At 56.0% G+C, this 136,652-nt stretch overlaps 7 protein-coding genes across 27 annotated transcripts in view; 3 read left to right on the forward strand and 4 right to left on the reverse strand.

The window, feature by feature from the left end:
• The window catches only part of LOC135453826 (protocadherin gamma-C5-like), a 157,793-nt gene extending 154,559 nt beyond the window's left edge, over window positions 1-3,234 (forward strand). For 17 of the 18 annotated variants that reach the window (XM_064725235.1, XM_064725234.1, XM_064725233.1 and 14 more), the window contains exon 4: window positions 840-3,234. In XM_064725235.1, coding sequence (XP_064581305.1) covers window positions 840-1,066 — 227 coding nt within the window. In that variant the 3' untranslated portion in view covers window positions 1,067-3,234. The remainder of the gene's footprint in view (window positions 1-839) is intronic. The other variant, XM_064725229.1, reaches the window with a different exon arrangement.
• Window positions 3,235-52,586: 49,352 nt separating this feature from the next.
• HDAC3 (histone deacetylase 3) lies at window positions 52,587-62,523 on the reverse strand. Its single transcript, XM_064724973.1, has 15 exons — window positions 62,386-62,523; window positions 62,053-62,135; window positions 60,041-60,183; window positions 58,720-58,801; window positions 58,488-58,544; window positions 58,346-58,401; window positions 56,977-57,110; window positions 56,652-56,732; window positions 56,488-56,561; window positions 56,295-56,359; window positions 55,467-55,556; window positions 55,301-55,359; window positions 54,782-54,861; window positions 54,330-54,487; window positions 52,587-53,754 (listed from the first exon to the last, which is right to left on the reverse strand). Exons 1-15 carry the CDS (start codon window positions 62,438-62,440, stop codon window positions 53,685-53,687), a joined length of 1,287 nt encoding a protein of 428 aa, XP_064581043.1. The 5' UTR covers window positions 62,441-62,523; the 3' UTR covers window positions 52,587-53,684.
• Window positions 62,524-68,313: 5,790 nt separating this feature from the next.
• RELL2 (RELT like 2) lies at window positions 68,314-80,249 on the forward strand. Of its 2 annotated transcripts, none has more exons than XM_064724830.1 (8): window positions 68,314-68,910; window positions 69,624-69,837; window positions 71,524-71,586; window positions 71,685-71,751; window positions 71,992-72,180; window positions 77,058-77,733; window positions 79,257-79,290; window positions 79,609-80,249. In XM_064724830.1, the coding sequence occupies exons 2-7, from the start codon at window positions 69,630-69,632 to the stop codon at window positions 79,287-79,289; spliced, it is 1,236 nt and encodes a 411-aa protein (XP_064580900.1). In that variant the 5' UTR covers window positions 68,314-68,910; window positions 69,624-69,629; the 3' UTR covers window position 79,290; window positions 79,609-80,249. The 2 variants fall into 2 exon arrangements, with proteins under 2 accessions (XP_064580900.1, XP_064580901.1); XM_064724831.1 differs by lacking the exon at window positions 68,314-68,910 and adding an exon at window positions 68,934-69,125.
• FCHSD1 (FCH and double SH3 domains 1) lies at window positions 80,237-86,230 on the reverse strand. Its single transcript, XM_064724828.1, has 19 exons — window positions 86,118-86,230; window positions 85,766-85,863; window positions 85,091-85,136; window positions 84,168-84,241; window positions 83,777-83,921; window positions 83,566-83,702; window positions 83,421-83,484; window positions 83,209-83,337; window positions 82,909-83,031; window positions 82,731-82,826; window positions 82,548-82,655; window positions 82,341-82,445; window positions 81,922-82,152; window positions 81,752-81,835; window positions 81,488-81,644; window positions 81,200-81,405; window positions 81,002-81,098; window positions 80,854-80,921; window positions 80,237-80,698 (listed from the first exon to the last, which is right to left on the reverse strand). The coding sequence occupies exons 1-19, from the start codon at window positions 86,136-86,138 to the stop codon at window positions 80,633-80,635; spliced, it is 2,055 nt and encodes a 684-aa protein (XP_064580898.1). The 5' UTR covers window positions 86,139-86,230; the 3' UTR covers window positions 80,237-80,632.
• A 1,921-nt stretch (window positions 86,231-88,151) lies between these two features.
• LOC135453476 (proteinase-activated receptor 3-like) lies at window positions 88,152-90,274 on the forward strand. The gene is made up of 2 exons (XM_064724573.1): window positions 88,152-88,248; window positions 89,101-90,274. Exons 1-2 carry the CDS (start codon window positions 88,152-88,154, stop codon window positions 90,165-90,167), a joined length of 1,164 nt encoding a protein of 387 aa, XP_064580643.1. The 3' UTR covers window positions 90,168-90,274.
• A 106-nt stretch (window positions 90,275-90,380) lies between these two features.
• ARAP3 (ArfGAP with RhoGAP domain, ankyrin repeat and PH domain 3) lies at window positions 90,381-117,062 on the reverse strand. 2 transcript variants are annotated; one of them, XM_064725025.1, is made up of 34 exons: window positions 116,919-117,062; window positions 114,182-115,254; window positions 113,508-113,563; window positions 113,171-113,244; window positions 112,326-112,396; window positions 107,502-107,771; window positions 106,058-106,127; window positions 105,515-105,635; window positions 105,129-105,316; window positions 103,515-103,621; window positions 103,214-103,413; window positions 102,978-103,063; window positions 101,976-102,158; window positions 101,615-101,777; window positions 100,558-100,689; window positions 100,330-100,486; window positions 100,100-100,202; window positions 99,315-99,513; window positions 99,166-99,229; window positions 98,198-98,361; window positions 97,843-98,055; window positions 96,960-97,065; window positions 96,344-96,491; window positions 96,119-96,187; window positions 95,753-95,827; window positions 95,527-95,641; window positions 94,710-94,838; window positions 94,024-94,157; window positions 93,801-93,883; window positions 93,558-93,593; window positions 93,062-93,125; window positions 92,488-92,625; window positions 92,187-92,225; window positions 90,381-91,560 (listed from the first exon to the last, which is right to left on the reverse strand). In XM_064725025.1, the coding sequence occupies exons 2-34, from the start codon at window positions 115,213-115,215 to the stop codon at window positions 90,994-90,996; spliced, it is 5,358 nt and encodes a 1,785-aa protein (XP_064581095.1). In that variant the 5' UTR covers window positions 115,216-115,254; window positions 116,919-117,062; the 3' UTR covers window positions 90,381-90,993. The 2 variants fall into 2 exon arrangements, with proteins under 2 accessions (XP_064581095.1, XP_064581096.1); XM_064725026.1 differs by lacking the exons at window positions 113,508-113,563; window positions 116,919-117,062 and having other exon boundaries at window positions 114,182-114,445.
• A 4,682-nt stretch (window positions 117,063-121,744) lies between these two features.
• Window positions 121,745-129,801, reverse strand: LOC135453650 (START domain-containing protein 10-like). Of its 2 annotated transcripts, XM_064724906.1 has the most exons (6): window positions 128,970-129,801; window positions 125,527-125,674; window positions 125,334-125,437; window positions 125,126-125,243; window positions 124,397-124,449; window positions 121,745-123,731 (listed from the first exon to the last, which is right to left on the reverse strand). In XM_064724906.1, exons 1-6 carry the CDS (start codon window positions 129,132-129,134, stop codon window positions 123,519-123,521), a joined length of 801 nt encoding a protein of 266 aa, XP_064580976.1. In that variant the 5' UTR covers window positions 129,135-129,801; the 3' UTR covers window positions 121,745-123,518. The 2 variants fall into 2 exon arrangements, with proteins under 2 accessions (XP_064580976.1, XP_064580975.1); XM_064724905.1 differs by lacking the exon at window positions 128,970-129,801 and having other exon boundaries at window positions 125,527-127,532.
• Between the last annotated feature and the right edge of the window lie 6,851 nt (window positions 129,802-136,652).

The following is a 136,652-nucleotide window of genomic DNA, read 5'->3' on the forward strand; positions in this document are numbered from 1 at the left end:
AAATGCGGCGGAAAAATAAATAAATATCGGATTTCCTTTAATGCATCGCTAATGGTGCGACTGCACAATATGTTTGTAATGGGCAGTTTCAGGGGGGGTGTGTTCTGTGGGGAGCTGAAAGGTGATGTTGGTTTGGGTTTGACACTCTGTGGGGCTGCTGAGGTTTGGGGTGGGGTCTGTGCCAGGCTGCCCTATGGGGAGCTGAAGGGTGATGTTGGTTTGGGTTTGACACTCTGTAGGGCTGTTGGGGTTTGGGGTCGGGGTCTCCGGCTGGCTTTAACATCCTGCCTTTCTCAGTGCCCGGTCTGTGCCAGGCTGTCCTGTGGGGAGCTGAAGGATGATGTTGGTTTGGGTTTCACACCCTGCGGGGCTGTTGGGGCTGTTGGGGTGGGGATCTGTGCCAGGCTGCCCTGTGGGGAGCTGAAGGTGATGTTGGTTTGGGTTTGACAGCCTGTGGGGGCTGCTGGGGTTTGGGGTGGGGTCTCCAGCTGGCTTTAACATCCTGCCCTTCTCTGTGCCCGGTCTGTGCCAGGCTGTCCTGTGGGGAGCTGAAGGTGATGTTGGTTTGGGTTTGACACTCTGTGGGGCTGCTGAGGTTTGGGGTGAGGATCTGTGCTAGGCTGTCCTGTGTGGAGCTGAAGGATGATGTTGCTTTGGGTTTGGCACCCTGTGGGGCTGTTGGGGTGGGGGTCTGTGCCAGGCTGTCCTGTGGGCAGCTGAAGGATGATGTTGGTTTGGGTTTGACAGCCTGTGGGGCTGTTGGGGTTTGGTGTAGGGGTCTCCAGCTGGCTTTAACATCCTGCCCTTCTCTTTCCCCCCTTGCCCGGCGTTCCCCACAGAAGCTGCTGACGGTAACTCGACCCTGGGCGGCGGCAATGGCACGATGGGGCTGAGCGCCCGCTACGGCCCGCAGTTCACCCTGCAGCACGTCCCCGACTACCGGCAGAACGTGTACATCCCGGGCAGCAACGCCACCCTCACCAACGCCGCCGGCAAGCGCGACGCCAAGAACGCCGCCCCCGCCGGCGGCAACAAGAAGAAATCCGGGAAGAAGGAGAAGAAGTAGTGAAGAAGAAAAAGGAGACCTTAGAGCTACAGGGCAGCCGGCTCCAGCACTCCCCCAAAACCACAGCCCAGGCCGGAGGACGAATGTGAATTTTTTTTGTGGTGCAAAAGTAGGAAATGCTGCGAATGTATCTCGTCATCATCAGGGCTGAGAGCAGGGGCTCGCTGCTCTCAGGTCTCATGATGAAAACCAATCCGGAATCTAAACCCAACACAAACAAGTGCCCTGTGAATAATGTTTTATACAATCCCTCGGGTATTAGAATATGCAAGGGCGGAAGGTCTTTTGCCATGTCTTTGGATCCAATTTGCTCCCAGGTAGTCCAAGAAAGGCACAAGGCTTGTACTCGGCTTTGCCCAGTGTAAATAATTTTAATGTGGATCTTTTAATTTATAGCCCTTCAGCTATTTTTTGGAAAGGAAAAGGAAGTTCTTAGCTTAAAGCCCATTCTCCAATTCTTTGCTGTTAAATTTTCCATTCGTAAAATTCACCCCCAGTCAATGATAGCGATGGATTTTGGAATTTGGAAGTTGGTAGGGAGTGCTTCAGTTCCTGCTTACCTGTCATCTGAAAAAAAAAAAAAAAAGTGTTTATATTGCATGAGTCAAAGGGAATATGGCAAAGCTGCATCCTAAGCATTTTTAATTTTTTTAAAGTGTAACCACTAATGGCCTGAAATATGATAAGGAAAAAAGCCCTCCAGCTGTGTGAGAGTCAGGGAATTCCATGAGGAGCATGCCGAGGTGTGCGGCAGCTGCCCCGGCGGTTCTAGGGGTCTCCGAAGAGCAGACACATCTCAAACCTTCTTTGCAGTAAATATTTATATGTACAGTCGATGTTCTTATGGAATTAAGGCTAAGAGAGCCTCGCTCCCCCACGGCCAGGCCTGGCCAGGTCCCCCAGGGACACAGGGACGGGGTTTCACTGTCTGCACACGGTGTCTGCATGCACGTCCCTCTCCTCACACCTGCACTAGCGCCGTAGCTCCACGGACCCGCACAGTCCTCGCATGCCCACGTGGTGTGAACGCGCCGGCAGCCGCCCGGGCTGCCCTGGGGAAGGGGTGGGAGGGGGTGGGATGGCTCAGGCGGGCTGGGGAAACTCAATATTGCTTCTAGTTTGGTTCTTTGGGGTGGTCGGGCGGTTCTGGGGGTCTCGCCCAAAGGGTGGGATCCGCGGAGCTGCCGGTGCATGGCTTTGGTGCAGAGTTGGTGGCTGAGTAAGTGATGGTTGTTTTGGTGGTGTTTGGGGACCAGATCTAGACAAGGGACGCAAGAGCAGGGGTGATGCTGCAAAATGGGGGCAGTGACTGGGGAGTGGCACATGGGGCTGTGCGGGGCCAGCCTGGAGGAGGAGGTGACGCTCCCACTGGCTTTGGGCTTTGTATCCTGCAGGGAGAATGCAAGGATGAGGATTAGAGTTTCTCCATGTGCCCATCACCAGAGCACCAGGCCAGCTTCCCATAGCAAAGCAGCTCTGAGCCCCCGGGAGAGGCAGATGGGGGCTTTGTGTAGCCAGAGCCAGGAGAGGAACTGTGGGGTGGCCCGGAAGGGGCCACACCGAGTTTCCCAGGGGGGTTTGTGTTGTTTTTTTCCTTTTTTAATCACTAACACGTAACTCACCCGAGCAGACCCAGCCCTTTCAGCCAGGCTCTCCCCACCCCTGCCCCCTCCCCAAACAGGGCAGCAGGAGCATCCTCCGTGTTCCATCCAGATCCAGCCACCTCCGGCGCTGGCTGCACTGGGAGCGGTTCCCACCCTGTCCCCTGCAGCTGCCACCTGCCCCCCCTCTAGAAATGCTGTAGCTGAATCGTAGTCTTTATATTTTCTTTTTAATCTGCAAATCTGAGGTAGCGTAGTGAGTGTCGTGTATTTAGTGGCGTGTTATTTTTAATTGCAGTAACTAACTTGTGGACATCAGTATTTTCAATTTTCTCTGTATCTTCTTTCCATGTGGTCTGTGCTCCGAGTGTGCGTGAAATGAAACACGTTTGCCCTTTCAATGTGTCTAATATTGAATTATACTTATATATTATATATATGCTTATATCCTTCTTATACCCATATAGACCAACGTCGATGTGTTACACGCAAGTTTTATACTCTAATATTTATATTGCTTTTTTTCTTTGGGAAAAAAAAATAATAAAATGGTTTCTTCTGAATAAATGGTGTTTATTCTGGTGGGGAAAGGGAGGCACAGGTGGGGTCTGGCTGACAGGGGGTCGTTCAGCCCGTTTGGCTCCAGCAGTGGGGATGCTCTAGGGGCACCCCTAGTCTTGTGCCCCCAGGCCTGCTCTGGTGGCACCCCCATCCTGTGGTCACCCAGGCCTTTGAGTGGAGCATGACCTGGCTGTGGATCATGACTGAGGACGTGATGGGGTCGGTAGCTGCAGCCCCAAGAGGCTCCAGCTGCCCCTCTCCATCCCTGTAGGGATCTGGTCACTGTTGCCCAGTCCTGGAGGATCTGGAGAACCAGACCCAGCTGGGATTGCATCACCCTTCCCCATCCTCAGCAGGAATCCACTCTCCTTTCTCCAGCCCTGGTCTGATTTGCTTTTCCCCCTCTCTGCCCTTGGGGACGGTGGGTGGGAGGGCACTCAGATATTGTCACTGGAGCTCCCTGGCCAAGACAATCCTCCCACCCTCCCCCTCCAGGGGTCCAGCACAGGCTCAGGAAAAACATCCCGTGGCTCAGGATGTCGCAACCCTGGAGGAAAAAATAAGCTGCTGCTGGCCAGATGTGAGGGGGAGGGTGGAGGAGGCGGGGGCAGAGCAGACCCAAGAGACAGACAGACAGACAGAGCCCGAGATTGGGGGTTGGGGCTGCTCCCCCCTGTTAGTAGAGCACAGGAGGAGTGCAGGGCGCAGTCCCCATCCCTGTATCCCATCCATCCCCAGAGAGTGTCCAGGTGCAGCTCTGTACCCCAAACCCCCCCAGTTTTGCCCTTTCTCACAGCAAGGACCCCCTGAGCCCCCCTTGCAGACTGACAGACACCCCCAAATCCCCCAGTGCCCCATAGAGACACCAAATCCCCCTCCAGCTGCACACAGACCCCTGAGAATCCCCATGCGCCTCTCAGAGGGGCATCCCTCTCCCCAAATCCCCTTGCACCCCACAGCCCCAGCCCTCCCGCCTCCCCTGTGCCCACGGGGACAGCCCTGGTCACACACACACACATGAGGGGTGTCCTCCTTTGGGACAGGCGGTCCCAGACCACAGGGGAGGTCAGGGCAGTGCCAGGGCAGGGATTTGCTGCTCTGGGGCTCCTGTGTTGTCACCGTGTCCTCTGTCCCCACCCCGAGCTGTCCCTCCCGTGCTGGGTCACCTGGGCTGCATCACGGACAGCTCCAGGGGGATCAATGCCATCGACCTGCAGCTAATGGGCAGCAGGGCTGAGCGCTCCCAGGTGCCACCCGCGGGCTGTCCCCAGCACCTGTCACAGCCGGGCGGCTTCATTCCAGGGCATTGGGCACCACTGCCCGCTTGGCTGGTGATGCCACCGGGTGCCTGAGTGGTGAAGGAACCGGGGATGGTCACACAAGCGGGTCCCCAGGGGGTGACAGCCACCACTGGCAGGGAACAAAGAGGCTTTGCAGAGCTCCAGGGCTGGGTTTGGCTCGAGGAGCCTCCCCGGTGCCCTGAGCCCCGCGGTGTCCCCGTGTCCCAGCTGCGGGTGTCGGTGTCAGGGTGGTGTCAGATGCACTGAGGGGGCACCTCCAGCTCCATTTCATTTCCCTTCTCTCTCGCTGAAATCACCGCAGGGCACGGCGAGAGCCAGGAAGGGGAAGCCGCGAACACAGACCTGGCCAATTAGCGCTGATGAAGGAAACTCGGTCAGCCGCGCTAATTAGCGGGGACAGGCGGGAGCGGAACGTGCTCAGCGCAGCGTGGCGAGCTGCGGGAATTCCCGAGCTCGGGGTGACACGGGGGAGGCAACGGGAACAGAGCTGGAGCCACGGTCATGACAAAAGGGACACAAAGAGAGAGGCAGGACAGAGCCCCCGGAGGCGCTCGGGGCGAGGGACATGGCGGGGATGGTGGCATTGCTGGGACATGGCGGGGATGGTGGCACTGCTGGGACATCGCGGGGATGGTGGCATTGCTCCCGGGAAGGGCGGCTTGGCCTTGGGAAGGAGCTCTTGGATGTGGGAAGTGTTTCACTGCAGCCATGCTGGGGACTGAGGGGCTCTGCTGGGGTGGGGCTGGGGGTCCCAGCCCCTGTGCCTGCTGCTGGCTCTAGGGCTGAGGGGCTGTGTGGGGGTGAGAGCAAACTCTGAGGTGCCCAGCCAGTTCCAGATGGGCCTTGTGCCATGGCTCAGGGCATCCATGCTGGGCTGCCCTGAGCATCCTTCCACAGCCAGGAGGGGCTTGGATCTTCCTCCACCCTGATGGAGGCACCTCCACCTTCATTCCAGCCCTCCTGATGCTGCTTCTCCTCTTCTCCATCTCCTTTCCCCATCACTGGGATTAGCTCAGCACTCTCCCTCCTCTCCCAGGTACAGCCCTGGTGTGGGACCAGGGAACCTCCACACCCTGCAGGGCTGGAAGCTCTCAGTGGTACAGGAACAGTCACTCAGTGGTGGAGACCCCTTTGTTCCCCCTCTGGGGATTGTCCCCAGCTCACTGCTCCTGGCAGAGCATCCAGATGCCACAGGTAGTGCTGGTCCCATGTCACCAACTGGTGGAGCCCTTGTTTGCAGCAGTTTTGTTTTGTTTTGTGGTTTTTTTTTCCAACTGACCTTGAAACTGAAACACAACAGAAAATTAAAAATAAAAAAAAAGAGAAGAAAAAAATAGAGCCAAGCCAGTTTTCCATTGGATGTGAGCTGAGCTGACCTGTCACTGGGCCCCAGGGAGGGCTGGGTGGGGAGCTGGAATCTCCATCAGGCTGTGGTCATGGGCTGAGTCCCATCAGCAGCTCCTCCAGTCATGACTTCACCCAGCAAAGCAGGGGGGGTGAAAACCACCAAAAAAGCCGAGTTTTCATGCAGGTCTCCCTCACCCCTTCCTTTGGGGTCCCCAAATACACTGGGGAGGTCACCCTGGGTGTGACACAGACACTGGGAGCTGGAGCCTGCCCAGAGCAGGAGACACCCCTGGAGCTGGTGGCAGCAGGGGCTTCTCCTGCCAGAAACACCTCAGCAGGGAGGGCAGCCAATGCCATCCAAAAGCACTTGGAAATCCAATATTTGGGATAAAAAACATCCAGAAGGGATCCTCAGGGCAGTGGGGGCAAAAGGCTGGGTGAGGATTTGGGATATCCATAGCAGGGGGTGTGGTGGGAAATGCCCCCCAGTACCCCTGCCCTGCTCCCCTCCAATTCCCAACAACATCCCTTGGGGTTTTATTGCCCCTGACACAGCTGGCTCCCCTCACACCTCACATCCCTCCCCATGGGGGAAGCGAGAGGTGTTTCACCATCCTCCACATCCCTTCCTGCTCCCTAAATCCACTTCCTGCCGCCGGGATTTATTATTATTTATAACAATAATAAAGCGTGCGTAGATGGAATAAAATTTTCCTTTTGCTGTCTGCATCCTCGTGACCGCGGGTGAGGAGAGGGGGGAGGGAGGGCCCTGCTGGCCCTTGGCCGCCCCCTTTGGGACTCGGGGCTGCCAGAGGCTCATCCATCACGGGAAGGGGCAGGAGCAGCCCTCATCTCTCCGGAGAAAATGGGATGGGGTGGGATTTTGCCCTTTTGCAGCCTGTGTGACCCGGTGGTGGCCTCCCTGTGAGCTGCTGGGAGAACACTCTGTCTGTCTGTCTGTCCTCCCTGTGGGACAGAGCCCTTGTCCCTGCCGTGCTGGTGGCCGGGTGCCCGAGGAGATCAGTCCCAGGGAAGCAGCCAGAGCTGAGGTCATGGGGCTGGGAGAGGCAGGGCAGGAGGGCAGTGCCAGGAGGGACCGGGGCAGTGCTGGAATGGATGAGGGCAGTGCCAGGAGGGACACGGGCAGTGCCAGGAGGATGAGGGCAAACCAGACGAGGATTCTGGGCACTGCTGCTAGGGCACAGAATTTCTGTCAGGGCTCAGCTCCAGGGGGATGCCCCTGTGTGTGTCCCCTCTCCCGAGCCCCCACACCCTGCTGGACTGTGGCCCCTGCAGGGCTGTGGTGGCGCTTGCCAAGGTCACTGTCACCGAGCCAGCCCTTGTGCCTGTCCCAGGGTCTGCTGCTGCTCCTGCAGGCAGGAACATCGCTCTGCTCTCCCAGAACCCAGGGCTGCCCCCGCAAACCATCCCTGGAAGCACCGGGCTCTGTTAATTCCCTCAGGCATTCCTGCAGCCCCCATTAACCACAGGGAGCTGGGGCAAAGGCAGAGCTTTGCAAAACTCCACCAAAAAAAAAGGCAAGAAAAGCCCAAATGCTCCTCTGGCAAGGTGCAGGGACTTGCCTGTGCCCAGCACTGCCTGCCCCTTCTCCCTTTGGCTCATGACAAAAGCAGCCAGGCCCGGTTTGGGGAGGGGGTTTTGGGCCCTTCTCCCCCTGAACGGGCAGCAATGCTGAGCCAAATCACCCCAAGCTTTTCTGGGGTGTCTGGGAGCAGGAAAGGGAACAGATCCCGCTGTGCTGGGCTGTGTTCCTCCGTGGGGACAGGGATTGGGTGACACAGAGCCCAGCACACCCTGCTGGCCAAGCTTCGGGAGCCACTGCCAGTTAGGGGCTGGGAAGCAGAGCCACGTCCTGGGACCCCAGTTGAAAGCACAAGCTAAAACATGAGGTAAAAAAGGATCAGGGAGAGATATCAAAAATAAAAAAACCACTTTTTTAACACCTGTGGTTATTATGTGTACAACGGCATTTTTTTGAGAGCCCCTGGGTGACTCAGTGGGACCACTGGGGCTGGGTGGATTGAGCAGGTCCCCTCTGGGTGAGCCCCCAGCCCCAGCACAGGGGGTGGGGAGCAGCCCCTAACCAGCTCAGTGGCAAAGGCCCCCAAGGCCCCAGAGGTGGGTTGCAGTGCCCAGGCCCAAATGTGCCACCTCCCACCCTCCCCATACCTGGGTGCTGCAGGGCTGGGGTGGGACCCTGCCATCCTCCCCATCACCCTGAGAGCTGCCAGGGACACTGGGGTTTGGGACCCTGCCATCCTCCCCATCCCCCTGACACCTGCCAGGGTGCCATCCTCTCCATCACTCTGAGAACTGACAGGGACAATGGGGGTGGGGACCCTGCCATCCTCCCCATCCCCTCCAGACTGGGGGGGGGCTCTGTGAGCTGCACTGGGGGGCTGGGACTCCCCCCAGATAAAAGGAGGAGGAGGAGGAGGAGGGTCCTTGTGCTGCAGAGTGAGATGGGACGGGAGCCAGGGAGGGACAGGAAGAGGGAGACAAAGCTGCTTTGTGCAGGGCCAGAGGGGAATGGGGAAGGGGCTCCTGGGTGCCAGACAACCCTACCGTCCCCACAGAGATAATCCACAGGGGTGCAGGAAGAAAATGTGGTTTGTACCATTAATAACTTCAAAAATATTTAAAAGCAGTGTTTTTTCATCTCCCCCCGATCCTTTTTTACCTCATGTTTTAGCTTGTGCTCTAAAGTGTGCTTGTTAGCCCAGCAGTACGTGTAGGGAATTTATAAATCATTGAGCATATTGAGGGGGTGTGGAATATAAAGATGTGGAGCCTGGAGCTCTAGTGGGTGCTGGAGGGGGCTGATGTTGTGAGAGACCAGAGCCCTCCCCCTGCTGCAGCACCCTGGGGTGCTGGGGGTGTCCCTGCTGAAGCTCCCGCAGCCCCTGCAGAGATTTGGGGTGAGCAGCACCCCCTGACTGAGCAGCAGCACCCCCGTGGTCTCTCTGAGGCCTTCCAGCCTGGCTCCCCTCCATCCCCCTGCTCCCTGCAGTCAGGCCCAGTGCCAGGTTTAAACACTTTTGTTTTAATCCTGGCTTTTTTTCTCCCCCGTTTTCACAGGACACTGTGGGCCTCCCACTCCTCAATTAGCAACTTGTCATTGACAAGCTCATCAAAAGGCTGCTAAAAAAACCCAAACTGAGATTTGATGCAAACTAGGGCAATAATCAGGTCTGTGCCCTGGATTTTAAATTATCCCAGCAGTCCCTGTGTGTCCATGCCTGTGGGGACCCGTTCCTGAAAGCCTCTTGGAGCCAGTGCTGTTCTGGGGGCTCCACCCCACACCTCTGCAGCAGTGGGGTGGCAAAGGGGGAACAGGCAGGGACACTTTTGGGGTGGCAAAGGGGGAACAGACAGGGACATTTTGGGACACAGACCTGGCTAGTGGCTGTCAGAACCCACGACATTCCTCTGGCTGCCCTGGAGGGCTCCAGCCACTGCCTGGGGGGCTCAGAGACCTTGTCACTGAGCCCAAGACCCCTGTGCCTTTGATCTTGACCCATGGAAAAATTACCCACCTTTCTATGAAGAATTACAAGTCAAGAGAGTTTAGGTAGTTTAGTTTGTCATGGGGTGAAAAATAGATTTTTGAGGGTTTAGAATGGATGCTTGGGGTCCCAAGATGGAGGAATCTTGGGTGTGTCCAGCCTTTCTCCTTCTTCTTCTTCTTGGTCACCATCAGGTGGCCACGCTGGTGGCAGGGATGGGGGACAGGGCTGCTCCCCACCTCAGGCAGGGGCAAAGGAGGGCTTGGTGTTGTGTTGGTTTTCTACCTTGTGATATTACACACGTCTAATCAAGCTACACACCCATAATCCCAGTGCTATTAATCAATTTTGGAAGCCTTTTCCATGACCTCAGCTCAAATGCAGTGCTCTTGGGGGTCAGAGTCTGTCAGCACAGAAAGTGTAAAATTCTCAGCATCCAGAGCTCCAACGGGGTTGGCCATGAGGAGGGATTGGACACCCCTTGGAGCACCCACCAGGAGGTGCCAGCAGGGTTTGGGCTGCAGGGAGCCCTGGGCCCCAGGGCAGGAGCACAGCCCGGGCTGGGGTGTCCCTGTGCTGCCCTGGGCACCAAACCAGTGCCAAGGACAAACTCCCCGTGCCACCAAGCCAGGGCCACGTGGATGAACATTTGTCCTGCCAGAGTGGCCATCTGGGGGAAGGTGTCCTTGGTCCCAGCAGGGCAGCAGGGAGCTGCAGCCTGGCCCAGTTCTGGCTGCTTTGACCTCTAAACTCAGCTGGTGGCTGGGCTGGGGCTCTTTGTGTCACTGCAACCCCTCTGGGGGTCACCAGGAGGGACACTGCTGTCACTGAGCTGTCACACAGGTCTGCACACCCTCAGGGACAAAAATGCTCCAGTGCAGTGACCAGGGCTCTGCTGCTGGTTTGTCCCTGGGGAGATCCATCGTGACAAGTGGCTGGACAGGGAGGGTGGCTCCTGTTGTCCCCCTCCCCACCCTCCTGGCCTTCAGCCCTGGGGACATTTGGGCAGGGGGGACACCTCCATCCCCTGTGTCTGGGCTCTGAGACCCCACATCTGTTGCCAAGGTGGGTTTTTGGGGCAGGGAACAGGATTTCCAGCCTTCTCTGGGGATATGGTGGCACTGCCCAGCCCACCACAGCTGTGATGCTGCTCCAGCTCCTCAGCTGCTCCAGCTTGGATGAGTTCCCTGCAGCTCAGTGCCACACAGCTCTGGCTTCAGCTCTGCACCAGCAAAGATAGGATATGGAGACAAAAATCATAGTTTTGTACCAAAAATCATGTTTATTTCTCCATTTTTTTTGTACAGAAAAACTGTCATGATTAACACTGAGCTCTCAGAGCATCCCTTTCCCACAGCTGCAAAGCCATGGAAAAAAGGGAGCTGGTGCAAGGAAATGCAAACTCCCAGGCAGGGCTCCAAGCTGGCCCAAATTCAGCTCACATGCCCCAGTTTCTCTCTCATTTTGAAGATTTCCAGGGCATTTGGCAGCACCTAGCTGCCCTGGCCAGCACTGGCACCCTGACAGGAGGGTGGCACAGCTCTTGGCCCCACAAGGAGCCCTCACAGCCCAGGTGCTGGGACTGTTAGATTAAACTATTTTTTGACTTAGGAGATGAGAGGCAAAAAAGTTTAGTTAAAGGTGAAACAATATAAATGTTATAATTTATATACAAGTTATAATTTATAATTTATATATATATAAATTATATATATAATTTTTAATTATATATAATATATATTTCTTTTATGATTTATAATTTCTAGAAGTTAACTCTTTCCTGATTACAATTTATTATAAAAGTTTCTTGGCCTACCAGCTTTAGCTACACCATGCTGTAAATGCCTTAAAGCTAATTATCTAAAATTACCCCTTGTGGGTCGTACTGCAATGTATCTTTCACAGTTCTATTTCTCTAAAATATCTAGTCTTATTTGCAAGGCCACCTTTTGGCACCATTTCTCTCCCAACAATGTCTGTCCTACTTCATGGCATTTACAAGTCAGCATTTCTTATCTCAAGGTTTGCATACAGATGCACACTGTGTGTTCTTCCTGTCAAGCTTTGAAAATTTTCTACAAATTCATTTCCCCCTCTCTCTTCTACAGACAAAACTTTGATGCCTTTTTCCATCGATTGTTGAGTACAATGAAGAACACAAGGCACTATCACTAACATTGTTATTACAACAATCAATGCATATAAACTTTCTGTCAAGCTTTGAGAATTTTCTACAAATTCATTTCCTATACAGGACCAGTGCCTTAATTGTCCTGCCCACCCTTCCTGACTCCCTCATGGCTCAAACCATGCGTCCAGTGCTCCATCCCACACCCTTGGAGCACCAGGGTTCACCCAGGTTTGAGTGGGACTCCCTGGGCTGTGGCCAGTGGCCAAACCAGAGCAAGTCCTGCCCTCTAAACCCAGCATTTCTCTCCCTTTCCCCTTTCCATCACAGAGCCCCTGTGCAAGAATCCTCCCAAGGGCCTATCCTCCTCAGGCTCTGATGGATCTGCAGCTCCTGGTGTTGATGATTCTTCTCCTTCTCCTTCTCCTTCTCCTTCTCCTTCTCCTTCTCCTTCTCCTTCTCCTTCTCCTTCTCCTTCTTCTTTTCTTCTCTTTTCTTCTTCTTTCTTTTCTTCTCCTCTCCTTCTCTTCTCCTTCTCTTTTTCTTCTTACTTTCTTCTTCTTCCTTCCTTTCTATTCTTATTATTCTTATTTTCTTATTATTCTTTATTATTCTTATTATTGTTATTGTTCTTGATACATATTATATATATATGTAGATATTGTAATATATATTGTATAATAATAAGTTATTTAATATTGTAATAATATTGAATAAATATGGATTTTACCTGTGTGTTGTTAAAGTAACTTTGTTATAAAGATATAGTTTTTATTTCTGTTGTTAGTTAAGCTCAGTGCAATAGCTGATATCATTGTGCTGTGTTACACTGCCTGCTGGGATGGGATAACACCAAATGCACACAGGATGAGCACACCTGTGCAGATCTGCCAACCATCAGCACACACTAGTGAAGGCAGTGTGGACCAAGGGCCAGAACTGGAGGGGCTAAGAGTGGACTAAACCTCAACCAAGGAATCTGCATGCTTTAAAAGGTGGATCCATGGAGGAGCAGGGCTTAAACAATTCTTGGAACATGTAAAGTGGTTTGGGGGAAAAGTTTACTGTGCATGAGGGTCTATGAATATGCAAAAGGCTGATGTAAAGGAAAAGGTATTTAAGGGGTACCCCGAAAGGTAAGGTGTGCACTTGGCTGAGTGCCAGGATGGCACCTGGCTGTAAGAACCTTTGCTCTGTGCTCCTTGTCTCCCATTGTCGTTTATTAAACTTTTAAATTAAACATTTTTAAATTTAAATGTTCCCAGCAGAGCGGCCGTGTTTGTCACACTGGGATACAGAGGGGTGGGCAGCGGGCACTGTGCCCGGCACAAAGAGCTGCTCCGAGCGCTGCCCTGCCGGGAGGGACCGAGAGGGGACCGGGAAGAGACCGGGAGGGGACCGGGAGGGGACAGGGAGGGGACCGGGAGGGCACCGCTGCCCTGCCGTGCTCCGGGAGGGGCCGCGGGGCTGAGCTGGCACGGGGCACACGCTGCCCTCGGCTCGCTCGGCTTTGTGTTAGAGCTTCCAGCCCGCGGGGTGATAGCGAGCCCCAGGAATGCCCCCAGTGCTGTGAAAAATGGAATTATTATTGCTGCTGAGCTCTTACTCAATCTGCTCCAGTGGAAGTGTCCCTGCCCATGGTGGGGGGTTGGGACAAGGGGAGCTGTAAGGTCCCCCCTCAACCCAAACCCTTCTGTGATTCTATGAGAAGTGCATTAAAATTAAAGATTCAAAGGTTCTGTGTGACCCCAGGAGGGATCGGTGCTCCCAGCAGTGCTCTGGTGTGCAGAGGTTCCTGCAGGAAATGCTGACCCCAGCCGTGCCCCCAGACCCTGCTGCTACACCTGTGCTGGCTCAGCACCTCTGGAGGGCTCTCCCAGATCAGGGGCTGCCAATGCCTTCTCTCCACAATTTCAGTCACCCTATTTCCCTCTCCACCTTCCCAGGGCCCCAGCTCTTACCCGGGCTGGGAGGAGCCTGCCCCCTCCTGCAGGGATGTGACACAGCCAGGCTCTGTGCCAGCCCCAGTTGATGCTGGGCTGTTATGGATCCCACCACTACCTCAATGTTAAAATGCGTTAAATTAGAACAAGAAAAGAACTGAAAACGTGTAAGGCACAAGCTGGGGCGGAGTTATTCCCACTGATGACTCCACCAGCAGCCAGAACCCTGCAGGACCAGACCTGGGGTCCCTGTCTGTGACCCCAGCACGGAGAGATGTGTAGGGATGGCTGTGGCTTTACTCTGTCCCTGCCTTTGTGCCCAGACTTCTCCACCATCAGCACCTCAGACGATGTTCCTCCCCGTGGCTGAAGCCTTTGACCCTTCAGCTGTCAGGAGGGACAGACCCAAATGGGACAATGTTGGGGAAGATGAAACAGGAAAGCCTTATAAATATAATTGTCTGGCAAAAGATTTTGAGAATATAGAAACTATAAGTGAGATTGAAATGAAAGCAAGCTTTGAGACACCTCAGTTACTGAACAACTGGCAAACAATGGTGTGGCTGGCTGAAGGTAATCCCCTTTTGATGGAACAACACCCTCTGCTTGCAGTCAGCTCCAAGGGTCAGAGCAGACCCTACAGCTTGGCAGAAGGGGCCCAAAGAGGAGTTTTTAGGGTTTAAAGTGTGGTAATGTAATGATTCTTATAGGCTGTATGTAAATGCTGTAGGATTTGTACATTGTTCTAGATTGGTTAGTGAGAATCAGAATATTCAACACAGAAGAAGATTTATTGTATTGGAGCGGGAACCTCGCTCTGTTACGTTTTTTACTCTCTTACCCTTTTACTCTCTTATCCTCTCATCCTCTCTCCCCCTCTCCTCTCTCAGCCTGCTCTGAGCTGTGTCTGGCAGCTCCCAGCAGGGCCCTGCACCCAGGCCCTTTGCAATAAACCCCAAGTTCCTGACCTGGCTGCAGAGATCTCTCGTCTCCCTCAATCCTGACCATCCTACCCCCTGACACTCCTACAGGACAGGAGAGCTAAAACAGAACAAACCCCACCACAAACAGCCCCAAGAGCCAGAAGGAGAATAAACTACCCTGCACAGCCATGCCCAAGTCCCAGAGTGAATCTTTATTTTATTACTGAAGGCTCATTTGGGTCCAGCATCTTTCTGCCTTTTTCCAGGATCAGTGTCCAGCTGGTGGGCTCAGGGATGCTCCAGTTCTTGTCATTTCACTGGTTTTGCTGACTCTGAAAAGAAGGTGAAGGTAAAAACAGGGGAAGAGCTCAGCCAGGCCAGCTCTGGCACAGACCTTCCCCAGGGGCCACCAGACCTGGGGACACAGGGGTGTCCAGACATTGTCCCCGGGGTCAGTGCCCCCCATTCAGGGCTCAGGCATCCCCTGTCTCACCTGTCCTGGGCTGAATTTATTATGCTCGTACCTTCATGGGTCTGTTTAGCCCAGAAATAAATTTTGCACCTTTAAGGCTGGTCTGAGAGCAGAGGGGGAAGAGAAGGAGCTCAATTTGTTTTCAGACACTGCTCTCACTCCTCCACGTTCCTCCTCCTGGACTGTGCTGTGGATGGACAGACAGCAGTACAGAGCTCTCCTTTGCTTGTAGATAGTTTTAGCTGGGGCAGAGGATTTCTCTGAACTGTGTTTTTTATTTTTCTTGAAACTGTTTAAACCTGCTCTGGACTGAAAACCTGTGCAAACCCAGAGCACCAGGAACGTTTCTGTGTCTGCTCTGGGGTGCCCTGACCCCCAGGGCAGCACTGACTGTGACCCTCATTCATGGAGAAAGTTTCCCTGACTTCAAGATAGACTGGAATCCACAAAAGTGTGAAATAGATTATAGAGAGCAGTGTAGCTGTATCATTTGGTGAGAAATTGAGGTTTTGGGATTTTTAGTGTGTTGTGGATGGAAACAAGATGGAGGGCACAGGGTGCTGTCCTGGGTTTCTTCTTGATGTTTCTTCTTCCTTCTTCTTCACGGTTTTGGGTGGCATTTTGTAATTGGGCAGAAAAGTCTGAATTGGGGGCTCTTTGGGATCAGTAATTGGGTTAAAAGGGAAAATAATCCAGGTGTCAGTTCTTAATTGGATAGTTTAGTCTTAAAAGACCTTGTACCAAGAGATTGTTGGCCATTTTGTGCCTTCTAATGAAAGGCTGCTGAACTCACAATAGTGAGACTGTTTCACTGATAAAAATAATAAACACCTGAGTCTGAACTGTTTTTGAATTGAGGAATTACTGTTTCAAGTGCCTTCAATCCAGACCCAGGGAAACTGATAAACACCCAGAAGAGCACTGGCAGCTCCACCTGTGGCCCACCGGGCTGGGCCTGAGCCAGAGGGACTGATAAGAGACTGATAAGAGACTGAGTGAGGGTTGCTGCAACCCCCAAAAATAAACTTTCTGAGTTTGTCATCTCTTTTGGAGTGGCAAGAGGTTTTATGGTTTATTTTGTTCATTTTTGTGCCGGTGAATGCTTTTCCTGTTAAATAAACAGGGTTTTTTTCCACTTTTCTCCAAGGAAATATTTTCCTGAACCAGCCTGTTTGAATCTGCTTTCCAGAGGAACCCTTTGGAGGTTCTCTCTCAAATTTGCCCTAAACCAGGACACACCCCAATGCCAGAGAAGCCCAGAGCTCCCGATGGGCAGCACAGTGACCCAAATGGGACAGCAGAGCTCCAGACACAATCTCCTTAGCAGGCTTTGCATCCTGTGCATCCCCTGTGCACCCGTGCATTCCCTGTGCACCCCATGCATTCCTTGTATCTCCTGTGCATCCTCTGCGCACACTGTGCATTTCCTGTGCATTCCCTGTACATCCCCTGTGCACCCCATGCATCCCTGTGCATCCCGTACATCCCCTGTGTACTCTCTGTGCCTCCCATTCATCCCCTATGCATTCCCTGCATTTTCTGTGCCTCCTGTGCATTCCCTGTGCACCCCATGCATTCCCTGTGCCTCCTGTGCATCCCCTGCACTTTCTGGGCCTCCAATGCATTCCCTGTGCATTTCCTGTTTCTCCCATTCATCCCCTGGGCATCCCATGCATTTTCTGTTCCTCCCATTCATTCCCTATGCACCCTGTGCACCCCCTGCATTCCCTGTGCATTCCTGGTGCATCCCCTGTACCTCTCGTGCATCCCCTGTCCATCCCATGCATTTTCTGTGCCTCCCATGCATTCCCTGTGCATCCCCAGTGCATCCTGTGTTCCCTGTGCCTCCCTGTGCATTCCCCGTGCCTCCCATGCATTCCCTGTGCCTCTCGTGCATTACCTGTTCATCCTGTGCATTCCCTAAGCATTCCCTGTGGACCCCGTGCATTCCTTTTGAATCCCCTGTGGGTACCATTCATTCCCTGTGGACCCCGTGCATCCTGTGCATTCCTTGTGCATTCCCGGGGCATTCCCTATGCCTCCCATGCATCACCTGTGCATTCCCTGTACACCCCATGCATTCTCTGTGCATCCCATGCATTCCCTGTTCCTCCCGTGCATTCCCTGTGCATTCTCTGTTCATCCCATGCATTCCCTGTGCATCCCCTGTGCATCTCATGTGCCCCCCGTGCATCCTGTGCATCTCCTGTTCATCCCGTGCATTCCCTGTGCATTCCCTGCATACCCTATGCATCCCATGTGCATTCCCGCGGCATTCCCCGTGCTTCCCCTTCGTTCCCTGTACACCCCATGCATTCCCTGTTCATCCCATGCATTCCCCGTGCATCCCCTGTTCCTCCCGTGCATTCCCTGTGCATCCCCTGGTAGCATTCCCTGTTCATTGCCTGTGCCTCCCGTGCATCCCCTGTTCCTCCCTTGTCTCCCCGCTTCAGGCGGGCTCTGTGCCAGAGGTTTTTGTCCCAGGCTCTCCCGGGCTGTGCCGGCAGAGGATCAGAGCGCCCCCGCTCCCCCCGCTCCACTTCCCGGTCTTATCCCGCTAAGCCCAGCCCCGGTGCCCCAATAACCGGAGCCAGACAGGGGTTTCTCCCCTTAAGAAGCCTTTGCAGCTTAAAGCCGGAGCTCATCCAGCTCATGACGCCACGCCCGCGGCAGGAACCCCGAATTAGAGCAGCTGCCGGTGCCAGCCCGAGGGCACGGGGTGAGTGTGGCACGGCCCGGCCGCGGGGCTGGCACGGGTACCGGCACTGGTACCGACACCGGCACCGGCAGCGCCGCCCCTGCCCGCGCTGCCCCGGGAGAGGCGTTTGTACATCGGGAGGAGGCGGCAGAAGGGAGGGGACCTGCTCAGGGATGGCAGCGGCTGAGTTACTGCCCAGGCGCTGCAGGCGGGAGGGTTTAACTCTTGCAGGGCTGAAAATCTTCCCGTCCTCCCCAGCTCCTGAGGGATCCCCTCCTCCAAAGGCAGGCATGTGAGACTGGGCAGGAAGAAGCTGTAGGATATAAAATCCTTTTGGAGACTGCTAAATAACAATCACAAACTGAGCACCCCTCTCTCACCATCTCCACGCCCTGGTGATGCCTCAGGTTTTAGCTTTTATATTTTTCAGATTCTGTGCTGCTTTAGTGTAAGGGTCTGAGCTTCATGTTATGGGATGGTGAGCTCTGTGCACAGAGCAGGGAGACAAAACAATTCCTGCTCTAGCTGGGGACCAAGGACAAATGATCCAAATCTCAGGCCCAAGAGCACAAACAACATGGGCTGAAGAGAGAAAAACAAAAGGATGGGACTGCATGGTCTAAAGCTGGAACTGGACAATGAACTCCAATATGCAAATGGAGCAGAACTGATGAAAGTGAGAGACCGTGTGACCAGTCGTACCTTTTGTGACCATTTTGGTACATCTTGGGTGCAGCTCTGTCTGGGCTTTTGTGCTGCCCAAGGTGGATCCATGGAGGCCTCCTAATAAATCCCTGCCTTATTCTTTAGCTCTGTCTGGTCTCTGTTCTAGGCCAGCCTTCCCAAGGCATCACTACAGCATGCCTGCCAACCCCCCTCGTTCCTCCTTGGTGCATTTGCCCCCTCTGCAAACACAGGAAGATGGAACTGTGGCACAGTGGGCAGGAGATGCCACCTCTGGGTGTGTCCTCAGCCCTAAAACACAGCAAAGCGAGAGACCCATGGGGTGTGCACGGGGGGCTCAGGCAGGAGCTGTGCAGGGCGGGGCTGTCACACACGAGTCACACACAGAGCCTGCCTGGGAGGGGACCCCCAGTCCCCCAAACCTGGACATCTCCCATCCCTCCCCTTTCCAAGCTGTCCCCCCCAGCCGTGGGTATTCTTTTGGCTCTGTGTGGGTGCTGCTGCTGGGTCACAGCCCCCTGGGCTCTGGCAGCAGCAGGAAAGGAGCATTTGGTGAGCGCAGACAACACAGGGAGCATTGAGAGCTGCCAGGCTTTGTGCCGGAGCCCCCGGGGCTGCAGGAAGGGGGGGATGTGGGGTGTCCCCCCAGCTGCCAGCTGGGCTGGGCAGAGCTGGACGGGGCTGAAAGGAAGCCGGGGCTGCTCTCAATGCACCGCTTGTCCTCCTGCCCTGCACACCCCGCTCTGAGCCGGCAGCCCCTGCTCCCCCCGGCCCTTGCTCTCCCACGCTCCCAGTCCCTCTCCTGAGCCATTTCTTGCTCCTCCGGGCAGAGCCATCCTCCTCCCACAGCCTGTCTCTCCCCCCGGCTAACCCCCTTCCCACCACAGCACGAACCCGGCAGACTGCTCTTCCCTCCTGCCCTCCTTGCCTCCGCTCCCTGCAGCTCCCTCACGCCCCCACCGACGCTCTCATCTTTCTCAAACGGTGAATTTTCTCGCATCCTCCCACCTTTTTATTCCATAAATGTATCCCATTGCTTTTTTTAACCCGGACAAACCATAATGATCTGCGACATCCTGTGCAGGGGAGGGCTGGAAGTGACAGCTTGGCATTTAAAGCTGCCCCTCCCAGCTTCATTCAGCTCTTCCTTACAACGGGGACACAAACACCTCCGGTTTATCATTTCATATGCCTCCTCCGTGCCCCTTTCCTGAATTAAGCAGCTCCAGGGTTATCCCACTCCCTTTGCTGCCTCTCTCTTCATCTGATCTGGCTCATGAGGTCCCTCCTCAGGCAGCAGAGCGAGAGCTGCAGGCAGCACAGTGAAATTAAAACAAAGGGGAGAAAAAAAGCCACTGCTGTGGTCGCTTTTCCTTCCTCTCTTTCCTTTCTCAGGGATTTCTCCATCTCAGAGGGGGCTTCGAGGTTGTAACTACTGCAGACATGACGTGGACACCCCACATATCTGTGTTTTGCTCCAGCTGGAAATTATTGGCTTGGAGCATCCCTCTGTTCATGGAGTTCAATGGGAAGAGCAACCAGGGCAGGAAAATCCTTCTGAGATTATAAAATCACAGAATGGTGAAAGGGACCTTAACAATCTCTGTTTGTATGAAAAATCACAGAACCATAGAATAGTTTGGGCTGGAAGGGGCCTTAAAGGACCATCCCATCCCACCCCTGCCAGAGCAGGGACACCTTCCACCATCCCAGGCTGCTCCAGCCCCAGTGTCCAGCCTGGTCCTGGGCACTGCCAGGGATCCAGGGGCAGCCACAGCTGCTCTGGGCACCCTGTGCCAGGGCCTGCCCACCCTCACAGGGAACAATTATCCCAATATCCCATCCAGCCCTGCCCTCTGGCAGTGGGAGCCATTCCCCGTGCCCTGTCCCTCCATCCCTTGTCCCCAGTCCCTCTGCTGCTTTCCTCAGCCCCTTTAGGCCCTGGAAGGGTCTCTAAAATCTTGCTGGAGCCTTCTCTTCCCCAGCACTCCCAGCCCCCACAGCTTTGTTGTGGCCCTCAGAGCCCCCAGATATCCAGGTGAGGTCCCTGTGCATCCCTCCACAATCAGTCTTTTGTTTTTTCCTACTGGAACATTGTCAGAAATATTCCTACTACTGCCAGCCTGCCTGATGTAATTTGTTCCCTGCCTTTTAGCCAGCTCAATACCCGGCTGAAGCCATGTAGGAGCCTCTCCTCTCCTCCTACAGGAACTCAGCTTCATCAAGAGACCCTTTGGAAATTCAGGGGGGCTTTATCAGCATGAAATCAGCAGCAGGACAGGAAAACCCCAGAGTTACTGAGCATTAATATAATTTTGGGCAATGAGTATTTAGGGATTGCTGGGCTGGATCCCCTGCCTGTTGGTTTTCATCCTCACCAGATCTGCTCTGAGACTGCAGTGGCTTTGGACAGGACTGACAAAACATTTCAGGAGGACTCAGAAATTTCTGCCTCTACCTACAATGTACAGATTTTTGTCCCAGCATGGTTTTGTCACTGGCAAAGCTGCAACCTGCCCTGCTCCCCTGGCTCCATTTGGGGTGAGAGAGGAACATCACCACCCACAGGGCAGGGAAGGGTCTGGGCATTGTGCCTGGTTTGCGAAATCAGAGTGCCCCCACATCCAGCCTGGCTCTGCCCCTGCTCTCCCTGGACTGGCAGTGATGGATTTGGGATCGATTTTCTGCCTTCACTTCCCCGTGTGCTGGGAGCAGATGGCAGAGCTGTGACATCGAGGTGACAGAGAAGGACACTGGCTGAGGCACTGAAGCCACAGAGCAGCTCTGAACTGGGCAGGTGCAGCTCTGGGGGCAGGACAAGCCTTGAGCCAGCCCAGGACACTGAGCCCTGTGGGAAATTCAGGACAACTAACCAATATGATTAATCAGAAGCTGTTTATTGTTCATATTATGCACTTATTTATACATTTTACTCTGGTCACACATGCTGATCACACATTTCTTACTGGTACCTTTGTCTTGTCCAGGCGTTCTGCGTGCACCTCTCAGAGTATGGGATTGGCCACTGTTGGGAAGGATGAAAATTTGACAAGAAAGTTTCACAGATATCTGTGCTTATCTGGCAGAAAGCTCTCTGAATGTAGAACCTGAGAGCAGAATAGTGATGGAAGCAAGTTTTGATATAGAAGAACAATAGATGTGTAAATTGTCAATTGCTGAGTCAGTCTTACTGGACAACTACAAAAGCAAAGTTTGAGTTGAGTTGGAAGGAGGTTTTATGACTAAAGCAAAGGATATGTTGACCACAAACAAAAAGATGTTTTTACCAAGCAGAAATAGATCTTAGGAAAAGCAGGAAGATACCACAGACAAACAGACATGCCATGTGGCAAGTAGAAAAGAGACCTATGAATTTTCCACTGCAAGAAAACAGAAAAACAACTTTAATCTTAAACTATACCATACTAATTCATGTGATTGGATAGTAATGACCATAATGTGGTAATGATGGTAGTTTTGATAGGCTGTAGGTAATAGTAAAGGTGTTGATTGGTTGTTATGTATTAAGATGCTCAGCAAAGAAAAATATATAATCCTTTGTAACCAGAACTAAAGAGGATTCAGGCTTGCCCATAGCTGTGGCTGACAGCTGTAGGCCTGGCTCTGTCACCCACAACCTGAGACTGCTGTCACATCTTCCATACAATCAACAGCATTTGTATACAATAAAGAGCATTTGTATACAATAAACACATTTTGAAGAGCTGCCTGCAGTCCCACATCTCTCTTTCAGGCTCTTACTGATCACAGTCCAGGTGCTTCACTGCTCCCCATTATCCAGTTCTTGTGGTCTTGGAATTCAGTTTCTCAGCTTCCTCTTTATTATTTTAGCACAGTTTATGTCTTAGTAACTTTGATGGATTCCAGAGGGCCCTGAGAAGACTCTGATAAGAGCAGTTACAAGGGGTATGGCTGGTGCTCACTGCAGCCTGAGCTGTTCAGGTACATTTCCACACCCTGCCCTGGTCCTCTCGCCTCCCTGCATGGTGTTGCAGCTTCTCCCTCTCCCTGACCTCACTCTACCACAACAATTCCTTCAAGCAGCAGCCCCACAGCTTTTCCCCTTCCTCTCCAGTCTGGGGATGGAGCTGCAGGTGGCTGAATGGGCCAGGGAGGGGAATGGGGATCAGAGCTGGCACAGCTCCCCACTGAGCTCCTCCTGCCTTCCTCAGCAGCGTAACAGGGCATGGAGAAATGCCCTGACAGCTGAAGGAGAACCCCACTGGGACAGCTGCACAGAGCATCAGATGGGGGGTCCATGGGGAGGAGGGCCCAGGGAAGCACCAGCTCCAGCAGGATCCCACCCAGAGCAATGCCAGACCCAGCTCAGGCCTGGCAGCTCTGCCCCACACAGCCTCCCTCAGTCCCCACAGCGGGGTGGGGGCAGGACTGGGAGGGTGAGGGTTGAGATAAAGGTGGTTAAATAGATAAGGCAGGAGCTGAGCCTGCAAACAAAGCAAAATAAGGAATTCATTCATCACTTCCCCTTGGCAGGTGTTTGGTCACTGAGCAGCTGCTGGTGTTTAGCAGCTCACCAGGGTTCAGCCATGACAGGGCCACACAGATGCCACCCTGCCCTGAAATCACCTTCTGAAAAGAGCAGAAAAAGGGAAAACCCAAGGATCAGAGAAGAAAATCCCATGGGGACAGGCAGAGTTCAGGCTCCTGGCCCTGGAACTCCCTGCCCTGGCTCCTACCCCCATGAGTGGAGCCCTTGTGTCCCCTGCACCCTGCAGACAGTGGGGCAGGGCCCCTTGTTGTTGCAGCTGTGGAAGGGGAACTCCTCCCCCCAAGGGAAGCTGGGTCTGGAATGGCTGTGACAGTGATCTGTGTCCCCTCAGGGTTTTGATTGCAGTGGAGAGATTCCTGTGGTCTGAGCACACAGTGATCCTCTGGGAAAGAGCTGCAGGGGTGAAAGAGCTCAGGGAGGTGTCAGTGGGACACAGGGAACACTGTCACCACCAGCTGAGGGGGCATTTGGGCACACATGGGGTGCTGTGCCTACAGCTGATGCCATCAGGGAGGGGGTACAGGGACACCCCAAGTGTCACAGCACCAAGACACATCAGTGGCCAAGCTGCTGCTGGCTGCTGGGTCAGCAAGGCTGGGCTAAGCACAGATTAACCCTGCACCCACCAAGGCCAAAAGGCAGAAGAGTCCATTACAATCCCAGAATTGTTTAGGTTAGAAAAGCCTCTGAGATCATCAAGTCCAACCACTGCTGTGGTCACCACTGAGCCGTGTCCCCAGTGCCACATCCATGTGGCCTTTGGACATTTCTAGGGATGGTGACTCCACCACTGCCCTGGGCAGTCTGCTCCGGGGCCTGACTGCCCTTTCAGTGAAGAAATTTTCCTAAAATCCACTGTGAGCCTGCCCTGGCCCAGCCTGAGGCCGTTCCCTCTGCTCCTGTCCCTGTTCCCTGGAGCACAGCCCGACCCCCCGGCTGTCCCCTCCTGGCAGGAGCTGTGCAGAGCCACAAGGGCCCCCTGAGCCTCCTTTGCTCCAGGCTGAGCCCCTGCCCAGCTCCCTCAACCTCTCCTGGGGCTCCAGCCCCTGCCCAGCTCCGTTCCCTGCCCTGGACACGCTCCAGTCTCTCAATGTTACATTAAATCCCTGCTCTTTTCTGCACATAAAATATGAGCAAAAATCCTTTCTCCTTCTCCTGTGTGAGGAATAGAAAAGTTATAGCATCCCCACTTCTACCTCTCTGCTCTGGTTTTCTTTTTCCAAATGCCTGGTTCAGAGATTTTCCTCCCCACTCTTCTTCCCTGGTGGAAGGTGGTTGGGGTTGGAGCCAGATGACCTTTAAATGTTCCTTTCAATCCAAACTATTCGGTGATTTTATGATTCTAAGAAACACTTTGGCATTCTGGGCTTCATTCCCAGGCAGGAGAACAGATGATGGCACTGAGGAAGGTGCTCTGTCAGCCAGCACAAATGGAGGGGTGGAGAAGCTATTTTGGATCTGGATTAAAAGGCCAGAACACGTCAGCAACCACAGCAACCCCAGCTGGGTATGTGGCCCATGCCATGGTTTCCTTGACAGCTGAGAGGAAGGAACAAACACCACAAATAAGAGCAGGTACTGCTTTTTTCCATCCCTCCCAGCCCTGGAGCTCCCTGTGGAAGGAGCACAGCAGAGACAGCTTGGAGAGCACCTCCTGCCCTGCCACGCTGCCCTGCCCCAGCAGTGTCCTGGTAGAGATGGGGACAATGCAAAGCAACACTCCCCATTTTCAGAAGGCTTCAGACCTGTTTTTATTACAGCCTGCATGCTTTTTATACATTCTTATAAAACTCGTAAGTTTACACTTTACTCATTGGTCAGGAGACAAACAAAGTGCTCATTGGGACAGGCAGTGACAGGCTTCTTTTATATATAATTTTTTCTTGGTTTCTGTGTCAACAACTTTGGTAGGAAATTCTTTCAGGGGTGCACATGGATCTCTTATCAAACTTCTCTCTGGCACACAGAAGTCACTGTAAAACCTCTTCCACATGGCAGGAGTGCAGGACTCCCCATGGAACATCCATCACTGTGCCCTGATAGCCACAGGCAAGGAGAACACCAGACCTGTGAGAGCAGCACGGCAGGAATGGGGAATTCCAGCCCCTGGAATCCCTCTGTGAGCAGCAGCCTCACACCCTGCTCTGCTCCAGAAAATGGCATCCTGTTCCTACCCTAGGAAAGGACATCAAATATCCCATGTCCTTCATGGAATAGGGTAAAGTCCAGTGGGTTTCCATTCTGAATATGCTTTAGGGAATGTTTTCATGTCCCTGAGTGTGATGGAGGGGTGGAAATGCATCCAGCTCCTCCCTCTGGAACGGAGGGAATGGATTGGGGCCCAGACTGCCTGGCAACACCTTCCTCCTGGGGAGCAGGAGGTGGGGGATGCTCCACAAGGATTTTTGGGCATGTTCCTAAAGGCTTTCCCTTCCTCTGAGCCCCCAGCTTTCTTTGCTGCCCACCGAGGCCTCTCTGGCTGCTCCTGTCATCTCCCCCGGGTTCTTCTCCCTCTCTGCTCGCTCCAGTTGTCTCCGGTGCTTCTCCAATGAGCATCCCGGGCTGCCCGAGCCCCCCTGCCCTGTAATCTCCCTTTCACTCCCGTGCTGCCGCTCAGCCTAAGCAGATTAACCCGGCCGCAGCTGCTCGTCCTCCCCAGTGCAGAGCTGGGCTGTCCCCACGTGCGGGGGTGACACATGCACGGCCACCACCCCAGTGCCAGCGCTGCTCGGGTGCCCTCTCCTGTCCAGCCCCAGCCCCGAGTGGGGTGGGACGTGCTGGGAGCAGGAATTAGTAGGATATTTGCCCCCCCAGAGCCTAGGCTGGCAGTGGGATTTTTGCTCATGTTTTACATGCAGAAAAGAGCAGGGATTTAAAGTAACATTGAGGGGCTGGAGCGTGTCCAGGGCAGGGAACGGAACTGGGCAGGGGCTGGAGCCCCAGGAGGGGCTGAGGGAGCTGGGCAGGGGCTCAGCCTGGAGCAAAGGAGGCTCAGGGGGCCCTTGTGGCTCTGCACAGCTCCTGCCAGGAGGGGACAGCCGGGGGGTCGGGCTGTGCTCCAGGGAACAGGGACAGGAGCAGAGGGAACGGCCTCAGGCTGGGCCAGGGCAGGCTCAGGGTGGATTTTGGGGAAATTTCTTCACTGAAAGGGCAGTCAGGCCCCGGAGCAGACTGCCCAGGGCAGTGGTGGAGTTACTATCCCTAGAAATGTCCAAAGGCCACATGGATGTGGCACTGGGGACACGGCTCAGTGGTGACCACAGCAGTGGTTGGACAGACACCAGCTTTTGGTGTGGGAACCTCCCAAACTTGAAGAGGAGAGGAGCTGGACACGCAGGCAGGAGACAGGACATCCCTCCTGGGGCACCGGGGCTCCAGCAGCACCGAGACAGGTTTAAAAGGCAATTAGAACCACAATCCTAAATAAAAGAGCTGACCCTACAGAGCCAGGCGGGGGTTGGGAGCCCCGGGCACGGAGTTCCCCTCCGGCCCATCCTCCCCGGCACCGAGGGGGTTAAGGCCGAGCTGCCGGGCTCTCGCAGATCTGCGTTTCCGTGACAACAGCTCCCGATGGATCCCGGAGCTCGGAAATCCCATTAAACATCTGCGAGAGGCGGCTCGTGCCGCCTGCCCAGGCTGCCACCTGCCGGCACCCCAGATCCGCAGCGAGGGGCCGTGAAGGCTGGGAGAGACCCTGGGGCAGTGAGGGCTGGTACCGGAACCGCCCCTGGGGCAGTGAGGGCTGGTACCGGAGAGCCTCTGGGGCCGTGAGGGCCGGTACCAGAGAGCCTCTGGGGCAGTGAGGGCTGGTATCAGAACCGGCTCTGGGGCCGTGAGGGCTGGGAGAGCCTCTCGGGCAGTGAGGTCCGGTACCGGAGGGGCCTCTGGGGCTACTGAGGGGGCCTGGCTACCAGAGCCATCTCTGGGACCATGAGGGCTGGGAGAGCCCCTGGGGCTGTGAGGGCTGGAAGAGCCTCTGGGGCCGTGAGGGCCGGTACCAGAACCGGCTCTGGGGCTACTGAGGGCCGGTACCGGAACCACCTTTGAGGCCGTGAGAGCCAGTACCAGAGAGCCTCTGGGCTACTAAGGGCCGGTACCAGAACCGCCTCTGGCGCTACTGAGGGAAGGTCGGGAGGGCTGAGGGTGCCCGTTCACAGCCCCGATCCCAGGAAACTCTGGGGTGCCCATTCACATCCCCTGAAGTTTTGGGGTGCCCGCTCACAGCCCCTGAAGCTTTGGGGTGCCAGTTTACACACCTGAAGCTTTGGTGTGTCCTGGGAAGGAGCAGCGCCATCACTGAGGTTTGGGCTGGCAGGGACAAACCTGCCCAAATTCACCCCTTGAACTTCTAGGGCAGGTTTGAGTGACTGGCACCTATTGGAGCTTTTGGGGTGCTTGGAGTGGGTTTGGGGAGCTATGAAGGGTCTCAGAGGGTGAGACAGGGTGGTGGCCCTGTGGCAACTCCAGAATGAACTCATCCAAGCTACTCAAGGGGTGTGGAGGGATGTTGTGACCTGTGTCCTCAGCTCTGTGCTCCACCCACTCCCCTCCAGCTTTTGTGCACTCCAGGATTTCTAAAAACACTTTCTATTTAATTTCAGAAATTTGGACTTTTCCTTCTCTGCGCTATCACCTCTGCTCACAACAGAAAGAGGCACCAGGAGAAGGTGAGGAGGAATTTGGGAAGGTGCCACACATTTCAGGGGATCACAGAATCATCAAGGTTGGAAAAGACAACTTTAATATCATCAAATTCACAGCACCACTGTGTTCATCTCTGAACCACATCCTTAAGTGCCACTTTTTGAACACTTCCAGAGGTGGTGACTCCATCAATGATGCTCCTGCTGGCATTGCTCAACCAGAAAATCAGAAACCAGTGTCCAGGCTTATTATAATACAGTTTTAAAGTATTTACAATACTTATATATTTTGAAAATTTATTTATTATACTATATAAAATATGCATTATATGTAACATATATTAATGATATTTTTATATAGTACACAATATATTGTTTATATATTAAAAAGAATTTACAATATTTAATATAGATAAAATTTATATATATATGATATAGAAACCTTATTATTCAAGGGGGCTGCTGCAGCTGAACGTGGCTGTGGCTGCTCAGCTGTAGGTGTTGTTATCCCCCACTGCATCCCAAACTGCTCCCCTGCACTGCTGCACTCAGAGGTGCAGCTCCCAGCTTTTCCTGCCATTCCCAAATGCTGCTGAGCTGTTTTTATCCCAGGGAAAAGCCTCTCCCATGCTTAGGGAAGGATGGGACAGGAAAAGGAAGTGAATATGGGGCCAGCAGTGCCTTCTTCACCCCCTCCCCATCACACAGCTCCATGGCTGGATGGGAGGGAAGAGTCCCAGGGGCTTGGAGCAGCAGGAGCCCTGGAAACTCTGGCATCTGCAGGCACCAGGGGAATGCAGAGGGGCCACGGATGAAAGCTGACACAGAAAGAAAAAGCTGTTTTAGAGCTACAGTTGCTGGCACAGCTGCTGGCCAGACCCCCTTCCAAAGGCTGAAACGTGCCAGCGAGGGGCTGGGAATCATTAACTGGCTTTTTGTGGGATTGAACCGTTCCCAGCTCCCCCTGAGCCCTGAATAAGCTCAGATTGCTCAGGGTTTGCAGGGCTTGGGGCTCCCCCCAGCAGCAGGAAGGGGCTGAAGAGCTGTTGGATTGAGCCTTTTTCTGACCCACAGATGGGGCAACTGAGAGATGTTTTAAAAATTTTTATTCCATTTTCAGTCTCATGAGAAGGGTGAGACAATAGAGATGTTGTAATTCACTCCATCACAATCACAAGCCAATTATTTCTTAATTACAATACACTATAAGCATTTCTTGGCCTATCAGCTTTTGTCACACCATGCTGTAAATGCCTTAAAGCCAATCGTTTAAAATTCCCCCTGGTGAGTCCTACTACAATGCATCTTTCACAGTTCTATTTCTCCAAAGTATCTAGTCTTTTTTACAAGGCCATCCTTTGAAACTTATTTCTAGTTCCATTTCTCTCTCAAACAATGCCTGCCCTACTCCATGGCATTTCCAAGTCAGCATTTCTTATCTCAAGGTTTTACACACTATGTGAACCTTCTGTCAAGTTTTGAGCGTTTTCTACAAATCCATTTCCCACAAAGAGCCGCTGACAGAGCCCTCTCCCCTCCTCCAAAGCTGTGACAGGCAGAAACCATGGGCACATGCCTTTTATGCAGGGTTAAGTGCCCAGGAATGAGGCCAAGCAGTGCCCAGGGGAAACCCAGAGTGGTTTGATGCTCCTTTCAAAGGGCAGAGGCTGGGAAAGCCCCCAGCTTCAGGAGGGATGGAAAAAAAAAGAGCCTGAGCATTGCAAATCAAAAGAAAGAACTCTGAAAACTGCAGGGGGGTGTGGGGTGTGTGCTGAAGGATGGGGGGACTCTGGACAAAGCCCTGCTGGACACTGGGCTGGGCAGTTTGGCTGTGACCAGCCAGGCCTTGGGGCTCCTGGGGGGTCTGAGCCTCCTCTGTGTCTGCTCTGCATCAGCACCCCCTGGTCAGAGGCAGCAGAGCAGCAGCAGGGAGGCCGGCAGGAATGTGAGAGCTTGCAAAGCATCTCCCTGCAGGAGAGAGGAGGCACTTCAGGCTGCCAGGAGGAGGGGATGAGTTTCAGGCAGGAAATCAAGGAGAGGACAGTAATTGAGGCCATATGTTGGAAGCAAAGAATGCATCTGGTAGCAGGGAGCAGGCCCACGCCGTGGGGACAGCAGGGGACATGCAGAGCCACATTAAAACCTCCAGGGCCAAGCAGAAGGTTGAATTCAGAGCTGCCACAACTGCTGAGAGGGGTCACTGCTGCAGGTCTGTGCCTGGAGTGGATGCAGGCTCAGGAGGTTTCCAAAATTACACTCAGTAACATCCAAATTTAGTGGGTAATGTAGGAAAAATGTGAAGGAAGTGGCTGCTTCATCACAAAATGACAGGGTTTGTTCTACACCCATGTCCCTGAGTGTGCACTGAGCCAGGGAGGAAAGTGGAAATGTGAAAATATGGGCAGTGCCAGGAGCGAGGCCAGGTCCTCTCTGTTCCCCAAAACTTTGCCTGCCAGGGGGGATTTACTCAGCCAGGGGTACAGACACATCTGGGGTGATGAAAGAGCACCGGTCTGTCCCACAGAGCCAACCCCACTGGGGCCATTCCACTCCTTTGGGTACTCCCAGGCTCAGGCAACAGCCCTGGGAAAGAATATTTATGGCCTGTCCCCTCCTCCCTTTTCAACCACATTTGAAATAAATGTGAAATGTGTGTGGTTGGAATGGAGGATTCTGGCACAACATTACAGCTTGGGAAGAGGGAAAAGAGTTCTGGTGCTGACACCCACTGAGCTTCCCAGGAAATCCAGGAGGAGATGGAGTGCAGGAGTGCAGCACTGCAGGGGTGCACAGCCTTTGGGGTGCAAATTGCTGCATTTTGTAGGGCCAAAAGAACCCATTTTGTGGGTTCTTCCTGGAGCATCCAGCCGTGGGGGCCACAGTGCTGGTGATGCCTCAGGATTCAGCTTTTATATTTTCAGAATCTGTGCTGCTTTAGTGTGTGGGTTTGGGCTTCATATTAGGGGATGGTGAGCTCTGTGCACAGAGCAGGGAGACTAAACAATTCCTTCTCTAGCTGGGGACAAAGGACAAATGATCCAAATCTCAGGCCCAAGAGCACAAACAACATGGGCTGGACAGAGAAAAACAAGCAGGATGGGACTGCATGGGCTAAAGCTGGAATGGGACAATGAATTCCAATATGCAAATGCAGCAGAACTTTTTATAAAAGTGAGAGACCCCGTGACCAGGTGTCCATTTTGTGCCCATTTTGGGTTCACCTGGCTGGGCAGCCCTGGCTGGGCTCTTGTGCTGCCCAAGGTGGATCCATGGAGGCCTCCTAATAAGTCCCTGCTTTATTGTTAACTCTGTCTGGTCTCTGTGGGGTGTCCCTCAGATGAAGGTGGAGCTCTGCAGGCAAACCTCAAATTGCTGCTTTCAAGGCTTCTCCTCTCACTGAAATGCCCCTTGTGCTGCCCCAAGTCTCCATCCTTGTGGAGAGCTCCAGAGCATCCCTCTCTTCATCTGGAGCTCCCTTTGCATCCAGGCCACAGCTCCTGCTGCCCCAAACACACAGCTGCATCCCATCCATGTCCAGCAGCTGCTCCCTGCTGCTTCTCCTCTGCCCCCCCCCTCCTGGCAGATTGAGTTTCCTGCCTGTCCATGGCAGCTCCTGCAGGACAGGAGGAACAGCTGCTGTGATGGGTGGGAGGGGGTAAATCACACAAAAGGGGTTAAATCCTCTTTAAAGGGGAGTGAGGAGCATGGCAGGGCTCAGCACTGGGGCTCTGAGAAATCTGCTCCTGTTAAGGGTGTCCCTGGGGATGGCAGGGCAGCTGGAAGGGGATTTTGGGGAGAAATTCTTTCCTGGGAGGGTGGTGAGGCCCTGGCACAGCTGCCCAGAGAAGTTCAAGGGCACTCAGAGATGAGTCCAACCTAATCTGTTCAGGGCTGGGGTGACATTTCACCTCCCGTGGGAAGGGTGGACAAGGGGAAATGGCCTCCTTTTGTCATAGCTCACATCCTCTTTGAAACGTTTTTCTCCCTAAGAGCAAGAGGATATTGTCAATTTTCCCCCACAGATTTGTCACTCTTATCTTATCTGTGTCAGCTGGGAAGTTCAGAATATTCCACTGCGCATTCAAAATCCATCCCCTTGTCCTGTTCAAGTTTTTCTTCAAGTTCTCAGCAGACACTGAAAAAAAAAAGACATAAAAACAGAGAAGGACATTCCTAAAATATTTGCTCTAAGCAGGAGCAGTTCCTATCCTGGAGTCATCAGGACTCCAGCTGCACCCTCTGAGAGCCCTCTGACCTCCCTGCCAGGAGTGGGGCTCATCCCCCTCTTTAGATCCAGGCAAACAACCGTCCCAAAAGAGAATTCACTGCTTCAGGCAATTTCTGAGCAGCAGATCTCCTGGGAAATGTGATCCTTCATCCTTCCTGCCCCTGGATGGGGTGTGTGCTCAGAGCACGGGCAAAGCTCATCACACTGATGTTCCTGGGCATTTCCCAGGCAGATTTGAGCTCTCTGCAGCATAAATGCTCTCCCCAGCTTCTTTTACAGTGTTTTGGTCTGGGACACACTCACCGGGGGACATCTGAATGTTTTGCCAGTCTGCAAGGTGAAAAAGAAAAGGGGATTCCTTTGGATTTGCTTGAAGCTGTTTCAAGACTGAAAGCAGAGCTTGAGCAGTAAAATGATTCTGAGGAGTGCCCAGCTCCAGTGCAGCCTGGGACAGGGGAAGGGCTGGGATTTACTGGGGGCTGGGAGAAGATTTGGGGGTGAATGCCAACGCTGGAGCAGGTCAGGCAGAGCAGATCACTGGGGGCAGAGTCAGGGGTTCAGCAGAGCTTTCAGCCCCTCAGGGACGGATGCATCTGCTCTCCATATCCTGCTCCTGCTTTCCTTCCTCCCACCCCTGACTCAGCAGCAGCAGCAGCCTTTCATCCCAGACAGAACAATAGGTATCCTTCCTCCCAGGCATCACATCCCCTTATTCCATCAATAATTCCCTCCCTGTGCAGCCCAGAACAGCCACAGCTTTCAGAATTAAAAGCTTTCCACTGCAGCCACTCAAATAAAACATCTTTGGGATGCAGCCCTGGGCTTTGCAGACTCAGCAAGGAGCTAAAATTGGCTTTGCATGGAGCTGCCACGATCCAGCTCCTGTTCCCCACCCCCAGCAATCACCTCACCCGCCCTGGCATCACTCTGATCCCAGGACTGGGCTATTTTGGAGATGGATGTGAGGAAATCTGGTCAGGAAAACATCTGAGCAGGAAAATGGGACTGTGTAGGAGGGACTGAGAGCCTGGCCAGCAGCAGGGGCTTGCAGGAGCTGGGAATCCTCTGGTGTTCTTCCTGGAACCCACCTGGAGCATCCTGCCCTGGGGGCCACAGCACTGGTGATGCCTCAGGTCTCAGCTTTTATATTTTTCAGATTCTGTTCTACTTTGGGTCTGGGCTTCATATTAGGGGATGGTGAGCTCCGTGCACAGAGTAGGAAGACAAAACAATTCCTGCTCTAGCTGGAGACCAAGGACAAATGATCCAAATCTCAGGCCCAAGAGCACAAACACCGTGGGCTGGAGAGAGAAAAACAAGCAGGATGGGACTGCATGGGCTGGAGCTGGAATTGGACAATGAACTGCAAGATGCAAATGGAGCAGAACTGATAAAAGTGAGAGACTCTGTGAGCAGTTGTGCATTTTGTGACCATGTTGGTTCATCTTGGGTGTAGCCCTGGCTGGGCTCTTGTGCTGCCCAAGATGGATCCATTGAGGGCTTTTAACAAATCTCTGCTTTATTGTTTAATTCTGTCTAGGCTCTGTTTTAGGGCAGCCTTGACAAGGCAGCACAGGAAGGACCTGGAGCTGCTGGAGCAAATTCAGAGAGGCCACAGAGCTGTTCCCAGGGCTGGAGCCCCTCTGCCATGGAGCCAGGCTGGGTGAGCTGGGGGTGCTCACCTGGACAGGAGAAGCTCCAGGGAGAGCTCAGAGCCCCTTCCAGGGTCTGAAGGGGCTCCAGGAGAGCTGGAGAGGGACTGGGGACAAGGGATGGAGGGACAGGACACAGGGAATGGCTCCCATTGCCAGGGGCAGGGCTGGATGGGATATTGGGAATTGTTCCCTGGCAGGGTGGACAGGCCCTGGCACAGCTATAACCTGTCTGTAACTGCCACCCTGAGATTCTCCTTCCTCCTCCTCAACTCCTGGATATCTATAAATCCATTTCTGGCCCTGATTATGGACATTCAGGCTGAGATCTTGTAAAGAGGGCAGGGTTAGATTAGATTTTAGAAAGGTTAGGTTATACTTTAGGAAGAAATTCCTCCCTGGGAGGGTGGGCAGGCCCTGGCACAGGGTGCCCAGAGCAGCTGGGGCTGCCCCTGGATCCCTGGCAGTGCCCAGGACCAGGCTGGACACTGGGGCTGGGAGCACCTCGAATGGTGAAGGTGTTCCTGCCATGGCAGGGGCGGAGCAGAGGCCTTTAAAGGTCCCCTCCTGAGCCCTTCTGGTGGGGGCAGAGCTGTGCAGGCACAGCCCTGGCAGGGATGGAGCTTTCCCTTGCCATGCTCAGCTCCCACCTGCAGGATCAGATGCAGAGAGCATTAAAGGCCTCCTGCAGCCCACAGGCCTCAGCCCAATCAGACATTTGTGTCCTGCTGGCCTGACGCAGAGCCCAGCACGGGGACAAGCCCGGAAACCAGCAGGAGGATGAGGCAAAGATGTGCTTCAGCAGAGATCAAGAGATGCTTCCTGAGCTGAGCATGGCTGTGCCCCAGGTCCTGCAGCAGCTCATGGTGAGACCTGCTGCTTTTTGGAGCCCCACAGGCCTGGAAACAGGCACTTAATGAGAAACAGCTGCTCTTGTGCTGCTTCCCCAACTTGTTACAGCAACAGGAACATTTTCTGAACCGGCAGATTCTGTCTTCAGAGCAATTCTGCACTCAGACCCCATCCTTGGGCCAGCTTTTGGGTTGGAAGGACCTTAAAGCTCATCCCATCCCACCCCTGCCATGGCAGGAACACCTCCCACTGTCCCAGGCTGCTCCTAATCCCTGTCCAGCCTGGCCTTGGGCACTGCCAGGGATCCAGGGGCAGCCCCAGCTGCTCTGGGCACCCTGTGCCAGGGCCTGCCCACCCTGCCAGGGAGGAATTTCTTCCTAAAGTGTAACCTAACCTTTTTAAAATCTAACCTAACCTTCCTAAAGTCTATCCTAACCTTCCTAAAATCTGATCTAACCATCCTAATGTCGAATCTAACATTCCTAAAGTGTAACCTAACCTTTCTGAAATCGAATCTAACCCTGCCCTCTTTACAAGATCTCAGCCTGCGTGTCCCTGATCAGAGCCAGAAATGGATTTACAGAGATATCCAGGAGCTGAGGAGGAGGAAGGAGAATCTCAAGGTGGCAGCTCCAGACAGGTTACACACACCTGGGTGTGGGAGAGGTTTTACAGCAACTTCTGTGAACGAGAGAGGAGTTTGATAAGAGATTAATGTTTATCCCTGAAAGAATTTCCTACCAAGGTCACTGACACACAAACCAAGAAAGAAAGAAGGATGAAGAAGAGAAACCTGTCACTGCCTGTTCCGGTGAGCACTTTGTCTCTCATGACCAATGAGTAAAGTGTAAACTTGGGAGGTTTGTAAGAATGTATAAAATGCATGCAGGCTATAATAAAAACAGTTCAAAGCCTTCTGAAAATGGAGTGTGTTGCTTTGTTATTGTCTCCATCTCAACTCTGACACCTGGGCACAGGAGATGCTTCCAGAAAGATCCTGAGCCAGGGCTAAATGAATCAGCAAGGACAGAATCCTCCTCCTCCTCCCCAGAGAGCAGCCTCTGAGCCCTGAGTGCATCTGAACTGGGTAAAAATAGTGCTCTGATCAATTAAAGGAAGAAAAATTACAGGAAAAGCAATTTCCAAGGTGTTCCACCCTCCCTGAGCTTCTCAAACCTTGTGCTGGGGACAGCACTGGGTTCATTTTTCACTGTCCTGTTTCTCCTTTGAGGTTCTGGTTTAGGGAGCCCCATCCTTGGGTCAGGACTCTGCTCTGCCCTTTCCCACCCCACTCCCTTTCCCCATCATCCCCCAGCAGGGCTAAACAGCACTGGGAACACTTAAATTCTTCTGCAGGAGATATTTTTTAGTTCTGACAACTTAGATTTGACTTCTTGCACAAGGAAAAAATCACAATGAGATTTTTCCTACAGACATTGCACAGCCAAAATGTTTTATTTCTGTTTGGAATTAAACGTGTCCAGAGAAAATTATTTTTTCCACTGAAGTTTTCCCATTTCAAAGAGCAGATTTCTCCAATGTGGGCAACCCAGGATTTCTGTGAAAAATCCAGGACAACTGAGACCCTCTCAGGATATTTTGGGAATATAAATAAGGAGCTCTTAACTTTCCTTTTTTTCCCTGCCTTTAAAAAAAGCAGGATGGGGGTGTGAAGCCAAGCAACCACATTTCTGAATGGGAACAAGGGCAGAGAAAATAGATTTTCTAGAACATATATATATTTTTAAAAAATTTGCTTGGATCTTTAAAATCCATCAAGTCTAAAATTCCCCTATCTAGATGCTCCCCACATGGAAATGTGATGCTAAAGCTGCCTTCCCTACAGGGATAGGGTCGGTTTATCTGCAAATTTAGGGAACAAAGGTGGAATTCATCAGTGCAAGGGGAATAATTGAGGAATTGATGTCCATGGAGGTGAAAGCCTCTTTCTTTTCTTTCTTTCTTTCTTTCTTTCTTTCTTTCTTTCTTTCTTTCTTTCTTTCTTTCTTTCTTTCTTTCTTTCTTTCTTTCTTTCTTTCTTTCTTTCTTTCTTTCTTTCTTTCTTTCTTTCTTTCTTTCTTTCTTTCTTTCTTTCTCTCTTCCTCTCTTCCTCTCTTCCTCTCTTCCTCTCTTCCTCTCTTCCTCTCTTTCTCTCTTTCTTTCTCTCTTTCTCTCTTTCTTTCTCTCTTTCTTTCTTTCTCTCTTTCTTTTCTTTCTTTTCTCTCTCTCTTTCTCTCTCTCTTTTTCTCTCTCTCTTTCTCTCTTTTTTTCTCTCTTTCCTTTTACCAGGATTTAAATTCATCTCTCACTGATCAGAACCAAAAACCATTCCCAGGAAGCAGGACGGGGGAAAAAAAAAACAGAAATAAAGGAAATGGAAATAAAGGCTCTGCTGCCAGACAGGATGTGGGGCAGGCAGAAGAGATTTTCCAGCGTCTTTTTCCTTGGGAAAGCTGCCAAATCCCGGCCTAAGCCTAACCCTGAGGCCACACAGTGCCCTAAGCTGCAGATCTCTAACCCTTATCTCAAAATCAGCCCGGCCCGGGGCTGTGTGTGGCAGCGGGAAGCGATTACAGGAGTTAATTACAAGGGCTGGGAATGCTCCTCTCCCTTTTCCTGCCCTTTCTTGGCGCTCTGACCTCAGCCCGGGACCCTCAGACGACAACGCGAGGGGACAAGGGTCATTAAAGCAGCGCTAATCAGCACCAGGGCTCAGCAGGCTGGGCTTAACGGGTAATTAGCATCTGCTCCTAATCAAAGCCTGCCCCAATCAGCACTTCCCGCCTCGGGACTGACCATGGGGAGGTTCAAAGAGCGGGAGAAGAACCTGGGGGACCCTGGAGAAAGGGATTAGTGAGGGACTCCTGCTGCTTCTCAGCCCAGGTGGCCACTGGGGAGTTTCCCCTTCTCCTTTTTCCCCTTTTCCCCTATTTATTCCTCCTCCTCCTCACGCCTGAAAAAGGAATTTTCCTGCTGTAGTTGGTGTTTAGCATAAGCAGCAGACGCTGAGGATGGATTTGTGTGTGAGGCTGGCTGGGCACCTTTAGCCTAACACCAGGGGAAACACAGGGATGCTGCAAGGAGCACAGAGGGGGAGGGGGAGTGGGAAAAATCAGGAATAAATGCAATTTTTCTCTTAGGAGAAGGTGCTAAGAGGATCTCTCTGCTTGTATGAAAAAATCACAGGATAGTTTGGGCTGGAAGGGGCCTTAAAGGACCTGCCATGGCAGGGACACCTCCCACCATCCAGGTGCTCCAAGCCCTGTCCAGCCTGGCCTTGGGCACTGCCAGGGATCCAGGGGCAGCCCCAGCTGCTCTGGGCACCCTGTGCCAGGGCCTGCCCACCCTCACAGGGAACAATTACTAATTCCCAATATCCCATCCAGCCCTGCCCTGGCAGTGGGAGCCATTCCCTGTGTCCTGTCCCTCCATCCCTTGTCCCCAGTCCCTCTCCAGCTCTCCTGGAGCCCCTTTAGGGCTCTGAGCTGTCCCCAAACCCTTCTCTGCCCCAGGCTGAACAGTGCCAATTGTCTCAGCCTTCCCTCATAGGAGAAGAATGCATCCAGGATCCTCACACGAGGATGTGGCATCATCCTCACTGCATGGCTGGGACAATGGGAACATGGCAAAGCTCCGGTACAGCCAGCAGCAGCCAAAGGTTGCTTTGTTGCAAAAACTTTCTAGCCAATAGCACAGTGCTACAGCTAATAATTTAAAAATAAAGAAATAAATAATAAAGATTTTAGGCAACCACTAAAAGCACACGTACACCTGCTTCACACAAATCTTTCTTGTCTGCTTTCTATTAACAATACACAATACTCTATTATTAAGCTTAAAATCTTCTACTACCTTGCTAAGCATATTTTTCTGCAGTCTTAAGGTCTATCTTGGCCAAGCCCAAAACTCAAACTATTGTTTTATGTCCTTGCCTGCTGTACCATTGTTAAGTTTTCTACTTTTAGATTTGCAGCTGCAGCTAGCTCAAAGTTTCTGGGTTGGATTGCTTTTTTGTTTGGTTGGGGGTTTTTTGTGCTTTTGTTTGGAGTTTTTTGGTTTTTTTTTTTTTCTTTCTGTTTCTGAGTCCTGCTTTCACAATTTCCTCAAAGTTTTCTTACCTTTACCGTGTTCCCACAGCTCCCCGCTCAGTGCCTGAGTGCTCAGTGCCTCACCCTGGGCTGGAGCAAGCAGGAACGGGGACTGTGCCCATTCTGGGTGCCCACAAACGCCAAAACCTGCACCCTGAGCAGGGATGTGCCTCAGGATTTCAGCTTTTGTATTTTCCATCTGTTTGTAACCCTGGAGTTCTTCAGTGTAGAACCCTAAACTCCATATTCAGTGTGAGCTGCTGCTTTCCCATTTTGGGCAGACACAACAATTTCAGGGCCTGGAATCAAGGACACCTCACTGCCTCAGGCCCTGAGAAATGTAAAACAAAACTGATCTGGAGGGGAGCAAACTTGGGGTAAATTACTTAATTATCTGAAGTTGTAATTGGAAGATTACCCTCCAATATGCTAATGGACCAAACTTGTAAAAGTGAGAAAACCTGTGACCATTTTTGGTCATAATCTGCTATCAATCCATTTTGGAAGCCAGTTTTGGAAGCCCCTGTCTCATAATCTGCTATCAGTGAATTTTGGAAGCCCTCTCCAAAGCCTCAGGCCAAATGCAGTGTTCTCTGGTGGCTCTGTGACTTTCAGCACAGACAGTTTTAAATCTTCAGCATCCAGGCTTCCAACACCCCTGGATGGGCTTCATCTGCCCTAAACGTACCTGAAAGCCCTTCAATAAATAAACTGCTTAATTTTCTGCCCTCTATTTCTTGATAGTCCAAAAAAGACATCACGAAAAGGCAGAAAAGCATCCTGAAAACCCAACCGTGCCAGGCGAGAGGTGGGCACAGGGATGCTGCTCCCCCTGGCAGCCCCGGGAGCGGCTCCTGCCTGGTAACAGCGCAGGGAGGGCGAGAATTCCTCCCTCAGAGCTGGCCAATGGCTGAGCCACCTCTGCGAGCATCCCGAGCATCCCTGCCCCGAGCTGGCCAATGGCCACCTCTGCGAGCATCCCTCCCCCGGAGCTGGCCCGTTGTGGTGCTGCTTGTAGGTTTTTAGGACAAGGGAAGAGATGGGAATTTCGACTCTATGTTTCAGAAGGCTGATTTACTATTTTATGGTATTGTATTATATTATATGAAAAGAAAATGATATATTAGAACTATACTAAAGAAAGAGAAAAAAAGACATCATAAGGCTAGCAGAGAAAAGAACAGAATGAAAAATAAAGTTGTGTGACTGATCAGAGTCCTGACACAGCTGGACCTGTGATTGGTCATCAAGTAGAAACAATTCACATGACACCAATCAAAGATCCACTTGTTAATAAACTATCTTCAAACTACATCCCACAGCTATCACATAATTATTTTCTGAGGCCTCTCAGCTTCTCAAGAGAAAAATCCTAGAGAAAGGATTTTTTAGAAAATATGTCTGTGACAGCCAATGGCTGGGCCAGCTCTGCGGGCATCCCGAGCATCCCGAGCATCCCGAGCATCCCTCCCCCATGGCTGGGCCACCTCCGGCAGCTCCCGAGCCCTCCCGCCCGCCTGGGGCAGCTCTGGCTCCGCCAGCCCGGCACGGAATCAGGAATCACTGACCTATTTTCGTCCAGGCAGGCGCAGGATGACAGACAAAGGGAGATTTAGCTCGGGGTATTTAAAGGAAAAGTCACTCGGAGTGAGATGAGCGGCCTCAGAAAGCACAGAGGCTCTTGTGGTGTTTTCTTGCCCAGGAGCATCCTTGTGTGGGATGCGGGGAGGGGATGGAGCAGCTGGGGGAAAACTGACCAAAACTGATCAAAAACTGAACAAAACTGGCCAGAATGGACGATAACTGGCCAAAACCGATCAAAACCGACCAAAAAACTGACCAAAGCTGACCAAAGCTGACGAAAATGGACCAAAACAGACCAAAACAGGCCAAATGGACCAAAACTGACCAAAATTGATCAAAATGGACCAAAATTTACCAAAATGGACCAAAACCTGACCAAAACTGACCAAAGCAGACCAAAGCAGACCAAAATGGAACAAAACTGACCAAAACAGACAAAACTGACCAAAACGAACCAAAACTGGCCAAAACGGACCAAAACCAACCAAAAACTGACCAAAACAGATCAAAACTGACCAAAATGGACCAAACCAGACCAAAACGGACCAAAACAGACCGAAACTAACGCCACTGAGCTGCAAAAGCAGGTTATTAGGAAAGGAATAAAAGAGTTTGGAATAAACTGGGTGTAGGATAAGCACAAGGACAGGCAGGATGTGGAAGGAGCAGATTTGTGGGAATGGTCCCACAAGGATTTATGGGAATGGTCCCACAGGGATTTGGGAATGGTCCCACACACAGGGATTTGGGAATGGTCCCACAGGGATTTGGGAATGGTCCCACAGAGGTTCCTCCCCTCCCTGGCTCTGAGGGATGAGCTGCCTGGGCAGACTCAGCTGAGCACTCTGCAGACAAGTCAGCTCTCCCAGGCTTTTCTGTTCAAGTTTGCTGATGGAATTTGGGAGTGTTTAATCCCCACCTCGGGCAGGTTTTGGAGCTGGCAGCTCGGGCTGGTTGGAGTTTGTTGGATGCGGTGACAGCCCCGATTGTCTCTATGTACAGTCCTGTGAAGGGGAGGGCTCAGCTTTGCTTCTCAGGTTTGAGGTGCCACAAAAACCCCTCCCCAAATCCCAAACTGCACTCCTTAGCCTGGAAACCACTCAGACAATCCCAGGAAACCTTTGAGAGCCCTCATGGAAGGGGCAGATGTGCTGTGCCCATCATGGGGCACAGAAGGCAGGGGCCAGGGAGGGACCACAGCTCATCCTGAGCATCCTTGGCTGGTGTGGGGGGGTGGAACTGGAGCAGTTTGGACCCCTGGGCTGTTTCATATCCCAGATTTTGGGTGCCTGCTCCCCCCTCAGCACTGCTCAGCACGGAGCAGGCAGCGATGAGTAACAAAAAAAGCTCCCACAAATCGGGAGGATGACAACAATTGCTCCATAAATGCTGGCAGCTCTCCTGGGACTCTCCACACCGCTGGGGAAGGTGCTGCTGCTGCTGCTGCTGCTGCTGCCGCCAGGGTTTGTTGGTCACGGAGCTGGGGCAACCTCCTCCCCCTCCCGAGCGTGTGCAGGCAGGAAGGAAAGAAAGAACAAGGACAAATCTCGGTGTCCTGAACAATGAAAACAGGAAAGTCCCTGCAGGCTGGGGAGCCTGGCAAGGGCTGAAAGCTGAGCTCCATCCTGAGCCTGATCCTAAATTCCATCCTGAGCTCCATCCTGAGCCATCCCGACCCATCCTGACCATCTGAGCCCACCTGAGCCCATCCTGACCTCCATCCGACTCCATCCTGAGCCCATCCTGAGCCCATCCTGAGCCCATCCTACCTCCATCCTGAGCTCCATCCTGAGCCCTCCTGAGCTCCATCCTGAGCTCCATCCCGAGCTCCATCCTGAGCCCATCCTGAGCCCATCCTGAGCTTCATCCTGAGCCCATCCCGACCATCCTGAGCCCATCCTGAGCTCCATCCTGATCCCATCCTGAGCTCCATCCTGAGCCATCCTGAGCCCATCCTGAGCTTCATCCTGAGCCCATCCGAGCCCATCCTTATCCCATCCTGAGCCCATCCTGAGCTCCATCCTGAGCCCATCCTGAGCTCCATCCTGAGCCCATCCTGAGCCCATCCTGAGCCCATCCTGAGCTTCACGAGCTCCACCTGAGCCATCTGAGCCCATCCTGAGCCCATCCTGAGCCCCATCCTGAGCCCCATCCTGAGCCCATCCTGAGTCCACCTGAGCCCCTCCTGAGCTCCATCCTGAGCCCCATCCTGAGCTCCATCCTGAGCCTGATCCTAAATTCCATCCTGAGCTCCATCCTGAGCCCATCCTGAGCCCATCCTGAGCTCCATCCTGAGCCCCATCCTGAGCCCCATCCTGAGCCCATCCTGAGCTCCATCCTGAGCTCCATCCTCAGCCCATCCTCAGCCCATCCTGCTTCCAGGCAGCCTGGGGGATCTGCTCAGCCTCCTGTGGAGACAAGGGGTTAAAAAAAGCCTCCAGCTGCAGCATCCTGCAGGGAGGGATGCAGGGAGGGATGCAGAGATGGATGCAGGGATGGAGGGAGGGGGCACCCCCGGCCCTGGGGGGCTCCAAGCAGTATTCCAGCCGGAATTCCACCTCTCCCCTGGCCAGTCCTGCCCTGCAGCCCCTCTCCCTGCACCCCCCTGGGTACCAGAGCCTCAGTGCCCCCTCTGCAGCCCCACATCCCACCCTGGCACCCCAAACCCCGCAGCCAAGCTCTGCCCCAGCACACTCCGCATCCCCCCAGGCCCATCCTCCCTCCCCCCCGTGCTGACCTTTTTATTTTCTGCGTCAGGAACATAAAATGGAGACTGCGGGGAGGGGAAATGTTTCCCTAAGATGGCTGAGGGAGAAGGAGGAATTTCACAGCAGTGCATGAGCACCCTCTGCTGCTGGATGGGTCTGGGGGATGCCAGGGGCTCGCCGGCCCTGCTCCAGCCCCGCAGACCCCAGGCAACAAAAAACGCCCCAAAATCCCTAACCGGGGGATTAAAAATCTTGTGATAGTCAAAATATTTGATTAAAAAGCTTCAACATCCTTGTGACTCACGGAGGTCCCCTGGTTGCCTCTCCTTGTCACGTATTTTACATTTATATTTTCATTGCTGTGTTACATTCAAAATCCTCCCCAAAATAACAGTATTTGGTATTAAAACCAAAAGTTTTTGCACACACAGGTTCTAAAAATTATTGTAAGTGCCACACTAAATTATGGAATTTTTCAGGTTTGGATAAAGCCATTAAATTTAATTTTTTTGAAATTCCACATTAGGACAAACACCAAAAACTTGATATTTTCTCTCATGGGATGGCAAAAAGGGTTAAAAATGGACATGAGGGGAGGATCAGCACTCACCTAAAATGGGGTGACCAGGTCTGGTCCCCAGGAAAGGTTTAGGGGTGAAAGGGTACATGGGAAACCCCACTAGCTGCTCCCTGAATATCCAACTATTAGTCCAGTACTATGTCAGTGTAAGGCCAAATCCTGCTGGATCTGAGGCTGAAATTATATTTTAAATTTTTTTTTCAGCAGCTTTGTCACCCCCTGAGCTCCCCTGGTTGCCTCCCCATCCCCTTCTAAACTTCCATTTTCCCTGCTGTGTTACATTCAAAATCCTCAGGAAAATGAGAGTATTTTGTATTAAATCCAGCGTTTGTCACACCCACAGCTCCTAAAAATTATTGCCAGTGCCCCACACAATTATATAATTTTCTAGGTTTGAAAAAAGCTTTAAATTGCATTAAAGTTCTGTGTTAGGATGAGCACCCAAAACTTTGTGTTTCCTCTTGTGGGATGGGATAAAAGGCTGAAGGGGGATTTGAGGGGAGAATCAGCCCCCACCTGAAATGGGGTGACCCCATTCAGGGCCAAATCCTGCTGGATCTGGGGCTAAAATTCTTTTCCTTAAATTTTTCAGCAGCTTTGTCACTCCCTGAGCTCTTCTGGTTGCCTCTCCCTCTCCTTTTACCCTTCTGCTTTCCTTGCTGTGTTACATTCAAAATATTCAGAAAAAGGAGAGTATTTTGTATTAAAATAAACGTATTTCACACAGACAGCTCCTAAAAATTATTGCCAATGCCTCACACAATTATTTAATTTTCAGGAATTGAAAAAACCTTTAGATTTCATTTGTTTTAAGGTCCACATTAGGATGAGCATGAAAACTTTTGTTTTCTTTTGTGGGATGGGATAAAGGGTTGAAGGTGAATATGAGGAGAGAATCGGCTCCCACCTGAAATGGGGTGACCCCATTTAGAGCCAAATCCTGCTGGATCTGAGGCTAAAATTTATTTTGCTTAAAAATTTTCAGCAGCTTTGTCATTCCCTCCCTCCCCTTCTACCCTTCTATTTTCTCTGCTGTGTTACATTCAAAATATCCAGGAAAAAGAAAGTATTTTGTATTAAAATCAATATATTTCAGCCCCCACCCATTTAGAGCCAAATCCTGCTGGATCTGAGGCTAAAATTCTTTTTGCTTAAAAACTTTCAGCAGTTTTGTCACCCCCTGAGCTCTCCTGGTTGCCTCTCCTTCCATTTTACACTTCCATTTTCCTTGCTGTGTTACATTTAAAATCCTCAAGGAAAAGACAGCAATTTGTATTAAAACCAAAATATTTCACACACACAGCTCTTAAAAATTAATGCCACTGCCCTACACTGTGACACGATTTTCCATGTGTGAGAAATGTCATTAAATTTCATCTGTATGAAGTTCCACATTAGGATGAGCACCCAAATTTTCTCTTGTGGGATGGGAAAAAGGGTTGAAGATGGATATAAAGGGAGAACAAGCTTGACCCAAAATGGGGTGAGCAGGAAAAACCCCAGGAAAGGTTTGGGGATGAAGGGATCCATGGAAAACCCTCCAAGCTGCTCCCTGAGTGTTTAAAAGGCCGGAGAGTGCCAGGGCAAGGCCAAATCCTGCTGGATCTGAGGCTGAAATTCCCAAGGAAATCTTGCAAAAAATGCTGTTCAAAAAGGGCCAAAAAGTCCTTAGGAAGGAGGTGAAAAACCACAAAAATATCCAGGATCCCAATTTTCTTTTTTCTTTTTTTTTTTTTGTCTTTTAATAATTTAAACACTGATGGGATGAGGAAGAAAAGCAAGGAGTTTTAAAAAATTGAAGAGCCAGGTGGAGGTAAAATGGCAGCACTGAGGGGTGGAACTCAGGCAGGAATGGGGGCCCAGCACCAACCTGAGCCCTCATCCCTGCAGAGCTGCACAGGGAAGGTCCTTATGTAACTTCTACAATTTATATAACTGCAAAAATTCCTCCAGGGGCCTTTCCTGAGAGAGAGCAGAGCTTTTTGTGGGATCAGGACGAGCTGACCCAGAGCTGGGGCTCTGGAGGTGAATGGAGTGGAGGACAGCCAGGATGGGACACCCAGGGAGCCTGGATTTTATTACTGTCATTAATATATATATAAAAATAAATAAAAATATATTTTAATGTAGATAATGTATATATTAGTATATATTATATGTAATTTATATATAGATATAATTTTTATATATATATAAAAAATAGGGGCATGTCCCCCTGCATGGCAGGGGACACTGAGAGTGGCACTGGGGCAGCAGGAGCTTGGCAGGGAAGTGGCACTTGAGGACAGGGAATTTTTTGCAGTGTTTCTGCATTAAAAGGAGCATCAGGAGAGGAGATGCCAGGACAGCTCATCCCATGAACAACGGGGAAATGAAAAAAATTGCAAAACCTGGCTCTGGGGCTCCCAAACCTGCTGAATTCCCAGCACACCCCGGTGACTCAGGCTGGCAGGGCTGGGAATGCACAAGTGACACATCAGGGTGGCCCCGGGCTGGGCAGGACACGGGGAGAGCTGTGGGAAGGCAGGAATTTGGGATAGGATTTGGGGTAGGAATTGGGGTAGGAATTGGGGTAGGATTCAGGACAGGATTGGGGTATGATTTGGGATAGGATCTGGGACAGGATTTGTAGTAGGATTTGGGGTAGGATCTTGGGTAGGATTTGGGACAGGGTTTGAGGTAGGATTTGGGATATGATTTGGGGTAGGATTTGGGATTTTGGCACTGCTGGGCCCAGAGCCCTGGGTGTGGGGGCACTGCAGAGATGGGAGAGCCCCACAACGGTGGCAATGCACAATCCCTGATCCATTTCACGAAACAAAACCCTGCAAATCCCCGCTCCTGCTCCCGAAATGCCCCATCCAAAGCGCCCTAAAATCAGGGGATGCTCCTTGCTGTGATCTCTGTCGGGACCCCCCCTTTCCCCCCGCAGCAGATGGAGACCCACTCCCAATTATGTTCCCGTCACAGGCAGAAGAAAGAAAGACAAATGTCCCCAAGGAGGCTCTCGGGGAGGACAAAAGCTCCCTGAAATAGGAGCTGAGCTGTTTTTTCCCGGTTCCGAGCGGGGGCCGGAGGGAGGGGCGGGATGCAGGGGGGATGCAGGGGCGGGATGCGCACGCAGGCGCCGCTTCCCGTCTTTGTCTGCGAAAGGAGGTCACGGGGGGGTTTGGGGGGGTTCGGGGGGGCTCGGGGGAGGGTCCGGGGGGTGATGCGGGGCCCGCGTCAGCCGCACGTCAGCGCAGCAGCTGATCCCGGCTCCCAATCGCGGCGCGCTGAGCTCATCCCGGGAGCGGCGCCAGCGCGGCTCAACTGCGCGCACCTGGCGGATGAGAGCGACACTGCAGGGACACTGCGACAGCACGGGGGGCACCGGGAAACACCCCCCTGGCACGGCCCGGACAGCCCCGAAACCCCCGCAAAGGGAGGAAAACTTTGGAGAACCCCTTGGGCCAGCTCAGGGCTCAGGCAGGGGCTCCTCAGAGGTTAAATTGCCCCAAAAAATCGCTCCTCAGTGGTGATGCCCCAAAGTGAGAACTTTGGGGGTGTGGGGGGCACTGCTGGCCCACCAGTGCTTCCCAGTGCATCCCAGTAAGCCCCAGGAACCGGCACACAGCCCTGGCAGTGACAGCCCCAGCGCTGCTTGCAGGGACAGTGCCCTGGGACAGGCAGGAGCTGGGGACAGGTGGCACCTGCGGCTCCCCAAAAGTGAGGGGTGGCACGGGACTGGCACTAGGTGAAACCACTGCAGTGGCAGCAGGGATGGGGACACAGCAGGGATGGGACAGCAGCAATGATGGGGACACAGCAGGGATGGAGACAGGAGCAGGAGTGGGACAGCAGCAGCTCCTCATGCCCAAAGATTCAGCCCTGGGACTCAGCCTGGCCTGGCCTCGCTCACTTTTCCAGGTGTCCTCTGCCAAAAGCAGCACCTCCAGCCAGGAGAACACCTGGCCCAGGATGGCTGCAGGGGCTGCACCAGGCCAGGGGCCCAGGGATGGTGCTGGGATGGCAGGGGAAGAGCTGCTGCACTAAAACATCAGGGAAAGTCGGTCCAAGACCAGCAGGCACCACCAGAGTCTGGTGTGAGGTGTGAGCACCTGCTAAAAATCCCAGGTGTGCTACAGAAAGTTTGTGAGGTGGGAGTGTCACTGCTGAGATGGACACACAACATATACACACACACACACACACACACACACTTGTGTAGTGACAACAGCTTCTTTTTTATTATAAGTTGTTCCTAAGTTTTATACCCTTAACAAAGTGTGATTTTAAGTCATTAGTTACATCAAAACAGCTCATTCTATTCATTGGACTAAGCGATAGTTTATTGTATTTTATTGGTATAAAATAATGAATTGGCAAGAGTTTATAACAAATTATTAAGGCACAAATACTGCTCACTAAGGCAGGTATCCTCTAACTGCAAATATCCCTTTTGTGTCTGTTTTATCAGTTTCCATGCTAGTGGCCTTGCTTTCTTCCTTGCAATGGATAAACTCACATTTTATCCATTTCTTCCTCTGCTAACTCAGTCCCTTGGCCTGCAGAGCCCATCCACAGGCAGCTCCCTGCAGGCTCTGATAAGCAGAGCTGGGAATTGGGGAAGGTACAAACATTCCCAGAGCAGCCCACCTGTACTTACAGATTCTGTGTGTGTGAGATTGGGAATGATTGCAGCTTCCAGGAATTGCAGGAACAGCCTCAAACCCCTCTGCCAGGGCTCACAGGGAGCAGGTACCCCACATATCCTGCAGAAACCACCCTCACCACAAAGTCCAGGGAGAGGTTCTCCAGAAAGCAAAGGAACATTCATTCCCTGTTGTAGTTGAGATGGAGACAGTACAGAGCAACACACTCCATTTTCAGAAGGTTTCAAACCTGTTTTTATTATAGCATGCATGCTTTTTATTCTTACAAACCTCATGAGTTTGCACTTTACTCAAAATGGTCAGGAGAGAGAAAGTGCTCATTGGAACAGGCAGTTGCAGGTTTCTCTTATTTCTCCTTCTTTCTTTCTTGGTTTGTGTGTCAGTGACCTTGGTAGGAAATTCTTTCAGGGGTGAACGTGGATCCTCTTCTCAAACTCCTCTCTGGCTCACAGAAGTTGCTGTAAAACCTCTCCCAGAACTTCCCAGCAGTGCTGCCCCCAGAGCCCTGCAGAGCACCCTGGTGCTGCCAGGGGTGTTCCCAACACTGTCCAGGGAAATGAGGAGGCAAGAGCAGGGAGAAGTGAAGGGATGAGAGTCACCAGCTCCCATCAGGTAAATCAGGATTTATTTAAAGAGAATACATTCACATGGGTGTTAAATAGCAGAGAAGGGAGCTCAGTTATGCTGAGAGAGGAGCTGGGACAATGTCAGGCCTTGCAGGGACTCCAACATGACTGCAAAATGCCCTGAACAATCCCTAATTTTGGATTTGCCTTACCTGGGGCAGGAGGAATGGGCCTGAGCCCTCCAGAGGAGCCTTTGAACCAAAATCATCCTGTGAAGAAGGACCCTGGTGAGCTCCCCCTGCTTGTTCTCATCAGCAGGAACTTTTGGATTTACCAGCTCCTGGTTCTGGACAGATTTCTCCATTTTTCCTGAGAATATTCCAGAGGCACAGAGAAGTTTCTGCCCCTGTTTGCTGCCACTTCTCAGCCAATGCTGGCATGTCAGGAACAGGAGCAGGGAGAGAGGAGCCACAGCTGCAGAATCCCAAAGGCCTCTGAGGGGACAGAGCTGGGGACACTGGGATGGACAAGGGAGGGGAGGGAGAGAGGAGACCCTGATGCCTGCAGGCAGATATCTGTGAGCAAGGGGAAGGGGTGCCAGAGAATCCTCAGGGCATGGGAACAGTGCACAGGGATGCTGGAACAGGAATTTTGGGACTGGTCCCCAGCACTGCCAGGAAACCCCAAAGCTTCAGTCCCAAGAGAAACTTTGATTTTGGCCCACATGAGGAGCTCAGAGCTCTGAGCCCCAGCTTGGGGGAGTGAAGTGCCACTGCCCTTTAAGGGCATCTCCAAATCCATGTGTCAGGAGCTAAATCCACCCTGGATCTCAACTCATGGACCTGAGGGGTCACTGACTTGCAGAATTGCTCTGGGTTATGTCAGGCAGGTGAGGAATTCCTGGGGGGCTGCATCCAGGAGTTACAGACAACATCCCCAGGTCCAAATGGAAACCAGCAACTCACAACTTATAATAGAAATAAAAAATAATAAACATTTAAATCTAAACACAAAATACCATCTCAAATACTTGTTCCATACAACAAAATAACACCACCCTAAATACTTCCATAAATAATACCTACCTGCTCCCACCAACACCATGTTAAAAGCAACAAAACATTCAACCTCCTACTACACCACCACCTCTAATCACTCCTGCTATTACACCTTCCTGTTCTAATAATATACAACAATAAAAACAACTACCAATTACTTATACAAAAAAACCAAATACCTCAAAACCTGAAAAAAAATCTTTACAAAACACAAACAAAAAAATAATCTCATTTCCTCATACTCCAAAAATCATCTCAAATAATAATAATACAAAAAAATTCTTCATAAAACACAAACAGGAAATTCTACCAACTAAACAAAAAATAATTCTTTTTTAAAATTATGCTGAGAGAGGAGCTGGGACAATGTCTGGCCTTGCAGGGACTCCAAGTTGACTGCAAAATGCTCTGAACAAGACTTAATTTTGGACTGCCCTGGCCTGAGTTATGGACTGGTCCATACTGGGACCTGCAGTGACATCAGACTGGGGGGACTGTGTGGGGACACCTTATCTGGGGCTTCCCACGTTGGAAGGGGCTGATAAGAGAAGTGCAGAGAGACTTTTTATCAGGGCCTGCCATGACAGGAGGAGGAGGAGGAAGGGTTTAAACTGGAAGAAGGTTTAGACTGGACAGAGGAAATGCACAGTGAGGGTGGTGGGGTAATGCTGAGAGTAATGAATTAATGCTCTGCTTGGAAGGGAGATTTGAGCAGCCCCTGGCACTGAAGGGGCTTAGAGGGAAGGGGGAGGGAGACTTTGAACCAGAGCCTGTGGTGACAGGCAAGGGGTTTTGAATTTAATTTTTTAAATTTAATTTTTAAATTTAATTTAATTTAAATTTATTTTTTAAATTTAATTCAAATTTAGTTTTTAAAAATAATTTTTAATTTTAATTTAATCTGAAATGGGAGCACTGGGAAGGGGTGGCAGAGGATTTGTTGGGCCAGAAGCTCACACAGGGAAGGCACAGGAACAAACTCTGCTCCTGGTGACAGCCAGGCCACAAAGCTGCCCCTGAGGGGCTCTGCAGTGCCCTGGCAGTCCCAGCCCTGTCACTGAGCTGTCCCACACAGGCAGGGCTGAGCCCAGCAGCACAGACCTGCAGGAAACACCTCTGCTTTTCCTTCCTGCAGGTATTTCTGCCCCTGGGGAATCAAATCCGCACTCCCCAGTCCCATGGACATCTCCTCCTAAGAAATTTGGTTAACACAAAATAACCAGCACACTCAGGTGGGTCAGGGCCTGCCAAGTTCCCCCTTTGCTCAGCACAGAGGGAGGGAGAAGATTTAAAGCACTTTTCTATCCCCAAACTCTCAGTCCCTAAAAGATGAGAGAAGGGGAAGAGGTGACACCCCCATGGCTGTGCTGCACCCTATCCTGGCAATGGGGCACCAGCCTGGGCTGTGGCAGTGCCTGGGGGGCAGCAGGGAATGTTCCTGATTCCCTGGGCCTGCTGGGATGAGGGGGAATGAGGAACAGGGATTGGGGCTGAGAGCCTGACCTGGCTGGGCAGCACATCCCAAACCAGCTCCTGTCAGTGCCAGTGTGTGCTACAGGGCAAGCAGGCTCTGCTGTGAGGTGTGAACAGCAGCCAAACATCTCAGCTGTGCTACAGAGAGTTTGGGAGGTGGGGAGTTCCCTGCAGGCTCTGATAAACACAGGTGGGAACCAGGGAAGGTACAAACACTTCCCAGAGCATCCTAAACAACAAGGATGTTCTTATCCCAGTTTCCTACTCAGGCATAGGGGTGCACAAAGCTCCCACCTCTGGGAACAGCCTGAGCTCCAGGAGATGTTACACTGAGTTCATTAACTTGGGGTTGCTGTGTTTTGGGGCTCAGAGGTAAAGCTTTTGTTTTCCTGCTTTACCTGTGAGCCCCAAAACAGAGCAACCCCAAGTGATTCTTCATGTGATTCTTTCTGGGAAATTATGACAGAATATTAATTTCTCCCCAGGAGGGAATCTCTGGGAGATCCTGAGCAGGAAGGGCAGTGCCAGCCTGGCCCCATCCCTGGTGCCAAGGGGTCTGCAGGGCACAGTGTGGATGCTCACACAGGGAAGTCACAGAGGTGCAGCAGGAGCAATCCCTGGCCCTGTGCCCTGGTGACAGCCAGGCCTGGCAGTGCCCAGAACCCCCAGACCTCCCTCAGAACACAGCCAGGACTCTGCTGCCACCCCAAACCCCTCTGTGGGGCTGCAGTGTCTGCACCCACCCAGGGCTGCAGCAGGGCCTCGGAGCCTCCATAGAATCCCAGCGATCCAGCTGCCACCTGGTGTCCGAGCGCAGCTCTGCACTGGGAGCCTCAGTGAGCAGAGAATTCAGCCTGGTTCTGGTGTAAATGTCCTCCCATCAGGGGTATTGCCAGGGTTGGGACAGCCCCAGCTGCTCTGGGCACCCTGTGATAGGGCCTGCCCACCCTCATATCCCATCCATCCCTGCCCTCTGGCAGTGGGAGCCATTCCCTGTGTCCTGGCACTCCAGGCCCTGCTGTTGCAGTTTGGTACTTGGACAAACCCTCTCTGACACTCATGGTTATGACATTACCTTCCCACATCGTTTCCCTGCTGAGCTCTCCCTCCTCAGTGAAGGATCCTGATCCACCAGATCCCTCCTCACACAGCAGCTGTGTCAGACCTTTGCTCACCCTTCTCCACCCCCAGTCCAACCCTATCACAATTTATTTGTGAGCTGTGTTAGACCTTTGATCATCCTTCTCCATTCCCAATCTAATTCTACCACCATTTATTTGAGAGATTTCTCTGGGCACCAACACCCTGACTTATTGCCTGCTTCATGTTTTAGTGACCAGAACTACAGAACAGTCCCCAAAATGGCCTTGGGACAGTGAGAGTGCAAAGTGCAGAGGCTGTTATGGACACTGCAACTCACAGAAAATATGGCATTTAAAATAACTGCAGGAAAAATCTCCTGAACTGGCTCTGCAGATTCCTGCAAAGCTTTTGCTGGACTGTGAGGCATAGCAGGAGTGTCCACCTCTCTTGAAAGGGAGTTCAGGGTGCTCCCCTCATGTGCAGTGATGTCAAAAACTCACCAACATTTACTCTGAGGAGCAGAATTCCCTCCATTCCTTCAGACAATGGATGACACTGCCCTGCCAGGGACATGCTTGACCCTTAGGGGAACAGGAGCCACAAAGGTGTGGGGATGAAAGAGACAAACAACAGGTCAGGTAAGAAAAATACTGCCTCTTCTTTAATGTTCAAAGACATCAGTAAACAAACAGAACCGTACAGACAGAGGCTGAACCCCCCACCTCCCCCAACAGCACGTTCCAAACCACCACAGGGACCAGCTGAGCACTCAGGACAAGGAGCAGCAAAATCTGGGATTGGAGGGGTGGCCAAGGGAAATCTCTGCTGGGTGAGGGCAGGAACTGAGCACTTGCAGGAAGCAGCTTCCCTCACCCAGCAGCAGGGCAACATCTGCTGGGTACAGCCCAGGACTGTTTCCTCTCAGAGCAAACAGCCCAGATCTCTTGCTGACACACAGCAGGGCCATGTGTGAACTTGGGGAACACAGCTGGAAGCTACATTAGAGGTGCAGGACACACTAAGTACTGACCTGGGCAGCCAAACCTCTGTTCCACAGGGATTTAAGCCTCCCAAGGAATAAACACAACAGGGAGGTTGTGTCCAGCTCAGCAAAGTGCTGCAGAACTCGTTTGTGAATGCAGATCTGGGTGTGGGGGGAAGGAATAACCTTATGCTCTGCACACATCCTTCCATCCCATTCCACTGAGCTGCTCCAAGGACATCCCTACCCCACAACAGGTGTTACCCAGTAATTCCTGGAGCTGTGGAGCATCAGCTGCTTAGCAGGGACACCAGGAGCAGCTCTCAGTGCAGGCTGCAGAGGACAGCAGGGTGGTACCTGAGGGCAGGTCAGGGACAGCAGGGTGGATCCTAAGTGCTGCAGAGAGGCAGAGATCGTAGGCACAGCTGCTCCAGCTCCCAGCTGGCTGGCAGGAGCCTGCATGGGAACCATGGAGGTGGCTCAGGCTCTGGGGCAGTCCCACAGCTGCCAGCCAGGACTCAGCAGGGCTCCGTGCCCACAGCGGTGACAGCCGGAACCGAGACGTGGTGACAAGGAAGGAGCACATGTCACCTCTGTGCCTCTCCAGGTGGCAGGAGCCTGCAGTGGGGCTGCTCTGCTGCCACCACACGCAGTCTAAGATGGAGAGAGGGCTGAAGTGGCTCCTGCAGGGCCCAGTTTTGTGCTCCAAGCATCCATGTCCAAGGCGGGAGGCCCCGCAGCCCAGAGCCCTCAGATCTCCACGTCGCTCTCCTTGTCATTGTCGTGGTCACCATCATAGAACTCATTGGGAGCTTCAGGCCTGGGGGAAGAGAAATCCCTATCAGGAAAGGGGACAGAGACCTGGAACCCCCGGGGCCTGAGGGAGTGTCATAGCAGGAGACCACAGAAGCTCCTTGAGTGAAAACAAGAAGACTCAAAAGTGACTTCCCCACTCATGGGCTTTAAGGTCCCTGCCAACCCCAAATTCTGGGATTCTCTTGTAGGGAGATAGAATATAAGTAAATAAAGGTAGTACAGAGAGTAATCTTAACCCCTAAAGAGTTGCAGCTGGGTTAATAATTAAAGATTAGGAGCAGGCCTGATTTTAATAGGCCACACCTGTAGCCAATAAGAAGAGTGTTATAAAAGAGTGGGTTGGTTGAGGGAAACTGGAGTCAGTTGGCTGCTGCAAGAAGGATCAGTGCCTAGAGGGGCTACCTATGAGAAACATCAAGGAAGTATAAAACTCTAGCAATGTGGAACCTTTGCAATATAATAGAACTCTTGCAATGTAATGACAACATTTTGTGACTTGTTCTAGGACTCAGATGGATTCCTCTGTACCCCTCCCAGGGGCAGAAAGGGAGGCCCATTGCTCAGAAGAGGCTCTGGTACCTGTTGTAGTTTTCCTCAGAGCCCCTCTCCTCAGGATCAGGCTCATCTGTGCGGTCGTAGCTGAGCAGGTCCGAGGGCACGTCGTGGATCTGCACGCTGGGAGCGTGGTTCAGCATCTTCAGGTTCTCAAATATGGTCTGCCTGATCTGATCCAGGTACTGCAGGGACACAACACACAGGGATCACCACAGGGCCACGTGTCACAGCTCTGTCACCTGCCTGCATCACCTCTGTGCTGGCCAATAACAACACATTTGTGCAAAAAGTCATTTATCACAGCAGAGTGAATTCAATTATTGCCACCCAAGCAGGAAACACTCACACAACCCAGTTGTTGTTTCTCTTTTTTTTTTTTTTTGCCCTGGGCTCTAGCTGGTTTCACAGGACAGAGCATCAACCACAGGGTTTTGGAAATCCCAAGGTGATATTGCAGCATGGCTGCAAGCACTCACCTGCCTGGAGTTCTGATTCTCAATCCTCGTGCTGACATCAGGGTGAAGGGTGAAGTCTGGAGCAAAGTACTCAAAATACTCTGGGATGGAAGAGGCACAGTTAGAGCACAGAGGGCCAGAAGCTGGGCAGAGAGCAGAGCTCAGCCCCCCACCTGCCTGGGGGAGAGCAGAACTTAAAAAACACAGTGATATTTAACCCTGAGTGCAAGGGATTACACAGAACATCAGGAAATGGTGCAAACTGAATCACCCTGGACACACATGGCTGTGTGTGCCCAGCAAAGTGGGTGGTGGGAGATCACAGAATGGTTTGGGTTGGAAAGGACCTTAAATCTCATCTCATTCCAACCCTTCTCCACTAGAGCAAACCCCATCCAACCTGGCCTTGGACACTTCCAGGCATGGCTAAGGCCATCTCCAAGGTCAGGAAGTGCTGACACTTTGGCCCTGCTCAATGCAGAATAGAACATCCCAGGAATTCCAGCTAAGCTCATGAGGAGAAAGGCAACTCCAACTTACCACTGTAGGGGAGCTCATCACTAATTGGTTCATCCACGAGCAAGGAGGTTTCATAAGTCCTGAAAAGATGGGAAAAGAGGAGCTCAGTTCATTGAAAGGGACATGGGAAATGCAGGGACAACTCCCACAGAAGTGCCCTGAGGGGCAGAGAGCAGAGGGGACTCACCAGCAGCGAGCCACGTTCCGGACTGTGTAACCTCCTCCTCCCAGCACCAGCAAGGGGATGTTGAAGCTCTTCACGTACTCCACACACTCCCTACAAACCCCAAACAGGAAAATGCCAGAGATGGAAACTGCAGCACAGGTTCTTGTATCAGAAATGTCCCCCTGAACTCCCAACAGCACCATGGCTGCTGTGATACACCTGGAGCTTCCACCCAGCAATCCCCAGCACAGGGGATGGGTTGGGAAGGACATTAGGGCCCATCTCATTCACCCCTGCCATGGCAGGGACACCTTCCACCATCCCAGGTGCTCCCAGCTCTCCATGTCCAGCCTGGCCTTGGGCACTGCCAGGGATCCAGGGGCAGCCCCAGCTGCTCTGGGCACCCTGTGCCAGGGCCTGCCCACCCTCCCAGGGAACAATTCCTCATTCCCAATATCCCATCCATCCCTGCCCCTGGCAGTGGGAGCCATTCCCTGTGTCCTGTCCTTCCATTCCTTATCCCAAGTTCCTCTCCAGCTCTCCTGGAGCCCCTTTAGGCCCTGGACCTGGCTCTGAGCTCTCCCTGGAGCCTTCTCCTCTCCAGGTGAGCACCCCCAGCTCTCCCAGGCTGCTTCCAGTCCTCAGGACCATCTCCATGGCCTCCTCCTCCTTCACCACCCCACTGATCACCTCCTACAAAGCCTCATTCTCAGAACACCTCTAGTCACACAAATGTTAAAAAAAGCCCCAAAAACTACTGGCAGGTCAAAGCCAAAGCTCCAACCTCACAGCAGAGACTCCTCAGAGCCCTTCAGGTGGTTTTTCTGAGCCCAGCCCTGCTGTACTTACCCATGGCCTCTTATACTGAGGTTAAAACATCCCAGCCGGTCACAACCCAGAGAATCAGCACCACACTGGGGAACAGAGAAACAAGAAAACCAGAAAACCAATTTGGCATTGCTCTCCAGATCCACACCAGGGGAGAGAAGATAACACAGCCCTCTGTAGGCATGGATGTGTGCATAGAGGTTTGCTTTCTTACCTGCAAGACTATGCAGGTAGGCTGATAGTAATCTACCACCTGGTTAATGACTGGCTGGAAGAGGTGCTTGTAACCTTTGGAGAGAGAGGTAGATTTGTCATGGCTCTGGAGCAGGAGGACCAGGAAAGCCCTGGGGCCAAGGGGAAAGGGGAGGGAACACCTACTTTGGTCATCGATGCCATCTCGGAGGGGCACGTTGAGACAATAGTACCGGCCACTCTCTGCACCAACCTCATACATGTCACCTGCAAAACAGGACAGGCACAACTGCCCTGAGGCTTCAGAGCTGTGCAAAGCCAGGTCTCAGCTGGGCTGAGTCTTTCCATCTGATCAGAACCCCCTTACAACCAACTACATCTCTATTCCTCTCTAATCACTTTCTCCCATCATTTCCTTCCGCAGCCCGAATTTTGTGATTTCTTCTTTTCTACTCCAACAGAGCTTCCAAGGGATTCTAAAGCAGGTTCCCACTAGAAATTCAAAACTTACCTGTGCCAGGAAAGAAATAGTTGCCATATTTGTGAAATGACACTGTCATGACACGATCTGTCAGGTAGAAAGCTTCCTGCACCCCATCCCCGTGATGGATATCGATGTCGATGTACAGCACCCGGGGGTGATACCTGTGGGACACATCAAAGCTGGGATTCCAAACATCTGTACACAAACATCTTCCTCTGATGTGCTTGAAAATTGGTATTTAAAACATTTTCTTCTGAGTTGGTGGGAAATGGATATTAGAACAAAAAGGTTTTAAATAATGTCTTGGAAAATAACTTGTTTAAGCAGCTGGGTGTTCACGAGTTGCAGATTCTTGTTTCCAATGTGCTCATAGTTAATCTTTAAGAGCTCCAGTGATTTTAATCATATCAGGAAATGAAAGGCAAGCTGGCATGGAGGAGGTGGGAAATGGAGCACTTTGTCCCAGCTGGTGAGCACCAAAAATTCCAGGCTGGGCTAAATTTACTGGGGAAGCAGAGAGAGAAGCAAACTCAAAATGCAGTCACCTCTGCAGAAATGGTTCCTGGAAACAGGCAACAGAAAAACAGGGACATAAATAACATCCCATAAGGGGTAACTGGGCAGTACTTGAGACCTCTGGTAGATGGGATTAGGGAATGGGAGTGCAGGGACTGCCAGGGAAATCCTGGGGTTCCAAACAGAGCAGGGAAGGGGGAACAAGGAATCCCAGTAGATCCCATAAATCTGACTGAGAGCAAATAAACTTGCCAGCAGTCATGTAACTATTGTTTGATCAACTCCAAATCCTTTCTAATTCCATGACAGCTTGTCTGAGGTTCAGCGACAAGGAGGGCACTTTGAAGTACCAAAAACAAAATTTAAAATAAATCAGATAAATTCAAGAAACTAAAGGTATTTCTGTAACCTTTCCTCTCATTCTGAATTTATTTTTTATTTCCTAAAGTGAAAAATAACCTGACTCTTTTCAATGGAGACCAAGTGTCCTTTGATCATCCATGTGCAGCCCAAATCCTGTTCTTAAGGTGCCCAACACAGATTTGAATAATTTTTGTCTCCAGTGAACCAAAATTTGCATTTACCTACAAAAGGCTGTGGCAAAAAGGGTGAGATTGAGGAGCCCTGAAATGGGATTGAAGAACTCTTCTGTATCTCTCAAGCTCCCTGAGGGATAACAAAACATCTGATTCCAACAAAACTGGAGTCAGATGTTCCAGTGCTCAAATCCTTTCGTGTATCTTACAGGTAAGGCCATGACAAAAATGAAGTTTTTGGGTTTCCTGGATTCCAGAAAGGCAAATGGGGCAGTGAAAGAGAGAAAAGGGAGAGGGAAAGCACAAAGCAGCCAGCAGAGCTCAGCCCTGGGCCCTGTCCTTACTTGAGCAGCTCCAGGATGCCGATGACGATGTCGTTGACGTAACAGAAACCCGAAGCCTGGAAGAGAGAGAAACCCCAAGTTTTAGGATGAGATCAACAGAGCCCAGGCCTCAAAGATAAGAGGAATCCACAAATCTCATTACCTCAAACTTTTTGGCATGATGGAGACCCCCTGCCCAGTTTATGGCAATGTCACAGATCTAAGAGAGGAAAGAGAAGTGAGTTTAAAGGGACAATCTGGTGACAACAGCCCTGTACCCTCCTTCCCAGTGCCACGTGCCCCTGCCAGGGGTCCACAGCACCCTCCTGGCTTTTCCTCCTCCTCCTCCTCCAAAGCTCCAGCTGGGTTCCACAGGATCAGCACTCAGCCCTTACCTTGTTGTTCAGCTGTGTTGCTCCCTGCAGGGAGGCCCCAGTGTAACGAGAGCAGAATTCAAAGAGGCCTGGAAACACTGGGCTGAAAAAGAAAGCACATTCCAACTCAGCATCTTCATTCCTCCCCTTTTCTGCAGAGAAAAATGAATCAAACTGGCCAGGACTAACACCTGAGTGAGAATAAAGCTCAGTTCTGTGTGGAGGAGTTAATTTGGGATCAGGATCACTCTGACCCTGCCTGTAACTCACTGAGCCCCAGCAGGAGAGTGAGCTGCCTGCAAACACAGTGGGGAACACAGGGAAATTGAGAATGATTCCCAAAGCCTCCAAACCAGCCTTGAGAAGGCTTCACTGTTCCCAAAACCTGTCAGTCTCCTGCCCACAGCTGGGACATGATTAGACACTGCTTCAGGAGATGGAGGGACTGTCACAGCTCTGAATCTCAGAATGATTTGGGTTGGAAGAGAATTTAAGTTCGTCCTGTTCTACCCCCTGCCATGGCAGGGACACCTTCCACTGTCCCAAGTCTCATTCAGCCTGGCTTTGGACACTTGGGAGGGATCCAGGGACAGTCCCAGCTGCTCTGGGCACCCTGTGCCAGGGCCTGCCCATCCTGCCAAGGAACAATTTCTAACTCCCAATATCCCATCCAGCCCTGCCCCTGGCAGTGGGAGCCATTCCCTGTGTCCTGTCCCTCTCCAGCTCTCTTGTCAGCTCCTTCAGGTACTGTAAGGCCACAGTGAGGTCACCCTTTCCCTTCTCCAGGCTGAACAATTCCAGCTCTCCCAGCAGAGCTGCTCCATCCCTCTGCTCATCCTGGTGCCTCCTCTGCATTTGCTCCACCAGGCTGATGTTCTCTGTTCCCCAGAGCTGGATGCAGCACTGAAACTCTTACCAAAGACAGCTGCCACATTCCAGAAGAACTGGAAGCTCTTCCAGAACAAGCAGAGTCTGCAACCCAGCAAACCCAAATCTAGAGCCAGAAAGGAGCACTGCAACACTCCCAGTGAAGGGAAAGGAATCCAGGAGGCTCCACACCCTTATCCACACATGTCTTAGGCTGGAAATCGGGCTGTGTATTCTATCCCCATCTGTCAGAGCTGGGGCAGTTCTCTGCTGTTCATGGGGCAGTTTTTTCTTTATCTCTGCCACAGCCAACCCTCCCTCCAGGAGATCTCTGCTGTCCATGGCCACTGAGTGTCCCTTCCTCATCAGACACCTGGCTGTTGAAAGCCAGACAGGGCAGGAGGGACACATCCTCGTGCTGCCCAAGGCAGGGCAGGAATGGCACACTGCAGCAGCGCCCTGGCAGGGCACTCACCAGTCATCACCCACGTTGAAGGCGTTGAGGCTCTTGGTGAAGCCCTGCATGTTGTTGGGGCTCACCCTCTGCAGGAAGTCGATGTAATCCTCGGAGTGGAAGCGGCACATGTCGTGCTGGGAGGCCTGGTAGGGCTTGAACACCTTCCAGAGACAAAAACAGCAGTTATTTCCCATCCAAACTCTGCTTCCTTGGGCTGGAAGGAAGCTCAAGCTAATTGACAAGTGGCCTGCACAAGGTACCTAAAAAATGTGTTTGTTTAAATTCAGCAGCTGCTCCATGGAACCTGCTCTCCTCTCATTTTCCCTTTCATAAACCCAAATTTTGCCTCTCCTGACTGCAGCTCTTGCCATAAAATTTATTCCTACCCCATGGCACATTCTCCTGCTTGGGCAGCAAAATAAACCACAGCTTTTCCTTCCCTGGGGGATCCTTCCTTCCTCACTCACCAGTTTGATCTAGGGGTGCTTCTGATCTCTCTCTAAGATTTACTGACAGGCTCCAAATTATTTGGGGAAACCTCCCAAACAGATGAAAGAGTTGCACAAGTTTTGTTTCCTTTGGAAAGGAAAATGGGGGGAATGGTCAGGGAGGTGGAAGGACTCAAATCCAGGATTTTGTGACAACACAGGTTTGGCACTTGGGGCACATCCCTCAGCAGAGGGAAAGTTAAAAATTAACCCCACTGGGAGAGGGAACTCAGTTGATAAGAGATCTTTTCTGTGATTCCTCTCATTTAAATTTCTCTTAATTAAAGCAACCACTTCATAGAAAAAGGGGAACAGAACATAACAGAAGATGCACAAGCTGGTGTCCAAAGGGAAATTCCTCAAGACAGCTGCAGCATGTTCCTGTTTTCTGTGCTGAGCAGGAAACCTGGGCATTTTCAGAGCCACCATAAACCAGAAAAAGCCCATCTCCTCCTCTCCTGGTGTTTTCCATGTGGAATTTGGTGTTTCTCAGAGGCTGCTGCCTCTGACAACTCAAACAGTCCCAGCTGCTCCAAACCCCTGGTTTCATTTCTCCTGACTTTGCCAATCCCTGACTGTTTGGGGATGAAGATTTTCAGCTTCCTAGTGGCAACTTGTGGAAAAAATAACCCCCCAAAAAAGAATTTCAAGACTAAAAATGTACAGGCAGCCCACTGCCTCCTTCAGGCAGGGATTTGCCATTTACAAGTATCGGGTCAGAACAGGTTTTTGCTTGTTCCTGCAAGGAAAAGCCCAACTCTGGGCAAGTTACTTGTGGAAACAAAAAAATATACTCTGGGGAAGTTTCTTTTGGAAGTTACTTGAGGAAATAAAAAAAAACCACCAAAAACCTCTGGGGAAGTTACTTGTGGAAATAATAATTAAAAAAAAAAAAACCTCTAGGGAAGTTTCTTCTGGAAATAAATAAAACCAAAAACAAACTCTGGGGAAGTTACTTGTAGAAATCCACACAGTGACAGTAAAAACCTGGAAAAGAAATTTTGCAAAGAGTCCCCACAGTTCCCTCAGGTGCTGCATTTCCACAGTCCCTGCACTGGATGGGGTTTTATTTGGGAATTTTATTAAGTAAGGAAACTTTTCTCATATCTAAACACCTAAAATTATTTTCATAACTCGTATCTCTACAGTTACCTGACCTCAGCAGCTCCTTGGAATCCTCTACAGCTGCACCAACAGCACAGGACTGAGCTCTAAGATGATCATTGAGCACTGTCACCTACCCTTGTGGTCCCCAAAGCTCTACAGCCATCACTGAACCTGTCACCCACCTGTAGGATCCCCAAAGCTCTACAGCCAGCAGTGAGCACTGTCACCCATCCTTGTGGTCCCCAAAGCTCCAAAACCATCACCAGTCACTGTCATCCACCCATAGGGTCCCCAAAGCTCTACAGCCATCACTGAACCTGTCCCCCACCCATGGGACCCCCAAAGCAGCCCTGGGGGCTCAGACTGAGCCTGGCTGACCCCTCCAGGATGCCCTGCTGTCCCCCCCACACCCGGCCGGGCCCACGCGTGGCTTACGATCATTTTCTTGTAGAGGCCGTAGTGCAGCACCAGGCTGTGCGTGAGCGCCAGGCGGTGCGGCTTCATGGGGTGCCCCGCGCCTGGAACGGAACCGCGCGGGGATTAACGGGACCGCCGGCGGGGGACACAACGGCCGCTGCCGCCGCCCGCCGCGCTCCGCTGCAGGTCCGGGCTGAGGGGACGGGGGGAACCGGGACAGGGGAGCGGGAGCGGGGACAGGGAGGGCAGGGCCAGGGCCGCGCCCCCGCCTCCAGCCGGCCCCGCCCGGCCCCAGCCCCACAGCAGCGCCTCCGCCGCCCCGCCCCGGTGCTGCCCCGGCCCCGCTCGCACCGTAGTGGAAGTTGCCCACGTCCGGGTCGTAGAAATAGGCCACGGTCTTCGCCATGGCGGACAGGCCGCGCCGCGCGCCGCGCTCCCGCTTACGTCATCAACCCGCGACACTCGCCCGGGGACCGGGACGGGGCTGGGGGCGGGGCCACGGTAAACACACATCCAGAAAGGGGCGTGGCTTGGTGTGGGGGCGTGGTCATTGTGCGATCCCAGTGTCACCCCCAACAGATCCCAGTCACTCCCAGTGTCACCCGCAGCAGATCCCAGTTACTCCCCTTGTCACCCCTGGCTGCTCCCAGTTACTCCCACTGACATCCCCGGCTGCTCCCTGGCTACTCCCAGTGTCACCCCCAGCAGATCCCAGTTACTCCCAGTGTCACTCCCCAGCAGATCCCAGTTACTCCCGGTGTCACCCCCGGCAGATCCCAGTTATTCCCAGTGTCACTCCCCAGCAGCTCCCAGTTACTCCCAGTGTCACCCCTGGCTACTCCCAGTTACTCCCAGTGTCACCCCCAGCACATCCCTGTTGCCCCCAGCTTACCCCAGTTACCCCCAGCTGCTCCCAGTTACCCTCAGCAGATGATCCCAGTTACCCCTAGCAGATACCAGTTACCCCCCCAACAGATGATCCCAGTTACCCCCAGCTGCTCCCAGTTACTCCCAGCAGCTCCCAGTTGCCCAGCGGTTTCCCTTCTGCAGGCCTGCATCTGCCTCCCAGTCATTCCCAGTTATTCCCAGCTGCCTGCTGGTTCTCTCCCATAATTCTCCACCTGCTCCCTCAGGTGCCACCATCACTGCTCCCTTCTCCTCACCTGCTCCCAGTCACTCCCAGCAGCTCCAGTCACTCCCAGTGAGCCCAGCTGGCCACTGGATTCTCTTCTCCAGGCCCTCAGCTCCCCCCAGTTCCTCCCAGTTCCTCCCAGTCACTCCCAGCTCCCCTGTCACCCCCACAGGGCACAGAGGATGAGCAGTGGGGTTCCCATGGGACACCCACACCCTGATGGGGCTCATTCCATGCCAGTCCCTGAGGGATGGGGACCTGCCACTGCCAGCTGTCACTGCCAGCTGTCACCAGGTGCCACCCTGAGGGGTGCAGGCTCTCCAGAGCTTTGGGGAGAACCCTCTGGAGGCACTGCCAGGCACGGGGAGAAAAACAGCTGGGTGGGAAATCCCTGGGGGTGAGGAGGCAGCGGGATGGGGAAAGCTGGAGCTGACAGGAGATGGAAACATTCCCATGGTGTGGGAATGGCCGCATGAACCTGCTCCTGGTCCAAAAGCTTGGAAAACCAAGACAAAATCAAGGCTTTTTGAAATTGTGGGGTTATTATAGGATATTTCTGGCTGTCTCTGTCCCCCCCTGTGGGGACAGTGCCCCCTCCACACCACTCCTTGTGTGGGTTTCCTTTTAGGATCCCAGCTCCAGCTGGAGCAAGGATCATAGGATGGTTTAAGGGATAGGATTGGAAGGGACTTTAAAGATCATTTCATTCCAATCCCTGCCAGGGGCAGGGACACTTCCAGAGGAGAGCCAGGACCCTCTCACTGTGACCCCACAGGGCACAGCTGGGGCTGGGGACACTCAGAGAGGACACCTGGCACCAAGCCCAGCACCCAATGAGGGAAATTTTGGGAAATTCAGGACTCCTGGGCCCCTGACCAATATGATTAAGCAGAAGCTGATTATTGTTTACATTATACAGTTATTTATACATTCTAACTCTCTGCACACATTTCTTAATGGTGCCTTTGTCTGGTCCACGTGTTCTGAGAGCATCTCTCAGAATATGGGGCTGGTCACAGTCCAGCTGCTTTACTGCTGTTATTTACTTCTTGTGGTCTTGGAATTTGGTTTCTCAGCTTCTTCTTCCTCGTTTAGCACAGTTTATATCTTAGAAACCTTGATGGATTCCAGAGGGCCCTGAGCAAACTCTGATAAGAGCAGTTACAAGGGGCATGGCTGGTGCTCTCTGAGGCCTGAGCTGTTCAGGAAATCTCTGGGGTTTGAATGTGCTGAGCAGCACGGCTGTGCTGGGAGCCCCTGGAGCTGTGACGGTGCTCCCTCATGACGCCTGTCCTGTCCTGTCCTGTCCTGTCCTGGTGCTTCCTCATGACGAGTGTCCCGTCCCTGCTCCACCAGCTGCTGCCACCAGATAACGCCAGCCTGGGGACACGGAGCCACCCGGGACACGGAGCCACCTGGGACACGTCCGAGTGCCAGCCTGGGGATGGGGAAGGAGAGCAGAGACACGGCCCTGCTTGAGGAGAGCAGACACAGGCCTGCTTGAGGAGAGGAGAGCAGAGGAGAGACACGGCCCTGCTTGGGGAGAGCACAGACACAGTCCTGCTTGAGGAGAGCAGAGACACAGTCCTGCCTGAGGAGAGAAGAGAGCAGAGACACGGCCCTGCTGAGGAGAGGAGAGCAGAGGAGAGACACAGGCCTGCTTGGGGAGAGCACAGACACATCCCTGCCTGGGGAGAGGAGAAGAGAGCAGAGACACGGCTCTGCTTGAGGAGAGGAGAGACATTCCTGCTTGAGGAGAGCAGACACAGGCCTGCTTGAGGAGAGGAGAGATACTGCCCTGGCTGAGGAGAGAGAAGCAGAGACAACACGGCCCTGCTGAGGAGAGGAGAGCAGAGGAGAGACACAGGCCTGCTTGGGAGAGAGCACAGACACATCCCTGCTGGGAGAGGGAGAAGAGAGCAGAGACACGGCCTTGCTTGAGGAGAGACATTCTTGCTTGAGGAGAGAGAGACACAGGCCTGCTTGAGGAGAGAGAACAGTGTGAGGAGAGGAGAGAAGGAGAGGAGAGAGGAGGAGGAGAGAGAGAGAGGAGAGAGAGGGAGGAGAGGAGGAGGTGAGAGAGGAGGGGAGGGAGGAGAGGAGAGGAGAGGAGAGGAGAGGAGAGGAGAGGAGAGGAGAGGAGAGGAGAGGAGAGGAGAGGAGAGGAGAGGACATCCCTGCTTCAGGAGAGCAGACACAGCCCTGCTTGAGGAGAGACAAATCCCTGCTTGAGGAGAGGAGACACATCCCTGCTTGAGGAAAGCAGAGACACGGCCTTGCTTCAGGAGAGGAGAGACACAGCCCTGCTTGAGGAGAGGAGAGACATCCCTGCTTCAGGAGAGCAGAGACACAGCCCTGCTTGAGGAGAGGAGAGACATCCTTGCTTGAGGAGAGCAGACACAGTCCTGCTTGAGGAGAGGAGAGACACATCCTTCCTTCAGGAGAGGAGAAACACGGCCCTGCTTGAGGAGAGACAGATCCCTGCTTGAGCACAGACACATCCCTGTTTTCAGCTGGGATCTCTCTGCTGCCTGAGCTGTCCTTCTGGAAGCCGGGTGCTGCTCCAGGCGTCTTCACGGGTGTTGGACAGAGCAGGGAAGTGTCACAGAGGGATATTTTTAGATGCTCTTTGTGCTCAGAGAGCAAAAGCAGGCTGTGGTTTAACGGCCATTAGCTGCTGGGCATGTTTGGAAAGCTGGAGGCTGAGGATCCAGGGACACGTTTGACACCATGGGATGAAGCAGCTTCGCAGATGTGAGGATAATTTTTGGGCTTAGCATCGAAGGGAAGACCCCAAGAGGAGCCTGGATCTGGGCACTCCAGCCTGTTTAGCTGCCACGTGGACAGGCAGTGGTGGCTGATTCCCCAAAAGGACGTGGTCCCATTGTTTGTGGGGCGACATTTGCTCCAGTGGCTGTGGAAGAGGAGCAGGAAAAGAGCGGACAAGAGGTAATGTGGGATTTCACTGGGACCAGAGCCAGCCAAGGGACAGGGTGACAGGGGACAGCACTGTCCCACCAGCCTCTCCTTGAGCCCTCTGTCCCCTCCCTCCCAAGCCTTCAGAGGCTGAAATTTCAGTGTTTCAGGCAATGCCTGGAAAGGGAGTGAAGCCTCCAAGGACCTGCAGGATTCAGGGAAGCCCTGAGGGGCGTCCTGGGAAGGAAGGGCAGGGCATAGTTTGGGTTGGAAGGGACTTTAAATCTCATTCCAACCCCCTCCCACTAGAGCAAACGCCATCCAACCTGGCCTTGGACACTTCCAGGCATGGCTAAGGCCATCTCCAAGGTCAGGAAGTGCTGACACTTTGGCCCTGCTCAATGCAGAATAGAACATCCCAAGAATTCCATCTGAGCTCATGAGGAGAGACGGCAACTCCAACTTACCACTGTAAGGGAGCTCATCACTAATTGGTTCATCCACGAGCAAGGAGGTTTCTTAAGTCCTGAAAAGATGGGAAAAGAGGAGCTCAGTTCCCTGAAAGGGACATGGGAAATGCAGAGATAAATCCCACAGAAGTGCCCCTCACCAGGCAAAGGGGACTCTCTGGACCAGCACTGTCCTGGACTGTGTAATCTCCTCCTCGTCCTCCTCCAGCTGGTGGTGCTGGATGAGGTGGGTAGGCACAAAGAAGGCAGCTGCCTACACCAGAGCTCCAGCTGGATTGTCCTGTGCCACTGCCTGGGCTGGTGGGGTCACACAGGACGGGAGAGGAGCTGGGATGGAGTCAGGAGCAACAGAGGAAGCCCAGACTGTGGATGTGCCATGAGCAGGCAGCCCACAGCCATGGCTGCAGCTCCCCAGCTTGGTGTGGGGCTGTCCCCGTGTGGGTTCTGTCCCCACAAAGCCTCCTTGGAAGGGAGAGCTCTGTTGTGTGGATCCATGCCTCAAATGTTGGCTGCTTTGGGGCACAGAGGTGCCAGGGTGCTGTTTCTGGCTCACCTGTGAGGTGCTCTGTGGGACCATTAAAATGCTAACGGGGTCCCATGGTGGGACAAGGGCTGAGGCCCTGGAGGGACTCTGAAGCTGAGGTGGTGGAAGCAGAATGGAGAGCAGGCAATCCCTGGTTGGGAGAATCAGGAAGAGAAACAATCAGCTGGGGTAATCCAGCTGCAGAGCCAGGAGGGAGCAGCCTGACAGCCCCAGAACCCCTTCCTCATCCTGGCTCACCCCACAAAGGCCAGGATTTTTCCTCAGGCAGGGCCAGGCTGCTGTGCCACACTTGTGGAAATGCCACCACACACCAGAGGCTGTGTGAAAATGGGAATGTCCCCTCAAATGGGGAGTTCTGATCAGCCTGGCATGGCTGGGGTCAGGAAGGGGGGTGGGATGCTGGAAGGGGGCAGGGTGCAGCAATGCTCTGGGTGGGTGGGAACGCCCAGGAGGAGAAAGAAAGAGAGATTTATTGTGCAGGGCAGTGTGCGTGGGCACGGGGAGAACAGGAATACACTGGCCATGACTGTGTCCCCTCAGGGCCCTGCAGAAACCCAGAGCTGCCAGCTCGCCCTGTGCTCAGAAACAGGGGCAAGGAGAAACTGCCTCTGAGCTTTGCTTTGTGGGCTCTTCCTCAGATGATGCAGCGCCTTGTTGGTCCAGGGTCTGGAGAGCTCTCCTCTCCTGTGGCTCAGCAGTCCGTGGCAGGAGGAGAAGTCTTGTTCTTGCACAGATGTTCCATTCCTGTCTCCCTGTCAGGACAGTGGGCAGGTGGGTGTCACCTGTGGTGTGGTGACATCCTGAAGTCACACTGATGGAGGAGGCTCCTGAGAGCCAACTTGGTCACCTGTGCAGAGGGACAGGAGCCCTCAGCGAGGCAGAGCTGAGAGCCTGGAGGAGCCACAGGCTGTGTGACAGACTGGAGTGGGATAATTCCCATTAGGGATTCCCATGGGATAACTGCCATGGAGGACTGTGTGCATGGGTTGGAGCTCGGTGCAGTGGAGATGGGCTGGGAGGGGTTTCAAGGGCTGGAGAACTGGCAGGTGGCTGAAGGATGGAGAGGAGCAGGTCAGATTCCCAGTAGCAAAGGAGTGGTGGGTGAAGCCTCCCAGAGTGAGGATAATGAGGTGGAGATGGAGAAGGAGGTCATGGGACCACCACAGCGTGAGATTTCCAATGGCTTAGCCCCTCCCTTTTTAGGAAGGAGGGAGGGAGACACAGGAGTCTCGCGGGGCTCTTTTCCCACCCTCTCCTCGGTGCTGGGATCCCCGTGTGGGGGTTTGCACCCCTCTTCCCCCCAAACACGCTGCTGTGTGATCAGCCCTGCTCTCACTGAGCCCCACTTCCACCCTTCTCCCTCCCATCGCCAGGGCTCGGTGCCCTAAAATCCAAGGCAAGGAAGGTGCCAGGGGAGCTCGGGGCTGGCACGCGTGCGGGTGAGCTTGTTCACCCCGGAGCGGGCGGCAGCGATTCCCTGGCAGCCTCCCCGAGCAGCGCTCCTGCGTGTCCTGCTGCAGCCTCCCTCCGGCATCTCCCCGAGCTCCTCTCCGCACCTTCCTCCGCCGAAACAGCTCCGGAGAGGTTTTTTTTCCGGGATCGGGACAGGCGGGTGCTCTTGTGGCAGAGCGCGGCAGAGAGCGGCGGGCAGAGGCAGCTGGCTCCTTCGCGGGGAAGGCAGGCACGGAGCGGGGCCCGGGGGCCGGAGGATGCTCGCCGCGGTGCCCAGCCGCGGGGATGCGGGGTTGCTAGGAGGCAGGTGAAGGTGAAGGTGAAGGTGAAGAGGAGAGCGCTGCGGAGGACCGCAGGCCCAGGTAGCGCCGCAGCGGGGCCGGGGACAGGCGGGGGGGACATTGTCCGTGCGGGGAGCGGAGCCGGGAGCGCCCGGGGGAGCCGGGGCGGAGGGAGCCGGCTCGGTGCTGCGGGAGGACGATGCGGGAGCGGTCGGCGGCTCGGCCCTCCGCCAGCCCGGCTGCCGCGGCTCCCTGCCCGCCGGTGCCGGTACCGGTGCCGGTGCAGGGCCTCGGCCGTGAGTACCGGGGGCTGCGGGGGAGCGGCGCGGCGCAGCGCGGGAGGATGCTCAGCCATCCTCCGGCAAGGGCGAGCCGGGGATGCCGCCCGCCGCAGAGCCCCGGGCAGGCCGGGGCACCGGTGCCCTTGGGAAGCCGCCTGCAAGGGACGGGGGAGCGCCGCAGCCCGGGGCCGGCGGGGCCTGCGGGGACGCTGCCGCCGCCGCTGCCCTTGGGATGCCTCTTGGCGGGGCCGTGAGGGGCAGCAGTGTCCTTGGGAGACCGCGAGGAGCCACCTCCGGCCGGTCCCTTTCTGTCCTGTCCTCCGCACCGCGCCGGACCCTGCGGGGCTCGGGCTGAGCCCCCGGCTGGAGCTGCCCCCGGCTGGAGTTGCCCCGGCTGTGAGCTGCCCTCGGGCTGGAGCTGCCCCCGGGCTGGGAGCTGTCCCTGGCCCCGCAGGAGGAACGGGAGGATGGCACAGGATGGGCGGCTCTGACCTGCCTTCCCCCTCCTCCTAGATCCGCATGTCAGACCATCACGACCCCCACTATGGGGAGTCAGAACCCCAGCACGGCATCACTGTGGTCTTCCTCCTTGTCCTTGTCTTCTTCATCATGGGGCTGGTGGGGTTCCTGATCTGCCATGTCCTGAAGAAGAAGGGTTACCGGTGCCGCACCTTCCGGGATGAGCTTGACCCAGATGACAAAGATGAGGTGGAGGAGCTCGACGATGGTGAGTGCTGGGCAATGGGGGTCGCTGGGGGCTCAGCCTTGTGCCTGCTGTGGGCTGGTGCTCCCCATGCACCCTTCTGGGCTGTGGGATGGGGCTGCGAGGGTTACCTGTCACGTGTGGCTGGGCTGGAATAAAGGGCTGGGGCGGTGAGACCAGTGTGGTGTTCCCTGGGGATTGGGAGTGTGAGGGACAGGGATCCCTCAGATCCACGAGCTGACAACGGCTGGAGGTGACAGCGAGGTGGTAGCCAGTGCCTGGCCCTTCCCAAAGGAGCATTATCACCAGAAGGTAATTCTGATGAACATCCAGGACTTGCTGAATCCCCAGAATCTCAATCATAACCCCTGTTCCCTCAAGGAAAACCTCTCCCAGCTGGAGCACAAGTGCCTCTGCTCCTATGGCATTAGGATGTCTGGCAGGGAGCCAGCTGGTGTTTGTTATTGGCCATGTCTTCTTGTGGTCCCTGCTGTGTTCATGCAGACCACAGAAGTAGGGCTGCTGCTGGAAGGGGAAGGGACCTGTAGGGAATTTTTTCCATGGCTTCAGGGCACTGCAAGTCGCTCCGGGCTGGCTGGATTGGGAAGTCAGTGCTGCATCGAGCGTGGGTGCCCGGCCCAAGCTCTGTCATCCGGTGCTTTCCTGAGTGTCTGCTGAAGGGGGAACACACATTCCTCTGCTGCTTCCCAGGCTGGGAACAGCCACATGGTGCCACAGAACTCCTCCAGCTCCGCGTGCTGTGGCAGTGCTGGGGAGGATCAGCACCTCCTGCTGCCGCTGCCTGCGCTCAGGAGGGAAATGCAGCTCCTTGGGCTCGTCCTCAGTGCAGCCAGAGCCTCAGGTGCCCATGGATGTGCTCCTCTGGCTTTAATGTCTTGGCTGTACATGACATGGAGACAGCCTCTGAACCTTCCAGGATGGGCTTTGCCCTCTGGACACACCACAGCCCAGGGAAACATCTCCATGGGATGATGGAGAACTTCTGAGATCATGGTGGCAGCTCCAGAGCCTTTGAGGCAGCTGCCTGCCAGACCACAGCTCCAACCTGCTTAAAGGAACATCTCACACTGCTGACCAGGCTGGAGGTCCGTCCATCCATCCATCCATCCATCCATCCATCCATCCATCCATCCATCCACCCATCCGTGCCTCCTGCCTCCAGCAGTGGCTGGAAGCAGGTTGAGCTGAAAGCTGTGGGTGAACTCCACAGCGGAGTAGGCACCAGCCAAGATTCCCCAGAACAGTCTTTAAGCTTCCAATAGAGTGCAGCTCTGGGGCTCTCTCTGTCACTGTGTGTTACCCATTGCTGTGTTTAGTGGATCCCAGTGGGTTTATTTTCTGTGGACGTGTCCTGTCTACCCTTGGAGCCTTGAGAACTTTCAGCATCCTGCAGCCAAGGGCTCCAGGGCTGGACAAGGACCCTCCTCTTCCAACTTTTCAGAACCTGCTTCCCTCTCATTTCTCCAGATGCTCTGAAGGAGCAACACACCCCCTTTCCCTGCACAAGCAGCTGCTGGCTCAGCCGTTTCTTTTCCAGGATGAGAGATCTGGTGTTCCCCAGTGCCTTCCCAGTGTGACAGGGGACTCGAGGCTTCTCCAACAACTCTGCTGATGCAGCTGCTCCTGGGAAGGGATGAGTGAGCAGAGCCCTGGAATCCCAGCCCTCAGTGCCACGTTGTCTCTTTTCAGATGAGGCTGACAAGAACGATGACACCGTGGAGAAGATTGTGAGATGCATCATCCAAAATGAAGGTGAGCATTTCCTTGGGCCAGCCTGGAGCCGTGCTGATCACTTTGGCTCGTTTTTCCCTCTCTCTTCAGCATTCCCATTTTTTCCCCTCTCTCTTCAGCAAACGTGGAGGCCCTCAAGGAGATGCTGGGGGAAAATGAACCTGACGTGCCAGTGCCAGTGCCCAGGTGAGGGAAGCTCACAGCAGCTTGTGAGTGAGGGACAAGCAGCCCCTTTCCAGCTGCCACAAAACATCTTCCCAATGGGGAGTCCTGCTCTCCTGAGGGTTTTGAGGAGTGCTTCACCCCACTCTCAAGTGGAACAGTTCTTCCTCATTCCTGTCCCCCCCAGAGCTGCTGCTCCACTGGGGCTGCACCAGGGCTGGGACGTCTCCCCGAGGTGACACAGCCTGTCATCTTCTGTTGCAGCCTTGGTCACCACAGCAGCAGCCAGGACGGGGGCCCGCCCCATCACCACACGGTGCACCTGGGCTCCACACACGCCCCCTGCATCCACTGCAGCAGGAGGAAGAGGCACCCCCTGCAGCGCCAGGGCCGCTCCAAGGAGGGCAAAAGCAGGATGCACCCTGGAGAGACCACCGTCTTCTCAGTGGGCAGGTACCCAAACGAGCTTTGGTACATTTCCCTGCTGGAATGAGCACCACAGGCTCTCCTCAGTCCTGTTCCTTCCCCTTTCCCCTTGTCCCCAAGATTCCCTCTTGCTGTTGCACACGGAGATGCCCCAGCAGCAGCTCTGCAGCTCCTGAGAGCTCTGGAGCTCCTGAGCAGCCAGGTGTTTGCTGCACCTGGAAATGCCTGTGGTCTGTGGCAGGCTGTGATGCACCGGTGGCTTCCCTCCTTCCCCGGGAAGGTGACTCAAGCTGGGTTTTCCTGCTGAGTCAGTGCTGGGCACAGCCCCAGCTCCGTGTCCTTCCAGAGCCCGCTGTCCCAGCTCGGTGCAGGCAGGGCCTTGCTGCCCAACTGGGGGCTTCAGGGACCTCATTGAGGGGGACAGAGGGGACAGCATGTCCCAGGTGCAAGCCACCACCTGCTCAGGATGAAAGAGTGGCTGTGCTGCTCCAGGTTGCTGCCTCCAATCGTGTCTGTAATTAGATGACACAGCAGCAATGTAAGAATAGGGGAGTGTTCCTGATACTTCCCACAAATGCTTTCCATCCCCACCTGGTTTCACCTCAAGGGACTTCCTGTGGTCTCACTGTGTCGTCACTAACCTGCAGAGCAGTCTGTAGGCTTGCCCAGGCTGCCCCATTCCCCAGCAGAAAGGGTTTGGAAAGTTCCTGGGCTTGGCTCCCTCCGGCTGTGGTGGCTGGGGCAGGGTGACAAGCAGCTGCTGGTCCCTGGATGGCCACCGTGGTGAGACACAGAGCTCTGCCATGCTCAGATTGTGCTCAAGGTCCTCATTCAGGGCTGAGACTTGATGGAACTTCATGTTGTGGTCCAGAGAGACAGTCCTTTCATGGGAATGCTGAGCCAAAGTTGGCATGGAATTGTAGAATGGTTTGGGTTGGAAAGGACCTCAAAGTTCATCTCATGCCACCCCCTGCCATGGGCAGGGACACCTTTCACTGTTCCAGGCTGCTCCAGCCTGGCCTTGGGCACTGCCAGGGATCCAGGGGCAGCCACAGCTGCTCTGGGCACCCTGTGCCAGGGCCTGCCCACCCTGCCAGGGAAACAACTAATTCCCAATATCCCATCCATCCCTGGCTCTGGGAAGCCATTCCCTGTGTCCTATCATGTGGATTTTCCCACCATCCTGGGCAGGAGCCTCAGCAGTGAGGTGAGCTGGGGCTTTGTGGGCAGCTGGAGAAACAGGGAGGGCTGCTGGACTGCCCAGGCCCAGCTCAGCTCGGATCACATCTCGTGGGCACTGCCAGCTCCCGGCTCTCCGTGCCCGTGGCTGTCCTTGGAGGTGGTGCCCGGCAGGCCGGGGCTCTGCACAGCTCCTGCTCACCACTAATTCATTCCCTGGCTGGTGCCCAGCTCCATCCCCTCCTCCATGTCCTCTGTCCGTGCTCTTCCAGCCCGCTCTCAGCACTCAGAGTGCTGGACAAGATGCTCGCCTTTCCCAAAGGCACCTTCCCTCAATTCCTGATTTTCCTCTTTAACCCTGTGAGTGTCATACCCCACACCAGCCTTCTCCACAGGGCAGTCACCCCATTTCTCCAAGGCTTTACTTTCAATCTTGAATCTCTTTTGTACAAACTCCAGCTGCTAAGGGACCTATGTGCCCATGAGCTACAATCCCACCCCCAAATTCTGCTTCTTATTCCCTTCCAGATCCTCCAGGATGGCCCTTCCTGTGTCTTATTTATGACAAATATCTTGAAGTACTTTGACCCAGCACTAAAGAACTCACAGGGCTTCTTTAACCCACCCCTAGAGTTAAAGACATCCTCAGGTCTTGGTATTGTTCTTGCCTTGGATGCAGAGGTTGATGGTCCAGCCTGATCCCACATGGAATGGGTCCTGGTAGGCACAGGCTCATCCCTGAGGAGTGGAAAGCTCTGGAGGTCCACCAAGATCATCAGGGCTGGAGTATGAGGCATCTGAGGAGGCTTTTTTGGCCTGGAGCATTAGAAAGGGATGATCTAATTGTCCCCTAACACTTCCCAAAGGGTGGGTGGAATTTAAATGAAGATGGAACAAGACTCTCCTCAGAGATCTGCACTGGGAAGGGCAAGAGGCAACGGCCATGAGTTACAACAGGAGGAATCCAGAAAAGATGCCAGGAAAAACTGTTCTGCCATGAGGATGGTGCAGCCCTTGACAGGGCCCTGAGGAGTGGAGGAATCTCTGACCCTGAAGATTTCCAAAACCTGACTGGACAGGGCTCTGGGCAAAGAGGGTAGGAGAGGGCCCAGATATGGGGTCTGGACTGGAGACCTCCTGAGGGCTTTTTGCACCTAAATTGTTCTAAACTTGTGTGGCACTCAGGGTTATGTCTGGTATAGGATGATTTACCACTTAGCTCAGCGCTTTTCCTCAGCCAGGTGTAACCAGTGGCAGAGCTTGTCCATAAAAATTCTGTGTCTGACCCTCTGTCCTCAGCCCCACCAGCCAGAGTGTGTCACATCCCACTGAATCCCAGGGATGCTGATGAGGCAGCCAGGCAGGGCTCCTCTGCTCTCCCTCACCAGCCAGAGGTTGGCTACATTACTTCCTCTGCCCTCTCTGGTCCAAACCCTTCCTGCTCTCTGACTCCACTCATGACTCTTCCAGGCTGACATTGCTCAATGGCATTACCAAGAAGTGATCCTGTCACTTGTGTCTCCTTCCTGTTCCTCTTCAGGGCCAGAACATTCTTTGGTCTCCCCAAATCGCAGTGCTGGTGTCTTATCTCTGAATATCTGGACAGACCTGAAAGGTCACATTTGCTGCTACTTGGCCTGGGAACCTTGTCTGGAGCTGGAACATTTCTCTTCTCCACCCTCCCAATCCTTTCTGGCCCTGCTGAGGGGTTGGTGTGTCCACAGGCTGGGCTCCAGCCTGGAAGTGCTCTCCTTCATCTCTGCCAACTCTCCTGGCATCAGTTCTTATCTTTTGGACCTCTCTGCTTTTTCCTTTGGAACAGCAGCGCTGCCATGTGCTTGACCTGTGTGTCTTGCTGTTCTTTCCACACCAGCAGTGTGAACTTTCTGAAATTGTGCTTTGCCCTGACACTGCCTCACAGCTGAACCTCAGCAGAACCTGGTCTGTTGTTTTCCATGTGTGATCCAAGCACAGTGAGAGCAGCTGTGGGTGAGCCATGGGCTGCACGAGCTCTCAGTGCTGCCATTGGAGTGCTCTGCTTGGTGGACACCAGCTCACCATGGAGGAGATTTCCTCTCTGCTGGTCCAGTGCTGGGGAGGAGGAGTCACAATCAGCACAGTTCAGACTTTCAGGCTTTGCTGACACCTTGCCCCTCCCAGGCTGAGGGAACTGGGACAGGAAAAAGTTCCAAGGAGACTTTAGAGCCCCTTCCAGTGCCTAGAGGGGTTCCAAGAGAGCTGGAGAGGGACTTGGGGCAAGGGCACAGAGTGATAGGACACAGAGAATGGCTCTCTGCTGCCAGTGGGCAAGGTTAGAAGGGATATTGGGAAGGAATTGGTGGGCAGGCCCTGGCACAGGGTGCCCAGAGCAGCTGTGGCTGCCCCTGGATCCCTGAAAGTGTCCAAGGCCAGGTTGGATGGGGCTTGGAGCAGCCAGATTGAGGGAAAATTGTCCCAACCCATGGTGGGGAAAGGGACTGGATGATCATTTAGGACCTCCTTCCAAGTCAAGCCATTCCATGAGTCTATGATCCCTAACCCCTCTCTTCTCCTCACATGCAATGTTATATCACTTCTGATTATGAGCCCACCCTTTGAGGGTGTCAGACCCATTTCTGCAGCTTTTCTCCTGCCCACCCAGAGCTCTGAGCTGTTACCTGCTCATGGTGGAACCTTGGTGAACACTCAGGTACCATCTGCCCCTCCAGGGGATGGTGCAAAATGTGCTCTGGCAGATTTTAGCTGAACAGCTCCTCCAGCCTATGATCCCTGTACCCAAATCACTGCCAAACCCCTGTCCTGCCCTCACTGAGAGCACGCTGTCATCCAGAGCATTTCCAAGAGCTGTGATCCATCTTGCTGCTGGGAGGACAAGCTCTGCCCCAGCCAAGACCTGGATTGCACTTCACACCCTTCCCTTTCTGTTTGTTTTGCTCAAAATGAAGGGGAAAATCAATTTGTATAGGTGTGAATGGGTCAGACAGGTTGGAGATCACAGCAAAGTGAGGAGATCTGGGGTTTGGAGGTACAGAAAAACTGGGAATCCAGTGGTGGGACGGCATGGAAAAAACTGCTTGTAGGAGTGTTGGGGGGTAGGATGGTCAGGACGGATGGAGATGAGAGATCTCTGCTGCCAGGTCAGGAACTTGGGGTTTATTGCAAAGGGTCTGGGTGCAGGGCCCTGCTGGGAGCTGCCAAACACAGCTCAGAGCAGGCTGAGAGAAGAGAGGGGCAGAGAGGGTGAGAGAGTAAGAGAGTAAAAGGGGCAAGAGAGTAAAAGGGTAAGAGAGCGAGGTTCCTGTTCCAATACAGTAAATCTTCTTCTGTGTTGAATATTCTGATTCTCACTAACCAATCTAGTACAAGATACAAATCCTATAGCATTTACATACAGCCTATAAGAATCACTACATTACCATACTGTGTTACATTTTAAACTCTAAAAACTCCTCTTTGGGTCCCTTCTGCCAAGCTGGAGGGTCTGCTCTGACCCTTGGGCCTGTCTGCAAGCAGAGGGTGTTGTTCCATCAAAAGGGGATTACCTTCAGCTGGCTACACCATTGTTTTCCAGTTGTTCAGTAACTAAGGGATCTCAAAGCTTGCTTTCATTTCAATCTCGCTTATAGTTTCTATATTCTCAAAATCTTTTGCCAGACAATCATATTGATAAGGGACTTTCCTGTTTCATCTCCCCCAACACCTGCTGTGTCCTGTCCCCGTTGCAGGTTCCGTGTCACACACATCGGGAAGAAGCCGTGCCTGCCGGAGCAGCCAGACGGGGCCCTGCCCGTGGCCAGCCGCCCGCCGAGCACGGAGGAGCTGGAGCGCAGCAGCGAGCTGCTCAACGGGACTGTGCCCATGGCCGGCCTGCAGAACGGAGCCGTCCACACGGGCACACAGAGTGCCAGGAGCACCGAGCAGAGCCTGTCCGCCAGCCCGGCCGCCAACACACCCGCCAGCGCCGGCACCCGTGACAGCCGGAGGGCGGGCACCGCGGGGTCTGGCCCGCTTGGGTCCGGCATGGTTGGATCCGGCACGGTTGGGTCTGGCCCAGTTGGGTCCAGCACGGTTGGGTCTGGCACGGTTGGGCCCAGCCCCATTGGGTCCAACCCGGTTGGGTCCGGCCGGGCTGGGTCCTTGCCAGGTGCTGGATCCGCTCCTGGGAGCTCCAGCCGGCAGCGCAGGCTGCTGAGCCTGCCCATGCTGGGAGCGTCGAGTCCCAACATCCCGGGAGAGCTGGCGAGGGAAGGAGCTGGCATGTGCCTGGAGGAGATGGGACTGGCATCGGCAGATGAGGTGTCGGATATTCACGGGAGCCTGAGTCTGCAGGAGCAGGCAGAGGAGCTGGCGAGAGACGAGAGCAGCAGGAAACAGTCCGGAGGGGAGGATGGGAAGCAGCAGGTATGTTCCTCCTCCTACTGGTCCCCATGTGGTCCCCTGGGCTGGAAGGAGATTGCTTTTTCCCACCTATTCTCTGATGTGTGAGGCAGTGGAGTGACTGTGACAGGTCTCACCCTGCTTCAGGGGCAGCGGGAGGTGCTGCAGACCTGCTGCCCCGTTCCCTTGGCAAGGGACTCCTTCTCCTTTGGGGACATCCATTGGGATTTTGACCTGGGGCGGTGGAAGGTGCTGCAGACCTGCTGCCCCGTTCCCCTTGGCAGGAGACTCCTTCTCCTTTGGGAGTATCCATTGGGATTTTGACCTGGCAAAGCTCCATTACTGCACGTGGTGTCCCCAGAGCTGTAGCCTCAATGGGGTCCAGTGTGGCCCCACAGGAACAGGCAGGGGCAGATTTCTCCAGGAGCCTTCCTTACCTCCAAGGCCAGGAAATGGCAAAGCCAAGTAGTCATGTCTTGGCTGTTTCCCCCTGCTCAGAGAGGAGGAAAGCCCACCCTGCCTGCAGCTCCCAGTACCTGGTACCTCCCAATGTCCCACCCACCCACCTTGCTGGAGGGGTTAGAAAGCTCCAGGGGATTTTCTCCCTGCAGTTGCCTCTGTGCAGGTACCAGTGAGCAAATGAGGCTGCTGGTGGTGCTTCAGACACCCAGAATTTTGCCTACACACTCATTTGTGGTTCTGCAGCTGGGAAAAGGTGATTTTCATGGAAAAGGGCTGGGAAACACCCCTGTGTAGTGTCAGCAGCACCAAGAGCTGGGCCTTAATTTGCCTCACAAAACCAGCCCGATGTGGCAAAGCCCTTGGGAGAAAAAGGAAGCCAAATGCCTGAGTAAAATTCTTGGCATGCTTCAAAGCCATGGAGATCCCCTGGGGCTGGTTCTGCACGGGCTGGGCACATGCCAGCAGCCCTTGGCAGGGGGTGGGATGGGGCAGGACTGGGTCAGCACGGGAGAGGCCTGGGGAAGGTGCCTGGCTGGATGCTGGATAAGGACAAAGCAGGATCCCACTGTTTCCACCTTGGCTGGAAGGTTTGAGCTGCCCTTCATGGAGAAGGGCAAGGCAGGATAGAGCTGATGGGCTGCAGCCCTTCCCCAGAGACCTGGGGACGTGGTGACAGGTCCTCCTGTGTCCCACTGAGCCTTGGGAATCCCTCTGATCCCCAGGAAAGCAGTTAGGTGCAGGGCAAGCCCAGTGCCAGGCTCCTGTCCTGGATGCTGCCCGTGATGCTGGGGTGCTCCAGGACATGGGGTCCCAGGAGAACGGTGACAGGACCTCCCTGGGATGTTTGTCACCAAGCCATGGTGTCACTGGGGCCATCCCCCATGCCCTCCGTCGCAGTCAGAGCCAGCACCAGGGTTGGTGGCTGCTGCTGTCACGTCCTGCAGGTGGTGGGGAAGGGCAGAGGTGGTGCCTGGGCTGTGCTTTCTCCTGGAGGCTCGGTGGGGCTCTGCCCCTCGGGTCACTGCTGTGACCATGGGAGAGCCCCAGCTCCATGGGAGCGCTGACCCCTCTTCTCCATCCCACAGGGGCCCAGCGCCGCGGAGCAGGACCGTGTGTGAGGTGAGTGCCTGTCCCCTGCCCCTGGGACAATGTCTGGGGGGTGGGAGGGCACTGTCACTGTCCCTGTGTGAGGTGAGTGCCTGTCCTCTGCCGTGTCCCCTGCCCCTGGGACAATGTCTGGGGGGTGGGAGGGCACTGTCACTGTCCCACCATGGCGGGTCTCAGCTTGCTGCTGGAGATGGAGAGAGGCTGAACCCTTTCTCCAGGGGTCGGGACGTGCCCAGCCACAGGCAGCGACCCCAGGCAGTGCCATTTGTGTGGTGGAGAGGTGCCAGGGCTGCGGGCACCAGCCCCATCGTGCCTCTCTCCCTCCCGCAGCTGCTCTCCGCTCCCGGGCTGGAGCGTGCACGGGAGGCGCGCAGCCCCCGGGCCCCTCGGGGCTGGGGCTCTGCCGTGGGGCAGCCGCGGGGCAGCCGTGCCCGGCCCCGGGTGGGCAGCTACGCGCTTGGCATGGCCGGAGCGACGCGCCCGCCACACCGACAACAACCGCGCTCGGCGGCGCCAGCCTTCATCCCATCGGCAATAGGTACCCGAGTCCCACCCACCGCACCCTCCCCGGACACCCCCGAGGGACCCTCGGGCCTGGCAGGGGCAGGACGGCGCCCGCTGCCCCCGCGGCCCCCAGCTCGGGGGAAGGATCACAGGGGCAGGGATGGAGGCAGCGGCTTGAGCCCCCCCCGGGGCGGTGGGGAGCGCCCCCCGCCCGCCGGGCACGTTCAGCACAGAGCACAGCCCCCCCGGGCACCCCTGCCACGCAGAGCGGGCACTGGCACACACCCGGCACCGGCAGGGCCTGGGAGATGCTGGCGGAGATTGGAGCTGCCGGCCCCATCCCGGCACTGGCCCGGGGGGCAGGATGGCCCCGGGCCAGGCCAGCGGGCAGCCCCGGGCCGCGCCAGCTTCGGTGTGTAACGCCCTGTACATAGACGAGCTACAACCATTAAAGCTGCTGAACCCCTCGGCAGGGCCAGTGGGATTTATTGATTTATTGGGGACAGCCCCCACGCCCACTCCTGCCCGTGGGGGCTGGTAGGGAAGAGAGATGAGCCCCTCAGGAACCAGGGCTGGGAGTGCACGGGTGATGCCAGGCAGGAAGGGTGGAGGCAAAACGGGGGGGTGAGATGGGGCCTGGCTATGGCACTGGGCACCCCAAAAAGGGGTTCTGGGTGCTGTACTGGGATGCAGGACCACTCTGCAAGCAGCACTGGGCAGGATGATGCAGCCCCTGGAGAGACCAGCTCGGGGCATGGGGCACAGCAGCTCCTGCTGCAGGGACAGCAGCCTGTGGTGGTTTGCTTGGGTAAGGCTTTTTTGGGGAGGGGGGCTGGGGGCACCCACAGGGTCAGCTGAAGTGAAGCTCGGGGTCGGGCTCGGGGGCTCTGCCGGGCGGCGGGGGCGGCGCACGGAGCTGCAGAGAGGGAGAGGACAGGGAAAGGAGAGGGACAGAAGTGGTGCCAGCATGCTGAGGCCACTCATCCCCCTTCAGACCCCCCAAAACACACGGGTGGCTCCATTACAGAAGGGCTGGGGCAGGTTTTGGGGCATCCCTGTGAAGGGACTTACCGGCCGCAGGCGCGTGGCTGCCAGGTCTGGAGAGCTCTGCCCGCTGCCCGTGCCATCCTGCCGGCAACCTGGGAGGGCCCAGCAGCTCAGCCTGGCTTTTGGGCTCCCCCAGCCCCTTCCCAGTTTCCCCAGTTTCCCCAGCACTCACCTCCCAGCGCTGTCTCAGGAGCAGAGCTGGAGACCAGGCTGGCCCCGGGTGTGAGGCCAGGAGGGGAGAAGGGCGGAGGGGACGGTGATGGCAGCTCCTGGGAAAACACAGCGAAGAGGCATGGGCATGGTGGGAAAGGGGCTTCACCTCAGCACCCATGGAAGGGCCAGGGTGACTCAATGACTCTCCTGCACCAACCTGCCCGGCTGCCTCCCGGGCCCCAGTGAGCTCCTCCACCACCAGGGAGGGGAAGACGCCGACGCGGCCGTCGAAGTCGCCGGTCCAGAAGCCATCATCCACCTCACCAGCAGCACGGGGCAGCACCCGGATGATGGCCCCCTCAGGAAAACTCAGCTCCTCGGGGCTCTGCCCCTCATAGTCGTACAGGGCTCGCACCAGCCAGGCTGAGGGGAGGGTGGGGAGGGGGCTCAGCACACTCTGGATCCTGCCCCCCTCTCTGGGGTGGCGGTGATGCCCAGCACTCACCTCCAGGCTCCAGCACCAGTTCTGCAGCCATGATGCTGGAGAGCTGGCGGTGCAAGGCAGAGGGGCCTGGGGGGCCCAGCCCAGCCCCCGAGTCACACCCCAGGGACAGCAGGTACTTTTCAGGGACATAGCCGACCTGCCCAGCCTTGTTCCGAGCCTGAGGAGGCAGAAACCACATGAACATCCCAGGCTCCAGAGTGGGGCCAGCCTGGGAATGTCCAAAAGGTGGCCCCCAGTATGGAGGGGGGCTCCGCCTGCTCCCACCTTCACCCACTCCTCTGCGTCCCCATCCTCAATGATCTCCAGCTCCTCGCCCTGGCTGATGGACAGCTCATCCGCCTGGCAGCCCTGCAGGAGATGGGGACAACGTGGCAGAGAGGCTGAGGTGCCAGCCCTGGGCAGGCAGGGTGAGGGCCAGGCAGGCAGGGCCATACCTGGTAGCCAAAGATCACCCGGCAGGTGTAGGGGTAGGTGCGGGCAGCCGGCCCAGGCTCATCATCCTCATCGGGCTCATCACTGTCCTCGTAGTCATCGAACTCAGCTGGGTCCAGCCCTGTGGGGGTCTCCTCACCTGTACCCCCCATGGCCCCAGCCAGCCAGGCGTCCACATCCAGCCCTGCCGCCCGCAGCAGTGCCAGCCGTGCCTCGGCCTTCACTCGGCTCACCTGGGGACACTACACATTGTCACAGTGCCCAGGACACCTCTGGCAGTGTCTCAACCCCATCACCCCCATCCCCAGCACCACACCCCAAGTGCAGCATCCCAGCCACCACCCTTCCCTGTCCCTACCTCCCCCACCCTGGGGGTGACAGACCTCAATGTCACCCCAAGTTCCCTGACTCAGGGTCCCACCTCTGCCTTGCGGATGTTCTCCCTCACTTCCTCCATCTGCCGCTCCACAGCTGCCGCCTCCGCCTCCAGCCCCTGCTGCCGCCTGGCCTCCAGCCGCTGCAGCACCTGGGCAGGCATCCACAGCTCAGAGGGTGTGGCAGCTGGTGAGGGGCTGCAAAAGCCCCTCCCTGAGCCCCCCAGTGCCCCGTGGGGCAGGACAACACCCACCTCCTCACTGTGTGCCCTGTTCTTGTGCTCACGGGCCACCCGCGTGGCCCAGCGCCGCGCCTCCTTCTCCAGGCTGGCCCCATCGTCTGCTGGTGGCAGCAGGCACACCTGGGCAAGGACACAGCGGTGACAAGGGGGTGGCTGTGCAGACCCCACCTTGCTGTAATGATCCTATCCACTTACCTCCTCCATCCCTGTGAGCTGGAAGCGCTGCTCGGGCGCCAGGGAGAAGGCGGGGTGGTCCTGCAGGAAGAGGAGCAGGTCCTGCTCCCGGCACACCTGCAGCAGGGGAGTGGTGTGGGGCTGGGGGCTCACCTGTGCCCTCATGTCCCACCCAGCTCAGGGCACACAGTGCCGTTACCCGTGCAGATGCCTCCACAACACCCTGGAACCAGTCCCGGGTGGCCCGGCAGGTCTCCACCTCCGTCCTGCTGGCAGCTGACAAGTGCTCCCGGAGCCTCTCATAAAGGTCCCCATCCAGAGCCTGGGGGAAAGCAGAGGGAACCCCCCCAGCACTGCCACATCCCCCCACTGGAGCATCCCTGACCCCCAGGGCAGCCAGCCCTGACCCTGTGCCAGCAGGACCCTCCGTGCTGGCAGTGAGGAGAGACTTCTTGTGGGACGCTGGGGAAGGGGCACGGGGGGTCTGGGCATCCCCTACCTGCATGGCTGCGGGCAGCTCCACACGCTGGTAATGCTCCAGGTGGGCAGAGGCAGCCACCAGGGCAAAGCTGTACTCATTCTGCACCCCTGCCAGCTGCCTTGAGTGCTCGGCCAGTCGTGCTGAGAACTGCAGGGACGTGGGCAGCGAGGCTTGGCCATGGTGCCCTGTGTCCCCAACACGGGTACCCTGCCATCCCCAGCACCACCAACCTTGGCACTGAGCTTCTGCAGGCTGGCCTTGGTGTGAAATATCCGCCGGTCGCTCTTGCGCAGGCTGGGGAGGGTGGACGGGGGTGTGAGACCACCCTGAGGCACAGCAGCCCCCGGCCCCGTGTGCCCTGTGTGCCTCACTCACCGCGCCTCCACGTCGGCCGCCTTGTCCTTGGCCACCTCGCTGCTGCGCCGCAGGTGGCTCAGCTGCTTCTTGGCCTTGTCCAGCTCCTTCACCGTCTCCAGCAGCTCCACCTGCGCCTTCTGTAGCCGCTCGATGCCCTGTGGGGAGTGTCAGCTGGGGGGCACAGCTGTCCCCCCTGCCTGGGCACAGGGACATGGCCTTGCCCCGGTACCTTCTTGAGCGTCCTCTCCTTGCAGAGGCGGGCGCTGCGGGCGGCCTCGGCGGCCAGGGCGCGGTAGCTCTCGGAGGCGGTGACACGGACCTGCCCGGCGTGTGCTGTCCCCTCGATGACGCCTTTCCAGACAGCTGCCACACTCCTGTGGGCACGGGGTTAACACAGGGCCAGGCACTCTCTGCCATGCGACACCTTCTGGGGATGCCCAGCAGGACTGCCAGCACCCCCAGTCACAGCAGACTGGGACTGGGGACATCCCACCCACAGCTGTGTCCCGGTAACAGCCAAATCCGGGTTGGCATTAAGCATCTCCAAGTTGGGAGCGTCATGGGCAGGTATGGCAAGCCCCAGCTACTTGTCCCCAGCCCTGTCTCTGTCCCCAGCCCACCTGGAGTCGCCAGCCTCGCCACGGCCCCGATGCCAGTCTCTCTTCACGAACTGGCTCGCCAGCCTCTGCAGAGCCTGCAGACAGACCCGGCATCACCAACACTGCCTGACCCTGCCCAGCAGCCCAGCAGCCACCAACCCACCCTGGGCCCAAAGCTGGGCTCCCCACGCTGGGCGCAAAGCTGGCCCACCCCATGGAGCTGGGGACACACATGTGTCCCCTCAGAGCACAGACACATCCCCGTGGCTCAGTGTCAGCAGGAATCCCATTGTGCTCCCCAAAACATTTTTGGGGGGCAGCCACCACAATGAAAGGACCCCTCCCTCACTGTGGTTTTTGGGACAGAGTCCCTGCAAGGGGACATCAGCGAGGGACACTGGCTACAGAGACAGAGTAGAGGAGCCCCAGCAAAGCCAAGCTCAGCAAGACCCCAACCCTGGGGGATGGATGATCACCCCCAGCCTGCGGGTGTGAGGGAGGGCAGTGACACGGTGGTGACCAGTCGCAGGAAAGGGGGACACAGTTCTGCTGCAGTATGTCCCCAGGGGATGCTGCAGGGACATCTCACATCAAAACCAAACTGACATTTCAGAGCAGCGCCCTGCGATGACCCAGCAGACAGCAAAGCCCAGCGGTTTCCTCCCCCACAAGGTCTTCCCTCCAGGCTCCCAGAACACCCAAGGTTCGGGCCACGCCGTGCTCAGCAGAGCCCCCAGCGGGTGCTGGACGTGGTCAGGGTGCTCCCGGCAGGATGAGCCATCTGCCACCACCCTGCGGGGCCAGCACGGAGCAGCCACGCTCGGGTGATTCCCGAAGCTGCCCTCTGCCTGCGTGGGGCCTGCCCAGCTCCTGCCCCAAGCCGCAGGATGGGGCCTGGGCACCCCGGGACATTGATCCCGAATCCCGACGTGGCACCTCCTTACCTGCCCGTACTCCCTGTCAATGGTGGCCCTCTGCTTGCTGTAGGACCTGGGGGGACACAGGGAGGACACACAGAGAGGGGCAGGCATGGGCCACCCCTCCCTGCACCTGCTGCCACCATCCCCCTCTTACCATGTCCCCCTGCCACCATCCTGTCCCCATCAGGCCACCCCAGTGGGTGATGGAGCCCATGACCTCAAGGTGACAGGCTCAAGGTGAGCCGTGCCCGGTGCCTGGCACACCCGGGCCGGGTCTCAGCCTGGGGACACACACACACACAGAGACACACAGACACAGACACACAGACAGAGACACAGACACATGCAGACATGGGATGAGATGCCCGGTGTCAGCTTGGGGACACACACAGGCACGGGATGAGCTGTTTCATCTCAGCCTGGGGACACACACAGGATGAGCTGCCCGGTCTCAGCTTGGGGACAGAGACACAGATATACACAGAAACAGAAACACAAACAGACACACACACACACACACACACACACACACACACACACACACGGGATGAGCTGCCTGGTCTCAGCCTGGGGACAGATACACAGACAAACAGACACAGACACACACAGACAGACACACACACACGCACACACACACACACAGACAGGATGAGCTGCCCGGTGTCAGCTCGACCCGGCTGTCACCTGTGCGGGCCCTACCTGATGTCCTCCAGCAGCTCGGCGTCCCGCTGCTGTTTGCTCTGCAGGCCCGACAGCTGCTCCAGGAGATGGACCCGCAGCTCCTGCGTGAGCTTCACCTGCGGGCAGGTCCCGCTCAGCCCCGCGGCCGCGCCGGGCACGGGGATGCGCTGTGCGCCCTGCCCGGGTACCGGTGCCCACCGGCCCCCCGTCCTGAGCGCCGCCCAACCGCGGCCTCGCTTCCCCAGCCCCGGGAGGCTCCGCCGGGGGCGAGGCTCGGTCACGGCTGCAGGACGCGGCAGCGAGGGAGGACCCGGCCCCGCTGACCCGGCCCAACACGGCCCAGCCCAGCCCAGCTCGGCCCGGGGCTCACCTTGCGCGGCGGCGGCTGCATGGCTGCGCTGCCCCGGTGCCGGTGCCGATCCCAATCCCGGTGCCGATCGCCGCCGCCCCGATCCGCGTGTGCGGAGCCCGGAACTGCCGGGCCGGCCGCGCCCCGCCCACTGACCACGCCCCTCTCAGACCACGCCCCTCAAAGATCACGGCCCAAGACGAGCCCTGCCCCACCAGGCCCCGCCCACCACTCACTGACGGACACGCCCCCAGAGCCGCCTCCAACCAGCCCCGCCCCTTTCCCGCGCTGCCGGGAGCCCCGCCCATTGCGCCCAGCAAGCCCCGCCCCTCAGAGGCTGCAGCGCCGCCTTGTGGTCAGTGCTGAACCTGGGCGGGGCGATGGGACACGGGGACACGGGGAGACAGGGACATGAGAACACAGGGATATGAGAGGGAGGGACATGGGGATGTGACATAGGGACATGGGGACATGTAGGTCAGGAGACAGGGACCTGGGAACACAGGGATATGAGAGGCAGGGACATGCAGACATGGGGACATGGGAAACAGGAACATTGAGACACAGGGATATGCGACACAGGGACATGGGGACATGTGGATAAGGAGACAGGGACGTGGCAATGCAGCAATATGAGAGACAGGGACATGGGGATGTAGAGACATGAGAAGACAGGGACATGGGGACACGGGGATATGTGACATGAGGACATGGGGACATGGGAGACAGGGACACAGGGACATGAGAAGACAGGGACATGGGAACACAGGGTTATGTGACACAGGGACGTGGGGACATGTGGACATGGGAGACAGGAGAACAGGGACATACATGGGGACACAAGGCTGTGAGAGATGGGGATGTGTGGGTGCAGCATCACAGGGACATGGGGGATGGGGAGCGCTGTCCTTGGGCAGGGGGACATGGGGACATGGGGATCACAGCACTGGGATCACTGGGGAACGAGTCCTTGTGCATGAGGACGCACAGGATGTGGTGACACATGAGGGGCTGGGGCACTGGCCCTGGGATGTGGGGACATGTGGGACACTGAGGGGACAGCCCCAGCACAGGGACATGTGGGGTCTCACATCACATGGAGGACACGGAGCCCCTGGCTTGGCAGGACCCTGCCGTGGGGACAGGGGCACAGAGCTGAGCAGTGGCATTCAGTGGGCACCACCTGGAATCATGAGGGACCCCAGCCAGTCCCTGTCTGTCCCCCTGTCCTCCTCCCAGCCCTCTCCCACTCCTTTCATCTCTCACTTCTCTTTCTGTCTGGATTTCTCTGTTCCCGCACAGCTCGTGGCTCTCCCCACTGTCCCATTCGTCCCCATAACATTTCTGGGGTTGGCTGCACATGTCCTGGTTCCCTGGCGTGTGACAATGCACAAGGCTGGGCTGGGGAAGTGTCACTGGCTCTGGTATTCCCCTTCTTAGCTGGAAAAACGGACTGGAGGTCACCCAGCCACTTTGGTGACAGGAAGGGGACAATGCAGGGTGGCACCATCTACACCAAGCTGTGACACCAGCATGTCAGCCTGGTCCCAGTGATGGATCCTGGCTGTGTGTGGCCCTGGCATGGCTGGGCAGGCAGAATGCCCAGAGCCCTGGAGTGCTGCAGTGGGACAGGGCCACATGTCACCAGGCTGGGGACCCACTGCCACCTTCCTGTCCCATGCACAGAGCACAAACAGCTCCATCTCCCTGCTGTGCTGCTCCTGGCTGCTCCAGCTGCCTCTGCTGCTTCCTCCTCCCCACACACGGTCTGTGGGTCGTGTGACACAGCTGGAAATTTCCCCCTCCGTGGCGTGCCCCAGGTGCTCGCTGTGGTGACAACTGGCGGTGACCCCGCGCCTCAGTCTGGCTGTCACACCGGAGGGATGTGGGCAGGACGCTGCCGTGACGTGGTGGAGACACGGGGGGGGTGTCAGCAGAGAAAGGGACAGTGCCAGCCCCGCCGTGTCACCAGCCCTGCTGTGTCACCAGCCCCGCCGTGTCACCAGCCTGTGCCATTGGTGCAGACCCGGCTGGTACAGCGGGCACTCTGCAGAGATGTCCTGGCGGGTGCTGTCACCTGTCTCTGCTGCTGCCTGTGTCACCCTCCTGCTCAGCTGTGCCTGCCTTGGCTCTGCTGCCCAGCCCCCCTCCGGTGAGTGCCTCGGTGGGTCTGGGGGTGATGGGGTAGGGCAGGGACGCCTCACTGGGACACCCCAACATCACGTCCCATGACACTTGGAGGCGATGGCTGGGTGACATGGGGAGAGTTTGGGGCCCTGCTTGCTGCCTTCCCTCTGTGTTCACACTGAGAATCTGAGTGAAGACCTGAAACCCAGCCAGCATTTCCCCTTTTGGCAGCAAAATTCAGATTGCTGCTCTTGTAACCTGAATTTTCCATCCCCTGGATGTGGAGAGGGGCAGAGGTTGTGGGAGTTGTGTTGGATGTAACCAAAGCCCCCCGGGGTAGGGTGTTCTGGGGACCATTAGGATAGAAATTCTGCAGCTGGGGATGACGTGCAGAGCCTGTCTGGTTTCTTTTTTGAGCAAGCCAGAAAAGGGATTTGATCCTGGGTTGTTTCTCTGGTGCCTTGGGACCTTCCTGTTCTTCACTTTAGTTCTTTGCACACAGTGAAAATCCCCTGACCACAGGAAGATGAGGAGATGTCTCTGTCTGTGGTGGGGAGCTGAGCTGGGGACATGGCTGGGGCTGTCCCAGCCCTGTGCTGCCCTCCTGATCCCTTTGTGCCAGGCTGGGTAGGACAAGGGACACCAGCAGCACCAGGGCTGAGGGAGCAGAGCCCATCCAGGCTCTGCGTTGGGCTGGCACCGCTGCGGTGGTGGCGGGCACAGAACGGGGCACAGCTCTGCAGGGCGGGGACAGCAGGGTGCTGCTGTGGAACAGGGAGATGCCGCCTCCTGTGTGCAGTGGTGGCTCTGCAGGGAGGGATGACAGCTCCTGCCCTCGGCTGAGCCTGACGCCTTGTGTCCCCTTGTGTCCCTGCAGTGCCCAACAAGAAAGGGCGAGCCCTGCTGCCCCTCACTCCCCAGGAGAAGAACGTGTGCTCCCAGGCCTCCGAGGAAGATTTTCTCAGCAGCACCCTCAGCACCCGTCTCCTGCCCGCCCTCTACTCTGTGGTGCTGCTGGTGGGGCTGCCAGCCAACGCTCTGGCCTGCTGGGTCCTGGCCACCAACTTCAGGAGATGCTCCAGCGCCGTCTTCCTGCTCAACCTGGCTGGGGCTGACCTGCTCTTTGTCCTCCTGCTGCCCTTCAAGATCTCCTACCACCTCCTGGGCAACCACTGGCCCTTTGGGGACTACCTGTGCCGCACCATGATGGCCTTCTTCTACGGGAACATGTACAGCTCCATCTTCTTCCTCACCTGCATCGGCCTGGAGCGCTACATCTCCGTGGCACACCCCTTCCTGTGGAAGAGCTCCAGCTGGACAAAGGGCAAAGTGGGCATCTCTGTGGGCATCTGGTTGCTGGTGGGGCTGGGCATGAGCCCTCTGCTCCTGCGCTCCCACACACACAGTATCTCCAGCCTGAACATCACGACGTGCCACGATGTGCTAGAAAAGGAAACCCAAAGGTTCTTCGGCTACTATTTCCTGTTCCTGGTGGGGCTGGGCTTTGGGCTGCCCTTCGTGCTCATGATCATCTCCTACAGCTGCATCCTGGCCCGGCTGCTGGCCAAGGGAGGGAGCCACGGGCAGGTGATCCGTGTCCTGGCCCTGGTCCTGCTGGTCTTCATCCTCTGCTTCACGCCCAGCAACGTGCTGCTCTTCATCCACCACCTGCTGGAGCCCACAGGCTGCAACAACGGCACCTACATCTCCTATGCCCTGGCCCTGGTGCTCAGCGCCTGCAACAACTGCTTTGATCCCTTCATCTACTTCTACGTGTCCCGGGATTTTCGGGGCTGGCTCCGGGATGCAGGAGGCCGCTGCCTGCGGGGGCTCGAGGCCTCGTCGGGGAGGTCCACGGAGAAAACAGCCCTGCCCCTGAGGTCCAGTGAGCAGAGCCAGGGCTGCCAGGCTGTGTGTCCCTGCCCACGGGATGAGGGAGTCTGAAGCATGCCCACCATGAAGGGCTGACAATAGACTTGGGCAAAAAATCCCCCCTGGATCTGAGGCTCACAAGGATTTTGCCTCGGTTTTCCCTCCCTGATGACACCAGCACTGCCCAATACCAAGGGACCCTCAGCTGGGCGCCTGGCACCCCGACCTCCCCCCCTGCCAGACCCTGGCATCCCTCACTGCTCCCCCTGCAGTGACCAAACCCTCCAGAGTACAAATAAACCTTTATTTCTCCCTGCTGGTGGCAGGAAAGGTACAAACACCCTGCCCTCCATCGCCAGGACTAACGCCAGGCACACACGGCCAGCCCTGCTCCTGCTGCTCCCCCTTTCCCCCCAGACTATGCCCCAGGGGATGCAAGCAGGGAAAGGGAGATGGCTTGGGTGTCCTGGCCCTGCCCTGCAGGCCCAGAGCTGGAGGGGACACGCTGTGTGCCCCCGTGCTGGCAGGCACCCCATGCCCCCTGCCTGGCACGGTGCTGCCAAACATGTGGGCACCATGTTCCTGCTTTGTTTCCCCCTTTACTTGTGTCCCTCAGTGCTGGGCTCCATGACAGATGTGCCACCCATGGGCAAGGGCACAGTGGGTGGCAGCAGTCCCAGCCCTCCCTGAGGGGGTACCACGGCCCAACATCCTGGTCCCCACTTGTCCCTTCGGTTCTGATCCCATCCTGGCTCTGGGATGAGGAGGAGGAGCAGGGTGGGGGTTCCACGATGTGGGAGTGTGGGGTACCCATCCTCTCTGCCATGGGGTACCCATCATCGCTGCCACCGGGCACAGCTTGACCCCGGGTTGGTGGCCACCCCCTTGGCACAGCGGGTCACGTCACCGGCTGGCCTGGCCCTGGGGGTTGGCCATCGCTCTTTCTGAGGATGACACTGCTGAGCTCCTGCATCAGTTTGTCACTGATGGGAGAGGGAGGCTGCAGGCTCCTCTTCCTGAGCAGCTCCAGGGAGGTCTCTGTGGTGGGGCTGCTCCCCGGTGTGGCTGCCTGCTCCCAGTCCCTGCCCAGAGCCAGGGAAGGCTCCATGTTCCTCTCCAGAGAGGACGTTTTGGTGGGTCTGAGCCCCGGGCTCGGGGCTTTGCTGCTCTCCAGGTTCAAGCCCCTTTCGAGGGACACGGCTTTGGTGACAGAGGGCCCCGTCACCCTCTGGGCTGGGCTGGCAGGCAGTGAGGAGCGCAGGGCGGTGCCTGGGGGCTCCTCAGGGAACGGGGATGGCTTCTTGGACCTGTCCACGGGGGGCATGGCCGCCAGCTCTGCCAGCAGCCCCTGCCCCAGGTCCAGCGCCGCCAGCTCGGGGAAGTTCCCCACTTCCTCATAGACAGGATCAGTGTCTGCCTCCTTCTCCTGCTGCTCCTCCAGGGAGTCCTGGTGGACCTTCATGGGCTGGGGAGGACAGGGGGCAGGGTGAGGGGCACTGCCCACACAGCTCAGCTGTACCCCTCTGTCCCCCCTCACCCTGCCCTCCCTGCACTGCCTGGGGATCCCTGTCCCTCCCCATGGGGCTGATACCTGCAGGGGACCCACCCTCCACCAGGTTCCTTAGCTCAGGCACTGCTGCCCTTTCTTCCTCACGGCTGAGGAAGGGGAGTTTTGGTCCCTGCCTGGGCACGGTCCATGCCACCACCCCAGCACCCCTTGGTTCCAGGGTTGGGGGGGCAGGTGGATCCCATGCAGAACTCAAAGGAGAGATGAGGCTCAGCCCAGTGGCCTTTTTGGAAATAACCTGATGACAAGGCACACCTAAACCTCTTTCCTCACTTTCCTCCCACTGATACCCTATGGGCACTGTGTGCCCAATGGGAGAGGCTCTGGGAACTGGGCTGGACTGGTGTGCTCTGCTCGTCCATCCCGGGACCATGCAGGGACCCACATGGAACACGCAGAGCAGTGGCCACCCCCTCATCTGCCACACAAGGTGGGCACATCTCCGAGTGCCCGTGGGATGCTGCAGGTGAGCCCTGGCACAGTGCAAAGCCAGCAGCAGGTGCTCCAGGTGTGCAGGTACTTACAAAGAACATGGACAAAGTCCTTCGCGTGTGCAGGCGGCGCTAGAAACAGAGGAGACGGACAGGGGTGAGCACGGAGAGCACGGAGCAGGGCCACGGCTGCCTGGGCAGGCAGGGCAGGGCAGAGGCTGCAGGAGCTGCCACGGACACGGGCACGGACACGAGCATGGCACACAGCACACACAGCACCCATCAGGGCGCCAGCCTCTCCAGCCCTGCGGTGGGCACGGGGTCCTGGGGTGGGTACAAGGAGCAGGATGGGTGCAGGAGCACCTGTGGGCAGGGGGAGCTGCAGGGGCTTTACCAGGGTCTGGTTGGCAGACAGCATGGTGGCATCAGTGCTGTCCCCGTGCAGGGGCACCAGCGGCATCGTCCCGAATTTCTGCTTGGCCAGGTCGGAGGAGGAGCGGCGGCGCAGCACCACGGGGCGCAGGTCATCGTGCTGTGCAAGGGACAGGGTGGGCACGGAGGTCACGCCCTGCCAGCCCCCTCCCGGCCCTGCCAACCCCCTGCCAGCCCTGCCCAGCTGGGTGGGACCTGGCAACCCCCTGCCAGCCCTGCCCAGCTGGGTGGCACCACCAGCCTGCACCCACCTGAGCACAGGGACAGGGTGGGCACGGGGGTCACGCCCTGCCAGCCCCCTGCCAGCCCCACCAGCCCACTGCCAGCCCTGTCAGCCCCTTCCCAGCCCTGCCAGCCCTGCCAGCCCCTTGCCAAACCCCTGCCAGCCCTGCCCAGCTGGGTGGCACCACCAGCCTGCACCCACCTGTGCACAGGGACAGGGTGGGCACGAGAGTCACATCTTGCCAGCCCCTTCCCAGTCATGCCAGCCCCTCCCGGCCCTGCCCAAATGGGTGGCACTGCCAGCCTGCACCCACCTGAGCCTTGAGGATGCTGGTGGTCCAGTCCCACAGCTCAGCCTGCCCTGAGCACACCAGGTACCTGCAGAGCAAATAGTGGAGAAGCTGCCAGGGAATGGGGGCAGTGGGGCGCATGTCCCCTTGTCACCTTGTCTGTGAGCCTGAGGCTCTCAGGTTCATCTACACCCTATGGGGCTAAATCTCTGAAAATCTGTGTGCCCAAATTGCTGCTTTAGGGCAAGGTGGGAGATTTTAGGGCACCCAGCACCACCCAGGGGTGCTGGGGTGGGTGGGGAGGCAGGGAGGCTGTGTGGCAGGGACATGGGTGGCCCCTGGAGCCTGGCTCCCATCCTGTGCCAGGGACAATGTGGCCCCACCACTCTGTCTCTCAATAGCCCTAGCTCTGCCCTGACGCCAGGGCTGTGTACCACTGCCCCTGGCCATCCTGTCCCACTAAAACTGGGGACAGATCTCAACCTCCCCCAGCCCCAGGATGGCAGAGGAAGGTACTCACAGCTGTTGCTTGTCCAGGGTCAGTGTGAAACCCCACCTGGAAAGGAACACACGGCTGTAGGGCAGCACTGCCAAGCTCAGACACAGCCTGGGGGCTGTGGGCAGTGGGGCAGAGGGCTGAGCTTGCCCCATGGGCACAGGCTTTGTGTCCAGGTGTACCCCAGCAGCTGGGTTTGGGTGCCAGGAGCAGGCACTGAGGGGTGGATATCTGCCCCAGTGCCATGCCTGGGAAGGTCCCACTTACTGAGCTGGTGGCTTCAGCTTCTTCCTAATGCCCATGTAAACCTTGGCAGCGTCCAGGGGCCACTCACGCTCTGGCTTGGCACTCTGGGAAAGGACATCCAGTGGGTCAGCCCAGCTTGGTGCCAGCCTCCATGCCAGGAGAACAGCCCCCACTGTGCCGCTGCTGTCCCCAGGCTCCTCCTGCCACCCCTGGGGCTGAGATCCATCCCACAGCACCCCCCTACCCTCTTCTCCTTGAGCAGCAGCAGCCTCCTGTCCTGGATGACGAAGTAGCGCTCCTGGAACTTGTTCCCCAGCAGCTTGGGGGGCTCCTCCCGGCACTTGAGCAGCCCACACTTGGGGGTCTCACGCTTGGCACCTGCCCAGTGTGGGGACAGAAGAGTCAGGGGGCTGGCAGGGTGGCATTGCAGGGGCACCCTGTCGCAGACATCTTTTATGAAAAATCCTTTCCTTAGGAGTTTTCCTCTTAAGAAGCTGAGAGGCCTCAGGAACAAAATGTAATAGATGATTATCTGCTGCTGTGGAATGCAATAAGTAGATCTTTGATTAGCTCATGTTAGATGATTGTAATTAATGGCTAATCACAGCTCAGCTGGCTCGGACAGAGAGCGAAGCCACAAACTTCTGTTATTATTCTTTCTTATTCTATTTTAGCTAGCCTTCTGATAAAACTTTTTCTTCTATTCTTTTAGTATAGTTTTAATGTAATATATATCATAAAATAATAAATCAAACCTTCTGAAACATGGAGTCAGATCTTTGTCTCTTGCCCAATCCAAAAACCACACCATCACAGGACCCCACTGTGGGATCAGTGATGTGCCCCTGATGGCTGCAAGGGGAAGCTCAGGCAGAGCTGTCCCCCTCTGGGGACACCCCGAGGGGCTGGGTCCCTTTGTGCCCACCTTACCTGTGAAGAGACAGCCGCCCTCGCCGATGGGCACCTTCCTCACCAGCAGGTACGCAGAGCTGGGCTCCGGGAGCTTGCACCACTGCAAGGCCTGCTCCAGCACCTTCTCCTTGGGGTGCAGGGGCCGCTCTGGGGGCACAGAGACACTCTCACCACCGTGCCAGCTCCTGTCCCCTCTGCCACCACCAGAAAGGCGGTTTGATGTTGGGTTTACTAGGATTGTGATTCGTATAATACCATAACCTCCAAGTTTTAGAAGCAGGGCTGCTAGTAGTATGGAACTGGCAATGGGAGATTCTATATGGGCTTTAGGCAGTCACAGATGCAGGCTGTATAGGAAGGCTTTAATTACAAAGGCTAGGAGAAGAGCTGGGCTTGCGGCCAGGCCTGATCAAGAAGAGTTTAATGTAGGATGAGAAAGTTTGAGTATTGGGAAGTATAGTGTGCCAATTTGATTGTGCAGGTGCAGGATAGCAATTAGTAGTGAGTGTGAGCTGGTGAGTGTATAAAATAGGAGATAAATGCCAGCATTTAGGTGTTCTGGTTGGTTCCCTCATCGTGCGATGAGGATGAGGGTGGGGAATAGGGTAGCTTCGAATGCGATGTAAAAGAGTATTTACCTCTGAGGCTGAGAAGGCTGAGAGGATGAATAGTTGAGCTAGAATTACTGTTGTAGCAAAGACTTGCTTGCAGTTGGTGGGTTCTTGTTCTAGGTGGTTTTGGTTCGCTGTCCCCCATGCCTGCCCCTCACCAGCCTGGCCATGGCAGGAGCACCCCCTGGGCCATCCCCTGTGCTCACCCAGCTCCCCGTGCTCACCCAGCTCCCCGTTCTCCAGAGCCTCGAAGGTCAGCCAGATGTCCAGGCTGGCGGGCACGTTGCGCATCTCCAGCACCTGGTTGGTCAGCTCCTCTGCGGTCATGGTGGGGGACACCTGGGGCCGGACACATGGGGAGCTGCTGCAGTGGGTGGTGCAGGATGGGTCCCAGGGGAGCCAGGAGCTCCCTCCCCATGTGCTCTGGCACAGCCCTGCTCTGGGACTCACCTTCAGGGTGACGCAGCAGTCAGACACCTTCTGCTCCAGGTACACCTCGATGATGAGGTCTCCTGCCTGGGAGAGCTGCAGGGAGAGCGGTGGCATTGGTGAGGTGTTGGTGTGGGTGCTGAGCACATCCCACCTTCCCAGGGCTGGAGATGGTGTCCTGGGAAACTGGGGCTGCTCCTCCCCCTGGGCAGGAGCCTCAGGGTGGTGGGCACAGGGGAGATAAGAAGGGGAACATCCTTTCCCAAATGTGGATATGGGACAGTGGGGACCCATGGTGGGCAGCTGGGAGTGTCCCCATCCTCCAGCCAGTCCCTCCAGCCCAGGGGTCCCTGATGTGGCAGGGGCCAACAAGCACATTCCCAGTACCTGGGTGTCCTTCCAGGTGGTGATCAGGCTGTTCTCCAGATCCATCTGGGATACCTGATCCTCATCAATCTGCCAGAGGAAGGGTGCACAGGGTCAGCGTGGAGCAGGATCAGGCTTGAGGACACAGGGCCAGGGTGGAGGCACACAGAGGGAGGCAGAGGTGGGGCTGTGGGGGGATCCAGGGGGTCAGAGCCAGCATGGAGGGGGCTGCAGGCCCCTGCTTACATTGAAGATGCTGACATAGTTGTCAATGAGATCCTCCATCACCTTGACCTCGTGCTCCCCTTTGCCGTCGGTCTGGAAGAGGCTGGGTGCGAAGAGCAGCGACAGGTTCTTGGTGCTCATCTGGTTGAGGTCTGCACATTTCTGCACCCTGGCACAAGGAGCACACAGGTGAGGGGCTGGTCCTGCTCAAGGTTTCAGCCCCGGCCAGCCTCCTCTGCCTCATACAAACAGCCTGAATGTCCCCAGCCCCTCAGCAGTGGAAACTCCAAACTGGGCAGTTCCTGTTTTGAGAACTTCCCTCTGACATCAAACCAGACAAGGGTGCTACCTCAAACTCTGACTCACAATGGGAATTGACTGTTTTCTGTCTTTTTGGGGCACTGGATGACATTTACAGCCTGCAGGGTGCTGTCCCCTAGTCCCAGCCCTCCTGTTGCTCCCCCTTGCTGCAGGATGACTTTGGGAATGTACAAGGTGTCCCAGCACCAGCTGTGTGGGTGGAGCAGGGCATGGGCGCTCATTGTCTCTTAGGGATAGGAGCCAGCATTCCCTGGGCAGCAGGGAGACCCCACAGGGCTGGCTGGACATGGGGACCCTGACTGGGGGCCCCACTGACCGGTAGAGGTGCCCGATGAGCGCAGCCAGGGTCTTGTGGTTGAGGCGAGGCAGGCGGTGGATGAGCTCCTTGTACTGCTCCAAGCGCTGCGGCTTCGAGGAGATCTCTGGAGGGAGGAAAACCAGATCCTGGCTGAACCCAGTGATCCAGAGGTGACACAGCACCCAGGCTGGCACCAGGACCCATCCCACCCTGGCCCCAGGGTGTTGGGGAAGATGAAACAGGAAAGTCTTATCAATATGATTGTCTGGAAAAAGATTTTGAGAATATAGAAACTATAAGTGAGATTGAAATGAAGGCAAGCTTTGAGATCCCTCAGTTACTGAACAACTGGAAAACAATGGTGTGGCCAGCTGAAGGTAATCCCCTCTTGATGAAACAACACGCTCTGCTTGCAGGCAGGCCCAAGGGTCAGAGCAGACCCTACAGCTTGGCAGAAGGGGCCCAAAGAGGAGTTTTTAGGGTTTAAAATGTAACACAGTATGGTAATGTAGTGATTCTTATGGGCTGTATGGAAATGCTGTGGGATTTGTATCTTGTACTAGATTGGTTAATGAGAATCAAGATATTGAACACAGAAGAAGATTTATGGTATTGTAACGGGAACTTTGCTCTCTTACCCTGTTTATTTTTTTACCCCTTTATGCTCTTACCCTTTTACTCTCTTACCCTCTCATCCTCTCTCCCCCTCTCCTCTCTCGGGCTGCTCTGAGCTGTGTTTGGCAGCTCCCAGCAGGGCCCTGCACCCAGGCCCTTTGCAATAAACCCCAAGTTCCTGACCTGGCTGCAGAGATCTCTCATCTCCGTCCATCCCAACTGTCCTACCCCCCAATGCACCTACACAGGGAACCCAGTGCAGAGCAGGGCTGGGTGAAGGAGGTACCTGCAGCCTCCTTCCACTGCGGGTGCAGCTCCAGGGTGAAGATGGGATCTTCCAGCTCCCTGAAGAACCTCTTGAGCACGTCGGTGACATCCTCGATGAAGTTGTCGCTGATGCGCAGCTTGACGTTGCGGGCGTCCCGCCGGAACTCCTCCATCAGTACCTTGATGCGGGACTTGGCGCCGTTCTTGCGGTAAATCCCCTCGTGCCGCAGCCCTGGGACAGGGACACGGGGTCACAGGGGCCGGGTCCTGCTCAGAGAATCCCTCATGGGGCTGGTGGCTCTGGAGTGGTGCCTCCTGCTTGGATGTGTTGGCTATCCCGAGGTGTTGGAGGGAGCTGGGGGTCCTGGGCTCACCGTACTGGGTGATGAAGGCGATGCAGGAGTCCACAATGATGGGGATGTCTGCCCTGCTCAGCTGCTGGTCCCTCAGAGAGTTGCCCCGGCCCCCTGCCGAGGCCTGGATGTCACTGTACCACGCTGCCGAGTCTGCCCGCGACAAGCCCTGCAGGTAAAATGTCCTGAGAACAACAAGGGCAGAAAAGAGGGAATGAGGGTAGTCCCAGGGGCAGGTTATCCCTCCCGCCTGTGACAGGGAGCCAGGCTGAGCTGAGGGACACCCTACACCACCGAAACCCCTCTGCACCACCAAAACCCCTCTGCAAAGCCCTCAGTCTCAGCCCTGCTGTCCCTGTAACGTCTCCACCAGGGATGTGGGATCAGCATTCGTCCATCCCTGTTGGAACCCTGGAAATTTCAGACTTTCTGTCCTGACAGGCACTGACCCCCAAGAGAATATTTCATCTGACCGAGGCCATGGAGAAGGCTTCCAAAATGGAATGACAGAACTGGGATTGTGGGTGTGGAGTTTGAATAGAAGTGTGTAATATCACATGGTGGGAAACTTAGAGTTTGGGGTTTTAGAATACAGTAATATATAAAAAGCAAGATGGAGGTTTTAGGGCAGAGGCTAGTTGTTTTTCTTCACCTTCTTCTCCATGGGTTTGGGTGGTTTTGTGTAATTGGATAAAGAAGTCCACATTGTGGGCACAGGTAGTTGGTTATTGGATTAAAAGTAAAAATAATTTAGGTGTCATTTCTTATTTTGGACAGTTTATCCTTAAAAGGGCTTGTAGAGAGAGAGATGGGGCTCTGTTTTCAGTTTTGTTAGAGTGAAGTTCTGTAGAACTCAGGGTTTGTGAGACTGCGACATAGATAAGAACCAACAAACACCTGAGTCCCAGCACATCCCAAAGTGCCTTTGCCCTGGGCAGCAAGCTGAGTTGCTTGGCTCACTCCCCAACACCCCCACGGCCAGGACTCACCTCCCCATCTCCACCAGGACCAGCAGCTCCTTCTTCTCCGGGGTGTCCGTGGGGGGAACCAGACCTGCATTGGGCGAGAAGCTGAGCAGTCAGAGCCACACAGGGCCACCATGGTGCCCGTCCCGGCCCTGTGAGCTCCCGGCACTCACTGAGCTCCTGCAGCCGCCGCAGGTTGATGCTGTCCTCGGCCCCGTCCTCCTCAGCGGGGCAGATGAAGAGGTGGCTCTTCTGCAGGATGAAGAAGGCCCTCTGCCAGCGCTCGGGGTTCAGCATGCACTTGTAGCGCAGCTGCCCCACGCGCTGGAACTCGTAGCCCAGCAGGCAGTGGCAGCTCATGGGGGTGAACCACTGTGGGATGGAACAGGACATGAGTGGGGTGAAGACAACCCATGAGGATGCTGTCTGTCGCAGACATCTTTTTATGAAAATCCTTTCCTTAGGATATTTTCTTCCTGAGAAGTTGAGAGGTCTCAGGAACAAAATGTAAACAATGGTTATCTGCTGCTGTGGAGTGCAACAGGTGCATCTGTGATTGGCTCATGTGGTTGTTTCTAATTATTGGCCAATCACAGCAGAGCTGGCTTGGACACAGAGTCAGAGGCAGCTGCCTTTGTTATCATTCTTTTCCTTTCTATTTTTAGCTTAGCTAGCCTTCTGAGATGAAACATTTTCTTCTATTATTTTAGTGTAGTTTTAATGTAATATATATAATAAAATAATAAATCAGGCCTTCTGAAATATGGAGTAAAATTCTCGTCTCTTCCCTCAACCTGAGACCCCTGCGAACACCATCACAGGGGGCAGCTCACCAGGGAGGACAGGAGCCCTGGAAAGGGAGGAGAGGCTTCCCAGAGTGGATGAAGGGCATGGGGAGCCGTGAGGAATCACAGTGGGTGAGCAGGGGCAGTCTGGGGACACGCTGGGGCTGGCTCACCTTGCCGATGGCGCTGGCCCAGGCCTGCAGTGTTTCGGGCCCATCAGTTCCCAGCTGCTGCACTTTTTCCCCAGTGAGGAAGAGCTCAAGGGTGAAGCGAAACCTGCAGAGGGTGAAGCAGCCATGAGGGCAACTCTGTCCCTGCCCCCAGAGCCAGAGCAGGGAGCCCAGCCCTGCTGTCTGTGTGCCCCAGGCTCTCTGGGCAGGACTGGGGGCATGGCTGGGGGTACCTTTCAGTGGTCCCAGGGCTGGTGAGTGCCTGGTGGGCTCTGTTGACCCCCAGGGAGAGGAGATCCCCGCAGTCAATGTGGCCCAGGGGCTCAGTGCATTTCTCAGTCTCGAAGAAGAGCAGGGCTCTCTCCAGGGAGCACCACGTGCGCTGGAAGTCTGCAGGAACGGGGGCTCAGTGGCACCGGGGTGGGCACCCTCTGCCTGCCCTCCCCAGCGCCCACACTCACCCTCTTTGCTCTTCCTGGCCCCTGGGAGCTTCGGGGGGGCCGTGGCCCGGTACAGGTACCCGCTGTGTGTCACTGGCTGGGTGATCTCGTTGTACACACCCTCGGGACCCGGGTCCTGTGTGCGGGGGCTCCCTGTGGGACACATATGGAGGGTGGGGGGGTGTTGGAACTCAGTGCATCCCTCTGGGTGCCCAGAGTTGCTGAGGACCCCGCCGGGGGGCTCAGAGACCCTGGCAGGCAGCCCAGAACACCCAGGGATTTGATTTTGACCCCTGGAGCAAATTACCAGCTTTGCATGAGGACCTGAAAGTCACACAGGTTTGAACGGTGTAATAACAAAATGATCACAAGGTGAAAATGTAGATTTTAGGATTTTTGGTATGGGGGTTATGGGGACAAGATGGAGGAACTTGGGCGTGTCCAGCCTTTCTTCTTGTTCTTCTTGCTCTCCATTTTCTCCAGTGATGCTGGCACTTTGGGGTTGGTTCAGAATAGGAGTTCACTGTCTAACATAGGTGATGGTTATTGGGAATTAAGTGTAAATATGTTATACGTAGTTTGTAGTATAAAAGGACAACACCACCTCGGGGGCGGTCAGAGTGCCTGTGGCTGCCCTGCTGAGCAGATCTTGGCTGGGCAGAAAGAAAATTTTATAGATAAGAATTAATGAACAACCTCAAGACCGAAAGTGAAGAGTCCACTCGTTCTTCAGCTGTGTGGGCCGAAGCAGAGACATCCTGCACATCTCAGGGCAGCAATTATCAAACCGCAACCCAAGGTGGGGGGAGCAGGAACCCACCAAATTGTGGGTACAGAGGGAGATCCCCTCATGCAGGTGTAGGCAAAGGGGCGTGCAGGCATGGGGTTCCCTGAAAAGGGACTCCAGAGGGACCTGCTAATCAGAGATCCCAGAGGAATCCTTCAACAGGGTGAGTCCCACAGGGAGCGCTGACACCCTGAGTGTCCCCGGCCTTGGGCCATGCCAGGAGGGGCAGGGCCAGCAGCAAACAGGAATTTCCTCCACCACAGCCAGATGGGGCTCAAGGCTCCTCTTTACCTGAAAGGTTCCTGGGCCTTTTGCTCTCTGGTCCCCACCAGAGGTCGGCCGCCGGGGCCGCCTCGCTGGCAGCAGGGTCAGAGGCCAGAGCAGCCTCCGAGGATGAGAAGAACTGCAGGATGGTCTTGAGCAGGGCTGGTCCTGCCACTGCAGAGCACAGCGCCTGGGGTGAAACAGCCACATTTAGGGATCCCACCCTGCTCATGGAGACCCCAGTGCTGCCCCAAGGCAGCCAAACCAGGGCACAACCTCCCAAAATCTGCCTGGCATGAGGGAGTGAGCACATGCAGCCAGGCAGGAGGGGCTGGCACCTCAGGCCAGGGGCTCTGGGGTGGCTCCAGCCCCTGGAGGTGTCCCCTACCTGCAGCACCTCCTCCTGAGTGCCGTAGTGAGGGTGGGGCAGGCGGTACCGGCCCTCCCGGTACTTGCGGGCGATGAATTCCCGTCTCTGCTCGGCGCCGCTCTCCGGGGTGATGGCCTCGCTGGAGGGGAGCCGGGCGGCCCAGAACCGGTTGGCTCGGTCATTTCCCAGCACGATGAAGAGCTGCGGGAGAGTCCCGTGGTCATGGCGAGCCCCAGGGTCAGCAGAGGGAGCAGGATTCCCAGAGTTCCTGCATCCTGAGGGAGGCTGTGCGGATGCTGCCCTGCCAGGAGCAGCCTGGCCCCTGAGCACAGCATGCCCTCGCCTGAGTGTCTCACCTGCACAATTTCATTCCACCCCAAGTGCCTCACCTGCAAATTTCACTGCACTCCTGAGTGCTTAACCTGCACAATTTCATTGCACCCCTGAGTGTCTCACCTGCACAATTTCATTGCACTCCCAAATCCCTCACCTGCACAATTTCACTGCACCCCCAAGTGTATCACCTGCACAATTTCACTGCACCCCTGAGTGCCTCACCTTCGTGATTTGCCTCACCTGCATGATTTCATTGCACTCCTGTCTCACCTGTATGATTTCATTGCACCCCCGAGTGTATCACCTGCACAATTTCCTTGCAACCCTGAGTGCCTCACCTCAGGGTGAGGTGCATAATTTCATTGCACCCTGAGCTTATCACCTGCGCAATTTCATTGCACCCCCAAATGCCTGACCTTTGTGATTTCATTGCACCCCCAAGTGCCTCCCCTGCATGATTTCATTGCACTCCTGTCTCACCTGTGTGATTTCATTGCACCCCCAAGCTTATCACCTGTGTGATTTCATTGCACCTCCAAGTGTCTCACCTGCACAACTTCATTGCATCCCTGATCTTATTACCTGCATGATTTCCTTGCACCCCTGTGTGCTTCACCTACACAATTTCATTGTACCCCCAAGTGCCTCACCTTCACAATTTCATTACATCCTCGAGTGTCTCACCTGCACGATTTCATTGGACCAGACGCTGGTGTCCAGCTTCAGGCTTTGCACCTTGGAAATGTTGGAGCCCAGGCTGCGGTGCTGCCCTGCAGGGAGCAGGAGAGTCAGCATCCCTTGATCCTGCCCAGGGAGCTGAGCCCCAAGTTATGCCCACACCCCGGGCAGCACCGTGCCTGCCTAGGCCAGCCCAGCCCACACCCCAAGGATGCCCCTGTGCCCCCCAGGAGCTGTCCCACCTGCACACTGCTTGCAGATGACCACACACAGGTTGATGGACGCCCAGTCAGGACTCTGAGCCCAGCAGTCAGCACAGTATTTGTTGGCTTTGTTGGACCAGATCTTCTCTGCCACCTCGTAGTCGTAGAGCATCTCGGCAATGGCCTCCTGCAGCGCCTCCATCCACTCCCGCTTCTCCCGCTCCGACTCGGCCACGAAGCTGGGAGCACAGCACAGCCCGAGCTCAGGGGCTGCAGCCACCAGCGCCCAGCCCAGCCCTGGGCTGCTCCTCCCTGCCCATCCCCCTGGATCTCAGGGTACCTGAATGTTTTGGAGGGGGTGATGAGCTCGAAGCTGCGGCTCTTGGCCTCGCGGATGGTGGAGCCGCGCATCTCAATGAAGAACATGGCGATGCCCATCTTGAAGAACTGCAATTCAGGGTGACAGCGCTGTTGGTTCTGCTGGGCACCACCCTGGGCACGCCTTGGGGCTGCAGCCATGGCACCCCCAGCACCCCATCCCTGCTTTGCCTGGACAAACTCCTGCTGCTCCCTCAGCCACCTCTCACCTGACATAAAGCACCCTGCAAACACCTTCAAATGAAAGGCAGGTTCTGCCCACAACCCTGAAATATGGATACCCAGGTGTCCTGGGCTGCAAGATTTGGTTTCTATTCTACTTCCCATCCATTAGAGGTGGGGCAGTTCTCTGCTGTCCATGGGCAGTTTTTCCTTTCTCTCCCACAGCCAACCCTCCCTCCAGCAGATCTCTGCTGTCCATGGCCACTGAGTGTCCCTGCAGGGCTGATCCAATCCCAGCATCCCATGGGGAGATGCTCCGCCCAGGGGAGGAGCCAAGCATTCCTACCTGGATCCAATCTGAGCCTGGCACAGCACAGCAGCCTTTGCTCCCTGCATTGCCAGAGGAGCAGCTTTCTGCTGCCCTGCATGGCCAGAGGGAGCCCAGGCCCATCTGCAGCAGCCCTGGAGCTGCAGAGGAAAACTCCCCCCTTGTGCAGGATCCCTGCTGCAGCAGAGCCACAGCTGGCACTGCAGGAGGGCTGAGCCCCCATGGGATGGGGCTGGGACACTTCCCTGACACACAGGGGGCAGGGCATGGTCTGACTCTGGCGGTGTTGGTTTGTATTACTGCATTGTTTATTTTATTTTATTTTATTTTATTTTATTTTATTTTATTTTATTTTATTTTATTTTATTTTATTTTATTTTATTTTAATTTTCTTCCCTAATAAGGAACTGTTATTCCTGCTTCCATATCTTTGCCTGAGAGCCCCTTAATTTCAAAATTACAATAATTCAGAGGGAGGGGATTTACATTTTCCATTTCAGGGGAGGCTCTCTTCCTTAGCAGATACCTGTCTGTTCAAACCAAGACACCAGGTCCCTTTCTTTTGGAGATTCAAGTCAGGGACACTCTCAAAACAAATATCAACCTGAGCCAACTCCTCAGAGCTGATGCTGCTTAGTGCACAGCAGGCACCTGCAAGTGAAGTGATGGAAATAAAACCAGGGGTGCTAAGAAAATTCAGCAGGAAGGAAGTGAGGTGTTCTGTGGTCAGCAGCAGCAGCAGCAGCAGTGTGGGAGGTGACAGGGGCCCGCTGTCCCTGTGGGTGCCCCTTGCAGCAGGTGTGTTTGCTGCCATTGATCCAGCAGCCCTGGGATGGGTTGGGATCCTTGGTGTGACCAAGACCAAAATGCCTGGTGGAGATGATGATGATTTGGTGATAGTGAGAAGGTTGGGAGGGGTGTCCACTCCTGGTACCCATCACTGCTGCCCTGGGCAGGATCTCCAGCTTCTTGCTCTGCCATTCCCTTTTTCCTGCCCACCCATTTCCTCTCTGTTCTCCCTCTGGCACCAGCCCTGGCTCAGCTCCCTCCATCCCTCTCATCCCATGTGGGGGCCTGGCCACAAACCTGCTCGCTCTTGTACAGCCACATCTCAGGCAGGCTCAGGGCTGCGAAAACCTTGGACTTGTGGCCCTTGAGCTCCAGGGTTCCTGACTTCTGGCAGTGGGCAGTGTTGGCAGGCCGGGGCCGGGACCCCACCAGGCGCTGCTCCATCACCTTCTTCTGCAGCGTGGAGCACCACTCATTCCTCTGGGCTGGGGAGCAGGCAGGAGGGAGCGGGGCTGAGCCCTTCCCACAGCCCTGGCACGGAGCAGAGCACCCAGAGGGCAGGCAGGGAGGCAGGGGATGTTTTGGGGATGGGGAGAGAGCTGCCTGTAGGGTGCTCTGCCTGGAGAAGGGAGGCAGGGATGGCTCCTTAGGGCTGGTGGGCCCTGGCCCAGGTTTTCACTCACCCTCGTTCTCAGCACGGAAGACAAAGATCCGATGGCTGGTGATGACCTGGAACTTGTTGTCCTTGGTGGAACGAGCCATTTCAATCACAGACAGTGGGATCACTCCTTTGGGATAGGGCTCCTGGAAGGAGCCCCAGCTGGGGTTACCCCCTTTGCCCTTCCCACAGGGTACCTCCATGACCTGGCACATCCTCCACACCCCCTGGGTGCTCTGCTGGTGCTACCTCCCAGCACAGCCTGCGGGCACCAGCAGCCAGGGGAGTGCTGGGGATCCGGGAAGGGGTGGATCCTTGGCTGGGACCCTGTTTCCAGCAGGACCTCCCCTTCCCTGCTCCCTGTTGGCAGAGGTACCCTTACTATCCTGGGTTCCCCATGGCTGAGGCTGTGCTGGGAGCCTGCCAGGCATCAGCTGCTCCACCCTGGTGATGGCAGAGCACTGCTGGCTCCTTCCAGAAGGACAAGGGCAGGCCAAGGGGATGTGGCAGCTCCCCAGGTGCTGTCGAGGTTCAGCCTCCCCACCCTGCCCCGCTGTGCCGTCGGTACCTTCTCGCTGCTGGAGTACATCAGGTTCTTCCCATCGAAACGGACGTAGCGCCTCTGGAAGACATAGTTCCTGTTGGGATGGCAGAAAAACTGTTGGGAAGGGGATGAGTGCCCCTCAAAGACCCTTCCTCCTCCCAGGCACCACTGCGCAGAGGGGCACCCAAGAGGTTCCTCTTCCAAGGGGGAGCACAGTGACCAGTGCAGCAACCTCACCTTGCCCAAGGGGGCTTTACCTACAGGGGCTGCCCCATCCCTGCAGGTGCTCCAGGCCAGATGGACGGGGCTTGGAGCAACCTGGGATAGTGCAAGGTGTCCCTGCCCATGGCAGGGTGTGGAACAGGATGATCTTAATGTCATAGATAGGTTTTATAAAAAATCCTTTCCTTTGGATTTTTTCTCCTTAGAAGCTAAGAGGCCTCAGGAACAAAATGTAAACAATGGTTATCTGCTGCTGTGGAATGCAACTGTGATTGGTCCATGTTGGTTGTTTCTAATTAATGGCCAATCGCAGTCAGCTGGCTCGGACTCTCTGAGAGTCAGGAGCTTTTGTTATCATTCCATTCTCTGCCTTCCTTACAAGCCTTCTGATGAAATCCTTTCTTCTGTTCTTTTAGTATAGTTTTAATATAATATATATCATAAAATAATATATTCATTCTGAAATATATATACAAATAAAAATATATATGTAAATATATTAAATATATAAATAATTATAATAATTATAAATATATTAAATATATAATATAATATATAACAAATATATATTATATATAAATATATAAATAAATAATAAATTCCTTCTGAAATATGTACAAATAATAATATGCAAAATATACTAAATATATAAATAATATGAATATGTTAAATATACTTAAATATATATAAATATATAGAAAATATTTAAATATATGTGAAGATATTAAATTATATAATAAATATATATATAAAATATATGAATTCCTTCTGATATATAAAAATTATAATAAAAATATATAAATATATTAAATATATAAATAATTATTATAATCATAAATATATAAAAAGATATAATAAAAATATATAATACATATAGATATATAAATAAATAATAAATTCCTTCTGAAATATATATACTAGTAATAATATATATAAATATAATAAATATAGAAATAATTATAATAATTATAAATATATTACACATATAAAATATATTTATATATAAGTATATAATAAAATATATAATATATATAAATATATAAATAAATAATAAATTCCTTCTGAAATATATATAATAAATAATAAATTCCTTCTGAAACATTGAGGCAGATCCTGGTCTCTTCAGTCTTGCTGGGACCCCTGTGAACACCCCCACAACTGGCGACCCCGAGTGACGAAAAATTCGCAGAACCTTAAGGTCCCTCCCAGCCCAAATCCCACCGTGACTCCACATCACCCCACGTACCCCTGAGGGGACAGCTTGTCCAGCCAGCCGCTGAGCATGGTGGGCCGTGGCTCGCACAGCGAGGTGAAGCTGGCGTACGGGGAGATGGTCAGGTCGTCCAGGAGCTCGTCGGGGTACAGGTGTGCGGGCAGGCTGAACGGGGAGCCCTGCGCCCGTGGCGCCTCCACCGTGGAATAGCCCTCCGTGTCGCTGTGGGCGATGCGCTCGATGAGCCGGCTGCGGCCCTCCTCATCCTCGCTGCGGCCCTCGCTGCTGCACTCGCTGCTGGTCCTGTGCCAGAAGGGGCTAAGAGGGAGCTGGGCACCACAGCATGGACCTGGGCAATGCCACCCCATCTGGGGACACCTGGCACTGCTCCTGGGCACCACAGCATGGGCAAGGGCAATGCCACCCTGTCTGGGACACCTGGCACTTCTCCTGGGCAATGCCACCCTGTCTGGGACACCTGGCACTGCTCCTGCCTGGGCAGCACAGCACAGCATGGTCCTGGGCAATGCCACCCCAACTGGGGACACCTGGCCCTGCCCCTGGGCAATGCCACCCTGTCTGGGGACACCAGGCACTGCTCCTGGGCAATGCCACTCTTGTCTGGAGACACCTGGCACTGCTCCTGGGCAATGCCACCCCATCTGGGGACACCTGGCACTGCTCCTGGCCTCAGCCTGACCTGCCTGGGGCACCCAGGGCTATTGGGGTTTGCATCTCTGGGAGTGCTCAGGAGCCCCATGGCCACCAGCAGCCCGAGGCTCAGCCAGTCCTGTGGGATGGCACAAAGGCTGGGGCTCCCCTGCTTTGGGGAATGTCACACAGGCCACCAGCACACGTCTCCAAATCCCTGGCATCTGCTCCCACCTTCACAGGCAGCAAAAGGAAGCCAGGCAGATCCCCAGTGCTAAATCCTGCTCTGTGCTCAACACCCAGCCCAGCTGCTCCCTCCCTGTGCCCTCCAGCATTCCCAGCACTGTGGAACTCCTGCCAGGACCCCTTTGTGCCTGCTGGGCTGCTGGAACTCCTGCATCCATCCCCATTCCTTAGGAAGCCATGCTAAACCCCCAGCCAGCCCTGCTGGGACTCTCCAGCCATAACAATAAAAGGAAATTATAAAAATAAACTGCAAACCTGCCCCTTCCCATCAGCCCTCTCAGCCAGGCGTTTTTATTTCCCTGGAAAGGAAATGTGCTGGAAAATGTCTGACAGTCCCAGGAGGTCACAGGGGCCTGCCCAGGTGCAATGGTGATGGCAGGAAGACATTCTTGGGACACCCCAGTGCCCACAGGAGAGCATTCCACCAAATTCCCCTGAGGAATCCAAAGCCAGGGTGAAGACGGGGCTCCTAAAAAGGCAACAAGGATGAACCAAGACTTGTCCCAGCTTCTGTCTGAGGAACACCAGAGCATCTCCAGGGGACAGGGTGGGTGATGGGGCAGGGTCATGAGGAGAACTGGAAGGACTCTCTTGGCCATCACTGCTTCAGCCTCAGGAGCTGCGTGACTGTCAGAGCTCAGTGCATCCCTCTGGGTGTCCAGAGTTGCCAGGACCCCGCTGGGGGGCTCAGAGACCCTGGCACACAGCCCAGAACACCTGGATTTGATTTTGATCCATGGAGCAAATTACCAGCTTTGTATGAGGGCATGAAAGCCACGCAGGTTTGAATGGTGTAATAACAAAATGATCACAAGGTGAAAATGTAGATTTTAGGATTTTTGGTATGGGGGTTATGGGGACAAGATGGAGGAACTTGGACATGTCCAGCCTTTCTGCTTCTTCTTCTTGTTCTCCATTTTCTGCTGTGATGTTGGCACTTTGGGATTGGTTTAGAGTAGAAGTGCACTGTCTAACATAGGTGGTAGGTATTGGGAATTAAGTGTAAATATGTTATACGTAGTTTGTAGTATAAAAGGACAACACAGAGAGTGCCTGTGGCTGCCTTGCTGAGCAGATCTCGGCTGGGCAGAAAGAAAATTTTATAGATAAGAATTAATGAACAATCTCAAGACCGAAAAGTGAAGAGTCCAGACTCGTTCTTCAGTTGTGTGGGCTGAAGCAGAGACATCCTGCACATCTCAGGGCTGCAATTATCAACAGCAACCCGAGAGGGACATCAGACAGAGCCAAGGAGCAAGGGGCAGAACCACATGGGAGAGGAGCAGGTGGGAATCCTCCTTGGAGATGGAGACATTTTTGGAGAACAAACCCAGAGAATGTGAGAAAGTGTCTCCAGTGTAAGATCATGAGAAGCTTCAAGACCTTCAAGGGGAAGGACCCCAAACACTCCTAAACTCTCCCAACACCTGGATTTGGCCACTGCCTTATCCTAGGACAGGCCCTGGACAGGCACCTTCCGAGGATCAGCTGTCCCTGGTCCACACGGGATAGGAGCAAGCCCAAAACCTGCCTGGGAAGATGCTGGAGCCATCCCAGCTGGGTCTGCTCAGAGAAATGGGGTAGTGCAGGGGCTGAGGAGGGGATGGAGAGGGAACACGGTCCAGGAAAGACAAGAAATGGTCCTGGCTGGCCTCGAGGCTCCGAGCACAAGGAAAATCGCTGTTTAATTAGCACAACAGAGCCTTGGCATGGTGACTCATGTGGCTGGAATCCCAGCCTTGTCTGCAGATGCTTCAGGAGGGACTGGACAGGGAACAACGGTGAGGCTGGAGGACTCTGAGTCACAGACAGACAGCAGCCTGGAGGGCCGGGGCTGAGAGGGAGGCAGACCCACGGAATGGGGCAGGAAAAGAGGAAAACGGGAAAAAATCCACAGCAGTCCCTTCCTGAGCTGAGCCTTACAGTCAGTGAAGCTGCAAAGAGACAGAGGGCACTGAGCATCTGGCAGGGACAGGCAAAGCCCACCCTTGGTGCCTGGTGAGTGTGACCCAATGCCCTGAGCTCCATGGGGTGACAGGGACACTGCTGTGCCACCTCTCTGTCCTGCTGGGGCTGCAGCAGGGCACCAGCACTTCAGGGGCTCAGCATCACCAGCGTGGATGCAGGTGCTCACACTCAGAGCAGGTAAATCCCACCTGCTGCACCCTCAGCTCCCAGTTTGCAGGAATTGTGCATTCCTCTTCCTCTTTCTGAGGGTATTTTCTTGCAGGTGAAGTGGCTCTGCTCACCCCTGACACTGGCACTGCCACATCCAAGCCAGGGAGCAGTGTGGCACAGACAAAGCTCCCCCAAAACAGGGCAAGAGGAGTCACCACAGATAGGGAAAGGAGCAGAAGGGCCTCTCTGGGATTTGGGACTGGGAAATATTTCCCATGACAAGTGGATGGGTGGGCTGCAGAGGGTGGCTGGTCATCCACAGTGACACAAGGATGAGGGCTGGAGAAACAGCAGTGCTGCAGGGGAGGGTCAGGAGGTCCCACAGAGGCAGCAGAGCTGGGCCAGAGCTGGCCAGCAGCCCCTTGGACCCCACAGCTCTGCTCCAGGGTGGGACCAGTGGGGCTGGGGTGGGGTGAGGGAGTCGGGGAGTCTGGCAATTACAAACACAGTCAAAACCTCCTTCTTAACCAGCCTAATCCCAATAACAATCTACATCCACTCCAGAGCAGAAAGCCTCACCTCCTTCTGCAAAAGGGTCTCAGAGATTTTCTGTCTCCTGTTCCACTCTCCACACCCTAACCCTGCTTGGGCTGGGAGGAAAAACCTGAACTGCTGTCCCTGACAGTGCTGATGGTCACATCCTGCCTCTTCTCTGCAAAATCCCACAGCTGCCAGTGCCTGGCCTGTTCCCTTGGGGTGTTCTGAATCCCAAATCCCTGGAAGCCCCTAGATGCAGCCAGGTCAGTGCCCAGCTCCTCTCTGAGCTAGTTCAGAGGGTCCACAGGATGTTTCAGTATTTCTGTATTCATATTTCAGTATTTCTGTGTACAAAACTCCAGTTCTCAGGTGCTGGAGCTCTGGGTACTGAGAATTTCTGACTTTCTGTGCAGACACATTCTGACCCCCAGGAGAGCTCTGCATGTGACCTGAGGCCATGGAAAAGGCTTCCAAAATTGATTAATAGCACTGGGATTACGGGTGTGTGGTTGATTAGAAGTGTGCAATATCACAGGGTGGAAAACTTTGCAGTTCCCCATCTGTGGCTGTGATCTGTGCCATGGATCAGGTGCCACCATGGTGCCACACACTCAGGGCATGAGAGGCACTGAGAGTGTCCCCATGCTGGGCAGAAATGCAGGACACATGGACATGCACTGGCCAGCAAGGCCACAGCAGGGCTGGAGGCCACAGAGCTGCAGCTTCACCTCCTCCTCACTGAGCAACACAGGAAAAGGAACCCTCCCCATCCGAAATGGGAAGAGCAGCTTTCCTTCCTCTTTCTGAGATGCTATCAGGAGTTATGGAAAGTACATTTCAAAAGTGTTTTAAAGGTGCCCCTCACAATTTTGCTGTCCTCCACCACAGAGAGCCTGAGGAGCAGCAGATGCTGATCTGGTGCTGCTGGAGCCCTCAGGGATTGCACAACCCCTCACCCAGAGCTTGGAGCCAGCTAATTTCCAAGTAATCCCTGTCCTCCATGGTGTTTCCCTGTTCCCAGAGGCCAAACCAGGTTTCTCTGGGTGTACAGTGTGCAGTGTCCCTGGTGCTGCCCCAGCTGTGCCTGCAGAAATCTCCCACCAGCACAGCTCCTGCTTGTCTCCAAACCCATCAGCCCTTCTGGCGGCTGCTGACACCATCCCAGAGGCCCCTGATCAGCTCTGATGTAGGGTAAAACCCCCATTCCCTGTCAGGCTGTCCCCAGGGCTGTCCCCAGGGCTGTGTCCTGTCCCTGTCCCCAGCCCAGCCCCTGAGGGCTCCCAGCTCCCAGGAGCTGACCCCTACCTGCAGCCTTCCCGCTCCAGCTCCAGCTCGGACACGGCCTCGTAGCTCTGCTCACAGGAGCTGCCAACACCCTGGGAGGAGAGAATGGTCACAGCTCCTGTCCCCTGTGCCCTGTGTCACATCCCAGACCCCCTGAGCCTGCCTGGCCCTCAGTGCAGAGGCTCACCTGTGACCCTGACCCAAAACCACAGAATGTCCTGAGCTGGAGGGACACATCCAGCCCAGCCCCTGGCCCTGCCCAGACCCCCAGCAATCCCCCCTGTGCATCCCTGGTGCCCAAAGGCTCCTGGAGCTCTGGCAGCCCAGCTCTGGGGCACCCAGGGCTGTTGGGGTTTGCATCTCTGGGAGTGCTCAGGAGCCCCGTGGCCACCAGCAGCCCGAGGCTCAGCCAGTCCTGTGGGATGGCACAAAGGCTGGGGCTCCCCTGCTTTGGGGAATGTCACACAGGCCACCAGCACACGTCTCCAAACCCCTGGCATCACCTCCTGTCCCCCTTCACAGGCAGCAAAAGGAAGCCAGGCAGATCCCCAATGCTAAATTCTGCTGCACACCCAGCCCAGCTGCTCCCTCCCTGTGGCCCTCCAGCATTCCCAGCACTGTGGAACTCCTGCCACGACATCTCTGTGCCTGCTGGGCTGGTGGAGCTGCTGCATCCATCCCCATTCCTTGGGAAGCCATGCTAAACCCCCATTCCCTCGGGCAGTGCCAGCACCCTCGGGGGGAATGAACATTCCCTGGGCAGTACCAGGCCCCGTGGCCTCACCAGCTGCAGCTCTGGGCTCTGCAGCACTGCTGGGATGCAGGGTGACAGCAGGGCACAGCCACCACCCCCAGTGTCCCCTCACCTTTTGCTCCCGGGGCAGCCCCACATGGCCGAAGATGGTCTCGCTGTAGGGGGTGATGGGGGGCTCATTCCCCTCTGTGGGCAGAGAGGCAGGGAAAGCATCAGTGGGGAGGCAGAGTGCCAGCCCTTGGGATGGACCCCCGAGCCCACCACAGAGCCCCCAACACCCAGGGAGCGTTACACAGTGACACAGTGACACAGTGACACAGGGGCTGGGCTGTTCATGGAGTGGCCACCCTGGGTGAGGCAGGGGCAGGGCTGGGGGGCATGCAGGGGGTGTGGGTGACCCCCTCCCCTTCCCGGGCACACCGATGTCCCTGCTGTGCCCCGGGGCTCACCTGGCTTGCCGCTGGGTCTCTGTGGGATGGGGGGCAGGGCCCCGGGCCAGCCAGGACTGCAGGGAAACAGGACAGGGGTTATGTGCCTGCAATGGGGCCATGCTGTCCGGTCTGGCTGCTGTCGAGCCCGGCTTTGTCCCCTGGAATGTGCAGTGTCCCCTCCCCGCTCCCAGCGCCCTGCTTACTCCCTTCTCTCCCCACCCTGGCACTGCTGGGATGTTTTCTGGCACTGTGGGGCATTTCCCACCACAGTATCTCCCCCCTCTGACATCTCCCACCTCATTCCCAGCCCCAGAACCTCACTCAGCCACCCCTCAGCATGCCGGGGATCCCCAGCCCTGCTGCCAGAGGGGCACAGAAAGGGCAGCAGCCCCTCCCTGCATCCAGCAGGAGCCATCGGGGGGCCCAGGGCTGTGCTGTCATCCCAGAGGGATCCCAGCTGCCGGGGAAGGCATGGGGAGGGTGCTGAAAGGGGCTGGTGAGCACCTGGGGGCAGCAGGGCCAGCTCTGGGGGGTGTCCCGGGGCTGGGGGCGGGGGGTCTCTGCACCCTCATCTCTGTCTGCTCTGCCCCCTCTGGTCCCGGGGCTGGGGGCTCTCTGCACCTTCATCTCTGCACCCCCATCTCCGCCTGCTCTTCCCCGTCCCTCAGCGCTGAGGGGAAGCCTCGGCTCACCCAGACCTGTCCTCCGGCCGGGGCTGCTCCTGCGGGCACTGGGCGGGGGGCGGCAGGACCCCCTCCCCCCGGGGCCCGTCCTCCCCTCGCGGCTCCTCCGCGGCCGCCGCCGGGCGCTCGAGTCCCTCGTAGATGACATTGGAGACCATCTGCAGCCGGGGCTGCCCCGAGCCCGGCTCAGGGGGTGCCCTGGGGCACGGCGAGGGGTCCCCCCTGCCCGGGGCAGCTTCCTGGGCACCGCCAGGGCTGGGCTCGGCTGCCGGGGCCCTGTGCCGGTGCCGCGGGGGCACGCTGGGCACGGACGGGGGGCATGTCTGTCTGTCCTCCGCTGTGTCCAGGCTCTGTCCGTGGCTCGGGGATGGCCGTGTGTCCTCCCGGGCGCTGTCCCGCCCTCGCAGCCGGGACGCGATGGCCCCCATGGTCACGGCTGCCCCCGGAGCCGCCTCCGGGCTCTCCAAATCCGTGGAGCTCTCCCCTGGCACGAAGCCCTCCAGTACCACAAAGGCTGATGGTGCTCGCTCGCTGCCCGGGCCGTGCGCTGGCACCGTGGAGCGTGCCGGGGGCGCGGGCACCGATCCCTGCTCCGCCTTTGAGCGAGGGAAAACCGTCCTGGGCTTGGGAACGGGCTTCGGGGCGGCAGGAGCAGCGTCCTTGTCTGCAGGCGGTGCCTGGCCGGGCACGGGGACACGCGGCTGCGTCCCTAAGGCGTCGCTGGTCGCTCCCGGCTCTGCTCTCATGGCATCCTTGCCCTCCTGGGGGGCATCCAGCACCTCCGTGCCTCGGCAGTGGGGGTCTCCTGCCGCGGCTGTGCCCCGGGGTTGGCTCAGCAGCCGAGTCTGCTGCGCCAGGGTGAGGATGCGCTTGCGGTGCCCGGTGGCGGTGATGCCGATCTGCTGCAGGTGGTGGCTGTCCAGAGAGGTGGCATCTCTGGCCACGTGGTATCCGTGCTGCTTGAAGACATCCCGGTACCGCTCCAGGTGGATGCTGGCCAGCCAGTCTGCGATATCCGAGTCAGGCCCGCACGGGGAGCTCATGGCCCTGGGGTGCCTCCGGACGGATGCTCAGCCCATCATCTGTGCAAGGAGGGGAGAGAGGGGCTGAGGAGGCAGCAGGAAGGGAAAGGGGGTGGGTTCAGATGCCGTGAAGGGCGCGGATCCCGCGGCTGGGAGCGCTGGATGCTCACAGAGGTGCCCACACAGAGCGCAGATGGAGGTGCCGTCCCGCAGCCGCTCACCTCCCACTCCCAGCTCCGGGAGCCCCAATCCTGCTGATCCCCAGCTCTGCAGTACTCCTCGGGGCTGCCGGAGCCGTGACCCGAGCCTGGGCAGGGACTGAGGCTCACGGGGATGGGGTTGGAGCAGATGCCGAGCTCCGGGACGCTCCGCGGGGCCGGGTTGGATGCCGAGCTCCGGGACGCTCCGCGGGGCCGGCGGGCGGGCAGAGCCGCGGGATGGGGGCCGATAGCGGGGGAGCCGCGGCCCCTCCCCGGGGATGGATGATGAGCTCCTGTGCCGGCCAGCGCACAGGGGAGGGCTCTGCGGCCGGAAGGGCCAGACCATAATCTGTCTCTCTCACTGCTGGCGAGGGCATGGGAGAGGTCAGCATGACTCACGGACAGACAGAGGGGAGACAGACTCCCACCCACCCACACACACACCCGCACATCGCTGCGGAGGCACGGGCAGGCTCGGGTGCCACCAGGGACGCTGAGCCCGAGGTGACTCCGCGGCACAGCCCGGGACAGAGCCCACTGAGGGCCTTTTCCCATGAATCACGCAGCTCCGCGCTAAACCATCTGTGCTGACTGTGCTGCCACTGGCTCTTTTTCCAGTTCCTCCATTTCCCTCTATTGTTCGGCTCGGGCTTCCTTCCTGCTGCCTGCACGCTCCCACGCATCCCCTGCCCCCTCCCGCCGAGCCGCGTCCCGAACTGAGCCGGGAGAGCCGCGCTGAGCTCCCGTGCCCGGGCCGGGGCTGCCCGGGTGCCCTGCCAGGCTGCCGGGTCCCCGCCAGCACGTGGGGCACGCTGTCAGCGAGGAGGAGGAGGGACAGCCGCGGGGAGCGGGACAGGGGGACAGGGCAGCTGTCAGGCTGTGAAGGACCGACAGAAAAGGCCTGGCAGGGCAGCGATGTCCCTCACAGAAAAGTCAGAGCAGGGCAGCGATGAACCTCATAGAAAGGGCAGGGGAGGACAAAAATGTTCCACACAGAAAGGGCCTGTCAGGGCAGCGATGTCCCACACAGAAAAGGCCTGGCAGGGCAGGGCAGGGCAGGACAGAGATGTCCCACACAGAAAAGGCAGGGCAGAGATGTGACACACAGAAAGGTCAGGGCAGGACAGCGATGTCCCCCACCGATGTGGGCTGGGTGTCTGTGCCCAAGGGTTAAAGGGCTGCACCCACTTCTGCCCAGCAGCTGGGGCCCAAATGGAGCAATTTCCCCCTTTTTCATGCCTGTATCGCCCTGAGGGATCTGTGGCCGGCTCTGTCCTCTCCCTGCTCTGCCTGGGGCTTCTCCAGTGAGGAGATGGCTCCTGACACCTCCCCATGCCGGGGCTCTGGGGCCGTGCTGGTGGCCCTTTGGGCAGTGCAGGGCGTGGGCAGGTGGGCACCATCGCCGTGCCTACCAACCCCTGCCCAGCTGGCACAGTGAGCACAGACTGTCCCAGCCCTGGCCCTTCCCCGCCGTGCCCCAATCTGTCCCATCCCTCTCCTGCCACCCCCGCGGTTGTCGCTCACCTCTGGCGGCCCGCAGCCCCCCGGGCCGGCTCCGGCGGGTGGGTGGCAGTGTCCTGGCTCTGCTGGGGCAGCACGGTGGGTAGCAGTGCCCTCCGGGCTCCGGGGGGATGCCAGGGCAGTCCCGTGCAGGAACCGCAACGGGCTCCGCAGCGCCCAGCCTGCGCCTCCCACTGCCGGTCCCTCCTCCGGGCCAGCCCTCCGGTCCCCATCCCTGTCCCACCCTCTGTCCTGTCCCTTCCAGGCATGACGCTGCCCCGGCTGTGCTGGGTCCTGTCCCTCAGCCAGGCTCTGCCTTCCTTGGGGCTAAACTGAGGAAAACAGGCTGAAATATTCATACTGATAATGGGAACCAGAGGCTGGCACTTGGGGGGCTGGGTGGGTGAAACTTTGGGAAGATCAACACCTTTGTGCTGCGGGGATGCTGGGAATGCAGCACCTCATCCCATTTCTGGGGGATGTGGGGTGAGCCGAGGGGCAGGATGGCAGCAGGGCTGGCATGGAACAGGGGCATCCAATGGGATTCCCTCCTGCAAGGAGCCTGAGTTTTCAGCACAGACTGACCCAGCTGCTTTTAACACAACACCTCTTGCAAGGGCTGCCCGTTGGTGCAGCTCAGCTCTTACCCAACCTTGAGGGTGTCAATGCTGATATCTCCCTCCTGATGCTATGCTGATAACCTGTCCCTGCCCTGTGAGGGCTGAGCACTGCCTTGTTCCAGCTCCAGCTCCAGCAGCTCCTTCCCCACCCCAGCAGTGCCCCAGAGCCACTGTGTGGTTGCTGTGGGTATAAAACCCCTGCGTGCAGCTCAGGGGGAAAGGCACTCACCACAGGCTGCTGCTGCAAAGCAGAAGCTGAATTCAGCACGAGCCTGGCAAGGCTTTTGCCTTTCTTCCCTTTCCAGCAGCTGCTCCAGCAGGGAGAGAGTGACACATCCCCAGGGCAGGGGTGACCCCAGGGACCCCCCTGTGTGTGGGGTGTGGGGACTCTTGGGGTGCCAGGGGACCCTGGGGGTGTGCAGGGGATGGCACAGTCTGCCCTGCCACCCCCCTGCCTTGCAGAGGAAGCTGTTGAGCCCTGCTCTTCTTGGGAAGGCTGCTGAGGTCTGTGGTGTGGCTGGGAGGGACAGAGCACAGATCTGTCACCATCTCTGTCCTGCTGTGCTGCAGCAGAGAGCACAGGCTGGCACCTGCAGCACCTCCAGGGACAGAACCTGGCCAGGGTCAGGCTGGGAGGATCCACAGGGGCTCCAGCACGGCCAAACCTGGTGCTCAGACAGAGCCCAGGGCACAGCAGGGTGTGCTCACAGCTCTGCAATGTCCCCAGGCAGGGACACTGCACAGCCCCTGCACCATCTGCTCAGGGTTGGCACTGCCAGGGCAGCAGTTCTGCCTCCTGGGCAGGGGCAGCTCCTGGGCTCAGGCCCTGCCCGTGGCTCTGGGGCCATGGCTGGGCCTGGAGCAGAGCCTGGGGTGCCCTGAGCTGCACACAGGGACAGAGTGGGGACACTGGGACAGAGTGGGGACACAGGGACACACTGGGGACACAGGGACAGAGTGGGGACACAGGGACAGACTGGGACAGAGTGGGACACAGGGACAGAGTGGGGACACTGGGACAGAGTGGGGACACAGGGACACACTGGGGACACTGGGACAGAGTGGGGACACAGGGACACACTGGGACACAGGGACACACTGGGGACACTGGGACAGAGTGGGACACAGGGACAGAGTGGGGACACTGGGACAGAGTGGGGACACAGGGACACACTGGGACACAGGGACACACTGGGGACACAGGGACAGAGTGGGACACAGGGACAGAGTGGGGACACAGGGACAGACTGGGGACACAGGGACACACTGGGACACATGGACAGACTGGGGGACACAGGGACACACTGGGGACACAGGGACACACTGGGACACAGGGACAGACAGAGACAGACAGGGACAGACAGAGACAGACAGGGACAGCAGACAGACAAGGACACCCAGGGCCAGCCAGGGCTGAGGCCCCTCTCTCTCCCTGGGCTCCTCTCCAGGCTGAGCAGCCCCCAGCTCCCTCAGCCTTTCCTGGGCACGGAGCTGCTCCAGCCCTTGCTCAGCTCCAGGAGCTCCTGGCCCTGCTGTGCTGAGGATCCAGAGCTGGACACAGCAGCCAGAGGTGTCCCCAGGGCTGGGCACAGGGGCAGGATCAGCCCAGAGGTGTCCCCAGGGCTGGGCACAGGGGCAGGATCCCTCCCTGACCCACTGGCAGTGCTTTTGGGAGTCCTCAGACCCTGCTGCTGGGAGCAGTGCTCCTCCCTGCTGCCCAGAGGGCAGGGATGGGCAGCAGGGGAGGGAGATGTTGTCTCTGGGATGTCCTCACGATGGCAGGTCACTGTCCTGGCAGGGTTGGTGTGCCCAAGGACAGGGTGTAGCTCCCACACCCTGCTGATGCTGATAGGCCAGTTTGGTGCAGAAAACCTTCTCCACTGCTCCCTTCTCCCTCACAGTCACCGAATTCCAGGGTTTGGAGCTCTGTTACCTTGACAGAAGGAGCCCCTGCTCAGCACCTGGTTCCCAAGGGGGAGTGCTCCTTCCCAGAACCCACCCAGGACATCCCCCAGCCATGGCACCACCCCAGAACCCCAGAGCTGGCACAGGGAGTGGAGCAGGGCACAGCAGGGCACCAGGGCAGGGCACAGGGGTGGGAGGTTTCCCAAGGAATTTTTATCAGCCCATGTACTGCAGAGCAGCTTTCAAAGCCTCTGCTTGCTCCTAATGTTTGCCAGCCGGCTGATGGGATACATTTACATTTATTTTATATTTATATCTATATTTATACCTATATTTATATTTACATTTACATTTATATTTTGTTTTAGAATTATATTTATAGTTATTTTTAAATTTATAGCTATATATTTATATTTATATATTTAGACAGCAGCATGCTTGGGCAGAGGCACAGAGCCCTGTCCTGCCATGGTCACAGAGCAGGAAGGTCATGCCTGCTCCCAGGAGGAGGCAGATGGGCAGGATTAGAAAAGCCCCCTGGGGCTGGATTGGGCTTTGAGAAGATGCTGGCAGAGAGTGCAGGAAGCAAACATCAAAGTGAAGGCTGGAGCCTTCCAGCATGAAAGGATCCTTCCCTTCTCTAGGCAGTACCCAGGATGACATTGTGCCTCAAGATTCCTGTGTCCAGGTGCCCATCCATCCATCCATCCATCCATCCATCCATCCATCCATCCATCCCCAGCCATCAGTTTTTCTGCACCCTGGGGCAGATTTTGCTTCACCTTCAGCCCCAGCCACTCAGTTCATATGAGGGCTGATGGTGGGAGCATCTCTGGGGAGCAGAAAGGGTGAGTGACACTCAAGGCTCATCCCTAGAGAGGAAATACCACACTGGACAGCTGGGAATGTGGGGTTGGGACTGACCCTGAGGGTCTGCAGGGCATGGCAGAGAGCTGAGCCCCTGGGGAGGAGGAAACTGGAGTCCTGGAAATCTGCTGGACCTCTCCAGGCCAAAGCCCGGCTCAAGGCCAGTCCATGAGGCTGCTGGGGGGGCTCCTTGCTGTCCTGCTCTGGGTGGTGGGGCCAAAAGCTGCCCAAGAGCTACCCATGAGCTCAGGAGTGACAAATCACGGGATCCAGGGATGGAGTCACATCCTGCCCCAGCAGGGGCACGTTTGACACGGAGTGTGGCCAGATGGGGCCCGTGGCATGCTGCCGCTGCCCCTGATCCATCAGGGCCGGCTGACATCACTGCCTCGGGCTAATCTCCCGTCCAGCAGCAGCTTCCCGTTTCCTTTCCAACCTCTGCTCACAGGCGGCTCCTCCGCGCTCGGAGCCGGACAGGAAGAGCGCCCAGCTGGGCTCTCGTGCGGGGCCGCAGCCCCCGCATGTTTGGCGCTGGTCCCACCGAGCCCTGAACCACTCGCTCCCCCAAAATCCCAGCGAGTGCCCCCGGGGGGCTCCGAGCCCCCCGCACCCTGCCCACCCCATGGGGATGCCGGTGGCCGGTCCCTTTCCTGTTTGTGCCGCAGGAAACCTGGTAATCCTAGAAGGTTGAAGTAGGAGGAAGATTATAAGGGATGTTAAAATCAGGGCTCATTTGTGTCCTTTTTGTCTAGGGGTATTATTAGGTGTTTTGTAACTAGGTTGATAAACCATAGTTGAAGGGTTGAGAGTCAGTTAGTGATTTATCAGTTATCCAGGGATGGTAGCAGGAGGGCTGGAAATGTTGTTGAGATGAGGATTAATGGGATTCCTAGGAAGGATGGGCTTGAAAACTGGTCAGAGAAGCTTAAGTTCATGGTCAGGTTCAGGGGGTTGTGCTTAAGTGGTTTGTTAGAGGGGGGATTTATTGATATGAATGGCTGAAGTAATTTGTTCCAGGTGAAATCACGGTGCTGGGGCTGCCGGCACCCCCCGGTCCCACCCTGCTCATTCTGGGGGCCAGGAGCTCTCCCAGAGCCAGTGCTGGATGCGGGCGGTGACAGGGACACTCCTGTGCCACATCCCGGGCTGAGGTGTCACCCGGCCCCGCAGAGCTTTCCCTGGGGCTCCCTGCAGGGCTCTCGGTGCTCAGGCTGCAGCTCCTCACTCCCACTCAGGGCTGGCTAAAAATAACCCCCGGCAGAGCCGCAGCCTGGATCCTGCAGGGAAACATCCGGGAGTGCCAAGGGATGAGGGATGAGGCTCCTTCCTGCAGGGGAAGGGTCTGCACCCCAGCACCCCTGGGCTCGAGGGATTTGCCCCATCAGAGCAGCACCCAGGGGTGATTTTCCACAATTCCCAGCTCTGCCAGAGAGGTTTTGGGGCAATTTGGGACTGGGTTGTGCCTTTTAACAGGTGAAATAATCCCCGTGTGCTGCCAGAGGTGGGAGCAGCGTGAGGAGAGGGAGCACCTCTGGGTCACTGCGAGGTGCGAGCTGCACATCCCCTGCCCCTGTTTTCCACATTTTCCTTGCAGAGGTGGCTTCTGTGCAGCCAGCCCTGCTGCAAATCCCCAGATCCAGCCTGGATCCTGCAGGGAAACATCCAGGAATGCCAAGGGATGAGGCTCCTTCCCGTGGGAGAAGGGTCTGCACCCCAACACCCACAGGGCTTGGGGTGCCGGAGGGATCTGCCCTATCAGAGCAGCACCCAGGGGTGATTTTCCACAATTCCCAGCTCTGCCAGCATGGTTTTGGGGCAATTTGGGGCTGGGTTGTGCCTTTTAACAGGTGAAATAATCCCCGTGTGCTGCCAGAGGTGGGAGCAGCGTGGGGAGAGGGAGCCCTGTGAGCTGCACATCCCCTGCCCCTGTTTTCCACATTTTCCTTGCAGAGATGGCTTCTGTGCAGCCAGCCCTGCTGCAAAGCCCCAGATCCAGCTGTCCCAACAGCCAGCCAGACCCTGCTGTCCCCTTCCCAGCACTCTGTGTGTGTGTGTGATGTCCCCCGAGGCAGCAGGGGACATTTGTGACCCCTCTGCTGAAGGAGGACAGCAGGCATCCATGTTGGGGTGGAGAAAAGCTCCAGGAGTGGGGGAAGCATGCACAGGGCAGCTCTGGAGTGGACCCAGGGGGATGAAGCTGGGTCAGAGTGGGGGTGAACCTGCAATGATACCCCCATTTGCACTGACCTTGCTCAAACCCAGCTGGGGACAGAGCCCAGCAGCTGCCTCGGGTGTGGGGGCGAGGAGTGGGTGGAAAATCCTTCATTTGTCAGCGAATTCCCACAGCAGTGCCTGTCTAGACCAACTTCCCGTTGTCCTGTGGAAGCTGCCCCCTGCCCACGCACGCTCCCATGGGGTGCAGAGCCCTGCATCCCTCTGTCCTGTCCTGTCCTGCTGGGGCCATTCTGTCCCTGCTGAGGGTCACCCCAGGTGTTGGGGCTGTGTGGATGTGCCCTTCTGTCCCACTCAGAGCTCTGGGTGGGCTCTGTGCCAGCCCCCTCCCCATGCTGTACCAGCCCCATGAGCTTTCACACACACCAACGCCTTTATTGCACCAGGAACCACAGCAGCGGCAAACACTGGGGGAGTGGGGACACAGGAGGCCCAGGACCCCACAAACAGCAGGAAGGGGTCCCCAGAGCCAGCTGGGCTAGAGCCAGCCTGCAGAGGTGAGCCTGGTGCTCAGCAGAGGGCCTGGGAGGGCTCCCTGAGATGGGGAGGGGGTCACACTAAGCTGGGAGGGGTGTGGAGGGCTGCAGTGGGTCCAGCCTGACCTCGGGCAGGCCAGACAGGGTCAATGCAAACCTTGTGCTGCTGCAAAGCCTGGGCAGGACCCTGACAGACCCCCCTCTTCTGGGCCTTTGAGGGTCATAGAGAGGCAGAGACATATCCAGGTGCCAGGAAAGCCCTTGAACACCCACTGCCCTCTGTCTCCTGCAGGGACATCTCCATGGGCACAGGGGCCACCAGGGTGCCCATCCTGCCTCTTCCCAGCCCCTGTGGCTGCACAGATCCCACAGGACATTTCCCACTGCCTGGGTAGGGAGAGGGGTCAACGATGAAGGACTTGGAGAGCAGATCTGACTCTGGGGAAGCAGGGACAGCCCACATTCCCAGCTGTGCCCCCTGGGTGCCAAGCCTGGGTGCTGAGGGGGCTCCCTGTGCTCAGGGCTCAGGCCTCGTGGTCGCTGGTGCTCAGGTGCTCCTCGGGCAGGCCAGTCTCGTCGATGTTCTCCAGGGACTCGGCGTGCTGCACGGACAGCTCGGCCAGGCTGACGCTGGGCAGCGTGTTCTGCTCGGGGTACACCCAGGGCTTGTAGCCGGGGTCGTGCCGCCGCTTCCACTCCGGGTACTTCAGCCCAGCCTTGTAGATCTTCTTCATGGCCTGAGGGCACAGCAGGGATGGGGTTTGGGCTGCTCTGGGCTGTGGGCACAGCTCCCAGCACCCCAGTGCAGGGTTTGGGGTGCTGGTATGGGATAGGGGCCTGGCTGCCCCAGCAACGTGCCCAGTGCATGCCTTGTGTCACCCAGCACTTATCCTGGGAGCTCTACATCACTGAGGATCCATCCTGTGAGCCCTGGATCGCTCAGCACCCATTCTGCAGGTTCTGGGTCATCCAGCACCCATTCTGAGAGTTTTGGACTACCCAGGACCCAGGCTGTGAGCCCTGGATCACACAGGACCCATCCTGTGAGCCGTGAATTATCCAGCACCCATCCTGAGAGCCTTGGATTACCCAGCACCCATCCTGCAGGTTCTGGATCACCCAGCACCCACCCTGAGAGCCTTGGATTATCCAGGACCCGTCCTGTGAGCTCTGGATCACTCAGCACCCATTCTGCAAGCTCTGGGTCATCCAGCACCCATCCTGAGAGCCTTGAATTACCCAGGACCCGTCCTGTGAGCTCTGGATCACTCAGCACCCATTCCAAGTTCTGGGTCACTGCATCACCCTCCTGAGAGCCTGGATCAACCCTCCTCTCTTCTCCCCCCATCCTGTAATTTGGGCAGCTCATCCCTGCTTCCCAGGACCCCCATCCCCTCCTTACCTTGGGTGCCACAAACTGGGACACACGGTTCACCACCCACTTCGGCAGCGACCCTGCAAGAGCCCAAAGCTCTGTCACCAGAGGAGCAGGCCTAGCCCCAGGGAAGGCACCACAAGCCTGCAGCACCCCCAGGCCTGGCGTGGGCACCCCTGCATCCTCGGGCTGCCCCCATTCCCAGCTGCCTGGGTGATGGAGAGCTATCTGGATATGCATAGATAATGTAGCGATGATAGGAGGGCTTTAGAATGAGTTTGTGGAACTAATTCTGCAGTTGGATTTTGAAAAAGAGGTTATTCTATAAAAGTAGTTGTATTACATTTGAATTGATAGAAGATGGTGACTGTTGCAGATGCAGAACACCAGACCAGAGTTACTCTTTTTCTAATTAATACCATGTCTTCCTACATGACTCCTGGGCTTGAGCCTACCTTCTGGAAAGCCTTGAGCTTACCTTCTGGAAATAATTCTGCAGCATTAAAAGACATACAATAAACCTGCATAGAAGAGACACCCATTTGCTAACACGCAGGATCCCAAAGGCTTTAAGCCATGATCCTGCAAACTAAAATTTGAGTTCCACTGACTGGACAGTAGTTCTTACAACTGGGAGGATCAGAGATTAGCAGACAGATGGAACCTTTTTAGGCTGGAGAAGGGAGGGGGGAAAACAAAAGTGGCATATTATAAAATCAGAGCCAGGGGGGTGAGCCCTGGGTGAGGGGCACTCACCTCGAGGGTCCACCTGGGTGAGGTAATAGAGGATGCAGGCGCCGTCCCCGTTGGCCTTGATCAGGTACCCAGTCTGCAGGGACACAGCCCTCACGAAATCCTTGCGGGGTGGGTATTTCTGTGGGGAGATTCCAGCACCTCAGAGCCTGCCCAGCCCTGCCTGTGCCCACAGACAGCCCTGCCAGGCCTGGGGGCAGCCAGGGCTCACCGGGTGCTTGACGCTGTAGTTGATGATCATGTAGTCATTGCCCAGGGGCAGCCAGGAGCGCAGCGTGACGAAATCCCGGTTCTTCAGGGGGCTGGGGCACTTCCCTGTGGACAGATCCCATTAGCCCCGGCCCCACGGCCCCACACACACTCAGGAGGCTGGGGAGGGGCCCGAGGGTCTTGGGGGTGCTCACAGGAGTAGTATCCCACATCAGCGTTGACGGTGAGGCGGCCGATGTCGTAGGTCTCGATCATGTTGGAGTCCCACTTGCTGCGGTAGCGGGTGTCGTGCAGCACGTCATAGAGCGTCTCTGCAGGGACGTCCTTGCACGAGATGCGGGTCTGTGGGGAGAGGGGCAGCACCAGCCTGGGCTGTGCCCACTTTGGGCTGTCCCCTGTCCCTGGGCCATGGAGAATGGCACCAGGATTTTGGGCTGTCCCATATCCCCATGCTATGGAGGATGGCACCGGGATTTCGGGCTGTCCCTGTGCCATGGAGGATGGCACGAGGGCTGTCTCCTGTCCCTCTGCCATGGAGGATGGCACCAAAATTTCGGGCTGCCCCACATCCCTGTGCCATGGAGGATGGCACCAGCACTTTGGGCTGTTCCTGTGCTATGGAGGATGGCACGAGGACTTTGGGCTGTTCCCTGTCCCTGTGCCATGGAGGATCCACCAGGGCTTTGGACTGTCCCATATCCCTGTGCCATGGAGGATGGCACCAGGACTTCGAGCTGTCCCATATCCTTGTGCTATGGAGGATGGCACCAGGATTTCAGGCTCTCCCGTTTCCCTGTGCCATGGAGGATGGCATGAGGACTTTGGGCTGTCCCCTGTCCCTGTGCCATGGAGGAAGGCATGAGCACTTTGGGCTGTACCGTGTCCCCGTGCCATGGAGGATGCAGGACAGTCCCTGCTGCAGGACACCCCCGGAGCCACCGCGGGGCTGGAATGACCCTCACATCGATGATCCCTCTGGTCCAGGCTTTGATGCCTGTCCCCTGCCCCATGTCCTTGCAGGGCAAACAAAGGTGTGCCCGTGTACTTCATGGTAGTTTTGGGGTGGGGTCCTATCCTGGCGGGTTTCAGGCCCACTCTAGGGGGGTTTCAGAGCCACTCCTTGGGGGTGTTTGGGCTCTCTCCCGGGGGGTTTCGTGTCCCCTCCCCGGGGCTGTCGGGCCCGGCTGTAACCGGAGCCGCGGAGCTGCGCCAGCCGTGCATTATTGATGAAGGCGGCCGCCCTGCTCCTCGGAGCGCCGGCAGGAGGGAGATGTCATCTGCTCCTCGTTAGAGCCCTTGCATCTTTGATGAGGCGCCGTGTAAGCGGAGATGGCCCTGTAAGCGTGGCAGGTGCCATCAATCTCGGGCCAGCTTTCCCTGGGGATGGATGGACTCGTGCCCAGGGCGGCTCGGAGATGTGCTGCAGTGCCCAGGGCACCGGGGGAGGGTGGCAGCACCCAGCCCGCTCCTCCTGCTCTCCCCTCCCTGCCTGCAGCGGGGGCTGCAGGTGCTGCTGCTGCAGGGTGAGGGAATTTTCCAGCTGCAAGTGGAGCTCGTGGGCCTCCAGGAAACTCTGGGTGTCACAGAGGGACCGTCGCAGCCTTGCAGCCCCAAATTCTCCACTAAAGCCTGTGCACCAACCCCTGCAGGCTCGGATGAACGGCCCTGCCTGGCACAGCAGCAGGGATGGGCAAAGCACAGAGCCCAGACCCATCCATAGGGAATTTGGGTGGGAAAAATCCATAGCTGCAGCTGCTCAGGGAATCTGAGGTAATTAACTCTCTCAGTTAATGGACACACCGAGGCTCTCTTGATCCCAAGGGAGCTGTGCAGCTCAGGCTGCATCCCACGTTATGGGAAAGGGGCTCTGGGCAGTGCCAACACCTGCACCGTGCCCAGGTCCTCTCCAGGGCAGGGAAACCCCCATGATTGCCCTGAACCAGGCTGGGTGACACTCCCTGACTGCCCAGGACCTGGGGTTAGTGGTGCCTGGGGTCCTGTGGGGTCAGTGGTGGCAGAGGGGACAGAACTGCAGCCCCCATGCCAGGCTAGGCTCCAGGGGCTCCTGCCAGCCTGTCCTGGTCACTCTGAGCAGCATCCACCTCTCCAGTCCAGATCTCACCATGGGAAGCCCTGTCCAAGGCTGGATCTGCCCACAGACACAGAGCCAACCTCTCCCTGCAGAGGCTGCTCAGGCAGGATTTACCCTTGGCAGGTCCTTGCTGCTGTCACCACTGCCCTCCTCCTTTAGGACACAGCTTCCAGGAGCACATTCTCCGTGTCCTTCCCAGGGACTGAGGTGACACAGCAGCCCACAGTGACACCCTGGAGCTTCCTTTTGGGACAGAAATGGGATTTTTGCCTCTTCCCAGGTCAGGAACCTGCTACAGTCACCAGGACTTTTCAGAGAGGTGCTGGCCTGGCCCCTCAGCACCCCTTAATCCTGTGCATGCCCAGCTGGTTTAAATGCTCCCTGACCCAGGTGCAGAAGCTCTTCCTGGCTCACAGCAGCAGGGAAATGTGAATTGGAGCTGCAGCCCTGCTGAGAGTGCTGCTCCTGCTCCTCCCCCTGGCCCTGCAGGGTCTCTGTCCAGGGCAGCAGTGAGTGCCCAGCTTCTCCTCATGTCCCAGCTGCAGGAGAGCTTCTGCAGGGGGAAGAGCCTCTTCCAGAGCCTTTCCCCCTCCTCATCACCTCCCCAGGGCTGTGGTGACACTGCTGGGTGAACTCTAACCTTAACCCTAATGCTCTCCAACAGCTGGGCTGCCCTGCAGCTCGGATGTTCTGCATGGAGAACAGAATGCTCTCTGCAGCTGCCCTGCAGGTCAGATGCTCTGCCTCTCCTCACTCTGGCAGGTCCCATGCCTGCCCCGGGGTCGGGATTCTTGGTGCCAGAAAAGCCAAAGTCCAGGATGCCCACCCTGGGCTCACCCCGTGCCCCCTGCAGCCACTCCTGACGTGCCCAGGGTCACTTGGCAGTGCCTCTGCGGCTGTGCAGATCAACCAAAAGGTACCTGAGGGATGGCTGAACCTCCTGTCCCTCTGCAGCACCCCAGCTCCAGCCCCTGGCAGGTGACAAACCTCCCAGAACAGCACCTGGGGCTGCCACAGGATCTCACCCGTGGGGATGGGAGGGGACTGCAGAGCCAGGCAAGGGACACTGGGGACACATCCCATGAGCCCGTCTGGGGGCTCCAGCAGGGCCATCTCTATAATGTGACTGATCCCAGCAGTTTGGAGAGCGGGATAGCCCCCAGTGAGCAGCAGGATAGGGGATCCCATCGGGTGCAGCCCCAAGGTGAGCACAGGATGCTGTGGGGAGCGGGTGCAGCCCCAGGTGAGCAGCAGGATGCTGTGGGGACAGGAGGCAGCCCCAGGTGAGCACAGGATGGGGGAACTCAGCGGGTGCAGCCCCAGGTGAGCAGCAGAATGGGAGATCCCGCCGGGTGAAGCCCCGGGCCGGCAGTAGGAGCCAGAGCAGCAGCCGGGAAGCATCTTCGGCTCTAACCCTGCCAGCCCTGGAATTCGGGGCAGAAACACCCCCAGGAAGGCCGGGCTGGCATCCCCAGCACGGGGCAGCCCCCAGGGACCCTCGGGAGCAGCCGGGCACACGGCTGGGGTAGGGAAAGCTCTGCTTACCTTGATTTTCTGCACGGTGCAGCTCTCCTCCTGGCCCTGGCTCCACACGGTCACGCCAGCCTTGTTGTAGCGGCAGTGCCAGCCCTCCAGGCTCTCGCACTGATCCCTGAAGGAGCTGAAGTCGGAGTCATCGGGGATATAAACCATCTCCCCTCCTCTGGACATGGGGCTGAGCTGCTGCCTGCCTGCGGGCAGCCTCTGCCTCACCCCCCGGGACACCCGGCCCTGCCCTGGAGCTCTGTGCTCGCTGGGTGCCCGGGCAGCTCACATCGCCCTGCCAGCCCCAGCCCGAGCCCCCGGAGCGGGCCGGGCAGGCCGGGCCGAGCGCTGCGGGCAGCCCGCGGGGCCTGGAGGCTCCTTGTGGCCGGGAGCTCCTTGGGGCCGGGAGCTCCTTGGCTGCAGTCGCTATCGCAGCTCCGGCAGCAGCTCGGGTGTCCTCCCGGGCCGCCTCAGCAGCATCACATTTCTCTGGGCTGGCCGGCAGCTCCTCTATTATTCAGCAGGTAGCAGCGCGCAGGTGGCTCGGCTTTCAGGGCACGGCTGCCCCCGGCCCCCCGAGCCCCCCGGGCTGCCACCCTGCTGTCCCCTGGCCGCTTCCCCGGCAATCTGTGTGCCTGACTGTGCAGCAGCGGCTGCCCGGAGCGATCAGCTGATGCCGGGAGCAGCAGAGGGATGTGGGCCAGGCAGGGGCACGGCCCAGCGCACAGGGCCCGGCTCTCAGCCCGCCCCGGGGCTTGGAGGGAAGGGATTCGTGAGGGGAGGTGGCCCTTGCTGGGCTCACAGCGTGCTGCGCTGTCACAGACATGTTTTATGAAAAATCCTTTCCTTTAGGATTTTTCCTCCTGAGAAGCTGAGATGCCTCAGGAACAAAATGTAAACAATGGTTATCTGCTGCTGTGGAATGCAACAGGTGCATCTGTGATTGGTCTCATGTCGTTGTTTCTAATTAATGGCCAATCACAGTCTGCTGGCTCGGACAGAAAGCCCGAGCCACAAATCTTCGTTATCTTTCTTTCCTTTCTATTCTTAGCTAACCTTCTGAGATGAAACCTTTTCTTCTATTCTTTTAGTATAGTTTTAATATAACATATATAATAAAATAATAAATCAAGCCTTCTGAAACATGGAGTCAACATTCTTGTCTCTTCCTTCAACAGAAGACCCCTGTGAACACTGTCACACTGCACCCCCGGGGTGTCCAGCCCCCTGCCACCATGAGCACAGGAAACGTCACCCAGGGCTCAGCCCAGCCTGCAAGGATGGATTTGCCCACCTCAGTGCCACAGCTGTGCTGTGACCTTGTTCACAGGGGTTCTTGGATGAGGGAAGAGACGACGATCTCACTCCATGTTTCAGAAGGCTTGATTTATTATTTTTATTAGATATATTACATTAAAACTATACTAAAAGAATAGAAGAAAGGGTTTCATCAGAAGGCTAGCTAAGAAAAGAATAGCAAAGAGTGATAACAAAGTTTCTGTCTCGGATATAGAGTCTGAGCCAGCTGACTGTGATTGGCCATTAATTAGAAACAACCAACATGAGACCAATCACAGATGCACCTGTTGCATTCCACAGCAGCAGATAACCATTGTTTACATTTTGTTCCTGAGGCATCTCAGCTTCTCAGGAGGAAAAATCCTAAAGGAAAGGATTTTTCATGAAAAGATGTCTGCGACACTGTGCCACCTCCCCAGGATGAAATACCTATTCTGCTGCCCAGCCTGGAGCTGCAGTGAATGTCCCTTGTCCCTGGGTACCAGTTGTGCCCTACTGAGAGGGACTGGTTCTGTCACCTGCAGAGTGCTGCTAGATTCCAACCCAGCTCTCCCCCAGCTCCAGCCCTGCCAGCAGCATCTGCTGCTCCTTTTCCAGCCCCTCCATCTCTCCCTGGACTGGGAACCACTCTGAGCATAGGGCTTGGGGTTCCTTGGTGCTGCCAGGAGCACCCAGACTGGGGCCACATCCTCCTGTGCTGTCCATTTGTCCATTCTCCTGCCCAGAACCTTATCCAGGACCTCTCACTGGGATCGTGCTCAGCACCCGGGCCCCAGCCTGCCTCGCACCTGGGGTTATGTTGCCCATCCTGTTGATGTCCACAAGGTTTCTCTTGATTGGAATTTTGGGATTCTTGAAGCCCACCTGGAAGGAGGCTCCACCACTCTCACACCCCTTCCCCTGGATCAGCCTCACCTGCAAGGCCAGACTGCAACTCCCTCCTCATCCAGCCTGGGATGAGCTTTGGGAACAGCCCTGGTGCTGACCCTGAGAAAGCATCCCTTGGGCACTGAGAAATGGGGGCAAACTCCTGGGAAGGAGGGCAGGGAGGAACCTGGGGAGCAGCAGCTCCTCCCAGAGGGCAGAGGATGCTTGAGGCTGCCTGAGGCTGCCCTGCTGCTCCCGGGGCACCCAGGCTGTCCCTGGGGCTGTGCCACAGCCGGGGCAGGGCTGGCAGTGCCACCCAGGGCACAGCTGGCAGTGCCACCCCCCTGGGGCTGCTCAGGGTAGGGCTGGCAGTGCCATCCAGCTGGGGATGCTCCAGGCAAGGCAAGGCTGGCAGTGCCACCTGGCTAGGCTGCTCAGGGCAGGGCTGGCAGTGCCACCCAGGGCAGGGCTGGCAATGCCACGCTCCATTAAGGAGCTGCTGCAGTGGAGGGGAGGGGCAGATCCCAGCTTGGAAGGACCTTGGGGTGGCCTTGGGGCCGTGGAGCAGCTCTGACCATGCAGATTTATGGCCCAGAGCTGTCCAGCCCCGTCCTGCAGTGTGCTGTGAGTATGTACCTGTGCAGGGGGAAACTGTCCCCAGGTACAGCCTGGAGGGGCCTCCTGTGGGTGGGATCCAAGCTGGGGGCTCTGGAGCTCCCAAGGTGTCCATGGGGTGAGAGCAGGGAGGGCACTGCAGTCCTGGCATGAAGGAGCAGCACAGCAGCACTGAGGTGGAACCAGCCCTGCTCTGCACCTCAGAGGTGTCAGCATTTCTCTCCCTGGCTCTTTCAGCTGGAAACTCAAATGGAAAGTTCTTCCTTCCCTTCTGCAGCATCCCTGGGTCAGTGCTCAAGCTGGAAAGTTGCACAGCCAGCCAGGAGCTGCTGCTCACCACCACATCCCCCTGCAAGCCTCCAGCTGTGTCAAAGACATCTTTTATGAAAAATCCTTTCCTCAGGATTTTTCCTCCTGAGAAGCTGAGAGGCCTCAGGAACAAAATGCAACCAATGGTTATCTGCTGCTGTGGAATGCAACAGGTGCATCTGTGATTGGGCCATGTTGGATGTTTGTAATTAATGGCCAATCACAGCCAGCTGGCTCAGACAGAGAGTCCATGCCACAAACCTTTTATTATCATTCCTTCCTATTCTACTCTTAGCTAGCTTTCTGATTAAATCCTTTCTTCTATTCTTTTAGTATAGTTTTAATATAATATATAGCATAAAATAATAAATCAAGCCTTCTGAAACATGGAGTCAGATCCTCATCTCTTCCCTCAATCTGAGACCCCTGTGAACACGGTCACACAGCTGGGCTGAGCTGGGCTCCCATGGCCCACCTGGAACACTCAGGGCTCCAATCAACCCCTTCACCACCACCTCTGGCTCTTCTGGAGCCAAGGTTTGGGTCTGGGGGTGCTGTGGGAGCTGCCCAATGGAGGAGGAAGGTCAGTGCAGCAATGCTAACAACATTAACACTACCTCTGTCACATCTTGTTTAACTTCTCCTCATGGAGCTGCTGGGTGAGTCCAGAGAGGCCATGGAGCTGCTCCAGGGCTGGAGCCCCTCTGGAGCCAGGCTGGGAGAGCTGGAGATGCTCACCTGGAGAGGAGAAGGCAGAGCTCAGAGCCAGGCCAGGGCCTGAAGGGGCTCCAGGAGAGCTGGAGAGGGACTGGGGACAAGGGATGGAGGGACAGCACACAGGGAATGGCTCCCACTGCCAGGGGCAGGGATGGATGGGATATTTGGAATGAGGAATTGTACCCTGTGAGGGTGAGCAGGCCCTGGCACAGGGTGCCCAGAGCAGCTGTGGCTGCCCCTGGATCCCTGGCAGTGCCCAAGGCCAGGCTGGACACTGGGGCTGGGAGCAGCATGGGACAGTGTGAGGTGTCCCTGCCATGGCAGAGGTGGCACTGAATGGGATTTAGGGTCTTTTCCAACCCAATCCATGCTGGGATTGTGATGATTCTTTCATCTCAGAGGCAATTTTGTGATGTGCCCTCGAGGTCCAACAGTCTCATCAGTCCCATCCTGGGCTGGAGCCCCACCCTCTGGGCTGCCCAGGGCTGCTGGAGCAGCAGGGTCCTGCTCTGGGCCATGCTGTCCCTGTGTGGGGATGGCGCAGGGACTGTCACACCAGCAGCTCCAGGGGTCCCTCCATGCCCTGAGTGCAGCCTGCTGGGGTCAGGGCATGTGGGGCCCTGCCTGGGGCACAGGGAGGAGCACCCAGCTCTGTCCTGTCTGTGTCTCACTGCTCCCTCCCTCCTCCTGCTCCTCTTTTCACTCTCCAGGTCCATTTAAACTCTCCAATGTGTTTACTGAGCTGGGATGTGGGATTTCCATGCTGGGGTTGCAGGGCATTGCATGTGGGTGTTCACAGCTCAATTAATGCTTGGATGCCTCAGCAGGATGAACTTCCAGCTCTCCAAAACTGGAGAAGAACATCCAATCCCCTCTGCAGTGGCTGCTCCTGCTCCTCTGAGAATCACCTTTGAAAGCCTTTGCAAATTGGAATGAAAATGTTTTTCCTGCAGAAAACAATTCTGCTTTGGCTTGATGTGAAGCACAGCCCTGACTCCCCTCAGATCCTTGTTCCTGCAGGGTTTATCCCCTGGGGAAGAAATGAGAGAGTCAGGAGGAAAAGCAAAAGATGGGTTGAGAGTTTCTTGTCCCAGAGAAGCCCAACTGGAGCAGCCAGGAAGGGTCAGAGCTGCACCAGGAGATGGGGCTGGGAGGTGAGGGTGGGCCCAGGAAGGTGCTGAATACCTGAGAGACATCAGCATCCTTGAGGGACATAGACAGAGGCAGGGAAGGCAGGGAAAAGGGAGATCCTGAGCCAGGAGTGGTGCAAGGCAGCAAACACTGGGGCTGCAGGGGAGATCCCAAAGCCCTGCAGGTACCCTGGAGCTGAGAGTGGTCTCAGAGCCCCAGAACTGCAACCACTCTGGAGTGCCAGGGCCCACAGGGGCTCTGGTGAGATCCCAAAGCCTGGGGGCTGCAGAACCCCCAGGGGTCCCTGGGAGACTCCAGAGTCCCATTGCCACCAGAGCCTTGGGGCTGCAGTGAGCCCAGGGACACAAGTGGGACCCCCAAGTTACAGGGACAAGATCCTAAAGAGACCCCAGAGCCCCAGGGGGATCCCAGAGCCCTGGTGAGCCCCAAATCTGCAGGGACCCTGGATGTGGAGAGACCCCAGAGCCTCAGGGCCGCAGGGACCCCCGAGTGCCTTGGGGAGACTCCAGGGACCCGCTGTTTCCTGAAGACACCCCCAGACATGTGGAGAGACCCGGAACTGTGGGGTGCAGGGACCCCTGAGTGCCTGGAGAGACCCCAGAGCCCCTGTGAGACCCCAAACCCCAAAGTCACAGGACCCACTAAGGCCTGAGCAGACCCCAAAACCCCAAGATTACAGGACCCACTAATTGTTGGGGAAACCCCAAAACCTCAAGGTTACAGGACCCACTAGGTCTTGGGGACACCCTAAAATTCCGAGGTTATAGGATCCAGTAGGTCCTGGGGAGACCCCAAAACCCCAAGATTACAAGACTCACTAGGTGTTACGGAGACCCCAAAACCTCAAAGTCACAGGGCCCACTAGATCCTGAGGATACCCCAAAACCCCAGGGTTATAGGACCCACCAGGTCCTGGGGAGACCCCAAAACCCCAAAGTCACAGGACCCACTATGTCTTGGGGAAGACCCCAAAACCTAAAGTTACAGGACCCACTAATTGCTGGGGAGACTCCAAAACCCCAAAGTCACAGGACCCACTAATTGCTGGGGAGACCCCAAAACCCCAAGGTTATAGGATCCAGTAGGTCCTGGGGAGACGCCGAAACCCCAAAGTCACAGGACCCACTAGGTATTGGGGAGAGGCCAAAACCTCAAAGTTACAGGCCCACTAAGTCCTGGGGAGACCCCAAATCCCAAAGTGACCGGAACCACTGAGTCCTGAGGAGACCCCAGAGAGGCCCCACAGCCTTGGGGATTGAGGGGCCTCCCCAGCTCTGCCCCCATCCGGGTTAACCCCCCATAAACCCCTCAGGCAGTGCCCCCCGTTCCCTCGGGAGGAGCCAGTGTCGCACACGGTGCCATCGCTATGCCAGCGCCACCGTACCCGGGTACCCGCTCATGCAGTGTGCTGCTCGCCCACCGGGTGTCCCCCGTGCTCCACGCACGGAGCGACACGGCCAGCGCCGGGAGCGGCCGGGAAAGGGACACCGAGGAGCAGGGCTGCCACCAGCAGCGTCCCCCTGTCCCGCTCTGATGTCACCCCTCGGCTGAGGGGGGACTCTGTCCGGAAATGTCACCCTTAAACAGAGCATGGGGTGGAAATTGCCTGGAAATTTTCCTCCTCCTCCTCCTCCTCCTTGTGCTGCCATTGCATCCCTGCTGCTCCTGGCAGATCCCAGCAGCCCAACCCCTCAACCCTGGGCACCCCGAGCCCCCCAGAGCGGGGACAGAGCGAGGACAGAGTGGGGACAGCAGGGACAGAGCGGGGACAGAACAGGGACAGAGCAGGGACAGCACAGACATCCCGGGACCCCCAGCTCTAACACAGAGCTTTTGTTGGCACTCAGGGAGTTTTAGGGATCAGGGAAAGTCTGTGTGTGTGTGTGGGGTCACCCCCCAGAGTCTCTGCAGCTGGGACCCTGCACACCTGGGGTGCCCATCCCAGCCTGGGGTGCCCATCCCAGCTGGGTCCCAGCGGGCAGAGCCGGGTGGCACCACTGGCACAGCACAGGGGTGTGGCAGGAGGCTGCCAGGCACATTCCCAGAGCTGGCACTGCCCACAGGGACATGGAAGGGTGGGTGGGGCTGTCCTGCTCATCCATGGGATGAGGTCTGGCCTCAGCTGTGTCCTCAGTGCATGGGGGAGCTCCTGGGGTTCCCACAGCAGCTCTGTCCCACTGCAGGTGCCTCAGAAGGCCCCATAGATGATGAGACTCCATCCATCCATTGGAGGGCTGGGCTGAGATGGGCTTTAAGGTCTCCTCCAACCCCAGCCATGCTGTGATCCATCTCCTGAGCCACTCCTTCATATCCTCCAGCAGCTACCACCTCCCCCTGTCCCTGTCCTGTGACCCTGCATCCCTCCTTTCCTATCCCTCCCACCCCTCATTCCTTATTTTAGCTGAATCCTCCTCCTCAGCTCTGCTCTGAGGACAGCCAGGCTCACGTCCCCCCTTTTCTTTGCCCTGGTCCATCCCTCCCTGCCCACCCTGGGTTCCCCAAACTCCTCCCTGCTCCCCCCAGTTGTTATTCCCATGCTGACAGGCAGGGATTTGGCACCCACAGCCCCACGGCTGCCAGGCCAGGGTTTATTTGCACAGAGCCCAGCCAGGCCTCAGGATGATTTAAAAGGACTGTGAAAAATGTAGTTATTTTTTCCCCTTTCAGCTGCAAGTCAATACTCAGGGAAGGATGTTTAATTATCTTTGTCACCCTCCTAAATCTCTTTATGAGAAGGTTTGGCTG

The sequence above is a fragment of the Zonotrichia leucophrys genome, chromosome 13 (assembly GCF_028769735.1).
Source record: "Zonotrichia leucophrys gambelii isolate GWCS_2022_RI chromosome 13, RI_Zleu_2.0, whole genome shotgun sequence".
Lineage (NCBI taxonomy): Eukaryota > Metazoa > Chordata > Aves > Passeriformes > Passerellidae > Zonotrichia > Zonotrichia leucophrys.

What these genes read in the sequence shown, in the direction of transcription:
- ARAP3 (XM_064725025.1), bottom strand. Translation starts at nt 115,215, where the DNA reads ATGAGCTCCCCGTGCGGGCCTGACTCGGATATCGCAGACTGGCTGGCC. An exon ending in CTGGAGCGGGAAGGCTGCAG is followed by an intron (nt 107,772 to 112,325) that starts GTAGGGGTCAGC and finishes CTTCTGGCACAG; the next exon opens with GACCAGCAGCGAGTGCAGCA. An exon ending in CTCAGGAGGAGGTGCTGCAG is followed by an intron (nt 101,778 to 101,975) that starts GTAGGGGACACC and finishes GTTTCACCCCAG; the next exon opens with GCGCTGTGCTCTGCAGTGGC.
- RELL2 (XM_064724830.1), top strand. Translation starts at nt 69,630, where the DNA reads ATGTCAGACCATCACGACCCCCACTATGGGGAGTCAGAACCCCAGCAC. An exon ending in GGTGGAGGAGCTCGACGATG is followed by an intron (nt 69,838 to 71,523) that starts GTGAGTGCTGGG and finishes GTCTCTTTTCAG; the next exon opens with ATGAGGCTGACAAGAACGAT. An exon ending in ATGCATCATCCAAAATGAAG is followed by an intron (nt 71,587 to 71,684) that starts GTGAGCATTTCC and finishes CTCTCTCTTCAG; the next exon opens with CAAACGTGGAGGCCCTCAAG.
- HDAC3 (XM_064724973.1), bottom strand. Translation starts at nt 62,440, where the DNA reads ATGGCGAAGACCGTGGCCTATTTCTACGACCCGGACGTGGGCAACTTC. An exon ending in TTCAACGTGGGTGATGACTG is followed by an intron (nt 58,802 to 60,040) that starts GTGAGTGCCCTG and finishes TTTCTTTTTCAG; the next exon opens with CCCAGTGTTTCCAGGCCTCT. An exon ending in CGGAACGTGGCTCGCTGCTG is followed by an intron (nt 55,360 to 55,466) that starts GTGAGTCCCCTC and finishes CCATCTTTTCAG; the next exon opens with GACTTATGAAACCTCCTTGC.
- LOC135453650 (XM_064724905.1), bottom strand. Translation starts at nt 125,866, where the DNA reads ATGGCAGAGGGACAGGAGACAGCCCTCGTGCCATCCTCCATGGCACAG. An exon ending in TGATGTGGGATACTACTCCT is followed by an intron (nt 125,438 to 125,526) that starts GTGAGCACCCCC and finishes ATCTGTCCACAG; the next exon opens with GGAAGTGCCCCAGCCCCCTG. An exon ending in ACTACAGCGTCAAGCACCCG is followed by an intron (nt 125,244 to 125,333) that starts GTGAGCCCTGGC and finishes ATCTCCCCACAG; the next exon opens with AAATACCCACCCCGCAAGGA.
- FCHSD1 (XM_064724828.1), bottom strand. Translation starts at nt 86,138, where the DNA reads ATGCAGCCGCCGCCGCGCAAG. An exon ending in AGAACATCCGCAAGGCAGAG is followed by an intron (nt 82,153 to 82,340) that starts GTGGGACCCTGA and finishes TAGTGTCCCCAG; the next exon opens with GTGAGCCGAGTGAAGGCCGA. An exon ending in ACTGGTGCTGGAGCCTGGAG is followed by an intron (nt 81,406 to 81,487) that starts GTGAGTGCTGGG and finishes CCCTCCCCTCAG; the next exon opens with CCTGGCTGGTGCGAGCCCTG.
- LOC135453476 (XM_064724573.1), top strand. Translation starts at nt 88,152, where the DNA reads ATGTCCTGGCGGGTGCTGTCACCTGTCTCTGCTGCTGCCTGTGTCACC. An exon ending in TGCTGCCCAGCCCCCCTCCG is followed by an intron (nt 88,249 to 89,100) that starts GTGAGTGCCTCG and finishes GTGTCCCTGCAG; the next exon opens with TGCCCAACAAGAAAGGGCGA.